This window comes from Xenopus laevis, chromosome 1S (assembly GCF_017654675.1).
Source record: "Xenopus laevis strain J_2021 chromosome 1S, Xenopus_laevis_v10.1, whole genome shotgun sequence".
Taxonomy (NCBI): domain Eukaryota; kingdom Metazoa; phylum Chordata; class Amphibia; order Anura; family Pipidae; genus Xenopus; species Xenopus laevis.
In genome coordinates this window covers 6,386,765-6,530,943 of record NC_054372.1, presented here as the reverse complement: position 1 = coordinate 6,530,943, position 144,179 = coordinate 6,386,765, and the positions used below count along the sequence as shown (strand labels likewise).

At 41.8% G+C, this 144,179-nt stretch overlaps 3 protein-coding genes and 1 pseudogene across 7 annotated transcripts; all 4 read right to left on the bottom strand.

Annotated features, from left to right (window-relative positions):
• Positions 1 to 6,915: 6,915 nt before the first annotated feature.
• avp.S (arginine vasopressin S homeolog) lies at positions 6,916 to 11,770 on the bottom strand. Its single transcript, XM_018242595.2, has 3 exons — positions 11,556 to 11,770; positions 9,700 to 9,901; positions 6,916 to 7,236 (listed from the first exon to the last, which is right to left on the bottom strand). Exons 1-3 carry the CDS (start codon positions 11,673 to 11,675, stop codon positions 7,079 to 7,081), a joined length of 480 nt encoding a protein of 159 aa, XP_018098084.1. The 5' UTR covers positions 11,676 to 11,770; the 3' UTR covers positions 6,916 to 7,078.
• Positions 11,771 to 62,100: 50,330 nt separating this feature from the next.
• On the bottom strand, positions 62,101 to 77,725 carry ubox5.S (U-box domain containing 5 S homeolog). Of its 2 annotated transcripts, none has more exons than XM_041576246.1 (5): positions 69,909 to 70,030; positions 65,766 to 65,857; positions 64,108 to 65,305; positions 63,726 to 63,887; positions 62,101 to 62,741 (listed from the first exon to the last, which is right to left on the bottom strand). In XM_041576246.1, the coding sequence occupies exons 2-5, from the start codon at positions 65,817 to 65,819 to the stop codon at positions 62,533 to 62,535; spliced, it is 1,623 nt and encodes a 540-aa protein (XP_041432180.1). In that variant the 5' UTR covers positions 65,820 to 65,857; positions 69,909 to 70,030; the 3' UTR covers positions 62,101 to 62,532.
• Positions 69,944 to 72,411, bottom strand: LOC108706495 (annotated as a pseudogene).
• A 6,831-nt stretch (positions 77,726 to 84,556) lies between the features above and the next one.
• lzts3.S (leucine zipper, putative tumor suppressor family member 3 S homeolog) lies at positions 84,557 to 126,549 on the bottom strand. Of its 4 annotated transcripts, none has more exons than XM_018242974.2 (4): positions 126,316 to 126,549; positions 92,820 to 93,290; positions 90,395 to 91,225; positions 84,557 to 89,475 (listed from the first exon to the last, which is right to left on the bottom strand). In XM_018242974.2, exons 2-4 carry the CDS (start codon positions 93,249 to 93,251, stop codon positions 88,771 to 88,773), a joined length of 1,968 nt encoding a protein of 655 aa, XP_018098463.1. In that variant the 5' UTR covers positions 93,252 to 93,290; positions 126,316 to 126,549; the 3' UTR covers positions 84,557 to 88,770. The 4 variants fall into 4 exon arrangements, with proteins under 4 accessions (XP_018098463.1, XP_041435292.1, XP_018098464.1 ...); XM_041579358.1 differs by lacking the exon at positions 126,316 to 126,549 and adding an exon at positions 116,662 to 116,880; XM_018242975.2 differs by lacking the exon at positions 126,316 to 126,549 and adding an exon at positions 101,698 to 101,793.
• Positions 126,550 to 144,179: the final 17,630 nt, after the last annotated feature.

Here is a 144,179-nt window from a genome sequence, read left to right as displayed (position 1 = left end):
GGTGTGTATAATAGAAGCCTAACAAAAAGCACAAGAACTGGGAATATATTATTTTCCATATTTCTTTCCCATTCCTCTTCTATGTGTCAGTTCCGACAAGTCATTCAGCCTCACAATCAGAGATACAAGGGGTGATCCTGATCCACTAAAAAAATCATATTCATTCTCTGTTCAGATAGAAAAGAAAGGAGTCCGGGAATATATTGTCTGTGTTTGTTCCTTTATACAACTGCCTTATGCATTTAATGCAAGGCCCCTGTACATGTAGCCGAATGGATGTCCCTAGCATTACCCTGAAAACAAAATGAGGATTCTTTAGTTTAAGGGTTGTCATTCTTCTGGCCTGTCCTGCACTCTTTTCCATCTGACTCATTATTATGGAGTTGGTCATTTAATTTGTGTATAGGGGAGCTTGTAGCTTCCATCATTCCTAACTTCTGCCATGAAACCCTTGTGATTTCCGAGTACCTGGAGTAAACAAATCACTGGTTAAAATTAGGGATGTACGGAATCCGCTATATTGGATTCGGCCCAACCTTCGAATCCTTCATGAGAGATTGGTCCGAATACCGAACCGAATATATGCATATGCAAATTAGGGTGGGAAGGGGAATTTTTTTTTTGCGACAAAAAGTCACTTGATTTCCCTCCCCAGGCCTAATTTGGATATGCAAATTAGGATTCGGATTCGGTTCGGCCGGGCAGCAGGATTCAGCCGAATCGGAATCCTGCTGAAAAAGGCCGAATCCTGGTTGAATCCCGAACCGAATCCTGGATTCAGTGCATCCCTAGTTAAAATCCCTCCCTAGAAAAATGCAGATGTGAGTGAGTATAGACCAGTCCAACACTCTGGACAGCAGTTACACCACTTTGAAACCCAAATGGATTCAAAGACCCAAGCAATAAATAGGTCAGTGCTATCGTGATTTGCAATAGAGTCTCAAAAGTCAAGATTAGGAAGATACCGCAACAAGAAAAGATAAAGATGATTTATAAAAGCCAGAACCTAAAATATGAATGTTTTCTGCCTTCTCTTGGTTGACAATACTACTTAGCTAGAGGAGAAGGAGGAATGTTTTGGGGAATGACTTTGGAAGACCTAGGAGATCAGTTGAGTTTACTCATGCCTTAATCTTCCACAGCATGGACTTAACTGTTTCCAGAACCACTCATGGCTAGTGTGGTGCCCCCCCACATATATTGTAGCCACTGTGAAAAGCTGGCTGCCTGTAAATGTAATTGTTGGGGGAAATTAGCAATGGTAGGCAGGTAGCAAAGGATCAGGAGCATAAAGATAGGAACACAGTGTCTTCAGGCAAACAAAAAAAAAAACAGGTTTATTCAGGAAAACTCTTCCAACATAAAGTCACTGCCATACAGGAACACAGTTCATTAGTGTTTTAACAGCATTCAAGGCTCTCCCCCACTCTGGGGTTCTCACTATACAGGGTGGCTTCCACACTCTGGAATATTCTGGGCTCCTCACTAAGCCCTTCTAACTTTTCCCTCCTGGGATATCAGCTCACCAGCTTCAGGCCTGGCAAACCTTCTGGCAGCACCTCAATCACTTTAGTGTCACATTCGGCACCCTATATCCAGAATCCAAACTAAGCTCCCTGGTCTCGGTTCTCATTTCTGCCTTTAACCACCGCCTTTCACCTCGGGAGGAGCCCTCGGCTAATCGGATGCCGCCAGGTCTTAATTGAGAGAGGAGCAAAGCTAACGGTTCTGGACGAGCAAAGGGACACGATCGTCTCACCAGGATACTGGAAGGAAGAACCACCAGGAACAGGCAGGCCTGTCCAGCACAAGCAGAGAATCGTCAGACAGGTCAGAATCAGGATAGGAGAGCGTAGAATAGTCAGTGGACAGGCAAGGAATCAGGATTGGAGAGGTTAGAATCGTCACAGACAAGGCAGGATCAGGATTGGAGAGGTCAGAAGAGTCTAACAGGCAGGCAAGGGTCAAAACACAGTAGATCAATAGAATACATGTTATAAAGCACCCAGGAACAAGGCAAATTGAACCTAACAACGGGCAATCACCTGTAGCCCAAATGAGCCTTTTCTACTCTTTGAATTTCACGCCAATGCGCCCTGGCGTCATCACGCCAGCGCGCCTTTAAGAAACGAACGTGCGTGGAGCGCGTGCCCTAAGGAAGCCAGAACCAGGAAGAGAGAGGCAGAAAGCAACGCAGCGGTCGTCCACATCGAGGACACGGCATGGACCCTGCTGCCCACTAGACCCCCAGGGAAGAGCTAATTTTATTACATTTAGATTCAATCTCAATCAACTGGTCACGTCTCCCTCTGCTCCTCACAATGTCAGACAGCACCCCAGCCCCTCTAGGAGATCCTAACACAGATAAACCTCCTAATCTCAGAGAGACCTTCCCACTATGTTCACTGCCATTAATTACCACAGGACAGCCTTCCTATAGAACAGGGATCCCCAACCTTTTGAACCCGTGAGCAACATTCAGAAGTAAAAGGAGTTGGGGAGCAACACTAGCATGAAAAATGTTCTTGGGCTGCCAAATAAGGGCTGTGATTGGCCATTTTTTAGCCCCTATGAGGATTGTCAGACTACATTGAGACTCTGTTTGGCAGTGCACCTGATTTTTATACATCCAAAACTTGCCTGGAATTCAAAAATAAGCACCTGCTTTGAGGCCACTGGGAGCAACATCCAAGGGGTTGGGGAGCAACATGTTACTCACGAGCTACTGGTTGGGGATCACTGCTATAGAAAGTGAACTCCAACATGTTAACTGGACCAGTGGAATGGATTACCTGCTCCTTCCCGAACACTATAGTTTCCAGGGCCATCTCCCTTGCAGCTTTCAACTTCTACACGGGAGAAATTAAAGGCAAAACACACATTTTTACACTTCTTTGTTACACACCACACACAGATAATTAGTATTCAACCAGATGTCAAGCTCATTACTCTATATGCTTATTATTAATAATTAATTACAGATTGGAGAAGTAAAAACAAAAATCAATCCTTATACTTGACTAAGCACCCCATGTTGTATCAGACACAATGGAACAAGAGGTGCCCCATACATTGGGGTTCTAATGATCTGGAGAGGAGCAGAATCAAACGATTTGGCTTTTCCATCGTCTTCTCTCTTAAGCCAAACCCTGTGTTTTGGTTGTTTCACGTTGTACAAGTACAAATATATACAGAAGAATTCTTCATCATACAGAAGAAACAATAAAGCACCTTTCACTCATATATATATATATATATATATTTATATATATATATATATATATCTAATTATAAATATATAGAGAAAGAATATTCTGCGCACACATTACATTTAAGTGTTCCTCCATACTGACCTCTTTATATTAGGGAACCAAATGAAAAATCACCTTTGTGCCCCCCTTAATGCAAAGCACATGTGTTGAGCTAAAGAGCTGGAGATCAGATTAATCAACGTTATTGCTGCATAATTGTTCCAGCTCGGCACATCCTTTTTAGTAGTTTTACTTTAATGGAACTTACAAGCTGTCATGTCACGGACCCTTGGTCCCACTTAACGTTCCTCCTCCTCCTTCTCCCCTTTATAAGATTCACTCCTGCAACTGTCATCTGTCATCCAGGCACCCTGGATGCAGCAAGTTCTGCCCTTGGCCATAGAGAAGGTGAGAGAGTCAGGTGAGTGCCAATGTTCTTTTCTCTCACCCACTGGGTGTCTCTCCTTGTGTACCTGCCTGTCTACTCTATTCTGTGCTGAAAGGAGAATTACCTTCCATTTATTGTGCTTTCAATAGACATTACAGTATCCAGTATTTTACAGATGATTGGGACCTTGAATTAGGGATTGTCCATATCTTTCATCAGAACAACACAACCTAGAGATCAACTGTTGAATTTGTCTAAGCAGCATTGCAGGGCAATCATTTTAAAGATATGACTCTATAAAAGCCAAATAAAAAAGCTTTTCAACTAAAAATGTGATCTGCCTATTCATGAATTACAAAATTCAAAATCAATGCCTTATTGTTTAGCTTTACCTCTAATACCACCCCTTCCCCCTCCCTGCAATAAGATAATGAATTCTGTATGAACAAAGTCCCCCTTTCCCAGCTACAGCTTGTATCTCAGGCTTACAGTTAAGGAGGATTTCATATAATGTGTTTTACAGGGAGGAGTAATTTGGATATCTGCCAAAATGGCTCTGAAAAACTCAAGTACCAATTAGAGGCTCAAGTCTAAAACGAAAGTTGTTTTAAAACTAAAAGCATAGGCAGAATACATGTCCGACACAGGTTCTTGGAAACAGGTCAATATTGTCCCTTTGCATAATTGCCAAACAGATTGGGGGAATTTTGGGTGAGTGATTATTTGTACCCTGGGTACCCCTGGAACTATAGCAGGGTGACTGTTACCCCAATGTTTCTATATATCTGTAACCTTGTTATGAGCTAAGGGGGCCCAGTCTGAAGGCCAGTTAGGGGGAGATTTGGGGTGAGTGCTTATTTGTACCCTGGGTACCCCTGGAACTATAGCAGGGTGACTGTTACCCCAATGTTTCTATATATCTGTAACCTTGTTATGAGCTAAGGGGGCCCAGTCTGAAGGTCAGTTAGGGGGAGATTTGGGGTGAGTGCTTATTTGTACCCTGGGTACCCCTGGAACTATAGCAGGGTGACTGTTACCCCAATGTTTCTATATATCTGTAACCTTGTTATGAGCTAAGGGGGCCCAGTCTGAAGGTCAGTTAGGGGGAGATTGGGGTGAGTGTTTATTTGTACCCTGGGTACCCCTGGAACTATAGCAGGGTGACACCCCAATGTTTCTATATATCTGTAACCTTGTTATGAGCTAAGGGGGCCCAGTCTGAAGGTCAGTTAGGGGGAGATTTGGGGTGAGTGCTTATTTGTACCCTGGGTACCCCTGGAACTATAGCAGGGTGACACCCCAATGTTTCTATATATCTGTAACCTTGTTATGAGCTAAGGGGGCCCAGTCTGAAGGTCAGTTAGGGGGAGATTTGGGGTGAGTGTTTATTTGTACCCTGGGTACCCCTGGAACTATAGCAGGGTGACACCCCAATGTTTCTATATATCTGTAACCTTGTTATGAGCTAAGGGGGCCCAGACTGAAGGCCAATTAGGGGGAGATTTGGGGTGAGTGCTTATTTGTGCCCTGGGTACCCCTGGAACTATAGCAGGGTGACTGTTACCCCAATGTTTCTATATATCTGTAACCTTGTTATGAGCTAAGGGGGCCCAGTCTGAAAGTCAGTTAGGGGGAGATTTTGAAAGAACCTGCTCCCTTGGGGGGGGTAGGTTGGGAACTGGTTTGGACACTGACATAGAGAATACTCACAGCTAGTGATTTTGCAAATATGGAATAGAATAAAATTTTGTTTTTGAATATATTTTTAGAATAATTCATTGATACGCTATTTTATGTCTACATTCTTTATTTTTGAATATTACATTTGTTATATTCTCCTATAATCATACGGCAATTGTGGCTTATTGCATTGCACTTTGGCGAATGGGACGTTTATAGAAGATGCTTTTCCAAAAGGCAATGTACAACATAGATGGGGATCAGTTCTGGACTGAAGCCTATTAAAGCAGCAGCACAGTGGCCCAGGGGTCGATATCATTACATTTCAGTACTGAGATTGTGGGTTTGATTCCAGCATGGACACTCTCTGCAGGGAGTCAGTATGTTCTCACTATGGCTGTGGGGGTTTCATCTCAAACAAATACAGGCAGGTTAATTGGCTATTGATAAAACTGAGCATAGTGTGAGTGGGTGTGATATGGATGTTAGATTGTAAGCACCCTGTCACGGGGACTGGTAGATAATGACTGGGAATATACCTGTGCTGTATAAATACAGGATAATGATTCCTGCAGTGGCAGAACCCAACCAGGCCTCGTCCAGACAGTGTCATTTTACCTTTGATCAAACAGTCACTTTCAGGGGTGTGACTACAGAGGAAGCAATCGTTGGCTATTTGAAGGTCCCTATGAGGACTGAGCCTACAGGAGGTTCTGTTTGGCAATACACATGGTTTTTATACAACTAAAACTTGCCTCCAAGCCTGAAATTCAAAAATCGGCACCTGCTTTGAGGCCACTTGAGGCAACATGTTAGAACTTACGGTGGCCACAGACGTGCAGATTACCTGCAATATCGGACGAACAATTGGCCCTTTCCCGACCTGCCACTAACCATTCTGATAAAATAGAGCAGCAAAGAGAACAAACCAGCCGATGTCCTGCCCGTCACAGCAATCGTGCCAAAGTATGGCCGACAAGTTCTACTGGGAAGCTCACAGCAATATCGTCAGATCAGCAATATATGCAGAGAAATTATCGTCAGCCGACAGAAATCGGCCCATACGACCGATCTCCATGGGAGAAAAAATGTCGGGACTCTCCACACAGGGTCCGAAAATCGTATAAATCGAGGATTCGTATGATCAGATCTTTGCGTCTATGGCTTTAGGGGCAGATTTATGTCCATTCGACCTGAGGAATTCTAAGAATTTTAAAGTTTCCCCAGCTGTAAAGGGGGGGGGGGACCTCGGTAATACTCTTTGTGGGTAGCAATACTGGCCTTAAATGGGAATACATGATATTATAGTGTGCAAATCAAATGCAGTAACACTGTACCCTTCTCCTTGGCTGCTACTAAATGTTTTATTAGAGTCAAATTAGAGGCGTTAGAGGGGATACTTTCCATGTCTTTTAACTATTGATGTGAATAAAGTATATTTTTTACCTATTAGCATGCCTTGGAGAAATTATTGAGTTTATGCTACTAAATGTTGCTCCAAGTAAAGCTACACCTTTTTACTTCTAAGTCTCTGGTGCAGAGGCCCGAGCTGAAGGCTAGACAAGGATTCATACCCACAGGAGTTCACCCAAGAAATACAGTGCAATAAAAGACTTTATTTGCTCTATATACAATAAATGTCAGACATTTGTGTTTTAGTTTTGTTCTTAAATATAGGAGTATCAGCTATCAGAAAAACGCCATATGATAAGCTACATGTTACACATGTGTGGCCATAGAACATGTGCGTTGGGGCTCATTAGTACTGGTGCTTGGCTTGCTGTTGCCTGTTGGCCATATGCATGAGCCGCAGGAGAAAATCACTGGCTGAGCCATCCATTACGGTCATGTTCTTTTCCGGCACCCGCCGCCTATCACTCTCATCATCCAGGCAGGCAGAGTCCAAACTGCAACTGTCTGCAAAAGCAATGGAAAAAAAATTGAGTTACCCTCACCTGTTGCATTAACTCTTGGTCGCTAGCTGGGAGCTGCAGATCACTTGGCTCATCTTGGAATCAGGTTGGAAGACTGGAAACCACTGACTGACCCAGAACTCCATTTTCTGGGGTACCACTTATGACATAATAATTCTACTTCTTAAAACAAAACACACCCACCCCAAATCTTTTACAATTGGGCACCTATGTTGCCTGCAGTAAATAGGTTCCTAGCCATATTCTTTAAGGTTTAGGGGCAAATATCTCTATAAGACTCTGAAAACTTCCTCTCTTCATTATCTGATTCCCCAGCAAGCTAATAGCATAATAATAATAATAATAATAATAATAACAAAGTCCGAGTAAATGACATAGTGTTCCAATGGCCCATCCCCCAGCAATTAGGCTACAAAGTGTAACTGCACCCTAAAGGCCACACTTATTACTGTCCAGCCACAAGGAAACCTCCTTGCACAGGAGAACACCCATCACCCAATGAACAATCCATTAGGGGAGTCACATAGGTTCATTATGTAGGCACCCAAATTATTCTTTTTCCTTGGCAATTATGGAACAATGACATCACGGAAAATGAAATAGATGCAAAATATATAAAGGGGACTTTCACCTTAATATTAAAGTGTATATTTAAGAAGCGCCACCAGCGTTTGTTATTAATGTCACCAATGAAATTCGAAGGCCAAGTTTCAACTGAGAATATCGATTTCTTTATTATCCTTGAAGATCATTTGTTGAGGTACCTTACTAGAAAAAGGGGCAATTTTAGGGCATAGAGGACATTAACCCTGGGTGCCCAATAATAAGTTTCAGGCCCATGGTCGTTGCTTCAGTGATTAAATGAAAGAGTTAAACTGGTCATACTCCTAAATGACTGATTATTTTAGTGGGCAAATGAGGGCAACTTTGTCTGGATTGGTCATCAAGGTGGTGGGTCAGTTCAGAGGCATTTGATAAATGATCGGATCACAATAGGAACCCGAGTAGACGTGTTGCTGTAAGACTTTATTAACAACCCAAAGTGGTTCTCTTGGATTTCAAGGAGTTTCAAACCTAATAGACATCTAACAGATTCCTGACATGATTTAAATTGCACAAGGCATTGGCTTTGTCCCTATACATGTCAATAAATGGATCAGCCTGGAGTCAACAGCTAATGTTGGCCAGAGTACAATGTAGATAAGTGGACAATAGCTGCTTCGTTCCTTTCCTCCCTCATTCATTAATTCATTCATTCATTCATTCAATGCATCTTCTGCTAAATTCCTCTAATGAACACATGGCTTATGCAGCAGGATCATAAATATGAAAGTTTCCTGGCATAAGGACTGAACAACACACATCTCTGCCATTAATATTTGTGTCATTTCAGGGGTCTCCAACCTTTTATACTTGTGATCCACATACAAACATAAAAAGAGTTGGGGAGCATCACAAGCATGAACAAAGCCCCTGGGGTGCCAAACAACGGCTGTGATTGGCTATTTCGTATCCCCTATATGGACTGGCAGCCTACAGGAGACTCTATTTGGTGGAATACCTGCTTTTTATTAACTAAAACTTGCCTCCAAGCCAGGCACTCAAGGCCCAGAGACTGATATCTCTATGACATGACGACAGCTGGGGGTTGCAGGTAACACAGCCAACATTCAACATTAATTGACTTGAAGGGGTTTTGCTTGTCCTCTCAGGCATATGGGAAAGTTCCGCTTTCTTTGAATATTAGTTTGACACATACACATTTTATATTAAAAAATAGAAAGATGGGAGACTCAAACCTTATGCATATTTTATATTACCAACTGGTCCTAGTGCTGATCTTTTTTCTATATACAAGTGGAAAATGTTGAGTTCAGTCACAGTTGCGTTGTATTTTAGGGTACACTTCCCCAGGTCTGGACTGGGATTCAAAATAGACCCTTGCATTTAAAGTACACTGCGACCCAAACAGCCCCCCCACCAGCCCACTAAATAGTCAATGGCAGGAGAGCCCATACTAATGCGAGATCTACTTTTAGTGATGTTGTCCCATTAAGATCTACATTCATAATATCACTGTTGGTGTTCTGTTCCATGAAAAATATTACTTTAATATTATATTGATTATTTATATTGTTATATTTAACAAACAACCATTTCTTATGTAACCTTAATATAATAAATATCTGAATGAAAAGAATAAAACAAGAGGGTGATTTAGACAAGCTGTTTGTTGACAGTGTCTTGAGTTCTACTGATCACCAATTAAAGGTCTACTGGTAGATCCCAATCTAACTTTTGGACACCCCTGGTCTATGGCAACTTAAAGCAGCCCCTAAGGCATTTGACAGAACCTACAGATTGCCAGCCTGGGTCTGCACTTGCCCTGTGAGAACATTAATACACATTATTGCTGGTACCCCTTTAGTTTGAGGTGATTCCTTACCATCATTGCAACAGATTCCAGGGGCTGCACATCTTCCGCCTGTACTGCAAGGTCTCCCTCCAGCTTCACAAGGAGAAGGCACAAAATTCTCTTCTACACAGCGGAGGGTCTCGGGGGTACCGATATAACATCCCATATCTTCTCCGCAGCAAATGTTCGGGCCAAAGCAGTTGCCTTTGTTCCCAGGCCCACACTGCATGCACTGCAAGGAAAGGAAATAGTCATTGCATAACACTGTACCCCAACTAAATATTCCACTGGCTCCCTTCCTACAAATATAATGAAATATTTACTATGGAGGAAGAACAACATGGCCATGGGAAGCTGCCATTAAAATATCTTTTACTATAAAGGAGACCAGGTTGGCTCTACAGATGCTCAGAGTTCTTTTAAGGGTAGAGCAGAGATGGGCAGAGATTGGCACAGAAACATTGGGCATATTAATAAATTTGCCTTGATCCCGGGTGCTGTAATTGGGATTGATATTGATGTTTATTAGTAGCACCCAGGCTATTCACCCATAGGTACTATGCTCCTCTTTGCAAATAAAATATGTATTTGTCTATATTTTATATACATTACATCCAGCCTAAAGTAAGCACTCACCAAGCCAACGACAATAATCCAATTGCTAACCAAAGAAGTCTCTCGTACAAAGGCAAAGACATATGAGAGAATTGTGTCAGTTTATTACAACAAACCATCTGAAGGACTGAAATGGGAAAATAGTCAGTTATGTTATATATGTGCACAAGTGCTACGTATATGTCAGCTACTAGGTCACTATACCTACTGCATCTATAAGGTACCTATATTTATAAAAAATATCACTGCATCTCTGGGTCTCCAACTTTTTTCACCCTTGAGCCACATCCAAATGTAAAAAGAGTTGGGGAGCAACACAAACAATCAAAAAGTGTTCCTGGGGTGCTGAGATTGGCAATTGATAGCCCCTATGTGGACTGGCAGCCTACAGGAGGCTTTGTTTGGCCATAAATCTGTTTTTTATGCAAATAAAACTTGCCTCCAAGCCTTGAATTCAAAAATAAGCACCTGTTGGGAGACCACTGAGAGCAACATCCAAGGAGTTAGAGAGTAACATGTTACACCTGAGCCACTGGTTTGAGACCACTGCCTTAAGGTATATCTCAGATTTCAGATGAAAAAGAAAAAATCTTAGTTGGGGAAGAAATAATATAGTCAGTGGGGGTTTGGTAACTTTTACTCAGGGAACCCAGCTTCAGCCTTGCCACTGAAACATTGCTTTAGAAGTAGTTATACCCAACATTTCAGCATTGTTGAGGTTTAGACCGGTATGTTAAGACTCACTAATATAAGTAATGTAGCTGATATTAAATGTTATAATTAGGAGAGGGAGTCCCTGCTCTATATGGAGACTCCGCATTGAATTAATGGTTGACGCTGTCCAAGGTGCTGAACTGACTTTGATGCATCGCCTGAACCACTAACAGCAGTCGCATCCTCCACCACAAGAGTGTAAATGACCTACTAATACTCCCTTACTCATTCAGCTTTGTTTACGGGGAAAACAAAAAACTTTTATCTCATATTCTATAAAGGAATAAAACATTTGTTCCTGTTCCCCGAGCCCAAGGAAAATACTTATAGTACAGTGTGTCCTGTAACCTTCAGCCTCTCTAAATAAAAGTAACATTAAATGTCTATTAAATGTCACACTTTCACCAAAGGTTAAAAACCCTTGGCTTTGATTTCCCTATACAATAAAGCAAAGAAAGGATCCTGGTGCTGAAGACCTTTTATACAAAGAACACTGCAACCTGAATCTAGACAGAAAGTGTGAAAGTGAAAAGAAGAAGGACGGGAGATATACGCACCTGTCGGAGTTCTGTGTCAGGGTAAGATCTTTTGCCCCCTCTGGGGCAGTTCTGAATGTAACAGGCTGAGGACAGGGCAAGAAGGCAGAGGAAGCAAGCAGGGACCGAGGCTTCAGGCATCCTGATGGACAGGGAGGAAGAAGAGGAGGAGGAGGAGGTGATGCTTTTTGTAAAGCTGATATTGTGCAACTGTCTCTTCACCCAGCCCAGCTGCCTATTTATACCCCCCTCTTCATTTATTCTTTATGTCGACGTAATTGTTTGCTGTGCATTGTTGCTACGTGTCCTGTTTAGCCTACAAACAAGGAGTGACAGACTGATAAAGTGAGTCAGACAAAGGGACGCACGTCTCATCATCCAGGGCCCCCCCCCGTTAGCAAGACCCCCTCAACTTCTCTCAACAAAGTGTCACATGGGAGGATCTGCCACTGTTCCTGCCAGAAGAACAACTTCTCCGCTGTTTCGTGTTAATATGAAACTTATTTCTCTCTGATAAGAATGGGCGCCCCTTGCACAGATACTGAGTTGTCTCACACTAATCCGGCACTTGCACCAATAACAAGGGGCACTTCTGTATGGTTCTCCTGCTCTGAGAATCAGATCTAACTGCATGCCATTGAATTCAAGGCTGTTTTGCAAAACTACAACTCTCAGCCTGCAATCAGCGGGTAAAAACTAATATACAGTATATAATTCCTGCGTGATCAGCCCTCTGTTACAAGGACAAATAAATATAAATTCAAGTTTTCAGTGATTGTTTATCTCTGGTTAATTATAAATAACTGAATGATTGATTGTCATGCAGTCAGTCGGAAATGAAGAAAACAGGTCTATAACAGTAATGAATCTAGATGTTTCCAGACTTCACATCAAAATAATTAGAGGGACCCAAAATGTACAAGAAGATCAATATTATAATTGTAATTAACCAGCACTATTGAGATCAAGAGCACTTACTCAACACCTGCTTGTTACCCAAGCCAGTCGTTTGTAGGAACATAGGTGGGGTTAGTATGGAAGGGGCTGGGTGCCTATAGTAACAGTGGATAATAGTCTCTGGGAAGGGAGTGTGACTGTGGGATAGCAGGTATAGTAGGGAGAGATGTGTCTATAGTAACAGTGGATAATAGTCTCTGGGAAGGGAGTGTGACTGTGGGATAGCAGGAATAGTAGGGAGAGATGGTGCCTATAGTAACAGTGGGATAATAGTCTCTGGGAAGGGAGTGTGACTGTGGGATAGCAGGTATAGTAGGGAGAGATGGTGCCTATAGTAACAGTGGATAATAGTCTCTGGGAAGGGAGTGTGACTGTGGGATAGCAGGTATAGTAGGGAGAGATGGTGCCTATAGTAACAGTGGATAATAGTCTCAGGGAAGGGAGTGTGACTGTAGGATAGCAGGTATAGTAGGGAGAGATGGTGTCTATAGTAACAGTGGATAATAGTCTCTGGAAGGGAGTGTGACTGTGGGATAACAGTATAGTAGGGAGAGATGGTGCCTATAGTAACAGTGGATAATAGTCTCAGGGAAGGGAGTGTGACTGTAGGATAGCAGGTATAGTAGGGAGAGATGGTGTCTATAGTAACAGTGGATAATAGTCTCTGGGAAGGGAGTGTGACTGTGGGATAGCAGGTATAGTAGGGAGAGATGGTGTCTATAGTAACAGTGGGATACTAGTCTCTGGGAAGGGAGTGTGACTGTGGGATAGCAGGAATAGTAGGGAGAGATGGTGCCTATAGTAACAGTGGGATAATAGTCTCTGGGAAGGGAGTGTGACTGTGGGATAGCAGGTATAGTAGGGAGAGATGATGTCTATAGTAACAGTGGATAATAGTCTCTGGGAAGGGAGTGTGACTGTGGGATAGCAGGTATAGTAGGGAGAGATGGTGCCTATAGTAACAGTGGATAATAGTCTCAGGGAAGGGAGTGTGACTGTAGGATAGCAGGTATAGTAGGGAGAGATCATCATCATCATCATCATCATTTATTTATATAGTGCTGTCAAGATACGCAGTGCTTTACTGCAGTTATAGCAAACAGGGAATAAATGGTGGCTAACAGACAAGGATTACAGAGTACAATAGGGTTTACAAACTAAAAGGTTAGGGTACAATTGAGACATTAGGATTATATAAACACATTGTCATTTTTGATACAGCAATGATTAATTAAGGTACAACGAATAGGCCTCTTTAAACAGATGGGTCTTTAAGGAGCGCTTGAAAGTTTGGAAGGAAGGAGAAAGTCTGACAGCTTGTGGCAGAGAGTTCCAGAGAAAAGCAGAAGCCCGAGAGAAGTCTTGTAGGTGAGAATGGGCAGAAGTGACCAGAGGAGAAGTGAGGCGAAGATCAGAAGCAGAGCGTAGGTTTCGTGAAGGAGAGTATTTGGAGATTAGAGATGAAATATAGGAGGGTTTCATTATTAAGGGCCTTGAATGTGAGTGTAAGTAATTTGAATTTGATTCTAGAAGAGATTGGGAGCCAGTGAAGGGACATACATATGGGAGCAGCTGATGTTGAGCGGCGAGCTAGATGAATGAGTCTAGCGGCCGCGTTTAGAACAGATTGGAGTTGTGAAAGGTGACTTGTTGGAATACCTGTGAGGAGTAAGTTGCAGTAATCAAGGCGGGAGATGATGAGAGACTGAATCAGTGTTTTAGTTGATTCTGAACTGAGATATGGTCGTATTCGAGCAATGTTGCGCAGTTGAATACGGCAAGATTTTGCAAGTGTTTGAATGTGTGGTGAAAAAGACAGATGAGAGTCTAAGATAACTCCTAGGCAGCCTGTGTGGTGGAATGAAAGGTGGTGTTGTTTACGGTGAGTGATATCTGAGGGACAGGGGAAGATCTTGGAGGAAATATGATGAGTTCTGTTTTGGAAAGGTTCAGTTTCAGGTGGCGCTGTGACATCCAGGAGGAGACAGCAGAGAGACAGTCTGTGACTTGGGAAAGGACAGAATTAGAAAGATCAGGAGTAGACAAGTAGAGTTGGGTGTCATCAGCATAAAGGTGATACTGAAGTCCAAATGACTGAATGATTTTTCCTAGTGAAGTTGTATAGAGCGAGAACAGCAGGGGCCAAGAACAGAGCCTTGAGGAACTCCAACAGAGAGTGGGAAAGTAGTAGAAGTAGAGTCAGAGAAGGAAACTTTAAAGGAACGGTCAGACAGATAAGATGTAAACCATGAAAGAGCAGTGTCCCGAATGCCAGATGAGTGTAGAATGTCAAGGAGGAGTGTGTGGTCAACTGTGTCAAAGCTGCAGAGAGATCTAGAAGGATTAGAATGGAATAATGACCTTTAGACTTTGCCCAATAGAAGATCATTGGTTACTTGTGAGGGCAGTTTCAGTCGAGTGTGATGTGGGATAATAGTCTCTGGGAAGGGAGTGTGACTGTGGGATAGCAGGTATAGTAGGGAGAGATGGTGTCTATAGTAACAGTGGATAATAGTCTCTGGAAGGAGTGTGACTGTGGATAGCAGGAATAGTAGGGAGAGATGGTGCCTATAGTAACAGTGGATAATAGTCTCTGGGAAGGAGTGTGACTGTGGATAGCAGGTATAGTAGGAGAGATGGTGTCTATAGTAACAGTGGGATACTAGTCTCTGGGAAGGGAGTGTGACTGTGGGATAGCAGGAATAGTAGGAGAGATGGTGCCTATAGTAACAGTGGGATAATAGTCTCTGGGAAGGGAGTGTGACTGTGGGATAGCAGGTATAGTAGGGAGAGATGGTGTCTATAGTAACAGTGGGATAATAGTCTCTGGGAAGGGAGTGTGACTGTGGGATAGCAGGTATAGTAGGGAGAGATGGTGCGTATAGTAACAGTGGATAATAAATCTCAGGGAAGGGAGTGTGACTGTAGGATAGCAGGTATAGTAGGGAGAGATGGTCTATAGAACAGTGGATAATAGTCTCTGGGAAGGGAGTGTGACTGTGGGATAACAGGTATAGTAGGGAGAGATGGTACCTATAGTAACAGTGGGATAATAGTCTCTGGGAAGGGAGTGTGACTGTGGGATAACAGGTATAGTAGGGAGAGATGGTGCCTATAGTAACAGTGGATAATAGTCTCTGGAAGGGAAGTGTGACTGTGGGATAACAGGTATAGTAGGGAGAGATGGTGCCTATAGTAACAGTGGTAATAGTCTCTGGGAAGGGAGTGTGACTGTGGGATAGCAGGTATAGTAGGGAGAATGTGTCTATAGTAACAGTGGATAATAGTCTCTGGGAAGGGAGTGTGACTGTGGGATAGCAGGTATAGTAGGGAGAGATGGTGCCTATAGTAACATGGATAATAGTCTCTGGGAAGGGAGTGTGACTGTGGGATAGCGGGTATAGTAGGGAGAGATGGTGTCTATAGTAACAGTGGGATAATAGTCTCTGGAAGGAGTGTGACTTGGGATAGCAGGTATAGTAGGGAGAGATGTGCCTATAGTAACAGGGATAATAGTCTCAGGGAAGGAGTGTGACTGTAGGATAGCAGGTATAGTAGGGAGAGATGGTGTCTATAGTAACAGTGGATAATAGTCTCTGGGAAGGGAGTGTGACTGTGGGAAACAGGTATAGTAGGAGAGATGGTACTATAGTAACAGTGGGATAATAGTCTCTGGGAAGGGAGTGTGACTGTGGATAACAGGTATAGTAGGAGAGATGGTGCCTATAGTAACAGTGAAATAGTCTCTGGGAAGGAGTGTGACTGTGGGATAGCAGGTATAGTAGGGAGAGATGTGTCTATAGTAACAGTGGATAATAGTCTCTGGGAAGGGAGTGTGACTGTGGATAGCAGGTATAGTAGGAGAGATGGTGCCTATAGTAACAGTGGATAATAGTCTCTGGGAAGGGAGTTGTGACTGTGGGATAGCAGGTATAGTAGGGAGATGGTGTCTATAGTAACAGTGGATAATAGTCTCTGGGAAGGGAGTGTGACTGTGGGATAGCAGGTATGTGGGGAGAGATGGTGCCTATAGTAACAGTGGATAATAGTCTCTGGGAAGGGAGTGTGACTGTGGGATAGCAGGTATAGTAGGGAGAGATGTGTCTATAGTAACAGTGGATAATAGTCTCTGGGAAGGGAGTGTGACTGTGGGATAGCAGGTATAGTGGGAGAGATGGTGCCTATAGTAACAGGATAATAGTCTCTGGGAAGGGAGTGTGACTGTGGGATAGCAGGTATAGTAGGGAGAGATGTGTCTATAGTAACAGTGAATAATAGTCTCTGGGAAGGGAGTGTGACTGTGGGATAGCAGGAATAGTAGGGAGAGATGGTGCCTATATAACAGTGGGATAATAGTCTCTGGGAAGGGAGTGTGACTGTGGATAGCAGGTATAGTAGGGAGAGATGGTGCCTATAGTAACAGTGGATAATAGTCTCAGGGATGGGAGTGTGACTGTAGGATAGCAGGTATAGTAGGGAGAGATGATGTCTATAGTAACAGTGGATAATAGTCTCTGGGAAGGGAGTGTGACTGTGGGATAACAGGTATAGTAGGGAGAGATGGTGCCTATAGTAACAGTGGATAATAGTCTCTGGGGAAGGGAGTGTGACTGTGGGTAGCAGGTATAGAAGGGAGAGATGGTGTCTATAGTAACAGTGATAATAGTCTCTGGGAAGGGAGTGTGACTGTGGGATAGCAGGTATAGTAGGGAGAGATGGTGCCTATAGTAACAGTGGATAATAGTCTCTGGGAAGGGAGTTTGACTGTGGATAGCAGGTATAGTAGGGAGAGATGGTGTCTATAGTAACAGTGGATAATAGTCTCTGGGAAGGAGTGTGACTGTGGGATAGCAGGTATAGTAGGGAGAGATGGTGTCTATAGTAACAGTGGATAATAGTCTCTGGGAAGGGAGTGTGACTGTGGGATAGCAGGTATAGTAGGGAGAGATGGTGCCTATAGTAACAGTGGATAATAGTCTCTGGGAAGGGAGTGTGACTGTGGGATAGCAGGTATAGTAGGGAGAGATGGTGCCTATAGTAACAGTGGGACAATAGTCTGTGAGAAGGGAGTGTGACTGTGGGATAGCAGGTATAGTAGGGAGAGATGGTGCCTATAGTAGCCCATGTAGTGTTCTTTGACCAGTAACAGGTGAAGTGGATAAAGGGAACAACACGTCCCAACCAGTCACAGACATGGAGCCTAATTGGTTGCTGATATTAAACAAGTGATGCTCAGTTCTAAGTTAATGGTTTCAGAGTCAGGCTCCTCTCCCAAGAGACTTATAGTCACACTCTTCTCTGAGGAAACAATGAGACACAAACAGAATAACATGTCAGTTCAGTCCCTTAGTGGGGAATGAGGTAATTGCACTAATGAATGCTAATCAGGGACTATATTATAACATATGCTACTTCACGGAGGTTCAGACCCAGGTCTACGGATACTGCAGAACCTTTGTGTGTCATACAATAAGTAATGCATGGAATTAGTTTGGAATCTCTAAACTCAAATGTATTTATTCTGCCCACTATTAAAGTCATGTTCTAGGCTGCTCTGCTGTGATTCATGTATTAGACTTGTCTGTGGGTGTTTCTCGGGAGCTCAGTAGCTTCTTGTGTATTTCAGTTTATATTGTACCTGCTATCCCTTCCCAGAGACTATTATCCACTGTTACTATAGGCACCATCTCTCCCTACTATACCTGCTATCCCACAGTCACACTCCCTTCCCAGAGACTATTATCCCACTGTTACTATAGACACCATATCTCCCTACTATACCTGCTATCCCACAGTCACACTCCCTTCCAGAAGACTATTATCCACTGTTACTATAGGCACCATCTCTCCCTACTAACCTGCTATCCCACAGTCACACTCCCTTCCCAGAGACTATTATCCACTTTTACTATAGGCACCATCTCTCCCTACTATACCTGCTATCCCACAGTCACACTCCCTTCCAGAGACTATTATCCACTGTTACTATAGCACCATCTCTCCCTACTATACCTGCTATCCACAGTCACACTCCCTTCCAGAGACTATTATCCACTGTTACTATAGGCACCATCTCTCCCTACTATACCTGCTATCCCACAGTCACACTCCTTCCCAGAGACTATTATCCCACTGTTACTATAGACACCATCTCTCCCTACTATACCTGCTATCCACAGTCACACTCCCTTCCCAGAGACTATTATCCCACTGTTACTATAGACACCATCTCTCCCTACTATACCTGCTATCCCACAGTCACACTCCCTTCCAGAGACTATTATCCACTGTTACTATAAGCACCATCTCTCCCTACTATACCTGCTATCCCACAGTCACACTCCCTTCCCAGAGACTATTATCCACTTTACTATAGGCACCATCTCTCCCTACTATACCTGCTATCCACAGTCACACTCCCTTCCCAGAGACTATTATCCACTGTTACTATAGCACATCTCTCCTACTATACCTGCTATCCACAGTCACACTCCTTCCCAGAGACTATTATCCACTGTTACTATAGGCACCATCTCTCCCTACTATACCTGCTATCCCACATCACACTCCCTTCCCAGAGACTATTATCCACTGACTATAGCAATCTCTCCCTACTATACCTGCTATCCACAGTCACACTCCCTCCCAGAGACTATTATCCACTGTTACTATAGGCACATCTCTCCCTACTTATACCTGCTATCCCACAGTCACACTCCCTTCCCAGAGACTATTATCCACTGTTACTATAGGCACCATCTCTCCCTACTATACCTGCTATCCCACAGTCACACTCCCTTCCCAGAGACTATTATCCACTGTTACTATAGCACCATCTCTCCCTACTATACCTGCTATCCCACAGTCACACTCCCTTCCCAGAGACTATTATCCACTGTTACTATAACACCATCTCTCCCTACATACCTGATATCCCATAGTCACACTCCCTTCCAGACTATTATCCACTGTTACTATAGACACCATCTCTCTCTACTATACCTGCTATCCCACAGTCACACTCCCTTCCCAGAGACTATTATCCACTGTTACTATAGGCACCATCTCTCCCTACTATACCTGCTATCCCACAGTCACACTCCCTTCCCAGAGACTATTATCACTGTTACTATAGGCACCATCTCTCCCTACTATACCTGCTATCCCACAGTCACACTCCCTTCCCAGAGACTATTATCCCACTGTTACTATAGACACCATCTCTCCCTACTATACCTGCTATCCCACAGTCACACTCCTTCCCAGACTATTATCCCATGTTACTATAGACACCATCTCTCCCTACATACCTGCTATCCCACAGTCACACTCCCTTCCCAGAGACTATATCCACTGTTACTATAGCACCATCTCTCCCTACTATACCTGCTATCCCACAGTCACACTCCCTTCCCAGAGACTATTATCCACTGTTACTATAGGCACCATCTCTCCCTACTATACCTGCTATCCCACAGTCACACTCCATTCCCAGAGACTATTATCCACTGTTACTATAGACACCATCTCTCTCTACTATACCTGCTATCCCACAGTCACACTCCCTTCCAGAGACTATTATCACTGTTACTATAGACACCATCTCTCCCTACTATACCTGCTATCCCACAGTCACACTCCCTTCCCAGAGCTATTATCCACTGTTACTATAGACACCATCTTCCCTACTATACCTGCTATCCAACAGTCACACTCCCTTCCCAGAGACTATTATCCACTGTTACTATAGGCACCATCTCTCCTACTATACCTGCTATCCCACAGTCACACTCTCTTCCCAGAGACTATTATCCACTGTTACTATAGACACCATCTCTCCCTACTATACCTGCTATCCCACAGTCACACTCCCTCCCAGAGACTATTATCCACTGTTTACTATAGGCACCATCTTCTCCTACTATACCTGCTATCCCAACAGTCACACTCCCTTCCCAGAGGACTATTATCCACTGTATACATAGACACCATCTCTCCCTACATATACCTGCTATCCCACAGTCACACTCCCTTCCCAGAGACTATTATCCACTGTTACTATAGGCACCATCTCTCCCTACTATACCTGCTATCCCACAGTCACACTCCCTTCCCAGAGACTATTATCCACTGTACTATAGACACCATCTCTCCCTACTATACCTGCTATCCCACAGTCACACTCCCTTCCCAGAGACTATTATCCACTGTTACTATAGACACATCTCTCCTACTATACCTGCTATCCCACAGTCACACTCCCTTCCCAGAGACTATTATCCACTGTTACTATAGGCACATCTCTCCCTACTATACCTGCTATCCCACAGTCACACTCCCTTCCAGAGAACTATTTCCACTGTTACTATAGGCACCATCTCTCCCTACTATACCTGCTATCCCACAGTCACACTCCCTTCCCAGAGACTATTATCCACTGTTACTATAGGCACCATCTCTCCCTACTATACCTGCTATCCCACAGTCACACTCCCTTCCCAGAGACTATTATCCACTGTTACTATAGACACCATCTCTCCCTACTATACCTGCTATCCCACAGTCACACTCCCTTCCCAGAGACTATTATCCACTGTTACTATAGGCACCATCTCTCCCTACTATACCTGCTATCCCACAGTCACACTCCCTTCCCAGAGACTATTATCCACTGTTACTATAGGCACCATCTCTCCCTACTATACCTGCTATCCCACAGTCACACTCCCTTCCCAGAGACTATTATCCACTGTTACTATAGACACCATCTCTCCCTACTATACCTGATATCCCATAGTCACACTCCCTTCCCAGAGACTATTATCCACTGTTACTATAGACACCATCTCTCTCTACTATACCTGCTATCCCACAGTCACACTCCCTTCCCAGAGACTATTATCCACTGTTACTATAGGCACCATCTCTCCCTACTATACCTGCTATCCCACAGTCACACTCCCTTCCCAGAGACTATTATCCCACTGTTACTATAGACACCATCTCTCCCTACTATACCTGCTATCCCACAGTCACACTCCCTTCCCAGAGACTATTATCCACTGTTACTATAGACACCATCTCTCCCTACTATACCTGCTATCCCACAGTCACACTCCCTTCCCAGAGACTATTATCCACTGTTACTATAGGCACCATCTCTCCCTACTATACCTGCTATCCCACAGTCACACTCCCCTTCCCAGAGACTATTATCCACTGTTACTATAGGCACCATCTCTCCCTACTATACCTGCTATCCCACAGTCACACTCCCTTCCCAGAGACTATTATCCACTGTTACTATAGACACCATCTCTCTCTACTATACCTGCTATCCCACAGTCACACTCCCTTCCCAGAGACTATTATCCACTGTTACTATAGACACCATCTCTCCCTACTATACCTGCTATCCCACAGTCACACTCCCTTCCCAGAGACTATTATCCACTGTTACTATAGGCACCATCTTTCCCTACTATACCTGCTATCCAACAGTCACACTCCCTTCCCAGAGACTATTATCCACTGTTACTATAGGCACCATCTCTCTCTACTATACCTGCTATCCCACAGTCACACTCTCTTCCCAGAGACTATTATCCACTGTTACTATAGACACCATCTCTCCCTACTATACCTGCTATCCCACAGTCACACTCCCTTCCCAGAGACTATTATCCACTGTTACTATAGGCACCATCTTTCCCTACTATACCTGCTATCCAACAGTCACACTCCCTTCCCAGAGACTATTATCCACTGTTACTATAGACACCATCTCTCCCTACTATACCTGCTATCCCACAGTCACACTCCCTTCCCAGAGACTATTATCCACTGTTACTATAGGCACCATCTCTCCCTACTATACCTGCTATCCCACAGTCACACTCCCTTCCCAGAGACTATTATCCACTGTTACTATAGACACCATCTCTCCCTACTATACCTGCTATCCCACAGTCAGAAGCGGTAATTTACTACATGGAAGGCAGGGTAGAAAGTGTAAAATAATTCACCAGTTTTCTTTACACCTTTAAACCTTTTTTCCAGACTTGCTCAGTTGCTAGAGGTTTATGAGCTTCATTTCTGTCGTGTCATTCATCACTTTATGTCTCTCTACGGCTCTTGTGCTGTCACAGTGTCTCCACATAATGGGTTTCAAATGATATACATGGAGGACCTTATTGGAGTGTAAATATTCTTCACTATAATTATAATATGCTCTATATCAATATAGAAACAGGCACCCAATAGAGTAACGCAGGGCCTGTGACGAGGACCCACAAAGTCGATCTGACACTCCATCTGTCCATCCTCATTGTCCGTCTGTCCATCCTCATTGTCCGTCTGTACAGCCGATCTGTTGGGCGCCAAACTCCATTTGTAATGAAAGACACTATATTTGCCCAGGTGCAGTAACCCATAGCAACCAATAAGATGTTTTCTATTAAATAGTTAACCATTAAATGCTACCTGCTGATTGGTTGCTAAGGGTTTATCCACGATTCACTCACTTCTTGCAAATTGTTTTTTCCAGATACAAGAGACACTTCACTTACTATCTCTGTCAATTCCCAAGTGGCTGATAGAAATGTGGGGCACAGTCAGGAGAAGAATAACGTGCCCCCTCCCTCACTCTTCCTGCCAATAAAATGAGTGCAACACCGACCAATTGAAAAATTGAAATTTCAAACAGAAAGGCCTTTTTTTTTAGTTTCTGAATTTTGTTTTATTTAAAGAGAAACGATGCCTTAATTACATGTATTATGTCTATTTGTCTAATGGAAATAGTAAAAGCTCAATGGGTTGTTCACTTAAAGGGGACCCATCATCTAAAAATATTATTCCAAATCCTATTTTATCACATCAGTCAATCAAAATGAACTTTAATTACACTGTATAAATTATTTGAATCTTGCTATCTTCAGTCTGGGAATTCATAATTATAACAAGCAGGCAGGAGCCATTATGTGGGACACTGTTATTAAGACAAGTCTTGTATCATCTCAGAATCTTGTTTGTGCACCAGAATGGGGGACCTGATGTCCATCCCCATGTCCTGGTTACACAATTAAATGGTGAAGAGAACGGGGGAATGTGGGGAGAGCAGTGACATGTAGGAAGTGCTGAATGGAGAGTGAAAGTAATTGCCTAAGGCATAGAGGAGGGGCAGGCAATATTTGATTGACAGCTGAGATGTTTAAATGAGCTTACAACAGCTATGAATGCTTTAATAAAAAATAGAACTTGGATTTCATGTTTAATTTGAAAAGGACTTTTATTATACAGATTTTTGTGTCTGGGTGACAGGTCCCCTTTAAATGTTTACATTTTTTAAATGAAACAAGCAATTTGCACTTTAAACTAACGTAATGAAATGTGAAACAACTGCACCACCTGCTGTTCATGTCAGCTAGATGGCTTCAGACAGCTGAAAATGTATTTTGTGAGAAAGGGAAAGTGTTCTGGTGTTGTTATATAACTGACAATAGAAACATCCGATGACTCTTCTCTGCTCTCTAACTTCATTGTCTAAGCAGAGCAATATCACATCCTATTTTTTTTCCCCTCAGGATATCTAATTTCAGACGGCTGTTAGCTGCAATGAGTAGCAGGCGGTGTTGCTGTTTTAAATTCAGCCACTTAATACTAGGGATGCATCGAATCCAGGATTCGGTTCGTGATTCGGCCAGGATTCGGCCTTTTTCAGCAGGATTCGGATTCGGCCGATTCCTGCTGCTCGGACAAACCGAATCCGAATCCTAATTTGCGTATGCAAATTAGGGCTGGGGAGGGAAATCACGTGACTTTTTGTCACAAAACAAGGAAATAAAAAAAAATTCCCCTTCCAACCCCTAATTTGCATATGCAAATTAGGATTTGGATTCGGTATTCGGCCGAATCTCTCGGGAAGGATTCGGGGGTTCGGCCAAATCCAATATAGTGGATTCGGTGCATCCCTACTTAATACTGCAGTGTCATTTTACACTTGTTTGTTTTGAGGGTTAAAATTTCCTTTAAATGTTTGTCGAATCATAATTTGGGATACGGAAGTCAGAAGCCCAAGAAGCCGACTTACTGATGGAGCAAAGTGTGACTATAGCAATGTACGAGTACTTACTCTACGGGGCACATTTACTATTGGTCGAATATCGAGGGTTAATTATCCCTCCATATTCGACCGTCGAAGTAAAATCCTTCGACTTCGAATATCAAAGTCGAAGGATTTACCGCATTTCCTGCGTTTGAACGATCAAAGGAAAAATCATTCGAACGATTAAATCCTTTAAATCGAACGATTCGAAGGATTTTAATCCATCGATAGAACGATTTTCTTTCAATCCAAAAAAGCTAGGAAAGCCTATGGGGACCTTTCCCATAGACTAACATTGATGCTCGTTAGGTTTTAGGTGGTGAAGAAGGGGGTTGAAGTTTTTTTTAAAGAGACAGTACTTCGACTATCGAATGGTCGAATAGTCGAACGATTTTTAGTTCGAATCGTTCGATTCGAAGTCGTAGTCGAAGGTCGAAGTAGCCAATTCGATGTTCGAAGTAGCCAAAAAAATACTTTGAAATTGGAAGTATTTTTTATTCTAATCCTTCACTCGAGCTAAGTAAATGAGTTGTACACAGAGGTGTAAGAGCTGAGAGTACACAAGGCGTTGGCATAGGTAAGTTATTTTCTTGAATATTCAGTGTAAGGGCACTGACAGCCTGACAAGGTTCTCCTTCCCTCTGACAATTTAGATTCTCGGCCTCCGACACAGAAACACTCAGATCTGTCACATCTTGTTACATAATTATATGTCATTACAATCGGCCTTGTGCCAATAACCTGAAGAGTCAAATCCCCACATGTCACGTCCCAGCGTCTCGCAGCAGCCGCATCCGATAGACTCTCTGGTGAAGAAGGAAAAAAGTTCAGGGAAAGTGAAACTATTTTGTCTTCTGCGGAACGACTTTGTGCTTTCCAGGAACTTCTTATCCCAAACTTTCCTTCGACTTGGCGCAGGGACTTTATGCATCTTGGGGTTGGCACCCCGCCCCCACTACTCCTAAAAAACTAATATTTTTATTTTTAGACATTTTTGTAAGTCATCCCTCTGAGTTGGGTGACTGGCAGACAGAGGGGTCTCTTGGTGGAGAAAGGAATAGAAAAAAATATACTAAGGATTTGTACAGTTGTGGCCAATACACTGTAGCGCTATAATAAATTGTGTGTTCTGTTACACTACTATTGAGCTCCACTCCCAATATTGTGCTCCTATAATATTAGGGAGTGAGCCCTCGCAGCGGTGTGGAGGCAGGGAGTAGTGAAACTGTAACTGGATACAGGGTATAATAAATGGGCGCCAGTGGTTCTTATAACTTAAAGGGATACTGTCATGGGAAAAAAGTTTTTTTCCAAAATGAATCAGTTAATAGTGCTGCTCCAGCAGAATTCTGCACTGAAATCCATTTCTCAAAAGAGCAAACAGATTTTTTTATATTCAACTTTGAAATCTGACATGGGGCTAGACATCTTGTCAATTTCCCAGCTGCCCCAAGTCATGTGACTTGTGCTCTGATAAACTTCAATCACTCTTTACTGCTGTACTGCAAGTTGGAGTGATATCACCCCCTCCCTTTCCCCCCCCCAGCAGCCAAACAAAAGAACAATGGGAAGGTAACCAGATAGCAGCTCCCTAACACAAGATAACAGCTGCCTGGTAGATCTAAGAACAACACTCAGTAGTAAAATCCAGGTCCCACTGAGACACATTCAGTTACATTGAGAAGGAAAAACAGCAGCCTGCCAGAAAGCATTTCTCTCCTAAAGTGCAGGCACAAGTCACATGACCAGGGGCAGCTGGGAAATTGACAAAATGTCTAGCCCCATGTCAGATTTCAAAATTGAATATAAAAAAATCAGTTTGCTCTTTTGAGAAATGGATTTCAGTGCAAAAAAATGATGCTTTTTGAAAAAAACATGTTTTCCGATGACAGTATCCCTTTAACTATGAACATATTTATTTACAGGAACAATCTTCAATGGAGTGCACAGCAGAGCAGACAGGATTTCACATCAACAATGGATAGGCACATGGAAACGGTATACTATATTACAGAAAATAACACATCAAATAATACACATGACAACTTACTTGAGTTGCAGAATTCATTGATAGACTTTATAACATACCATGTAATATCAATATACTTTAACTTAGCCAGCCCAATTCCTTCATTGGTTAGCCTATCCCAAACAGTTCCGCCTTTTGATTCTTCCGGCCAGGAAACTAATTACACAACAAAATTAAATTTTCCTCCACAACAATTCACTTTACTCAGGAAATGTGTAATTGGCACATTCCCATTTAAACATTGCTTTTTCAATGGCTTTTTGTAAACCAACATTAAGGGGCAGATTTACTAAGGGTCAAAGTGAATTCGAGGGAATTTTTGAAGTAAAAAAATTTGAAATTCGAATTTTTTGGATACTTCGACCATCGAATAGGATACTACAACTTTGAATTTACTTCGACTTCGATTCAAAGTAAAAATCACTCGAATATTTGACCATTTGATAATCGAAGTACTGTCTCCTTAAAAAAAACTTCGACTTGAATAATTCGCCAAATTAAACCTGCCGAAGTGTTATGTTAGCCTATGGGGACCTTCTACAGCCATTTTCTAAGTCTTTAGAGGTCGAATAAAGAGCCTTCGATCGAACGATTTTTATTCGACCGCAGGATTGTCAATTTTGTTGAAAAAATGTCGAATTTGATATTCCAATTCAACGTTTTTTAATTCGATGGTCGAATTTAGAGGTTTTTTGTACTTCTTAATTTGACCCTTGATAAATCGGACCTTAAAAACATTGTTGCCGATATCTGACAGATGAATACCTTCTCTTCTGCGTAGGCCATCACCACCTAATTCCAACTCTTCATGTCTGTATGTGAGCAAATTCCAAGATTTCATGAACTTGAATATTCCAAAGTTTAACTTCTTTTTTCAGCGTTCCAAAGCCTTCAAATTAGGCTGTTGAAGCCACGGCAACCGAGACACCATTTCTGACCAAACGATAATAACTTGAGGTAAATTGAAATGCAAAACTGCTAAATCTTTTTTCATTTGTCTGGTAAGATCCCATATTTTTGTCCTACATCGTTCCCTCCCAAATGAATGATCACAATGTCAGGTTTTCCCCACTTGTGTAACATCAGTGTCGGACTGGGCCGGCGGGACCCCTCTGCCCATATATTGAATCCCCCCCAAAAAAAGTATTTTGGCGCCAATCGCGCATGTGCACTGGGCGGCGCAATTTGCGCACGCGCTCCGGGGAGACACAGTTTGCTCATGCGCCGTTCGTGCCTTAATGCATGTGTGAGTGTGGGGCACCTCAGTAGGGGGCAGGCGGGGAGGCCAGAGGGGGCCCTGGATATCAGTCCTGGTGGGACCCGGGCCCCCCAGTCCGACCCTGTGTAACATTAAGGAAAACAATTGCCATAAATCCTTCCAAATTGCACCTCTAATGGCTAACCAATGGATCTTAAAGGGATCCTGTCATCGGAAAACATGTTTTTTTAATAGTGCTACTCCAGCAGAATTCTGCACTGAATCCATTTCTCAAAAGAGCAAACAGATTTTTTTATATTCAATTTTGAAATCTGACATGGGGCTAGACATTTTGTCAATTTCCCAGCTGCCCACAGTCATGTGACTTGTGCCTGCACTTTAGGAGAGAAATGCTTTCTGGCAGGCTGCTGTTTTTCCTTCTCAATGTAACTGAATGTGTCTCAGTGGGACATGGGTTTTTACTATTGAGTGTTGTTCTTAGATCTACCAGGCAGCTGTTATCTTGTGTTAGGGAGCTGTTATCTGGTTACCTTCCCATTGTTCTGTTGTTAGGCTGCTGGGGGGGGGGTGATATCACTCCAACTTGCAGTACAGCAGTAAAGAGTGACTGAAGTTTATCAGAGCACAAGTCACATGACTTGGGGCAGCTGGGAAATTGACAATATGTCTAGCCCCATGTCAGATTTCAAAACTGAATATAAAAAAAATCTGTTTGCTCTTTTGAGAAATGGATTTCAGTGCAGAATTCTGCTGGAGCAGCACTATTAACTGATTCATTTTGAAAAAAATGTTTTTCCATGACAGTATCCCTTTAACCTTGCTAATCTGAAAATTTAAATTAGGTCCATAACTCCTCTGTAATGCTCGTCTCTTGGCCCAGTATATGAATGAATGGCCAATGATCCATACCAGATACTGCTTTTCAACTGAAATAAATCAATTAACATGTGTCAGTTAGATTTGGCCTAATGTAAGAGCTGTATCATCGTCCTAGCCTCTTAATAAAACCCCATAACAATGAGTCGCTGCTCCAATACGAAAAAAGAGTGCGACTTCTATGCATTAGGCGTCATGTTCCATTCTTGTAAACCCTACTTGAGAACATGTTCTAATTGAAATTCTGTCATCAGGAGCCATCGGAATGAATGAAAAAAGAACCATCCACATTGGGTCTAATGGCGAGGAAACTCTCATAGGCTTATATAAATTCAATCATTCAAATGATCCTCAGCAGTGTTCCTTTGCCCAACTGGTCAGTTTTTGATTTTTTTAATTAAAACTCTCAATTTATTATTTACCAGTTCCACATCGTTTGATGTAAACCGCCCTGTTTTGAATTTGAAACACTTCCAGCTTCACTTACTCTTAATGCTGCAAAAAAACATCAAGAGGAAGAGTAACTTAAAGTAACTTCATAATCAGACAAGCAAACGGACTCTGATACAAGTAACACTTGGGGGCAGATTCATTAAGGGTCGAATTTCGAAGTTAAAAATACTTCGAAATTTGACCCTCGAATTGAAATCCTTCGACTTCGAATATCGAAGTCGAAGGATTTAGCGCTTAACGTTCGTTCGATCGAAGGATTTTTCGTTCGATCGAACGATTAAATCCTTCGAATCGAACGATTCGAAGGATTTTAATCCAACGATCGAAGGAAAATCCCTCGATCAAAAAAAGGTTAGCAAGCCTATGGGGACCTTCCCCATAGGCTAACATTGACTTCGGTAGGTTTTATCTGCCGAAGTAGGGGGTCGAAGTTTTTTTTAAAGGGAAAGTACTTCGACTATCGAATGGTGGAATAGTCGAACGATTTTTCGTTCGATTCGTTCGATTTCGTTCGTATTCGAACGAATTTAACCAATCGATGGTCAAAGTACCCAAAAAATACTTCGAAATTCGAATTTTTTTCATTCGAATCCTTCACTCGAGCTTAGTGAATCGGCCCCTTTGTGTAACAAATTCAATGTAATTTTCTTTCTTTTATCAGCTACAAATTTTTCCTTCTGCCATTCCTGCTTTAGTAACATCAGATTGACCAGTCAGTTGCTTTTTAACATAAGCTCCAGAATGTTGAGCTTCTAAATGCTCCAACATTAACAACATCCAAATCCCCTTTGATTCCTTCCCGTTTTGCTTTTTGATTGAACCAATTGTGCCAAGTGCTCACATAATCCAGCCAAGTTTTCTTTGAAAGCGATTGAGAAATAAACTCTTCTAATTTGTTGCTATTAAATTCCACAGATAACTCGGGCAATTGAAACTTTCTGGATCAATCTGTCCCACTAGCTGACGGAATAGAGTAAACTGAAAACGAGACAAAGCATCTGCCATTGAGTTCTGACACCCCGGAACATGTTTTGTTCACATGAATATTAATGCTTATAGCGGCAACTATTTTGCCATTTGCAAAAAATTTCATTAACAATGTTTCTATATATCTGTAACCTTGTTATGAGCTAAGGGGGCCCAGTCTGAAGGTCAGTTAGGGGGAGATTTGGGGTGAGTGCTTGTTTGTACCCTGGGTACCCCTGGAACTATAGCAGGGTGACTGTTACCCCAATGTTTCTATATATCTGTAACCTTGTTATGAGCTAAGGGGGCCCAGTCTGAAGGTCAGTTAGGGGGAGATTTGGGGTGAGTGCTTATTTGTACCCTGGGTACCCCTGGAACTATAGCAGGGTGACACCCAATGTTTCTATATATCTGTAACCTTGTTATGAGCTAAGGGGGCCCAGTCTGAAGGTCAGTTAGGGGGAGATTTGGGGTGAGTGCTTATTTGTACCCTGGGTACCCCTGGAACTATAGCAGGGTAACTGTTACCCCAATGTTTCTATATATCTGTAACCTTGTTATGAGCTAAGGGGGCCCAGTCTGAAGGTCAGTTAGGGGGAGATTTGGGGTGAGTGTTTATTTGTACCCTGGGTACCCCTGGAACTATAGCAGAGTGACACCCCAATGTTTCTATATATCTGTAACCTTGTTATGAGCTAAGGGGCCCAGTCTGAAGGTCAGTTAGGGGGAGATTTGGGGTGAGTGGTTATTTGTACCCTGGGTACCCCTGGAACTATAGCAGGGTGACTGTTACCCCAATGTTTCTATATATCTGTAACCTTGTTATGAGCTAAGGGGCCAAGTCTGAAGGTCAGTTAGGGGGAGATTTGGGGTGAGTGGTTATTTGTACCCTGGGTACCCCTGGAACTATAGCAGGGTGACACCCCAATGTTTCTATATATCTGTAACCTTGTTATGAGCTAAGGGGCCCAGTCTGAAGGTCAGTTAGGGGGAGATTTGGGGTGAGTGGTTATTTGTACCCTGGGTACCCCTGGAACTATAGCAGGGTGACACCCCAATGTTTCTATATATCTGTAACCTTGTTATGAGCTAAGGGGGCCCAGTCTGAAGGTCAGTTAGGGGAGATTTGGGGTGAGTGGTTATTTGTACCCTGGGTACCCCTGGAACTATAGCAGGGTGACTGTTACCCAATGTTTCTATATATCTGTAACCTTGTTATGAGCTAAGGGGGCCAAGTCTGAAGGTCAGTTAGGGGAGATTTGGGTGAGTGGTTATTTGTACCCTGGGTACCCCTGGAACTATAGCAGGGTGACACCCCAATGTTTCTATATATCTGTAACCTTGTTATGAGCTAAGGGGGCCCAGTCTGAAGGTCAGTTAGGGGAGATTTGGGGTGAGTGCTTATTTGTACCCTGGGTACCCCTGGAACTATAGCAGGGTGACTGTTACCCCAATGTTTCTATATATCTGTAACCTTGTTATGAGCTAAGGGGCCCAGTCTTAAGGTCAATTAGGGGGAGATTTGGGGTGAGTGATTATTTGTACCCTGGGTACCCCTGGAACTATAGCAGGGTAACTGTTACCCCAATGTTTCTATATATCTGTAACCTTGTTATGAGCTAAGGGGCCCAGTCTGAAGGTCAGTTAGGGGAGATTTGGGGTGAGTGATTATTTGTACCCTGGGTACCCCTGGAACTATAGCAGGGTAACTGTTACCCCAATGTTTCTATATATCTGTAACCTTGTTATGAGCTAAGGGGGCCCAGTCTGAAGGTCAGTTAGGGGAGATTTGGGGTGAGTGCTTATTTGTACCCTGGGTACCCCTGGAACTATAGCAGGGTAACTGTTACCCCAATGTTTCTATATATCTGTAACCTTGTTATGAGCTAAGGGGGCCCAGTCTGAAGGTCAGTTAGGGGGAGATTTGGGGTGAGTGTTTATTTGTACCCTGGTACCCCTGGAACTATAGCAGGGTGACACCCCAATGTTTCTATATATCTGTAACCTTGTTATGAGCTAAGGGGGCCCAGTCTGAAGGTCAGTTAGGGGGAGATTTGGGGTGAGTGTTATTTGTACCCGGGGTACCCTGGAACTATAGCAGGGTGACACCCCAATGTTTCTATATATCTGTAACCTTGTTATGAGCTAAGGGGCCCAGTCTGAAGGGTCAGTTAGGGGGAGATTTGGGGTGAGTGTTTATTGTACCCTGGTACCCCTGGAACTATAGCAGGGTCGACCCCAATGTTTCTTATATCTGTAACCTTGTTATGAGCTAAGGGGCCCAGTCTGAAGGTCAGTTAGGGGGAGATTTGGGGTGAGTGCTTATTTGTACCCTGGGTACCCCTGGAACTATAGCAGGGTACTGTTACCCCATGTTTCTATATATCTGTAACCTTGTTATGAGCTAAGGGGCCCAGTCTGAAGGTCAGTTAGGGGGAGATTGGGGTGAGTGTTATTTACCCTGGGTACCCCTGGAACTATAGCAGGGTACTGTTACCCCAATGTTCTCTAATATCTGTAACCTTGTTATGAGCTAAGGGGGCCCAGTCTGAAGGTCAGTTAGGGGGAGATTTGGGTGAGTGTTTATTTGTACCCTGGGTACCCTGGAACTATAGCAGGGTGACACCCCAATGTTTCTATATATCTGTAACCTTGTTATGAGCTAAGGGGCCCAGTCTGAAGGTCAGTTAGGGGGAGATTTGGGTGAGTGTTTATTTGTACCCTGGGTACCCCTGGAACTATAGCAGGGTGACTGTTACCCAATGTTTCTATATATCTGTAACCTTGTTATGAGCTAAGGGGGCCAAGTCTGAAGGTCAGTTAGGGGGAGATTTGGGGGTGAGTGTTTATTTGTACCCTGGGTACCCCTGGAACTATAGCAGGGTGACACCCCAATGTTTCTATATATCTGTAACCTTGTTATGAGCTAAGGGGGCCCAGTCTGAAGGTCAGTTAGGGGGAGATTTGGGGTGAGTGTTTATTTGTACCCTGGGTACCCCTGGAACTATAGCAGGGTGACTGTTACCCCAATGTTTCTATATATCTGTAACCTTGTTATGAGCTAAGGGGGCCAAGTCTGAAGGTCAGTTAGGGGGAGATTTGGGGTGAGTGGTTATTTGTACCCTGGGTACCCCTGGAACTATAGCAGGGTGACACCCCAATGTTTCTATATATCTGTAACCTTTTATGAGCTAAGGGGGCCCAGTCTGAAGGTCAGTTAGGGGGAGATTTGGGGTGAGTGCTTATTTGTACCCTGGGTACCCCTGGAACTATAGCAGGGTGACTGTTACCCCAATGTTTCTATATATCTGTAACCTTGTTATGAGCTAAGGGGGCCCAGTCTTAAGGTCAATTAGGGGGAGATTTGGGGTGAGTGATTATTTGTACCCTGGGTACCCCTGGAACTATAGCAGGGTAACTGTTACCCCAATGTTTCTATATATCTGTAACCTTGTTATGAGCTAAGGGGGCCCAGTCTGAAGGTCAGTTAGGGGGAGATTTGGGGTGAGTGTTTATTTGTACCCTGGGTACCCCTGGAACTATAGCAGGGTGACACCCCAATGTTTCTATATATCTGTAACCTTGTTATGAGCTAAGGGGCCCAGTCTGAAGGTCAGTTAGGGGGAGATTTGGGGTGAGTGTTTATTTGTACCCTGGGTACCCCTGGAACTATAGCAGGGTGACTGTTACCCCAATGTTTCTATATATCTGTAACCTTGTTATGAGCTAAGGGGGCCAAGTCTGAAGGTCAGTTAGGGGGAGATTTGGGGTGAGTGGTTATTTGTACCCTGGGTACCCCTGGAACTATAGCAGGGTGACACCCCAATGTTTCTATATATCTGTAACCTTGTTATGAGCTAAGGGGGCCCAGTCTGAAGGTCAGTTAGGGGGAGATTTGGGGTGAGTGCTTATTTGTGCCCTGGGTACTCCTGGAACTATAGCAGGGTGACTGTTACCCCAATGTTTCTATATATCTGTAACCTTGTTATGAGCTAAGGGGGCCCAGTCTTAAGGTCAATTAGGGGGAGATTTGGGGTGAGTGATTATTTGTACCCTGGGTACCCCTGGAACTATAGCAGGGTAACTGTTACCCCAATGTTTCTATATATCTGTAACCTTGTTATGAGCTAAGGGGGCCCAGTCTGAAGGTCAGTTAGGGGGAGATTTGGGGTGAGTGTTTATTTGTACCCTGGGTACCCCTGGAACTATAGCAGGGTGACACCCCAATGTTTCTATATATTTGTAACCTTGTTATGAGCTAAGGGGGCCCAGCCTGAAGGTCAGTTAGGGGGAGATTTGGGGTGAGTGGTTATTTGTACCCTGGGTACCCCTGGAACTATAGCAGGGTGACACCCCAATGTTTCTATATATCTGTAACCTTGTTATGAGCTAAGGGGGCCCAGTCTTAAGGTCAATTAGGGGGAGATTTGGGGTGAGTGATTATTTGTACCCTGGGTACCCCTGGAACTATAGCAGGGTAACTGTTACCCCAATGTTTCTATATATCTGTAACCTTGTTATGAGCTAAGGGGGCCCAGTCTGAAGGTCAGTTAGGGGAGATTTGGGGTGAGTGTTTATTTGTACCCTGGGTACCCCTGGAACTATAGCAGGGTGACACCCCAATGTTTCTATATATCTGTAACCTTGTTATGAGCTAAGGGGCCCAGTCTGAAGGTCAGTTAGGGGGAGATTTGGGGTGAGTGTTTATTTGTACCCTGGGTACCCCTGGAACTATAGCAGGGTGACTGTTACCCCAATGTTTCTATATATCTGTAACCTTGTTATGAGCTAAGGGGGCCAAGTCTGAAGGTCAGTTAGGGGAGATTTGGGGTGAGTGGTTATTTGTACCCTGGGTACCCCTGGAACTATAGCAGGGTGACACCCCAATGTTTCTATATATCTGTAACCTTGTTATGAGCTAAGGGGCCCAGTCTTAAGGTCAATTAGGGGGAGATTTGGGGTGAGTGATTATTTGTACCCTGGGTACCCCTGGAACTATAGCAGGGTAACTGTTACCCCAATGTTTCTATATATCTGTAACCTTGTTATGAGCTAAGGGGGCCCAGTCTGAAGGTCAGTTAGGGGGAGATTTGGGGTGAGTGTTTATTTGTACCCTGGGTACCCCTGGAACTATAGCAGGGTGACACCCCAATGTTTCTATATATCTGTAACCTTGTTATGAGCTAAGGGGGCCCAGTCTGAAGGTCAGTTAGGGGGAGATTTGGGGTGAGTGTTTATTTGTACCCTGGTACCCCTGGAACTATAGCAGGGTGACTGTTACCCCAATGTTTCTATATATCTGTAACCTTGTTATGAGCTAAGGGGGCCAAGTCTGAAGGTCAGTTAGGGGGAGATTTGGGGTGAGTGGTTATTTGTACCCTGGGTACCCCTGGAACTATAGCAGGGTGACACCCCAATGTTTCTATATATCTGTAACCTTGTTATGAGCTAAGGGGGCCCAGTCTTAAGGTCAATTAGGGGGAGATTTGGGGTGAGTGATTATTTGTACCCTGGGTACCCCTGGAACTATAGCAGGGTAACTGTTACCCCAATGTTTCTATATATCTGTAACCTTGTTATGAGCTAAGGGGGCCCAGTCTGAAGGTCAGTTAGGGGGAGATTTGGGGTGAGTGTTTATTTGTACCCTGGGTACCCCTGGAACTATAGCAGGGTGACACCCCAATGTTTCTATATATTTGTAACCTTGTTATGAGCTAAGGGGGCCCAGCCTGAAGGTCAGTTAGGGGGAGATTTGGGGTGAGTGGTTATTTGTACCCTGGGTACCCCTGGAACTATAGCAGGGTGACACCCCAATGTTTCTATATATTTGTAACCTTGTTATGAGCTAAGGGGGCCCAGCCTGAAGGCCAGTTAGGGGAGATTTGGGGTGAGTGTTTATTTGTACCCTGGGTACCCCTGGAACTATAGCAGGGTGACTGTTTAATAAAGTAGTTCTTCAGTGATGGTACTTAGTACAGGGAATACCTATGCTGCCATAGTTTTATGGGATCTCTCTGTACAGACAATGAGCAAACTTAGGGGACTGTTCCTGCTGAATTGTGCTTAGTACAGGGGCATGGATATGATAGCATTCTTTTAATGCAACTCTATACAGGTTATAATGAAATGCTGGTTGCTGTTACAATATGACTAATACTATTAGGGTTTCCTGTTAAGAGAAGTTTTTTTTTTACAAACCCTGTCCATGCACAAGCTGCAGGGAGTTCCTCATACACTGGCTGATAAGTTCCCTCCTTGACCTGGTGATTCCAATGGGCAACTTTTATTGGTTTGTGTATAGCCAGTTATTCTACATTACAAGACTTTTCTCTGCTCACTAACTTAATTCTCTGCCGGCTGTGGCTGTCTGGCCAAACTGAAGAGTTGGCTCAAATTGATTGTTTCAGATTGATTATTTTTATGCCCCGAACCACCAGATTGGATGATCTTGGGTGCAGCGTGACCCTATAAAACACCAAAGAAGAGTCCGTTTGCAAATCTCCATTCCCTACTGGTGACTCACAGTTATTTGTGCCTTTGCCATTCCCTATTCTGGAGCTGAAATTTCCCTCTCATTTCCAAAATAGCATTCATTCATATTTTTTACCATTAACCCTTTCCTACCCAGGCCAGCTCCTAAAGCCGTTGCAAACGCAGCTCCTTCTAAAAACAAATCCTAATTCCAAAACTTTTTTTTTCCGATGCTAAATGTCACGGGTAAATTAGCTCCCAGCGCGAGCGGCTCATGCCTCGTCTATTTATTATTTTCATGTCAGCATTAAAAAAATGGCACGGAACCATCTGCATTTAAATACGCTCTGTGCCTGGAATGCTAAGTGCCACATATAACATTGAAATGCAATTACACTTTTTAAAGTCAAAGAAGGTTAATAGTGTGATTTTTCGAGCCGCCGTGGATTCGCAGACATGGAGCCCAGAATCACTTAATGGAATCAGTTTGAGGAGTGGGAATAGGAAGAGCCGGCAGCTGTTACTGAACCCAGAGCTGGTGGGAGGTATAGTTCAGCAACCACCGGAGAGTTGTCTGTTGGTGGAAATGTAAGGTCCTGTGTGGCTGATGGTGGGGACTGTACAGACCCTGCAGGAATGTTCCTGCTCTAATCAGGCTACAGTTTTAGGGCAACATTATAATGTGCATTTTTCTGGTCTCAATCAGGGAAGCCCGTCGGGGGGCCCCATACACGGGCCAATAAGCTGCCGACTCGGTAAGGGGCAAATTTACTAACCTCCGAGGTTGCGCCAGCACTGACTTCACCGCACTTCACCAGGCGTAGATTTGCCAGGGCTGCTCAAATTCACGAAGATCCGAAGCACGAAATAGAAGTATATACTGCAGCAAATAAATAACATTACACAAGCCCAGGGAAACGTAATCCAATTATATAGAGGTGTTCTAATGCCCTACACATGTGCCCCCAGTATAGTTCAGCTGCCATATGTTATCAAATGTAGGGGGGAAGGAGGGTACCCTAAAAATAAATTTCGATCTTTTTCAGCCTATCACCCTATAAAAAGTAAAAAATGCCAGCGTTTTTTGGGACTTAGAAAAATTTTCGACTTTTTTTTTACAAACTCCTATCTACTCTATTGCACTTTACCTGGTCTCACCCGGCGAAGTCAACTCTGGCGAAAGAGGAAACGTTCAGAAAAAAAAAAAAAATTGTAAATTTGCGTCATTTCAACCCCTTCGCCTGACGTTAGGCTGTGAAGTTGCGCTAGTCTATCTACTTCGCTAGCGAATTTTCACCAGGGACGCTTTTAGTAAATTGGCGAAGTGGCAAAAATGACGTTACCCTGGCGAATTTTCTCCGGTTAGTGAATTTGCCCCTAAGTGTTACACTGGGCAAATGCCCCTTACATTTAACTTACCCCTCGGTGCAGATTCAAGCATCAGAGTTCATGGGCGCCATCTTCAGCCGCTTTGGAAACCTTCGGAATGAGGCGCTGCTGGCGGAACAGCACATGTGCAGTTGGAGCAATTTTCTGTCTCCCAACAACTGCGCATGCGATGAAACTCACGGAAATTGCCGAAGTGCCGGTCTCATTCGGAAGATTACCGAAGCGGCTGAAGATGGCGCCCGTGAACTCCGATGCCTGAATCTGCACCGAGGGGTAAGTGAAATGTTAATGGTTGAATTCTCCTATAATTGATCTGTGGAATTGGTTTTGAAATGTAAAGGTGGCCATACACGGATAGATCCGCTCGTTTGGCGATGTCGCCAAACGAGCGGCTCTCCCTCCGATATGCCCACCTTGAGGTGGGCAATATCGGGCTGATCCGATCGTGGGCCCTAGGGCCCAACGATCGGATCCTAGCATTCGGCAAACGGGCGGTCGGATCGCGGGACCGCATCAACGAACAGATGCGGCCGCGATCCGACGGGATTTTCTGTCCCATCCGATCGAGATCTGGCCGACTTTCGGCCAGATCTCGATCGGGGAAGCCCGTCGGGGGCCCCCATACACGGGCCAATAAGCTGCCGACTTGGTCTGTCGGCAGCTTTTATCGGCCCGTGTATGGCCACCTTAACACTTGAAAAATATTTTTTCACAAGCTGCAACATCATGCAACTCTGGGCCAGCGGGGCCCACCAAGTGTTTTTCCTGGGATCACTGGACGGGGATGTTATCAGAGTCGGACTGGGCTCTTGTGGGCCCTCCAGCCCAGACCCGCTCCCTGCACTTGTTTCTGCTGCAACCTCCCTTCTTCGGGCCGGTCCCTGCACAACCACAGTACGTGTGTGTCCAGTCCGACCCTGACTGTCATTATAAGTCCCAACCTTCTGATCTTGATGCCAATTTATATCCAGGCGCGGATGTCATGTTGGGGTTGTTTCCACCAAACTGAGCTATTGATTGAATGCTTTTGGGTTTCCAAAGTACAGACCTGCCAAGGAACGGATTTGGACTGGTTTTTGGACTCTTTGCAGGTTTGTAATTTGGAAACCCACCTGTCTGCTATGTGTTGTAACTACTACTTTGTACTGTTATGTGGGGCTGCCATTTGCTTCTTTCTGAAGTTGTTCCTGAAGCTAAAACTCTCAGGATATTTTGGGGCTGCTGAGAAGTTCAACACAACCATATGTACTTTATTTCATGTCTGGGGTTAATGCAATATGATCAGCTCACTTCTGCAGTGATGCACCTCCCAACTGTTAAAGCCCTTACGTAGGACAGCTCTGATTTTTGTTGGGTCATGTAGTGCCCAGTATGGGATTTTGTGGATGTGGCAACAAAGTGATGTGTCACATCTACTGTGTATCCTGTGCTTGAATGGCTGCCCCCATGGCTATACAGCAGCTTGTTTATATAAACTATAGTAGTACTTATCTGTTATCTACTGTGTATCCTGTGCTTGAATGGCTGCCCCCATGGCTACACAGCAGCTTGTTTATATAAACTATAGTAGTACTTATCTGTTATCTACTGTGTATCCTGTGCTTGAATGGCTGCCCCCATGGCTACACAGCAGCTTTTTTATATAAACTATAGTAGTACTTATCTGTTATCTACTGTGTATCCTGTGCTTGAATGGCTGCCCCCATGGCTACACAGCAGCTTGTTTATATAAACTATAGTAGTACTTATCTGTTATCTCCTGTGTATCCTGTGCTTGAATGGCTGCCCCCATGGCTACACAGCAGCTTGTTTATATAAACTATAGTAGTACTTATCTGTTATCTACTGTGTATCCTGTGCTTGAATGGCTGCCCCCATGGCTACACAGCAGCTTGTTTATATAAACTATAGTAGTACTTATCTGTTATCTACTGTGTATCCTGTGCTTGAATGGCTGCCCCCATGGCTACACAGCAGCTTGTTTATATAAACTATAGTAGTACTTATCTGTTATCTACTGTGTATCATGTGCTTGAATGGCTGCCCCCATGGCTACACAGCAGCTTGTTTATATAAACTATAGTAGTACTTATCTGTTATCTACTGTGTATCCTGTGCTTGAATGGCTGCCCCCATGGCTACACAGCAGCTTTTTTATATAAACTATAGTAGTACTTATCTGTTATCTACTGTGTATCCTGTGCTTGAATGGCTGCCCCCATGGCTACACAGCAGCTTGTTTATATAAACTATAGTAGTACTTATCTGTTATCTCCTGTGTATCCTGTGCTTGAATGGCTGCCCCCATGGCTACACAGCAGCTTGTTTATATAAACTATAGTAGTACTTATCTGTTATCTACTGTGTATCCTGTGCTTGAATGGCTGCCCCCATGGCTACACAGCAGCTTGTTTATATAAACTATAGTAGTACTTATCTGTTATCTACTGTGTATCCTGTGCTTGAATATCTGCCCCCATGGCTACACAGCAGCTTGTTTATATAAACTATAGTAGTACTTATCTGTTATCTACTGTGTATCCTGTGCTTGAATGGCTGCCCCCATGGCTACACAGCAGCTTGTTTATTTTAACTATAGTAGTACTTATCTGTTATCTACTGTGTATCCTGTGCTTGAATGGCTGCCCCCATGGCTACACAGCAGCTTGTTTATATAAACTATAGTAGTACTTATCTGTTATCTACTGTGTATCCTGTGCTTGAATGGCTGCCCCCATGGCTACACAGCAGCTTGTTTATATAAACTATAGTAGTACTTATCTGTTATCTACTGTGTATCCTGTGCTTGAATGGCTGCCCCCATGGCTACACAGCAGCTTGTTTATATAAACTATAGTAGTACTTATCTGTTATCTACTGTGTATCCTGTGCTTGAATGGCTGCCCCCATGGCTACACAGCAGCTTTTTTATATAAACTATAGTAGTACTTATCTGTTATCTACTGTGTATCCTGTGCTTGAATGGCTGCCCCCATGGCTACACAGCAGCTTGTTTATATAAACTATAGTAGTACTTATCTGTTATCTCCTGTGTATCCTGTGCTTGAATGGCTGCCCCCATGGCTACACAGCAGCTTGTTTATATAAACTATAGTAGTACTTATCTGTTATCTACTGTGTATCCTGTGCTTGAATGGCTGCCCCCATGGCTACACAGCAGCTTGTTTATATAAACTATAGTAGTACTTATCTGTTATCTACTGTGTATCCTGTGCTTGAATATCTGCCCCCCATGGCTACACAGCAGCTTGTTTATATAAACTATAGTAGTACTTATCTGTTATCTACTGTGTATCCTGTGCTTGAATGGCTGCCCCCATGGCTACACAGCAGCTTGTTTATTTTAACTATAGTAGTACTTATCTGTTATCTACTGTGTATCCTGTGCTTGAATGGCTGCCCCCATGGCTACACAGCAGCTTGTTTATATAAACTATAGTAGTACTTATCTGTTATCTACTGTGTATCCTGTGCTTGAATGGCTGCCCCCATGGCTACACAGCAGCTTGTTTATATAAACTATAGTAGTACTTATCTGTTATCTACTGTGTATCCTGTGCTTGAATGGCTGCCCCCATGGCTACACAGCAGCTTGTTTATATAAACTATAGTAGTACTTATCTGTTATCTACTGTGTATCCTGTGCTTGAATGGCTGCCCCCATGGCTACACAGCAGCTTGTTTATATAAACTATAGTAGTACTTATCTGTTATCTACTGTGTATCCTGTGCTTGAATGGCTGCCCCCATGGCTACACAGCAGCTTGTTTATTTTAACTATAGTAGTACTTATCTGTTATCTACTGTGTATCCTGTGCTTGAATGGCTGCCCCCATGGCTACACAGCAGCTTGTTTATATAAACTATAGTAGTACTTATCTGTTATCTACTGTGTATCCTGTGCTTGAATGGCTGCCCCCATGGCTACACAGCAGCTTGTTTATATAAACTATAGTAGTACTTATCTGTTATCTACTGTGTATCCTGTGCTTGAATGGCTGCCCCCATGGCTACACAGCAGCTTGTTTATATAAACTATAGTAGTACTTATCTGTTATCTACTGTGTATCCTGTGCTTGAATGGCTGCCCCCATGGCTACACAGCAGCTTGTTTATATAAACTATAGTAGTACTTATCTGTTATCTACTGTGTATCCTGTGCTTGAATGGCTGCCCCCATGGCTACACAGCAGCTTGTTTATATAAACTATAGTAGTACTTATCTGTTATCTACTGTGTATCCTGTGCTTGAATGGCTGCCCCCATGGCTACACAGCAGCTTGTTTATATAAATAGAACTACTCTGAATTAAAAAAAATCTCAATATCTGAGCAGTTAGGGCACAGCCAAAAGCCATAGTGCAACTGAAGAAAAGATTGTTGATAAACAAAATCACACCAGCACATACATATTATTATATTATTTTTATATTTTGAGAAGTCATGAGAAAAAACCTTATCCCCCCCTCCCACCAGCCAATTAAAAGGTTGTCATATATCAGAGCCTATAAAGTCCCCGTAGTTACCTCCGTGTAACTGCAGATACAAGTTCTGATTAAAAAAACAAAACAAAAGAAATAAAGGTATGGGGTCCTTTATCCAGAAACCCATTAAGCAGAAAACTCCTTTTATCGAATTACTTGATCCCAACTAAGATATAATTAATCCTTATTGGAGGCAAAACCAGCCTATTGGGTTTATTTAATGTTTATATGATTTTCTAGTAGACTTAAGGTATGAAGATCCAAATTTCTGGAAAGATCCATTATCCAGAAAATCCCATGTGCTGAGCATTCTGGATAACAGGTCCTATACATGTACTATGTTAAAACTAAGTTATTTTTCTACTATATGCCCAGGATTTTATTTTTAACCCATGTTTATCTGCTTATATAAAACTTACACCTTAAATACGCACTGATCCTTCCACTACTAGCGCCGGTATTCTCTGCATACATCTGTTACTCAGTTAAAGGGGTTGTTCACCTTTAAATGAACTTTTAATATGATGTAGAGATGGATATTCTGAGATGATTTGCAATTGGTTTTTAATTTTTTATTATTTATGGTTTTTGAGTTATTTAGCTTTTTATTCAGCAGCTCTCCGGTTTGCAATTTCAGCCATCTTGTTGCTAGGGTCCAAATTACCCTAGCAACCACATATTGATTTGAATAAGAGACTGGAATATGAATAGGAGAGGCCTGAAGTAATAAAAAGTGGCAATAAGACATTTGTAGTGAGTGATGAATACATGTTTTCACCAGGCATGGATTCGTGAAATTGCAGCAAAAAATGACCAAAAAGTCACCAAGACAAAAATGTTGCAGAGACAAAAAAGTCGCCACAAAAAAAAAAAGTCACCGAGACAAAAAAGTTGCAACGAGAAAAAAAACAGCCATCGACTGTAATCAATTTGGAGTAAAGAAAAAAAAAAGTCGGGAACGTAAAAAATATTTTGTTGCCTATTGTGTTTGAATGTGTTTCATGAACTTTTCAGCGTACGCCTTTAAATGAACTTTTATTATAATGTAGTGAGTGATATTCTGAGACAATTTGTAATTGTTTTTCATTTTTTATTATTTGTGTTTTTTTTAATTATTTAGATTTTTATTCAGCCGCTCTCCAGTTGGCACTTTCAGCCACCTGGTTGCTAGGGTCCAAATTCCCCTAGCAACCATGCATTGATTTGAATAAGAGACTGGAATATGAATAGGAGAGGCCTGAGCCTTACGGAGCATTTGTTTTTTAGATGGGGTCAGTGACCCTCATTTAAGAGCTGGAAAGAGTCAAGAAAAAAGCTAATAATTAAAAAACTATACAAAATAAATAGTGAAGATCAAATGAAAAGTTGACTAGAATTGGCCATGCTATTACACACTAAGGGGCCAATTCATTAACTTCAAGTGAAGGAATAGAAGAAAAAAACTTCGAATTTCAAAGTGTTTTTTTGGCTACTTTGACCATCGAATTGGCTACTTTGACCTTCGACTACGACTTTGACTTCGAATCGAAGGATTCGAACTAAAAATCGTTCGACTATTCGACCATTCGATAGTCGAAGGACTGTCTCTTTAAGAAAAAACTTCGACCCCCTAGTTCGCCACCTTAAAGCTACCGAACCCAATGTTAGCCTATGGGGAAGGTCCCCATAGGCTTGGCTAACTTTTTTTGATCGAAGGATAATCCTTCGATCGTTGGATTCAAATCCTTTGAATCGTTCGATTCGAAAGATTTAATCGTTCGATCGAACTATTTGTGCAAAATCCTTCGACTTCGATATTCGAAGTCAAAGGATTTTCATTCCCCAGTTGAATATCAAGGGTTAATTAACCCTCGATATTCGACCCTTGATGAATTTGCCCCTAACAGTTTACATAAAGGTGAACCTTTAAGCTCCAGATATTTGGAAGAAATCCATTATTTTTATTGAGTGATATGTTTTGTGCAAACGAAGAAGACTTTCATGTCTTTGTGTAACATCACACCTTTGGACGAATATGCTTAATATTCCAAGGTTATTGTTCCAGTAATTCGGCTGTTTAATTATTTTCCTTTCCTCATTTTCTATCACTTGTTATGAAGTCGTGTGCCGCAAGCAGCCATGTTTACTAAGGGAAACACCCAACTCCTACACAAATATTTGTAGGGGAGTAGACAACATTGCTCAGACTCAGGAGGTTTGGCTCTTAGGTTGAAACCTGAGTCTTTAGTCAGACTGAGACTAATTAAGAAGATATTTTTTAGTAAAACCCCAGAACTACTATTTCAGTAAATATTTCCAAACGTCATCAGCTCTGTCCCGTATATTTCTTTGTTTTCCACCTCCATTCCTTCTCCTTCTTCTAAGGTTCTTCTCTTAGCTGCTAATTTCTTATCTACACTCACATGCTAGTCTTCTGCTAGCCAAACACGCTTCATCTTAATCTCTTGTTAAAGTGCCCATTACTAATAGGGAGCTCCTGAAAAAGGTGGATGGCCAAAAGCTTCTTCTCTTTTAGGGCAGTGGCCAATGTGGAGATGTCTTGCCCATGATAAAAATGCATGATGGGTGACAAATCTCCCAAAAATCCTCTCCATTGGAAATAACTGAAATCGCTGGCATTAAAACATAATCACTTGCTTCTTCCAAAGTTGCCCGTAGTTGCCTCTGGAGGAAACTTCAGGCAACTATGTGATATATAGGTTTTACCGCTGTCGATTTCAGTTATTTCCAAAGGAGATGCATTTTTGGGAGATTTGTAGGGTGACTAATCTCCCCATTGGCCACTGCCCTTAAAGACATAGTATAGTATAGCATTTGTTGATAAGACTTTGAAATGCAAGCTTCGATGGATAAAACAAACAAGCATGAAACAGCTTGGATACATAGATGACATTGTCGTGATTCAATTTACATTTTAATTCTAGCTCTGGTTTTGTCTATTCTGAGTGATACTGATGAAAAGTAAGAGTAAAAAAGTAAGTAAGAAGAGATGGCTTAGCTGGGAAGTCAGTTGGTTGTGTCAGTAGGGTATAACTCAAGGAACCTTCAGTTTGGGCTAATCCGCTTGTAACCAAGGGTCTTCAGAGCCTACACAACATTCTGAGGCAATGCTTTAGTTGATGAGTGGAGGGCGGCTGAGGTCTTATGGGTCTCGTCAAGTGAAAGGTAGAAGTGGCTGATATGGGTCCTTCATGAAGAAATAGATTTTTGTCCTGTTGTGCAAAAGGCAGAGAATGTATTGTTGGGAGGTGAAGTGTCAAGGAAAAGAGGTCCTCAAGAAATAATTGAGGAAGATGAAGGAGGTAAACATGATACACAAATGTATCCATTATCCTTTCAGTAACAAAAACACAAGTATGTCAAGGTGCGATGCACAGATTGCGATACAACTGAAGGACAAACATCTGTATGACGGAGATGCTCCATACAAAGGAATGTTACATCCACACATGTAGAAGTACTGCTTTCATTGGGGATGTGAACTCGGGTTGTAATTGTGTTTCTATCTCTGCCCTTAATTGTGACTTACACAGGACTAGAACCCCAAGCTCAAGGGCCTCTAATCATTTTTCTACCAATTCACCAACTCAGGATGCCCCACCAGATAAGGTTTCAGTTTAGTTGAGTGGTAATGGTTCTTCTTCACCAAAGAGGCACCACGCACTCCGGATCAGCTATGAAACCCAATCCAAATACAGGCATAGGATCTATTATTCAGAATAGGGATTTCCTGATAATGGATCTTCTCATAATTGATTTATACAAACCAACAGATTTTTTTTTTTGCCACCAATATGGATTTATACAGCTTAGTTACTTCTCAAGTCCAAGGTACTATTTTATTATGACAGAAAAAAAAGGTAATCATTTTTTAAATGTTTTTTAAATTATTTGCTTAAAATGGACTCAATGAGAGATGACCTTCCTGTAATTTGGAGCTTTCTGGGTGTCAAGGCCGGCACCCAATACCAGAACAAGTGCCAAGCACCCTGGTCTCGGCTCGGCTTCACCAGTAGTGTGACCACGGTTGGGCTTCGGGAGGAGCCCTCAGCTTACTTGGGTGCCACCTGGACTTAACGAGGGGTACAAGGCGAGATGTTCTGTCTGGCAAAGGGGCACGGCTGTTAGCAAAGTCTTTTGGGCCGAAGGTCACGGTACAAAAGGATTAGGCAGAAGGATGGTCAGACAGGCTGGGTCGAGGCAGGCGGATATCAGAATCGTCAGGCAGGCAAGGGTCAATCAAGGGGTTAAGCAGGAGAGTTGTCGTAGGCAGGCAAGGATCAGGATACAGAATGCAGAATAGTCAGGAACAGGCAGGGTCAAACACGGATAATCAGATCAGAATTTCAAAGACAGACGCACAAGGCTCAGGAAAACCACTAGAACAAGTTCTATCACTGGCACTGGCTGGGGGTCAGAATGGGCCTTAAATACAGTCAAATTTCGCGCCAAAACGTGCGTCAATGCGCGCTGGCGTAATCGCGCCAGCGCACCTGTACCTTTAAGAGGCGTGGAGGCGCACTGCGCGTCCTAGGAAACAAAGATGGCGTCTAAGAACCACGCGGCGGGCGCCGCACAGGTAATTTCATTACACTGGTTTTCCTGTATAAGAGATCCCATAACTGTACAAATTATGCAGGTGATAGATCCCTCAGCTGAATATTGTTGTTGTTATGAAATGGTTTCTGGACCTATAACCCAAGTCTAAATATGGGATTCTAAAGGTCCAGTCCACCAATGCTCATGTGTAAAGTACAACTGCCTTTCTCTTACACGCCCATTATTTGTGTTTGGTGCAGTTTCTGCTGGTTCAGAGTGCAAAGTGCCCATTGTTGTACTATACACCATGGAGCAACCTGACGAGACATTATCCAATTCACTTTAAGACACTGGAGCTTGAGTTAAACTATGTCAAAGTGTCACTGCCATCTGTCATTGCTGACAACAAAATAAGAGGGTTTTTTTCCGATGAACTAAATGGCAGAATTTAAATCAAACCATCTGCAAAGATTTAATTACATTGATTAAACCACATCCTATAATTTGTGCATGACATTAATAAGGTTTTTGTTGTTTTTTTTTTATTCATATTGTTCTCCGGCTCCATTTCTCCGGTTCATTAAGTGCCGTGATGTCTCCATCCTCGTTGATGACTTTTAATGAAGTGGATAGTGACATCAAGCATTATTTGGTGTGTAAACAGCAGCCACCTCTCCCGGAGCAAAGGTGATAGGGATGCACTGACAATGAAGGAGGGAGATGCGTGTCGGAGACCAAAAAGCTCTTTGCATTCTTGCGCAATTGGCTTATTACGATGCAGGAGCGTCGCCCAATCACAGGCAATTAATGAAATGAATGAGTAACGAGATGGCAGACTCATAATATTATTAAAACATGTTAATTGCCCAATGACATATTTCCATTTCTTTTTATAAATGGAAAACAAAATCAGTAACTTTTTAAAGGGGTTTGTGGGGGTGGTGGAGATTTAAAAAGGGGATCTCAGCGAAGTAATGATCCAACTTTCTTTCGCCCCTCACTCTCTCACCTGAAATTGAAAATTCAACCCAAATAAAGCAGATTCATTATAAAACTCATCTACTGTTATTCTAAGCAGGATAACCACTGACACGGGAGCTGAGATGGTTTCACCATCAGCAAAGGACAGGTTGATTTTCTGTGCCGATATCTATATAGGTCTTGTGGAGATTATGAGCCAAGAGTTCTGCTTCTTTATTGCTTCAGATACTGTTATTCTCATGTTAAGCCAATAAAGACATTGTGGGACCATTTTAATGATCAGACTGTCAAACACATGAGTTTTCCATTGTTGTTGATAGACCACTCTTGCCACCAACCCAAAAGCCTTTCTCTTGGCTGGGGGTTGTACGTCTTCATCAGAAGAAGGGCCAGAATTTGGTCAACCCTGATATAACATATTACTATGACCATCTTGCCCTACTATTGCCATCTTGTCTTACTGTATAAACTATGCCACCAGTTTTCCTAACAAGTGTTTTAAGCTGGCCATACTAAACACTGCTGACTTTCATTATACGCAAAAATTCAGCCTCATATCTATCAGGCAGGTTTGGAAATATTATAGGATGAGTACTGCATTGATGGGTTGATGAGGTCTTCTTCTGACAGATTTCCCTGGCCAACAATCAAATCAGACTGATTTGGCCCTGCACATGGGTGGCCAAATTGTTTAGACCTTGTCAAGTCCAGACCTGCCCTCACCAAACAATGATCTGATCAGATATGGGGTTGAACTTGGTTGACCAAATCATGGTTGACCTTTACTATGGGATTAGAGAACTCAACGTTATCGGCTCCCCCTAAAGGGCATGCTAAGTCCAAGACTTTTTGTTTTACTCATCTTTTTTGTGTTTACTCATGAGCTGCCTAAATTCAGTGACCTTTGGCTTGGTAGGTCTTTCTCCCATCCATGGGAAATCAGAAACAACGATTACAAGTTACAAGATTACAAATTATAAGGAATGGCCTGTGAGGCAGATTAACTGCTCAAGGTGATTTTATTATTTGCACAATATGTTTCGAGCCTACCAACTCATGTTGAGCAAACAATAAAATCTCTTTCAGCAGTTAATCTACATCACAATCCATAGGGCAGAGACACATGTGGAGATTCGGGGAGATTAGTCGCCCAGCGACAAATCGCCTCTTCTTCAGGCGACTAATCTCCCTGCAATGATTTCCTGCCGGCTAGAATCTAAATCGTACTTGGAGCGCTTCGTTTTCCAAAGTCGCCCGAAGTTTCCTCGTGAGGCAGACAGATTTGTCGCCGGGTGACTTAACCCCCCCCCCCCGAATCTCCACGCATGTCTCTGCCCTAATCACTGTTTCTAATTGAATTTGTGCCTGAGTCGGAGGTACACATAAGGAATCAGCTGAACAAGATTCACAGCTTTGTGTTGAAAGGTACCAGTCACATCTGAGTAAAATCTGCCGATCAGTCATTAGGGCACATGGACCCAGTTACAAGCACAATTAAAATTCACAATTTTTAATTAATCATTTTACATTTCTAAATGCAAAAAAAGGTACAAAATAAGAAGCAAAATGGTATTAATCAAACAGAAACAAAATGCGGTTCTGAAGGGGAGTATATGGCCCTATCGGTTCCTGATTGAACAGAAATAATACAAGCCGTACTAATAAAAGCAGAGTGATTATGACTTTTAATGAAATTAAGACGAGCCTGTGTCGATACCTAATACAGTATTACCCACTTCAAACGCTGCTTCCTGAAAGCACCTCCTTATTAAGAGAAAGGCAAGCAAAGCAAAGTTGCACATGATTATCCTAATAACTGGGAGAGAGGAACAATAGGCTTCAAGGCCTCCTTTTTTAGTCGCCAATGACCGCGCAGGGCTCTCATTATTAAGGAACTGCACAACGAGGCTTTTATCTCTGAGACAATGCCACGACTGCATAATCGGTCTTCTTCAAAAGATGTCAGCGTTTTAGAGATTTGTGGCGGCAAAGCAGGGGTCGTCTGGAGTCATTTCATTAGACAGATATTCCTTCAGCAAAGAGTGGAGAGCGAGCAATTACAACTTCACAAATAACAAAAAGGCAAAACGAGCAAATGCTGTGCATGGTTTGTACCGGGAAGATCTGACAGCGACAATTAGTGATTATCATATAATCACTAATGATGATCATCGTGGCTGCGTCTTGCTGTTTAACAGTTCAGAGAAAAATAAAATTGACAATGCCACAACTCTTAAATGAAGTAAGCATCCCTTCTTCTAGATAGTGCAACTAGAAATGCAGCTTTGTTGGCAACTCTTCCAAGGGGTACATGTCCCACGGTCTGAAGATAAGCTTTCCTCCTGTTTTAATCAATCCACCCACCTTGGGTTGCTACTTGTCCAGTTTTAAAATGGAAACTCCAGTCTTTTTCCTGGGTGAGGTTTTTTTTTTTGGAAAAAAAATGCACGGGCTGGGGAGGAAAGTGGGGCAATGCTGTGCCACCACTTACCTTTTGCATGACTCCCTACACCAGATTTAGACTCACACATTCAAAAATAGAGTATATCACTACTGAAAACTTGTGAGTCTTCAGCCGGCCACACACTGGCTGATAAAATCTACCAACACTACAGGCCTCTCATTGGGACCCACAGTCTGGCCTACGCGACCAACATTTAGCTGGGAATCATCTATTGGATAGGTTTGAAAGTCTTGTTGTTGATTACTGCATCAGTGTGTTGATCTGACAAGTCTACATAGGCCCCAGCCAATCACTATCCACCCACCTTGGGTTGCCACTTGTCCAGTTTTAAAATGGAAACTCCAGTTTTTTTCCTGGATGAGAAGTTTTTTTGGGAAAAAATGTACGGATTGGGGTGGAAAGTAGGGCAATGCTGCGCCACCACTTTCCTTTTGCATGAATCCCTACATCAAATTTAGACTCATACATTCAAAATTACAATATTTCGTTATTGCAAACTTGTTGGCCACACACCTGCTGATAAATGCTACTGACACCAGGGGTCTGTCATCAGGGCCCACCGTCTCGCCTACCCAGCCAACATTTAGCTGGGAATCATCTATTGGATAGGTTTGAAAGTCTCATTGCTGATTACTGCATCAGTGTGTTGATCTGACAAGTCTACATAGGCCCCAGCCAATGACTGGATCAGCACGATCATCTTAATAAAGGTGAGATTCTTTTTAAGTCTTGAGTGCCTTGGAACCTCTGCAGAGATCTTCTCTTAAGTACCGTGTACAATGTCTGACACCCAAGAAGGAATACTGAGCCGTATGTGGCAAAACATAATATTTTGATCAATTATTAAACAAGCAATCATTGTTAAGTCAACAGAAAAGTATCTTTTACTGAATGATGGGGTAGATGGGATAAATGCTTCTAGATATGGTGCACAAGGGTGGCTGATGAGGATGCTGGGATTAGAAGCTTGGAAACAGAAGGCATGGCTACGAATTGTGTTTCATCAGACTGTATTACTATGGTTTAACATAGAAAAAATAGCTTTTTTAAATAAAAAAGTTTAAACTGTGGCCAACATTTGTTTCAGAGACGTAGGGATGAAATTGGCCCCAGGGTAGAATGACAGTTTCATTTTAATCATTTGATACAAATCATTTTAACTTTTTAGAAGGATATATACAATTATCAATCTGTAGTTGGTCTCCATTTATTGCAGCTAGTGCAAGAGAATGGAGCATGAATCAAAGAGGCATCAATTTACCAATTCCTCTAAAAAAAGATAAATTAACATTTGTTGGTCCAATTTATTTTTTACTTCATTAAATTCAATATGGCATAGAACCCCACCCATAATTTAGAATCCTAAAATGCTAACCAATTCAAGATAACCCCATTTGGCGACTCACCTCAGCCAGCACCTCGTGACCTGGTTGCATATTCTTCGTCTTAAATATACTAGTCCTACAGTCTTATTTTCCCCAGGGGTGAGAGGTCTCCAAGAGTAACATCTAGGCATACAATGACTATTAAATGAGTGCATTTTGGGAAGTTTAAAATACATGAAAATTTGGCCTTCCTTCCTGCAGAATAACTGCTTAAGAACCAAGATACAAAAATTGGTGGTGCTCACCCAAGCTAATGGAACGTTTTGATAACGATAGCAATCTGACATTTGTGGAAAATACACAATCATTGCCTGGTCCCATCATTTAATTTCTCTTCGCATGGATAAAATACATGAGGTGATATCAACCTATTAAATATGACCAGGTGTAGTTTGCTCCATCTTGCTATACTGTCTCCATCTTGCCCTGCTATCTGCATTTGATTTACTATCATCTAACCATGTTGGTTTGATCTTGATCTGCTGCTCTAAACCCTGTAAGCTTCATTTTGCTTTGCTGTTGCCGTACTCCTGTTGGCTTGTTGTTTCTCTACTGTTGCAACATCACCCTGCTGGATCCATCTTGCTCGACTGTTGCCATCTTGTCTTATAATACCTTTAGAGTCCACTCTTACCTACAACTGATTGATTCTACAATATGAAGGCCCACAACTGTAACCATTATTGGCACTGATTATTAGAACATTATTGCAGGTTGTGCTCCCCTAATGCTGTTGCATCATAATTAGTGATAAGCAACATTTTTCAGCAGGTTTAGCCACGAAAAAGACACCTATAGACTCCAATAGGTGAAAAAAATAGTCACAAGTCAAAAAATAAAAAGTTAAAGGAAAACTATACCCCCAAAATGAACAGATACTTGTAGTTCTTATCACATTAAGTGGCATATTAAAGAATCTTACCAAACTGGAATATATATTTAAGTAAATATAGTCCTTTTACATCTCTTGCCTTGAGCCACCATTTCGTGATGTCTGTGTGCTGCCTCAGAGATCACCTGACCAGAAATAATGCAGCTCTAACTGTAACAGGAAGAGATCATCTGACCAGAAATACTGCAGCTCTAACTGTAACAGGAAGAGATCACCTGACCAGAAATACTGCAGCTCTAACTGTAACAGGAAGAGATCACCTGACCAGAAATACTGCAGCTCTAACTGTAACAGGAAGAAGTGTTGAAGCAAAAGTCACAACTCTGTCTGTTAATTGGCTCATGTGACCTAACGTGTATGGTTTATTGGTATGTTTGCGAGTACAGTGAATCCTACGATCCCAGGGGGCGGCCCTTATTTTTTAAAATGGCAATTTTCTATTCAGGATTACCCAATGGCACATACTACTAGAAAAGTATATTATTATGAAAATTGTTTATTTACATGAAGCAGGAGTTTACATATGAGCTGTTTATGCAATATCTTTTTATAGAGACCTACATTGTTTGGGGGGTATAGTTTTCCTTTAAATGCATTTTGCGAATTTTTGGCGAAGCGGGTCAGATTGGCCCATCGCTAATTGTAATAAAAATTCATAAAAACCTCAACATTTTTGCAGGGTCAGACTATAGAAAAACAAATGTACAACTTCTACGAGATATAAAAAGTTAAATTTTAGACAAATAATTTACCCCGTACATGATTTTTAGTTTACTGTGTGAAGGACTTACAGTAGCAGTTCACAACCTCTCAGTTTGAGCTAGAGAAGCAAATAACACATTGGGAGGTAGAAACATCATTTAATTCATGAATCTCCTCTTCTAGGTCAAATGATTGTCCTTCAAGGTAAGAGCAGCAACAAGCTTCTCAAATGAATGGACGATGGCCATACAGTTATTCTTTACTCTTGCCATGGAAACCCATAAAGAAGACCCATCCTCCAACACAGGGGTAGTTTTTATTATTTATTAATATTCACAAGACAAGGCAATTAACTTTGGATCAGAGAACAGTCACAATTTCTTGTCAGGTTTCTTGCCAGTTTTACCATTGCAATTTTAACATGAAAGCGAGGAGAAATTTTTATCAAGTTGGCGAATTACCATTATAAGGAGAGAACAGACACATTTGCATTCCATTATCTATGTCATAACCTCCCTGCTAATATTTCACGTTCGTCATTTTTTGTGGTGGAAATTCTCTTGCTCATTTTCCCCACTAAAATTTTATAGTGAAAATACATTTGTGAATGTTCCCAAAGAATTTACACCAGCCCAAATCAAGTGACTGAAGTATAGCGGAAAACCTTAGTGGAGTTAAGATGGACATAGACGTGCAGATTTTAGCCTTGTATTCGACAAACAATCATACGTCATGGGGGCATATTTATCAAAGAGTGAAGTTAATAGTGAAATTCCGCCACTTTCCATTCATTTCTATGGGATTTTTAAAGGCGTATTTATCAAAGGGTGAACTTTCACTTTCACCCATTGATATATATGCCTTTTAAAATCCCATAGAAATATAGGGGCTGATTCACTTAGGGTCGAATATCGAGGGTTAATTAACCCTCGATATTCGACTGGGAATTGAAATCCTTCGACTTCGAATATCGAAGGATTTAGCGCAAATAGTGCGATCGTACGATTACTCCTTTGATCGAACGATTAAATCCTTCGAAACAAACAATTCGAAGGATTTAAATCCAACGATCGAAGGAATATCCTTCGATCAAAAAAAGTTAGCCAAGCCTATGGGGACCTTCCCCATAGGCTAACATTGACTTCGGTAGCTTTTAGATGGCGAACTAGGGGGTCGAAGTTTTTTTTTAAAGAGACAGTACTTCGACTATCGAATGGTCGAACGATTTTTAGTTTGAAACCTTCGATTCGAAGTCGTAGTCGAAGGTCGAAGTAGCCCATTCGATGGTCGAAGTAGCCCAAAAAATACTTCGAAATTCAAAGTTTTTTTACTTCGAATCCTTCACTCGATGTTAGTGAATCGGCCCCATATTGTGAGCTGCGGAATTTCACTCTAGTGGCGGAACTTCACTCTTTGATAAATTTACCCCATAATCTTCCGTCCTGCCACTAACCATTCAGATGAAATAAAGTAGTAAAAGAACAAATCAGATTATGTTTTGCCTGTGACTGTAATCACAGAAAAGTTATGTCCGACAAATAGTAGTGACAGTCATTGATATGGTCAGAAAGGCAAAACACGCATTGATATTATTATTAGCCGACAGAAATCTTCTAACCTGTCCGATTGACTAAACAACTGATCGCCGTGGCACAAAAAATGTCGGGACGATCCACACACGGTCAGAAAATCGTACAAAACTTTGATTCGTACAACTTTATCTTTGTGTCTATGGCCAGCTTAAGATAAGCATAAAATTCCCACTTTGGAAAATGTGCTGGTGTTTCTAAGATGAGTGAAAGTGACAATATTGAGCAACTTCATCACTAAAATGACCAATGCATTGTAAGGTTTTTACAGGAATGGGCCTTTATCCCTTTAAATAGCTCTTCATCACTACTCAGAGGTGTCATAACTTAAGGTGGCCATACACAGGCCGACAGACCGAGTCGGCAACTTATTGGCCCGTGTATGGGGGCCCCCGACGGGCTTCCCCGATCGAGATCTGGCCGAAAGTTGGCCAGATCTCGATCGGATGGGACTAAAAATCCCGTCGGATCGCGGCCGCATCTGTTTGTTGATGTGGTCCCGCGATCCAACCGCCCGTTCTCTAGGATCCGATCGTTGGGCCCACGATCGGATCAGCCCGATATTGCCCACCTCAAGGTGGGAATATCGGAGGGAGATCCGCTCGTTTGACGACATCGCCAAACGAGCGGATCTCTCCATGTATGGCCACCTTTACACCTTGCCTCTCCAGCACCACTTACAGTACTTACCTGTGTCACACTCCTGACATGTCTTCAACAGCAATGTTGGGATTAGGAAGTAGACTGGGGAACAGTTTACACCCCCCCCAAGCCCAATATCAGCGAGGCTGCAACGTTGGCTAAAGAGTTTGGAAAGCACAACACAGGGGCAGCTGGGAAGAGGAACATTATGCTCATGGAATAAATGTATTACTTAAGGATGTGGCCACCAACAGTTATTATTATACTTTATTTACATTTTGCAAACACATTTACAGATTTTACACAATTGATTGTTTTACGCCACAGAATTTATATTTTGTTCTTAGGCCAATGATTGAGTACAGTAGCCGGGTAGGGTCGCTTTTATTCAGATAAGGTTTCACAGTAAAACAGTAGCAGAGTTTGTAAAAGAAATGACAGACTTCCGCTCTAGTAATCCCCACTCAGTTACCAGCTGATGATACACTGAAAGGGGGAGAATCCTTAGCTCAAGTGGTTTCTAATCCTGGCCCATCGTGTATTGTATAGATAATCGTAGAGGCATCCAATCTAATGAGTGTGTGTAAAAGCCCTAAAAGCATTCATATTCCCTGTCCAAAAGTTCACAGCTTTAAATCAAAGATCAATAATAAGTCTATAATGATACTGTATAATCCATTCACTCTCAGCTCAGGCAAAGCCCTGGCCCATTTGCACAGAAGGAAAAGGGAAAAAGAAAGAAATTTAGTCGATATTTAATAAGACATGGAGATAAACAGCAACTCCATTCATTAGCTTTACACGAGGACAGAGCAAAGGCTTCACAACGGGAGCTTTATAAGCTTTTGCCCCTTTTTAACAGATAAGCTCCTCTCACAATTAGACTGTTTTTGAGATCAGAAGGACTGGAAGATTGGCTTAAGGGGGCCATACACTGAGAGATCCGCTCGTTTGGCGATGTCGGCAAACGAGCGGATCACTCCCCGATATGCCTTGAGGTGGGCAATATCAGGGTGATCCGATCGTGGGCCCTAGGGCCCAGCGATCGGATCCTAACGAATAGTAATGGGCGGTCCGATCGGGGTGTGTTGGCAGCTTTTATTGGTCCGTGTATGGCCACTTATAGATAAAAAAAAAAATCTGATATTTGTATTTGAAATGCCTTCGTACCAATCAACAATATTTTTAAATGTGGCTTAGTATCACAGATCGAGTTTTCCGCAGCGAAAAAAAGATTCAAATTTGCAAAGTTTGACTCTTCTACATTGATTCAGAGCAGTGATCCCCAACCAGTAGCTCGTGAGTAACATGTTGCTCCCCAACCTCTTGGATGTTGCTCCCAGTGGCCTCAAAGCAGGAGCTTATTTTTGAATTCCAGGCTTTGAGGAAAGTTTTGGTTGTATAATAACCAGATGTACTGCCAAAGAGAGTCTCTTGTAGGCTGCCAATCCACATAGGGGCTACCAATAGCCAATCACAACCCTTATTTGGCAGTGCACCCCCAGGAACTCTTTTTACATCTGAATGTTGCGGGTGAAAAAGGTTGGGGACCCCTGATTCAGAGCAAAAAAACACTTGAAAACTCAAATATAAAAACTCGGTATCTTAAAGCTGGCGACATCATTTCGAAGTCAGTGGGAGCTGAACTGGCGAAATTGAGGCTAATTTTCAAATCGAGCTTTTGAAATAAATTTCAATTTTGACAGAATGTGATTTCACTGCGCTTGAGAGATCCAAGTTTAATAAACATTTGCACAAATTTTTTCGAATTGCAAAAGAACCCTAATCAGATTTATTCTGTGTGAAATCATGATGGTGATCGAAATCGTGACCAGATTTCACTCTTTCTTGCACTGACATGATCGAATATGAACTTCAAGTAATAATAAAAAGCGCCCTAATGTTCTCTTTAAATACATTACTCCTGGGATAATGTGCAGATTTAATCGCAATATGCGTGGTCCTCTTTTTGAAATTAGCCCACACGTCATATCAGAATCCATCCAACTGCTGTTCATCTCCAACATGAGGGAAATGTCTGCTTGGGGAAGCTCAATAATAAACCTTTTCAGACTACATGCCATAATGACGTTATCATTTCTTGCAGTTCATACTGCTGTCCTCTTACAGTTGTAAAGCCACAAATATCTATTTTCATACAGCTATGATATTGTTCATGTATCATAAGGAACGTTGTATCCCCTAGAAATAAAAGTGAATAAAGCTCAAAATCCTTATATGGGTATGGGATCCTTTATCTGAAAACAGAATTACAGAAAGGCCATCTCCCGTAGACTCCATTAGTAACATAGTATGTTAGGTTGAAAAAAGACAGAAGTCCATCAAGTTCAACTTTTTTTAACCTGCCTGCCAGTTGATCCAGAGGAAGGCAAAAAACCCCATCTCAAGCCTTCCTGACTCAAAAATGGGACCAGTCCCTGGATCAACTTGTACTATGAGCTATCTCCCATATCCCTATATTCCCTCACTTGCTAAACACCATCCAACCCCTTCTTATACCTATCTAATGTATCAGCCTGTACCCCTGATTCACTTCCCAGCTCTCCCTGTAACACCCCTTTCCCTCCTCTAATCTCATTGGCTCCCTCCTGTCTGCTGGGAGGAGCTACTGGTGAATAAAGCATCCGACCTTTCCTTGTACCTATCTAATGTATCAGCCTGTACCACTGATTCACTTCCCAGCTCTCCCTGTAACACCCCTTTCCCTCCTCTAATCTCATTGGCTCCCTCCTGTCTGCTGGGAGGAGCTACTGGTGAATAAAGCATCCGACCCTTCCTTGTACCTATCTAATGTATCAGCCTGTACCACTGATTCACTTCCCTCCTCTAATGTCATTGGCTCCCTCCTGTCTGCTGGGAGGAGCTACTGAAAAATAAACCATCCGACCCTACCTATCTAATGTATCAGCCTGTAGCACTGATTCAGGGAGAGAATTCCACATTTTTACTGTAACAAACCCCTTCCGAATATTTAGAAGGAATCTCCTTTCTTCTAATCAGAATGGATGATCTTGTGTCAGCTGGAAAGACCTACTGGTAAATAAAGCATTAGAGAGATTATTATATGATCCCCTTATATATTTATACATAGTTATCATATCACCCCTTAAGCGTCTCTTCTCCAGAGTGAACATCCCCAATTTGGCCAGTCTTTCCTCATAGCTAAGATTTTCCCTTTACCAGCTTAGTTGCCCTTCTCTGTCCCCTCTCTAATACAATAATGTCCTGTTTGAGTGATGGAGACCAAAACTGTACGGCTTATAGATGGGGCCATTATCAAATTTTTAAAAATGATTTCCTGTTTATCTATAATGATAAAACAATAATTTGTACTCGATCCAAAATAAGATAATTAATCCTTATTGGAAGCTAAACCAGCTTTTTGGGTTTATTTAATGTTTACATGATTTTCTAGTAGACTTAAGGTATGAAGATCAAAATTACAAAAAGCTCAGTTATCGGGAAAACCCCAGGTCCCGAGCATTCTGAATAACAGGTCTCATGCCTGTAATAGCTTTTATTTCCATACACTCAAATGTATTGGGAACACTGCCCATTCTATTCTAAGTCAAAATATGAAGAAACCATTATCAAATTTGTGTTATTCCTTTACAGAAAGTGAAGAAAAGGGAATATTAGGCTGTTCCAAAAAATAGCAGTTCCCGCATTTTTCTTTACAAACTCAAACATTCACTGTATCAAGTGACACATGTTTCAAGCTGTTGTTTTCCTTTGAATGAGGGAACTAATATTGAGTTGTATAACAGTGTTTGTGCGGCACATCTGTGTTGTATGGACTCCACAAGTTTTCTATTGGATTTAGGTGCGGTGATTGGGCCACTCCATAACGTCAATCTTGTTGGTGTGGAACGAAGATGTTGCTGGTTTACTGGTGTGTGTTAGGCTCGTTGTCTTGTTGAAACCCCCATTTCAAGGGCATTTGCTCTTTGGTATAAGGCAACATGAGCTCTTCAAGTATTTGGATTGAGACTGATCCATGATCCCTGGTATAAAGGGATAAATAGGCCTCATACCATAGTATAAGAAACATCCCCATATCATGAAGCTTGCGCCAACGGCTTCACTCTGTACTGGGGCTTCAATTCAGTGTTTGGAGTCTGACAAACTGTCTGTGGCCACTAGACCCCAAAAAAAACAATCTTGCTTTCATCAGTTCAAAAATGGTGCACCATTTCCCCTCTCCAATCAACTTTTGAATCAAAGTTGATGGAAGGCGCCATTTGAGTGAGAGTTTCAGAAAGAAATGCGCTATAACCAGCGGCACAACATTTGCTTCTTCCTTCCTTAAATAATGTCCAGAATCGACTCCTGTTTTTTCACAAAATGAATAAGCCCACTAATTGAACTCCACACTGCTATTATTTGGAACAAGCTATTATTATGTGGAACACTGCTATTCTTTGGAACAAGCTATTATTATGTGGAACACTGCTATTCTTTGGAACAAGCTATTATTATGTGGAATACTGCTATTATTTGGAACAAGCCTCAATGAATGATTCAATGGCACAGAATCAGCAGCAGGTCCTGATTGTTGGGTTTCTATTACTCTACTACACCTACTAGTAAATTATTTCCCTTATTGAAATATACTTTCTACCAAAAACAGTGACTGATCAGGTTAGTAATGTTGGACTGCTATCATTCTGAACACAACTAGATCATCCCAATGCATGGAGCAGATCGTTTTAGTGTAATCCTTCACAGGGACTGTGCCACCTTCTAAGTATCTGAAGGCCAACACTGAATCATATTTACCAAACAGTTGGCCTGTGCCAAGATCCAAGCATACACTGCACCAGTTAATATTTGAAAGTTGCATTCAAAGCCCTTTTATGGCACACTGCCTTTTGTCTTTTATATATTCTAACTAAATGACCTGTCCTTAACCAACAATAATGCAGGAACATGGCGATTCACAAGGTGTTTGTGGGAAAAAAAACACCCAGCTCAATGTAGTTTTTTATAGGAAATGATGAAATCCTGCTTCTGTGAAGTGGTCATAACCCCATGAAGCCAGACAGCCTTATTACAGGAAAGAGTTTCATTTTTTTATACACAAAAAAAAAAATAACCTGGGTCATATTGGCAGTATAAACTATTCAGGCTTCTCATTGGTAGGTGGAGCACTTGGCTCAATTACAAACAGCAGCCTCGTCATTGGTCTCAAATCTTAGAGAAATAGCGGAGATGCGCATTCAGTGTATGTGACAACTGATCACACGGATAGATTGCTATGCGGCAGAATGTAATCTGGAACATACAGTACACTGTAAATATCCAGACTTCTGCCTGACCAACTTGTGATTCCCAACCCAAGATTATGGATACAAGGTTGCACTTCACTTTGATGCTTGAATAGCTTTTATTATTCTGGAAAGGCTTCTGCTAGATGTTGGAACATTAGCGGTGGGATATCCATCCATTCAGCCCCAATAGCATAGGTGAGGTTGGGGACTGATGTGGATGGTCTTGTCTGGCTCACAGTCAGCAATTCTATTCACCCCTCAGGTGTTCAGTTGGGTGGAGGTCAGGGCTATGAGCAGGCCAGTCAAACTCTTCCTCCCATCTTTGTTTGTGCATGGGGGCATTAACATACCGCAACAGAATAGTCTTTCCCGACTGTTGCCAGAAAGCATGGAATTTCCAAGAATGTCACTCTATGCTACAGATGACTTCGCCAACTAAAGAATGTTGTTCCTCTGAGTCAAATGGCAGTACGATTTGTAACACACTAGCCCACACTTGGCATTGGACATGGTGATATTACTTTAGCATTCGATCACCAAAAAATCCCCACACTTCCTACAAATAATTCTTGCGCCAACACTGCTTCAGGAGACTGTTTGGAAATGAGCAGTAAGTGTTCCAATTTCTCATTTTAGGATTGTTTGGATACTTTGGCCATATAGTGGATCTGCTCACAATACAAACTGACAGTGGCCAGAATGCAAAGTTAAAGGGCAGTAACATTTTAAAGAGGAAGGCTTAATAAATATATACGGGTGTGTTATGAACTGTTACAGTTCTAATGGGGTGATTACCTTAGCATCACACCCCGTCAATGTTCTACACCAAACACTTGAAACAGTCGGATTGAAAAGGCTTCCATAAGTCCACAAATAAAGACAAGGGCCAGTCTCTGTAATAACTTAACATTACATGAAATACAGGAATGACATAGGCCACAGCAAGTATGGCAGTTATATTATATGAACACTTATTTGATAAAGTATCCAAGAAAACTAATGCTTACACCAACTAGTTGCCAAGCTCTTTACTATCCCTAGGACTAACCATTGAACAGAACCACATAAAAGTGCAACATAGGCTTAACTGGCTAATGCGAGAGGAGAGACAGGGTTTAAGCGTCTGTAGAAGTGCACTTTATTCCAACACAAATGTAAAGGCTTTGTTATTACTTGCACATGAAATCAGGGCCAGAGTGGTAAAACGAGGCCCTCTACTGCCTATGTTGTGAAACCTGCGAGTATCGATCTGAGAGCCCTGGAAAATAGCCTCCACACTTTCCACCTTAAAACTGGGCCTGGGGGTCATTCACTGTAAACATAAATAGGGTTGACTGAATTCCTCCATCTAGCACAGCTATAGCATTAAGCAGAACAGCAGTATCAGTGGGGGTTACTACCTCCCCGGTCCTAAATAAATACACAGGAGTTTAGCAGCAAAGGATATAAAGTTAAGCATTGCATCCTTGAAGTAGGCATGAACACAGTCATCTGAATGCAGTGTTCCAGCCATATCTTGGGCAATGCCTTTATTCATTGTGCAAAATCAGAGGTGGACTCTCTGAACATCTCGCGTGGCAACGGTCCTGTTGCAATTGTTGCACAGAACAGACAAGGACTTTTGTTTCTCCGCTAAGCAAGGCCGGCACATGAGGTGGCCGCACGACAGCTGATACACAAGCTCCGTTTTGCAGTAAGCGGAAAATATCCTCCCACAAGAAGAGCAACCTTGACCCTCGCTACATCGATTCGATTCTAAAAAGAAAGAGCACAAGAAACACAAGTTACACAAGAACTTGTAATGAAAAGACACAATAACATAAAATTATCCAGGAAGCAGAAGTGTAAATGGATAGAACGCCACATTCAGAACATAAAAGGACTTGCCATAATGTGTCTCAGCCCTTGGGTGGGTGAAATTACAGAACCCTTTACAAGGACATAACAGAAGAATACAATCAGGGTACCAGGCAAGCAGAATGTATTTTTGAATTTTTTGCAAACTGGGTTACAGTCACTAATTTATGGTTATTGATTTGGTATCTGGGGCGGGGTGATATATATCTGACTAGTCATACAACTTTCAACCAAGAAGAGACGGGGGGGGATTCAAATATAGGACCTTTAGAAATGTACAAAGACTCAAACAAAAAGGTAGACTCACCACATCACACGGGGAGGGGGAGTGCGATGGGGGGTCCAGGTGCATACACCACAAAACGGACGTGTTTCACACACAAAATGTGCCAGGCTTGATTTACACTATGTTAAAGGGAGTTGGAACATTTAATAAAACAATGGACAGCATGTTTTGTGGTCCTGTTTGTGTTGACTCGTGTGCAACAACGTGTGTTTCTTCTCAATGGGGGATGTTGTGTACAGCCGAATGGTCTTTGTATGTGGCCAAAGCAATTGAATCCCCCATCAATAACTACTTATGAGCACATGAGCAACCAGTTGATTTTGGGGTGTGTACTACAGCTTACAAGTGAATTTAATATGTGTTCACTGGTGTAAAGGTCATTAACAAGACACTTCGCCAACAGACGGTCCTATCCCATTAAAATGAAGCAGAAAGTTTAATGTGTGACCTGTTGCAAATGTAAGGAGGCTTGGTGATGGGCAGCTATGTTACTGTATGTAATACATAAATGCCACAGAATAATGTAGTAATGACAGCAGAGCCCATTGAATAGCAGATCAGACAAGGAAACAAAGAAAGTCTTGACATATAAGTACCGGGTATGGTGCTCCAGGTTGAGCTTCCTCCACCATTCTCCCCTGAGGCTCCCAGTTGATGTACTTTCATAAACCTTGCAGTGTACGAGGGCATAGATCCAAGTGTAGTTGTGAGTGCGTAGTCCAGGCTTTGTGTTAACCTTTTCTCATGGGATGCCGTGTCTGCACAGATACATTAGGGATATTAGATACTACAGGATTTTTACCCTATAGGCTTTTAAGGATGGTGTCAAAACATTCTATTATAAACAGACTCAAGAAAAGTTGTCGTAATACGGCACATACCATTTTTAATGGGAACTAAGTAGCACTACACCACTAAGAGCCCAGGCCTGGCTGTCAAAAAAAAAAAAAAAAACTGCAGTAGAGTATGAGCAAATACCTGAGTTACTGGTTGAACAATCCATGTTTGATGGACTACAATCATTTTCTGTTTTCAACTTCTTGGCACTGAAATCAGAGGCAGAACTGTTGAAACCACTCACAGCAGAAAAATAAGTGTCTACGTTGTCGCCGTCATTGGCGCTGTCCTCCATCCATTCTATTTTCCGTTTCATGGAAGACAACGCTACAGCAGATGGAGTCACAAAAGGCCCAATCTGAGTCCTGCCCAGAATATTGGAGCCAGGCACCCTATGCTGTAAGAGGAAATAGTCTATCCTTACTTTCAGGGATGGGTGGGCGACAGGTTGAGAGTGTTGGCTAAAGGGGACACCAGTAAATGGGTCGCTAGGCAGTCGGCCCCATGTTGCTTCACTTTGGTTACATTTATCTAGTGTGCTTTGGTCAATTACTTTGCCTGACGGAAGAAGCATTGGAAAAGTCATAATGTCAAGTGTAATGGGATCCAGAAACTCTTCAGGGACATTATGGAGAATGCTGGCAAGTTCACTTGGACTGCGTTGTATATTTTCTGAGGTGCCAGATGACATGTGGCTACTTTCCATTGGCAACGATGGTGGCTGCTGCTGTCCTGAATCATGGGGAAGGCTCAGGCAAGCAATTTGGTACAGGCTTTCCACGATTTCCTTAGGACAAGTCTTTGCCGGCTGACCCCAAACCTCAACCCTCTTAATACAGCATGGGGCGCCACCAGCAATATGAGTTATACAAATCTTAAGACTGGTAACACTGGCAAGACTGGAGGGACCTTTATTCCATAGATCCTGGCAGGATGAACCATGGTAAGTTGGCACACGATCAAATTGGTTAAATGGGTGTCGTGGCTTAAAAGCCCTGTTATTAAAGGTTGCTTTGCTTTGATTTTTAAGCAGGACTTTGCCCACCAAATTAAACAGCTCTTTGTCAGGTCCGTGTCCCACTAAGACAGGCTGGTTTGGATCCGGAGTGTTCCAGGAGGATCTAGTAGAGGATAAAGAGGTATAGAGGTCTATCCCAGAGAAGTGATGCTGCCCTCCATGGGAAGTATCTATATTAATCCTACATATCTCAACGGTACAAGGAAAAGTGATGGTCACATGCACAGGAGGTCTAATAAAATATTCACAACGGAAGCCACGATTCCTTTTGCTCGGATCTTCGGAGATGAGATTTTCCACTTCATAGCCATCTGCACTAATCTAGAAGCAGAAGAAAGGCAAACATTACGAATGTGGAAAGAAATTAATTTAAATTCCTACCTTTACAAGATCCAGTTATCTGACTAAATGGCCCAAGTGGTAAATGGACAGATGCAGACCGACTTGGCCATCCACTTGGCATCACTAAAAAGAACTTAATTAAAATCTAATTGAATGTGGCTGCTGATGTGATATCCACAAGCCAACAGAATGTGTGACCAGAGAAGATTTTTGGTTTAAACAATGGGATTCCAAGATGGGTCAGTTGGAATTCTATGAGATTCCAATGGGTCAGTGGCAACTGTCTCTCACAGGGCCCACTGATGCAGTTATAGATAATTGGGCAGAAACAGGCCTAAGTGCCTGACTAAATCAGTTCATGGATGGCCATGGCAGGCACAGCAGTGCTCAGCAACTATGGGGACAGAGAATGTGATTGATCCTGTAGTAGAATATTTACCTTATTACACACCACTCTAGGGCGAAACTGAGGAAGACAAAGATTTATAACCATCCTTGTTGACGAGTCAAGATCTTCTTTAACATTAATATCTAGCGGAAACAAAAGAAAAACGTAAAGACTATAAAATTAGCAGTTAAGGCAAAGTGCTAGACACCACAGGCAGTGATCATTATTTATAAAGGGTTGAGCTCCTTCAAAAGCATCACTAATGTGTTGTAGCCACAATCTCCAATGCTATATACCCCTGGGAGGGGACTACATGGACAATCAGGTCTGGATGTCTACATTGTCCCTGAATGACATTTGGTTCCAAACAAATATCTAGCACTTTACATGCTTTATATGGCAAGTTCTTAGGACCCAATGGTCATACAGGAATGATAATCCCTGGTCCAATAAATCACAGCAACGAGACATTTGCTAAGTGGCACTTTGTTGCTAGGGATTAGTAGCGTGGGACAAGCTTTGCTCATTTTACTAAATACAGCCTAAAGCATTTCTCGGAATCTCACACAGGACTAGCCGGTATATGGACGAAGTGAACAAATTGCTGGTTTGAGTAAAAATACTTGCATAGCTAAGCTGCTAGGATTTGGTAGGGCAGAAAGAGAAACCATCATGGTTGGCTCCTGATCAAATGATCCCTAGTGTGTCTACAATACAACCCAACAAAATTGGAGAGGGTAAGAAAAGGTGAAAGAGACACCTCCATTTCCATGTTTACTGGGCTAACTAGCAGCCCCCTACTTAATCCTAAAATTGTCTGATATTTTACAACAGAACAGCTGAAATGTATTCAGCAGCTTCTGAGATGCAATGATCCTAAATTGCTGTATTATAACAGAGTACCTGTAACATGCCAGGAGTCCTTGTGATAAGCCAAACCTTATCCAACTCCTTGGTTAAGAACCCCAGGGTTAATGCCCACGTATATTCAACGTAGCCAACCCCCTGCCGATGTTTCATTACTTTTGTCTTTGCATTCTTCTCTTGGCTTCAACACCATACTCTCCTGTGCATTGACTTTCCCTGCACCCCTTTGTTTCCGAAATTGCCAATACCAGTTGCAACAAATGTCATTTTAGCATAGGTCATTCACCAAATCAGACTCGGCAAGAGTGAATACCTATATCAGTGTTGATAACATTCTCTTTATATTATCCTACTAGCTCTGGCTTCTGGAGCATTCCACTCTCTTTTCAAAGAGGCCTGTGTCAAACCTATTCTTGAAAAAAGGTCACGCTTGACCCATCTTTCCTCTATTCTACATCTTGCCAATAAAATCTGAGAATACACCGCTCTCTTCCGTATTACCGACTTTCTACACATCCATAATCAATTGGACCTTCTCCAATCTGGTTTCTTTCCCGCACGCTGTACTGAGACTGCACTGTGCAGAGAGTCATGAACGATCTTCAGGTTGGCAAAGCCATAGGTCAATTTTCTGTTCTAATCCTCCTTGACTGATCATCATTTGATACAGTTAACCATTCCCTTCTGATGCAAATTCCTATTCCCTCGTTATCGGTAATCAGACTGCATCCTGGCTCTCCTCTTCTTAACTCTCCAACCGATCATTCACAGAACCTCACCTCTACTTCCATGTTGGGGAGCTGTAAGGCTCTGTACTTAGTCCAAAGCAATAAAAAGCAGAATAGTCCAATCGGTGCTGTATTCATGGTAAAATTATTTGATTGTAGCTCCCACCTGCTGAAATTTGAGTTTCAGCAGAAATGTTAAAGATTATTTTTAAAGTGGTGCTGTGGAGAGTGTTCTGACACAGAATATCATCTCATGGTTTGTGAATTGAACGAGATCGTAGTCATTTACAGAGGGTGATACAATTAATAAAGGATATTTATGTAAGGAGATGTATGGGGCAGATTCATTAAGATTTGAATGGTAAATTTAAAAAAAAAAAAAAAAAAAAAAGGGTGTCAAAACTCACAAATTTGAATTTAACAGCACCAATTCGAATGTGAGTTTTATTACACCTTGACTATGGTAACAGTTCTAATTTGAATATTCGCCACCTACAACCTGACAAGTTCATTTTCAAGTCATTGGCAGAGGTCCGTTGAACCATTTGAATATGTTAATTGCCTTCCTGACATTCAAGTATTTTTCGGAGGAAAACTCGATTAAGATTTTCGGGTCTGGACTATTCGATCGAATATTAGATGTTCAAGTTACTGACGTATAGGTGCAGAGTAAGCACAGCGGGGCTCATGGGCACCATCTTCTGGCTCTTATGGTGACCATGAGCTCCGCTGTGCTTACTCTGCACCAATACAGGAGTAATGAATTAGGGGCACTTTCAGGGGTAATCACCTATGCAGGGGGGGGGGGACAGGGAGGAGGGGGGACTATGTAGGGTAGTGGGTAGGGGTTTTTGTTATTGGGGGGTTTCTTTCTCCTTTAACTCAAATTTGTATTTTTTTTTGGATTATTGTAATAACCCGTTTGTTCTACCCATTTCTTGTTCAACTGTAGAGTGCAGAGTACAAAATCTTTGCTAAACAGACAAAAATTTACATACATATAGAAACCAATAAAATTAATATAAAAATGCAGCTAACTATATAGTAAGGGGACGAGTGGCCATCAACGGTGAATGGAAGAAAGAAGATTCTACCACCTGCATATTAAGAGCTCCTTTACTGGAGTCAGACATCATAATTACCATCAAAAGAGCTGTTTGGCTAACACATTCTTTACATACAGACTGTAGTTATTAGATAGTACTACAGTGCCACCTGGTGTTCAAAAAGTTCACTTTGGATCTGCCATTCTAGGCCAGACCATACTTCAAGAATTACAGAAAAATATATGTGGGTAAATTAATATATTTTTTGGCAAGTCTGTTAAAAACCAAAATGAAGGACAAAAGATGGAGAGAAACTTCAACTGCACTGTTTTCAAAATAATTTGGGGAGAGAGATCAGAAGGACTATAAAACAAAGATCTATTGTGAAATATTCTGCTTTATACATTTTAAATAAAATATCAAACTGTTTGAAAGAACTAGTTCTGCTGCCTTGAAGCATTGTAGGGGTCCTAGGTTCAATTCCAGCCACAGCACTGTGTACAAGGCATTTGTCTGCATGGGTTTCCTTCATGTACTCTAGTTTCATCCCACAGTCCCACAAAAACCTACAGGCCTGGCTCCTTATAGTACTGAATGTGACAGGGACCATAGATTGTAAGCTCTACTGGGGCAGAGACTTATGGGAATGATGTATAACTTATGTTAAGTGCAGTGGAATAAGTTGTCGCAAGATAAAGGTTATTAGGTTAGCACCAAATTTGCTACACATATAGTAGACAAGTTACCGCTTGGTTAAATTTACAGAGTTGAGATAAATCAATATATCTTAATTTTTATTGCATTTTATTAGGTCTTTGTAGCTCCCCAGTTCAAGGCTGATACAAATAAATGATTGCTAGGTTAATTAGCTTAGCAACCAAATATCTGAACAATGCAGGTTGAAAAAAAAAGGGAGCCTAAACATAAATTAAATCAATAACCTAGGAGAACTAGAAGAAAAATGAAGACAAAATAAAAGGTGGCTTATGGGAAACTAATAGGAACATCCTTCTTAGGGTTAAGATGATACCCCTCTGGCCAAGAATTGAATTAGGGTGCCCATGCAAAGCTGTGGGACCCACATACATGGACTGCTCTGCTCCTCACCTCATGGAATTATCCACCCTTCCACATTAGCATGAAAGAACCCAAACCAGATATCAGTCAGAGGTGACAGTTTTTGGTCATGGGAAACTATCATTTAGGCTCTTGGGTCAGAGTTGGAGTTCTCTTATATAAAATCAGACACTTCGGAATCATATATGGTTTTAAGTAACTAAACAACAATGAAACAAGGGATTCTTGAAGATATGGAAACCACTTTCACGATATTGAAACCTGTGATATTTATTGCTCTAATAGTTTATTTTAAAGAACAAAGATTCATAGCGCAAGGGCCGATGTTGGCAATAATAGAGACTTTTGGAAACATAAAAAGTACTAGTGAGAGTGCTAGTAGTGTTGTGGGCGTCGACACATTCCAAAGCAACGAATCATGCAGCATCACACAATTAGGCCATCATCTTCTCTAATAACAACTTACATTACCTTACCTTATTAAAAAGCATGCCGGCCCACCAGAAGCATGTTACCCCCTGAGATAGTCCACAGAGCTAAATATCTTTTGGTGAGGAGAGTTTCTCAGAGCTTGTACGTTTCAGCAGTGGGAACCATTCCCAAAATGGAATCTCCCCCACTACATATCCCAACTGTTTGAGCTGCCTTCTTTTCAAGTTATGGAGTCCCAGTAGATGCCTAGAGGCATAGCAGTAGTGATTCCGGTTGGAAACTTGGATAGCCAGCCTCAAAACGTCTGAACGTGCCTTTGGTGTGCACACGGGTGATTTAGGTGAAGCCCTTGACACTGCCAACATGGATATCAGGTTATCGGTAATGGGGACACCACTGGGAAATGCAAGATTAAGTTGCTTTGGATAATCCTTAAGTAACGATAATGCCATCTTGTCAGTCACACACTTTGGTGTTCTGGACGTTTCAACATCTTTGTGCAAATTATTTTTCCAGTTGCTGTCCAACAGCTGATCCAGAAGGTCCTTAGTTATCTGGATAGCTATAGGTTTAAGTTTCTGAGCTAACAGGAGAAGATCTCACAGCATCCACACTGATAGGAATTGGCTTATTATTGATGTACAAATGGATCTCCAAGTTATTTGATCTAGCGTGAGGCAAAATCATGCGATTCTTTACTTACTGTGGTCCACCCAACATAGACCCTATCAGAGTAGCAGCTTCAAGAACCTCAGGTTTGATGCATATATCCTGTCTTGAGAAACTCTGGAGCATTTCCGTCACTTCTTGTCGAAGCTCCAGAGATAGGTGGCTGCCTGTGTACTCAGGACATGCAATTTCCACGCTTCCATCTAAAGTGAAAAGATCCTTTTTGAGTTCAAACAAACTTTCCTTGGTAGCTAATTTTACAAACTCCTCACTTAAGGCAAATCCAATCAGATCCAATGGATAGCATTTAGCAAATACTAGCCCCAACAAACAGGTGAGAATATGTTCCGGAAACTTCTTAAACTCCCCCAGTTTGTTCTGAATCTGTAAAACGAGAGCAGTGTAAAACTGGTTTGCATTTAGAGGCTGGTATTTTAAAGCACCAAAGAACCATAAAGTGTTGGCAAGGTCTTTGCTTCTGCAGTAAGCAACCCTGTCTGGGATTGTGGAAGCTACAGCATTCATGATGTTTTCATTTAGATAATGCAAAGCAGAACAAGACAAAGCAACATGCATGATGCCTGGAGAACCCATGCTGGGGATTCTTCCAGGTGCGATTTGTCACAGCCGTTTTAAGAAGACCAAATGATCTACGTGGGTGAAGCGGAACATTTTCAGCACATTAACCAAGGCATAATTGCTAATGTCTTCTACATGGTCAGAAACGTTGTCCCCGATCTTTCTCATGAGATGCTCAGACAATCCATTACGAGACTTGAAGAAGCCTAAGCAAACAGTGCTGATTTCTTCAAGGTTAATTGAATCCAGGCGTCTCAGTACCATCGATTCAAGTTTCTGCATCAACACTTGAGGTGCCCTTCTCCCTTCCCCAATAACATAGATCAACTGTATTAGCTGGGGCAAATTAAGATCCTTCCAGCGTAGTTCCATATAACTTTACAGGATCTCGAAAAAACAAGGCACACTACGACCCAACCACCTCCACATATCTGCTGTTAACAGCAAGTCGTCAGTGCTCGTACCCCAAACCCTATGACAAAACTCCACCTCGTAGACATTGAGCATTGTGTGAGTCACGGAAATCTCTATACGGACAAATGCCTTAAGAATACGTATGAGCTCAGCATAAGTGTACTGCTGTAGTTTTTCAACACTGTAACGGCAGAGCATTGCAAACTTAGTATTTGCCTGTAACGATTCCATTTGATAAGTCATTAAATGACTGAGTTTATCAAAATAGTCAGTGATGATTCCAGGAGCCAGATCGCTCTTCTGAAAGGTTACTTGTTGCAGAAGGTGCTGCCCTTCCTCTACAGAAGTGCACACGAGTTGGGTTGAGTTGCTGTAGCAAACGAATTTGTATTCTGGCCTGTACTGCTGAAACTTTCTTGGATCTTCCTTGGTGCTATAGATTTCAGCTTCATATTCATCAAGCTTAGGCTCAGTCTCATTTTTTGACTGTGGCTTTGTATTATTTGGCAGATGAGCCTACAAAGTCTAACATATTATTTTTTTCACTAGATAAGCTTCGGGAAGATGTAATGCTTTTAAGCATTTTGAATCTGCTTGGCATTTCTCCTAATGTAGTCACTGTGCAACGTATTATCCTCACAATCTTCTGTCACTTTGCCATTACATTTTTTGAGCCCTGTATAAGCCCCGGGGTTGTGCAGAGTTTCATATCCTTCATTTAAACCATTTCGGTTGGGTTTAAACCGTTCCATCTCCAAGACCTGAAAAGTGTAATCATTTCCATGATCACTGGGAAGCTTCTTAGTGTGTCAGCTTGACCGCTGATGAAATTGTGTTGGCTTGGTATAGACCTCCTCACAATCTTCGGCATATCAGGGTGGCCATAGTTCACAATATCCAGCAACACAAAAGGATCCAGTTACTAAAAAAGGGCAGATGAAGCATGAAGATGAGTATCTTCCCTCTACTCAAGTGGCGTTTCCATTTTAATCTTAAGGTTTATATCTATCAACAAAAACACAGCAGACAAAACAGAAAATCTGAAAAAACGAATATATTCGGATGAGGAGCTGTAGAATGCATTAACGAATGGTTCTTGCTTTCTATTTTCCCGAGCTCCGGAAACTAGGCATAACCACGAAAGCAAAAGTCTGGCTTCTACTTATTTTTCCTATGCGGCTCATTCAAACCCACAGGAAACACAACCATAAATTTGATGCAAACAGGATTACAAATAGCTGAACAGTTATATGGTTAGTAGCATCAGGGGTTTCCCACAGTGAAGCAGCCTCACTTTTGAACCATTGTCCTTCATTTGGACAGCCCTGTATAAACAGAATGGATATTTATACAGTGGTCACTCTCTGCAGAGTTTAGTGCACCTTCTCTTGCACCACATCATCACGGGTAGGCTCTGCTCCGATGAAACGAATCCTGAATGATTTTGACACAGACTCACCAGCCATAACCGATATATTATTACAAAAGACCATAACAGATAAAAACATATCCCTGTTCTTTTTATTAGTGTCGGGCAACAGGGAGAGATCCAGTCAGTGAATAGAACCGATTAAAAAGATACCACAATCAAAAAATTGATATATTCCATATATGCCATAAAATAACAATAAACACTGATTAGTGGTTGAAGTAAGTAACCCTGGCAATTCCGTAGTATAAACAGAAACTTCCAAAAAGCTGCAGGGAAAAATAAAGCTACGAGGAAAATGGAATTCAGTTGCATTACCACTGTCTGGAATGTTCTAGTGCAAACGTCAAAGAAAGCAAAGCTTGGAGAATGTGCCTGCCACCTCCAGGAATCTAGTAGAAAAGGCCCCGAGTTTGGCGTTGCCTTGTGCCTAGAAAATGTAAAGTTTGGCGATACCTTTACATTTTCTGCATTTTTTCAATGGCTAACGCATTACATCTTAAAACTGGTGCCTCTCCTTTAAACAGTGAAACATCTCCTTTAAAAAGACAGGTTTCATCTAACAGCATGTAACTGTACCTGATCCCTTAGACACATGCACTGGGATATGTACGGGGGGGAAAAAAAAGACAAGGAATCTCAAACATAATTTAAAGGGATACTGTCATGGGAAAAACATTTTTTTTTCAAAATGAATCAGTTAATAGTGCTGCTCCAGCAGAATTCTGCACTGAAATCCATTTCTCAAAAGAGCAAACAGATTTATTTATATTCAATTTTGAAATCTGACATGGGGCTAGACATATTGTCAATTTCCCAGCTGCCCCAAGTCATGTGACTTGTGCTCTGATAAACTTCAATCACTCTTTACTGCTGTACAGTACTGCAAGTTGGAGTGATATCGCCCCCTCCCTTTTCCCCCCAGCAGCCAAACAAAAGAACAATGGGAAGTTAACCAGATAACAGCTCCCTAACACAATTTAACAGCTGCCTGGTAGATCTAAGAACAACACTCAATAATAAAAACCCATGTCCCACTGAGACACATTCAGTTACATTGAGAAGTAAAAACAGCGGCCTGCCAGAAAGCATTTCTCTCCTAAAGTGCAGGCACAAGTCACATGACCAGGGGCAGCTGGGAAATTGACAAAATGTCTAGCCCCATGTCAGATCTCAAAATTGAATATAAAAAAAAAATCTGTTTGCTCTTTTGAGAAATGGATTTCAGTGCAGAATTCTGCTGGAGTAGCACTATTAACTGATGCGTTTTGAAAAAAACATGTTTTCCGATGACAGGATCCTTTTAAATTAGTCACAAATTGATCTATAATAAATAAGACTTTCTAAATAAAAAAAAATTCATTATAACGACAAGGAATTTGTAAAAAGGAAACAGAAACACACCAACATATCCCAATTTAATTTGCAATCCGTTAAACAAGCTTACATGTCCAAGCAAAGAAAGTGGTCAAAATAAAGAGCAAAAAGATCAGGGAAGCCCTAAAAAAAAAAAAACAAACAGAGATAATGACCAAGTAATGACTAAATGGTAATTAAAGGGGTGGTTCACAAGTCAACTTTTAGTATGTCACAGAATGGCAAATTCTAAGCAGCTTTTGAACTGGCCCTAATTCTTTTTCATAGTTTTTTAGTTATTTGCCCTCTTCTTCTGACTCTTTACAGCTTTCAAATATTAGTCAATGACCCCATCTAAAAATACAAATGTTCCGTAAGGCTACACATTTATTGTTATTGCTATTTTTTATTACTCATCTTTCTATTCAGGCCCTCTCTTATTCAAATCAACGCATCATTGGGTCATTTCAACCCTAGCAACCAGACTGCTAAAAGTAAAAACTGGAGAGCTGCTGAATAAAAAGCTAAATAACTCAAAATAATAATAAATTAAAACCAATTGCCAATTGTCTCAGAATATCACTTTCTACATCATACTAACAGTTAATTTAAAGGCAAAAAAACCTTAAATGCAATTTACTTTATTTGCTTAGCAGGTAGAATATCTAGGGGAACAGATATCTTTTATTTCAGCCATTGTTCCCAAATTCTGGGGCTGCACCCATGGCAAGCACTTCGAGCAGTGGTAGGACCAGCCTAAAGGCAGCTTGGCTATAACTTGGCAAAAATGCCCTGTCTGCTCTCCTCAAAACATATGAAAGGTCAGAGTGAGATTTAAAGGAAACACTTATCTGTTCCCCTAGATCATTGATTCCCAACCAGTAGCTTGTGAGCAACATGTTGCTCCCCAACCCCTTGTATGTAGCTCCCAGTGGCCTCAAAGCAGGTGCTTAGTTTTGAATTCTAGGCTTGGAGGCAAGATTTGGTTGGCCAATCACAACACTTATTTGGCACCCCAAGAACATCTTTCATGATAAGAGTTGCTCCCCAACTTCTTTAACTTCTCGATGTTGCTCACAGGTTCAAAAGGTTGGGGATCCCTGCCCTAGATATTCTACCTGTTAAGCAAATAAAGTAAATATACAGTTGCCCATTGGGTGCAGATCTTGTACCTTTCAATTCCAGGACGCCTTAGTTTTCCCTTTATAGGGACTCCTAGCTTTATACCCCAGAGGATTAAGCTTTTTGGGACCCCAGGTGCTCCACACTAGCAGATATTTTCTAGGGATCCCTAATTCAGAAATATAATGATCTAGGGACCAATAATTCTCTTCCCGGGGCATACATTCCATTTCTAATGACCCCTAGTTTTCACCAGGGGAGATTTTCAATGCCAGAGAACCCTCGTTTTCTCTCCTGTGGGTACATTTATAGGAACTCCTACCCCTGGGGATTTAAGTTTTTTTTTAGACTCCTAGTGCTCCACCCAGTGGATATTTTCTAAGGACCCTTCATTCAGAATTCTAATGCTCCAGGGACCCCTAGTTCAGAAATATAATGTTCTAGGAACCCCTAGTTCAGAAATATAATGTTCTAGGGACCTCTAGTTCAGAAATATAATGTTCTAGGGACCCCTAGTTCAGAAATATAATGCTCCAGGGACCCCTAGTTCAGAAATATAATGTTCTAGGAACCCCTAGTTCAGAAATATAATGTTCTAGGGACCTCTAGTTCAGAAATATAATGCTCCAGGGACCCCTAGTTCAGAAATATAATGTTCTAGGGACCCCTAGTTCAGAAATATAATGTTCTAGGGACCCCTAGTTCAGAAATATAATGTTCTAGGGACCCCTAGTTCAGAAATATAATGTTCTAGGGACCCCTAGTTCAGAAATATAATGTTCTAGGGACCCCTAGTTCAGAAATATAATGTTCTAGGGACCCCTAGTTCAGAAATATAATGTTTTAGGGACCCCTAGTTCAGAAATATAATGTTCTAGGGACCCCTAGTTCAGAAATATAATGTTCCAGGGACCCCTAGTTCAGAAATATAATGTTCTAGGGACCCCTAGTTCAGAAATATAATGTTCCAGGGACCCCTAGTTCCGAAATATAATGTTCCAGGGACCCCTAGTTCCGAAATATAATGTTCTAGGGGCCCCTAGTTCAGAAATATAATGTTCTAGGGACCCCTAGTTCAGAAATATAATGTTCTAGGGACCCCTAGTTCAGAAATATAATGTTCTAGGGACCCCTAGTTCAAAAATAAAAATGTTCTAGGGACCCCTAGTTCAGAAATATAATGTTCTAGGGACCCCTAGTTCAGAAATATAATGTTCTAGGGACCCCTAGTTCAGAAATATAATGTTCCAGGGACCCCTAGTTCAGAAATATAATGTTCCATGGACCCCTAGTTCAGAAATATAATGTTCCAGGGACCCCTAGTTCAGAAATATAATGTTCTAGGGACCCCTAGTTCAGAAATATAATGTTCCATGGACCCCTAGTTCAGAAATATAATGTTCCAGGGACCCCTAGTTCAGAAATATAATGTTCCATGGACCCCTAGTTCAGAAATATAATGTTCTAGGGACCCCTAGTTCAGAAATATAATGTTCTAGGGACCCCTAGTTCAGAAATATAATGTTCCATGGACCCCTAGTTCAGAAATATAATGTTCTAGGGACCCCTAGTTCAGAAATATAATGTTCTAGGGACCCCTAGTTCAGAAATATAATGTTCCAGGGACCCCTAGTTCAGAAATATAATGTTCCATGGACCCCTAGTTCAGAAATATAATGTTCTAGGGACCCCTAGTTCAGAAATATAATGTTCTAGGGACCCCTAGTTCAGAAATATAATGTTCCATGGACCCCTAGTTCAGAAATATAATGTTCTAGGGACCCCTAGTTCAGAAATATAATGTTCTAGGGACCCCTAGTTCAGAAATATAATGTTCCAGGGACCCCTAGTTCTCTCCTCTGGGGATACATGATGTTTATATATTTTTCTTTCCTCCTATCAATAACATTGAGATACTGGTGGCCAGGTGACAACCCTACCTAGGGAGAGTTTCAATTCCAGGGAGCCCTAGTTTTGGGATGATTTTCAACTGCCAGTTTTTTATCCCAGCACGGTCGATATTTAGGGAGGAGCCTGAGCTCTCAAACAAGCCCCTAGTTCCCAGACATCAGCTCCCAGAATCCTCAGCAGGCAGAGTTATGACGCCATGTTTGACAGGGAGCTTTGAGGGAAGGGGGCGCGGTCTCAGCAGATCTCCCAGCAGTAAATACAAACTCGTACCGCCCTGACTTACCCAGGTGAGCGGCCTATGCAAGTGGGAGCCCTCCTGACACACAAGCCGGCATTAAGGGAACCGCACAATCTCCTTCCCCGGCTCTCCGCCCGTAAGGTCGCACCAGAAAGACGTAATCTGTCAGCGCAGAGATATCACGTCGGCGACCGACGTCACACGCATGCGCTACAGCAGGAAGACGTAAAACCGACGTACATTGGCCGTCACGTGGGCAAAACGCTACAAACAAATCTAAGCGAGAGGCGCCGTAATCGGACACGTGATCAATATAAGGGGCGGGGGTATGTTAGGGGTAATACGCGGATAGGCTACTCACAGTTTATAATGGGAGGGGACAAATAAACAATTTCCATCTTTACATTATTTCAAGTTGACTGATTTGAACAGGTTGTAGCGATTTATTGCCAGAGTTTCTGTCTGGATTTGTTTTGCTTTAGGCAGGGGCAGTCTTAGGAACGGGGAGAGATCCTGCTTTGTGATTCTGGGAGAGGCCTTTAAATACCATAAACTTCCAGGGAATTATCTCTTATTATCTGCACCGACTGGGCTTCTCACCTCCCAACATAGAAAGAGGGACAACAAGATTTTACCCCCTTATTACCATGTTCAAAATGTTGTCAGGTTATAAAAGTCTCAACAGATTTCTGTGTTTTTTTATGTGTTGTTACAGTTTTGCCAATGAAGGTGAATTGCCCTTTAAATGGGTGGTTCACCTTTAAGTTAACTTTTAGTATTTTATAGAATGGCTCATTCTAAGCAACTTTTCAAATGGTCTTCATTATTTATCTTTTATAATTTTTCTAATTTGCTTCTTTTTCTTCTGACTCTTTCTAACTCTTAAATGGGGGTCAGTGACCCCATCTCAAAAACAAATGCTCTGTAAGGCTACACATGTATTGTTATTCCTACTTGTCATTACTCCTCTTTCTATTCAGGCCTCTCCTATTCATATTTCAGTCTCTTATTCAAGCAATACATGGTTGCTGGGGTAATTTGGACCCTAGCAACAGGACTGCTGAAACTGCAAACTGGAGAGCTACTGAATAAAAAGCTAAAGAACCACAAATAATAAAAAATGAAAACCAATTGCAAAGTGTCTCAGAATATCCCTCTCTACATCATACTAACAGTTAACTCAAAGGTGAACAATCCCTTAAAGCTGCAAGTCACAGTTTCCCCAAGCGACCTGCTTATCTTAAATTGTTACAATTGGTTCTTTGCTTATCTTAAATTGTTACAAAAGTATCTAAGTGCAGCTGCCAAGTATTCTGGGCTCTCTGCAAAGCCTATTGAGTTTTAGAAACTTTGTATCTTTTTCTGGCTGCTCAGTGCAGGAGATCAAAGAGAAAGTCGGGACATTTCTGTAACGATCCAGGACTGTTGGTTGAGCTGCCAAAATTGGGAATGTCCCGTGAAAAAAAAGGGACAGTTGGGAGGTGTGCCTCTCTATCCCGTTCTAATGGCAATACCTTCACCATGACGGTCTTATTAATAAAACGGCCAACTAACACAGGGTCCTGCCATCAGACCGTTGCTCTGCTCTAACTTTCTCCCCAAAAATTGCAGCCCCCCCTCACACTTAGCTAAAGACTGATTTTTTTTAATCAATTGTTTTCCCATTTTGTAAAGATAATTTTAGGGATGCACCAAATTCAATATGTTGGATTCGGCCGAACCCCGAATCCTTCGCAAAAGATTCGGCCGAATACCGAAACCAAATTTGCATATGCAAATTAGGGTCGGAAGGGGAAACCGTTTTTTACTTCCTTGTTTTGTGACAAAATGTCATGTGATTTCCCTCCCTGCCCATAATTTGCATATGCAAATTAGGATTCGGTTCGGCCAGGCAGAAGGATTCGGCCGAATCCCAAACCAAATCCTGGATTCGGTGCATCCCTAGATGATTTATCTGCTCCCATGGCAGTTAGTGGGGGGCTCCTAAACTTATTATCTACTAGTGGTATTAGTATTAGAACAAGTTGGTGCAGGGACCACCAATGAGATCATTGACCTTTGGTCCTGGATGTTGGCCAGAACAATGGGACGGTTTGACTGAAAATAAAACTGCTGACGGGGGATTATTCTAAACATGTGTCTCATTTACTAATACAGAGAGGACACACCTACCTTTAATCAGGGCTTTAATTGGCCTTTATACATGATGAAAGCATTTCCATTCTTCTAGCTGTCAGGTCACTGAGACCAACTGACACTTATTGGAGAAGGTGCCTCGGTCAGACACATTCGGTAAAGGGAACGTTCATCTTCTGGATACCGACGGCTGCCTTGAGTCTGCAGGAAAGAGGAGACTTCCATGTTGCTGCCAGTGAAGAGGCCATGGGGCAAATTCCCTAACCGGGGAAAATTCGCCAATGACGGCTTCGCATCCATCAGAAAACACCGCCAGGCGTAAATTTGCTAGGACAACGCTAATTCACTAAAATGCTAAGTTGCGTCCAGGGCGCCGAACGATGGCAAATTTTCACTAGCGTTATTCCGGCAATCAAAGCGAAGATGCGCTAGCGTTGCCTAATTTGCATATGGCGGGAAATGATAAAGTTGAATGGACGAATATGTTGCAGCAAATACATTACATTACACAAGTCCAGGGAACCTTAATAAATAAAATAAAGTTGTTATATTGCCCTACACATGAGCCCAGTGTATAGTTTATGTTCCATATGTTAGAAAATCGAGGGAGGAACCCGGTTACCCCAAAAAAAAACTTACAGACCTTTGCTGCCTATCACTCAGAAAAAAGGAAAACACCAGCGTTTTTTGGGACTTAAAAACGCTACAAATTGAGGAAGATCTATGCACTCCATTGCACTTCGCCTGGTCTGATCTGGCGAAAGCAAGTCTGGCGCAAGATGTTACGTTCATTGAAATCCGCATCTTAGTGAATTTGCATAGTTACGTCTATTCGCCAGAGCGAAAATTCACCTGGCGTTAGAGTGTGAAGCAACGCTTGCGTCTATCTCCTTCGCTAGCGAAGTGACGCCTGCGCCCGTTAGGAAATCGGCGAAGTTCCGAAATTACATGACGCTGGCGAATTTTCACGTCACGTTAGGGGAATCTGCCCCCATGTGTCTCTTTGACTGGTAGGTGGCGCTCTTTCTCTATCACAGTTTTATCCGGCATTGAAACCCCAGTGATCCCTCCTGCGTCCACTCCCTATGGCCTTCAACACGATACTTTGTTACAGGGAGTTCCACATTCTACACACATATTAGGGCAGAGACACACTGCTATTTCGGGAGATTAGTCGCCCAGCTCGCTTCTTCTTCGGGCCACAAATCTCCCCAAACTGCCTTCCTGCCAGCTAAAATGTAAATCGCCGTCGGGATGGCACTTGGTTCACTTCAGCTTTCCGAACTTGTCCGAACTTTCCTTGTGAGACAACTTCGGGAGACTTCGGAAAATGAAGTGTTCCAAGTGCCGTCCCGCCGGTGATTTCGATTCTAGCCGGTGGGAAGGTTTTTTCAGGGAGATTAGTCGCCAAAGAAGAGCCGGTTTTTCGCCAGGCGACTAAATATCCCCAAATTTTCACGTCTCTGCCGTTACTGGTAGGAATAGGTGTTCCTGTTCAGATTTTTGGTGAATCTTATCTTTTGATCTGTCTGTTCTTCAGGCACCGCACAATAGTGGAGTGCTCTACCTGTCTTGTTGAAAGTGCTGAGTGCTCTTCTGGAAGACCCCCTCCTTGCATGGGGTCATAGATACACGTAGAAAGAAATCCAGAAGCACACCTTTGTATTGCTCAGTAAAGTCTGTGTTTTATTAAGCCCACGTGTATCTGCAAAAAGGGCAACGTTTTAGATCCTTCTGGGCCCTTTATCAAGCATAAAGGTCACGGTAACCCAAATTAACTTTCGTACAGAATGCAATGGACATTTATAAGGATTTTTATTATGGACACCTTAGTAATAGATTTAGAAATTTCTTCTGAACTAATATGTATATACGGTAATACCACTGTCATTGGGTTAATTGTATCCTGGACGTGGGAGGAGTTTTGTAACCTTCACCCCTCCCCATCTCTCACCCCCACCATCTCCTTAAAGGAGAACTAAAGCTTAACTAAAGAAGTAGGTAGAAATGTTGTACATGATGTTTTGTGCTTCTGTACCAGCCCAAGGCAACCACAGCCCTTTAGCAGTAAAGATCTGTGTCTCCAAAGATGCCCCAGTAGCTCCCCATCTTCTTTTCTGCTGATTCACTGCACATGCTCTGTGCTGCTGTCACTTACTGAGCTTAGGGAGCCACTCACAATATACAGTACACATAGAATAGAAATGTCACAATATAAGGCTGATTAGTAATTAATACACATAATTACTACATGGCAGCACAGAAACCAGTGCAATTAGCATCAGAATTGAATAATCAGCAAACCTGTAGCATCAGCTTATATTACAGCCAGGGAAGCTCATTTTCTGCTGGATAATTAGTGACGAGCCCTAAGCTTAGCTTCTCAACAGCCAATCAGAGCCCACTGAGCATGTGAGTGTCACAGACACTTTCCAAGATGGTGACCCCCTGTGACAAGTGTGAAGTCCTGGATCATTGCTGCTATTGACAAGCTCAAACTTTAGCCTCGTGCAATAAGTTCACTATATAAAATAGGACATTTTTAGCCACATTCATTTTTAGGGTTTAGTTATTCTTTAAATTGAAATCTTGGAGTGTGAACACTTTAGGCTCCTTTTTTGAGGATCCTTATTGGGATGCAGTAGGTTTCAGTGCCCGCCGGTTACTTTCTATAACAAAAGACAAGAGACGGAGACTCAGAATGACTCGATGTTTATTTCTCTCTCTCGGTGGCCTTCCAGCTGTCCCTCTGCCACATACACTCCACAGTAGTATTGCTAACAGACAGCGCATGTGTACACACATATATATATATCTACATACACCGAGATGATTCTATTGATATCAAAGTACACTTGTTTAGATAACGTAGCAGCATATCAAACAGGAATAAAATGACACTGAAATCAGAAACCGTTCCGCAGACTCTCCCAGTTCGCCCATTCCTGATCGTCGCCAGTGAATAAAGCGTCGCCGGAAATGTTCAGCAAGAGTTAAGGTGACAGATGTTGACCAGAAACGGCACAATAATCCCCCCCCCCCACCGGCCACAATAAATGATTTTTTTTTCACCTTTTTCTAATAAATTTAATATAAAATTAGATATGTACAACTCTTTGCCTGTGTGTATATATATATTTATATATATCTTTTCTCTATAATATTCCATTCGCATAACAAGCGATCACGTGCACGGCCACACACCCTGTGAAGTTTGCCCGCCATAAAGCTCCCCTCCTTAAAAATGAAATATATGGGGTGCAGGTTGGACTGTAACTACCACCCCTTGATCATGGTTGTCACCCAAAAATGTAGTGTGCATATTCGGGCCAATATGAAAGCATCTCAATGGTGTCAATGGGGAAGAAGTTGAGGTTGTTTTGACTAGCGCTACAACTAGCAGTAATCACAGTGTCCCATTGCCCTAAGGCTGTAATTTTAGCCTTCACTTGCCATTTTGCTCCTTCAAGACTGGACCTTCTTCCCCAAGGGATTATAATAGAAACTGGAATTAATGGGACATTACAAACATGTGAAGAAACGTAAAGAGAGGAGGGATGGATACCTTTCATTACCTACTTATACTTTTATCCACTTAGTTACTGCAGGGGTCTGACCAAAGTATGGATTAATTTAAGAAGTTTTTTTTATAAAGGAAGAGAGTACCCCACTTGTAACAACTTATCAAATATCAATGGTCTCTTAGGGCAGAGACACACACTCAGATTCGGGGAGATTAGTCGCCCGGCAACAAATCTCCTCTTCTTCGGGGCGACTTATCTCCCCGAACTGCCTTCCCACTGGCTAGAATGGAAATCGCCGGCGGAATGGCACTCGGAGTGCCTCGTTTTCCAAAGTTGCCTGAAGTTGCCTCACGAGTAAACTTTGGGCGACTTCGGAAAATGAAGTGATCCGAGTGCCACCCCACCCGTGATTTACATTCAAGCCGGGAAGGAAGATTAGTCGTCCCGAAGAAGAGGTGATTTGTCGCTGGGCGACTTTTCTCCCCGAATCTGACCGTGTGCCTCTGCCCTTACAGGTTAATTTGTAACCACTTATAAGTGACTATTAACTGTGCAACACCTATAGTTATCCCAACTGAATGGTAAATAAGCTTAAAATTGGAGTGTATATCTAAAGTGCAGTGCACTAATTTAAGTCCATTAATTTAAATGAATAACTAGTCTGATTAAAGAATCAATCAGTATCATAAAGTTAAAACCAAGTATCTGGAGCAACAAGTCGCCAACGCACGTTTCGCTGTATTAGCTTTCTCAAGGCTCCAGATACTTGCTTTTAACTTGTGTGATATTTTCTAGTGCTTTTAACCTTCAGTCTGGATTTGGTCGTGTGTGGGTTGAGATTAAGCTTGTTTAGCATTCAGTTGGGATAATTATAGGTGTCGCACAGTTAATAGCCACCTGGCCTGGCCGGTAAAAATTATGGTTGATCCCAATGTTATTAATAGGGAATAAAGATAAATATATAGGAAGGCCAGTGATATGATCCCAATGTTATTAATAGGGAATAAAGATAAATATATAGGCAGGTCAGTGATCCCAATGTTATTAATAGGGAATAAAGATAAATATATAGGCAGGTCAGTGATATGATCCCAATGTTATTAATAGGGAATAAAGATAAATATATAGGCAGGTCAGTGATCCCAATGTTATTAATAGGGAATAAAGATAAATATATAGGAAGGTCAGTGATCCCAATGTTATTAATAGGGAATAAAGATAAATATATAGGAAGGTCAGTGATCCCAATGTTATTAATAGGGAATAAAGATAAATATATAGGAAGGTCAGTGATCCCAATGTTATTAATAGGGAATAAAGATAAATATGTAGGAAGGTCAGTGATCCCAATGTTATTAATAGAGAATAAAGATAAATATATAGGAAGGCCGGTATTTTTTTCCAGAAAAGGTGTGAACCCTATGGGTGACTGGGGCTTAAATCAGGGTGAATAGATAAGTCTGTTGCATGTAGATGATATCTGGGTCCAACACAAGATCCCAGTCTCACAGATTTTGATCATGAACTGACCAACTACCTTCAGCACCTGCACATCATCATGTCAGGGTTCAGTTTGGACAGAGCAGCTCCTAGCATGGGGCACTTGTTTACTAAGGCTGCACCTTGTGCCTCATGCCCTTAGATGTTCAACCTGCAAGTGGGCGGAGTCAATGTTTTTTGGGGGGAGGGGACTGGTCATAGCTGAACATGGTGACATAAATGACAAACAGACATTTAAAAGAAGCATAAAGGGGAAGTCAGAACAATACAATCTTATCTTTCATATTGTGGTGCAGATTCTCCGTACACTCAGAGTTGCCACCTGTTATCCTGTTACATATAATTATCTAAGAACAGAATTCATCATCTTTCCTCCCCCAGGGGCAGTTAAACTGAAGCTACAACCCACAGTGGGACTCAAAGCAACCTTTACCTTTTGTCTTTCTCCTTAAAGGACCAGTGACACCATCAGTTCTTTCTATCTGTCTAACCAGCAGCTTGACAATAAAAGTCCTATATTATATGAGGCTTCCATCTATAGCCGAGAGCTATAAAATCCCTTTTTATCCCCCTTAAATATTAAAATCATTATATACGGCCCCTATTTCAGTGTGAATATCTGCCGCCTTGGCTACCCAGCATCTTATCTCTAAGAACTATATTTGATCCTCTGAAGTTGGTGTTAGAGATAGGTAACAGTCCATTATATTGAAATGCATAGAAACCCCTTTTGTGTGCTGGTGTTACTGGTCCTTTAATTGGGGGTGCATAGGGCATTGTGCTCACAGATCTTTCAGTCCCTTTAATATGAATAGGAGCTACCATATTGTTTGGCCCTGGTCAGTGGTGTAAGTTCACTTTCCTAGACCCCCTTCCAAAAACATTTTTGGAGCCCCCTTGATGTCCCACGACCCCAATGCCTGTTCTTTCTGGGACCTCCCTGTTGAGAGGTAGTGATAGCCTTGGGCATTGCCCTCACATCATCAGATTCTGAGCCACAGAGAAAGCTAGAGTGCATGGGAAAATACCAAAACCAAGGTTATAATTAAAGCTTATTTATGGGAGCTCCCACTCATATCAATAAACAAATAAACAGAAAAGGGCACACGTCAAGCTCGTTTAAGGTGAACAATATGGCAGCTTCCATCCCTATGTATAAATTTAATAGGCGGACGTTTTGTGTGCACAATGAGCTTCTCCCTCACACTGCGTTGTCTAAGTGAAACACCAGGGCAGATCCTACTCGTATGTAAAAATACAAATATACAAACTTTGCACACAGTTAGATGAACTCACTTTTCAGTCCACATAGGGAAAATAGATATACGCCTACTGAAAAATAGAATTTATTCTTGCTTAAGTCTAGGGCTGGGCAACCTGCAACTAACCCAGCATGCTTATTTAGCCACTGAAGGCATGTGTTTTACAGGAACACTGTATTAGTTATAGATTTAATGTAAAACCATATCCATTTAAATACCCCCCCCACTTGCTGAAGAACATCTGATGCAATTCCAGGTATCAGTGTTCCTTTAACAGCAAAATCAAGGCTCCTTATCTTCTACCTTCCTCAGCCGGTGATCGGGTTTAGTAAACAAGCACACTCACAGTTCATTGCAGCATTAATCGTGGAATCTAGCAGATAAAGACACTCTACCCACTGTGAACGGTGACTTCCAAAGGAATATTCTTGGCTTTCAGGCACAGGTTATTCACTGGCAAAGGTCAAACCTTCCTACTCTGGTGGTTACTCTGCCTACTAACCAGCTCTACATTATATAAAATTATATATATTGGTCCTTTTCATGTTTCCTGAAGAAATACTGCCTTTGTCTTTGGTCTGAACCCCAAAGTTTTTGGACAGTTTGGTTTAGAACATCTTAACGACTATGTCCCCATCACTACTGATACTGTTCTGGATTCAAGCAGATGTTTAATGGGATATTATCATCATTTATTTCCATGAAGAAAAATTTGTTGGCGAGAACGGGAATGGAGGCTTAAAATGCTGGGTCAGGCGGTAGAACAGTTCAGGATGGGAAGGAATGGGTTAGTAATTAAAAATTTACCTTCAAGCATGTTGCTGGTAGATTTGTAATTCTGGCCCTGGTTGGCAACTTACTGGCTAGGCCAGTGAGACCCATCTTAAAGCAGGCCAATAACGTACAGTAAGTGCTCTCTAGTTACACCTTTTAAAGTGGCCAAATTCTGGGATACTCTTCAGTATCCAACTGATGGTTAAATAAATTGTGTTAGAATCCCTTTAAACCTTGAACTATCAAAAGTGCCCCAAATATGCATAGGACTCTTCTGGGATTTAAATGCCATTAGGGCCTAAAGACGGATTGTTTTGGTCTTGATTTATAAGAACCATTTGTACTGCTATGGCTTGAATGCTGGAACTCTCAAGCTTTTGGGGATTCCAGTTCCTAGCATGCTATGTGTATCGGGGTCTAGAATTTGCAAGGCTGGGTGGACCATACATTTGATAACTCAATGTGTCTTAATAAATACATATTTCTATATGAATTAACCATAAATACAAATATATACGTATTGTTAAAGCTTTGCTTATTATGTGCAGCGTTGCTGATGGGAAATAGAATGTAGACTATGGAGAGGCACAGGGTGGATAAAGTGATGAGCAGAAGATCAGAGGAAATTGGGAAGAGAACAGAACCAATATTTGATGTATCAGACCCCAGTATCGACATCCTAACGGCTGCTATATGGGCTAGGTCTTCAAGGTTGATGTCTTAAGGCTAGAAGGGAGTAGCCCCACCAGACTGCTCCTGGAGATAAGAGCTTACATCTTGCTTGAGGACTCATAAATATTACCCTTTGGAATCCCACTGCTAATATGACGTGGCCAGAGCACTAAGCACCCTTCGGCCTTACCTACTTCAAACATCAATCAGGTGTGACATCAACAGGATTGTCTAGCTGAAGCATTATTTAGGCTAAAAGGGGGATTAGTAGAACTGAACCCAAAACCATCATGTGGCTATTGTAGGAGGCTAACCTTAGTTTTAAAGGGCACTTAACTTATACAGTCGTATATATTTTTTAACAGTCATCTATGCTTTACTGATTGACCCTCATTGGATGTTCAGAGACACAGTGTAGCCCACCATGACTCTGATATTGGCAAGGCCAACATCCTCTTACCTCTACGGTCTGCATTTTATTGCTAACAAAGCCTACTACCAAAAACACCGGGAAACACCACTAAGATCTGATTATAAACATAGCAACAGGCCATTGCTAAACTCTATGGTAGAAAATAAAACCCAGCTTGCTCACTTTGCTAGAACCTGGGCAACAATTCCATAAAAATAAGTCTCCAAAGGGAATGTTGGGATCGGCTTCCCAATCATGACCTTCGTTTCGTTTATTCCAAGCAATAAGGGATTCCTGTCTGACTCCTCCATACAGACGAACCATTTAGTGATATTCCCTGCATAAAATAATTCTTAAAGAAAAACTATGTTTTTGGATAATTCACAGTAAACAGTGGCTAGAATCCTTTATGAATTCATAGTATAGGTAGAATGCTAGATTATACAGCACATCCAACCGTCCCTCCACTAGCCAATATGGCTAAAATATCCCCAAATCCAAGTCACTTTGACTTTTTTTTCTTTGCACAAGTCCCAAAAAGAGAAAGGGGCCAGATAACAGTCACAGAGTTTGCCTTACCTTTGCACGAGGGCATGAGCAACACACCACCAAAGGCAATGGACTCTACGCCATACAGGCAGAGAAAAGTGCGTGCAACAGGGAAAACAGACACATAGCATAACAAATGGTATACCACATGTTCTTCATTTTCAGTTGGGCCGACAGCAAGCATTCGTTCCCCTGCTCTGATGCCTTTGAGTTACTGAGAGGACCTGGCCAAGACTGCAGCTGTTGGTCTCCTCATTGCTGAAAGGTCTATTTGAATTATTTCCCCTGATGACCATGAGCTGGAAAAGGCTGCACATGCACAGTGAGAATCTAGCTGTGTATATGTGATCCACCATCTTTTAAATCTCCGTGGACTCTATTCTCTCAAGCCTGGAAGGTGTCCACACCTTTTTATCTTCTGCTGGAGGTGTGGTCACCTTGGTGGTGATTTCACTGATCCTTTGCTCAAGCTGTTGGTTTTTCTGGTACATCTCAATGTAGTTGAGCTGAAGCTGCTTCTGGTACTTAATGACTTTCTCTTTCTCCTCTTGCCAGGTACGTCTCTCCTCCTCAAAGTCCACCACCTGCTGATCCCTATGTTGCCTCTCTATTGTTAGTTCCACCTGGAGCCTCTCTATATCCTTCTTCAGACTAATGACACTGTCCTCGTTTTGGCGTTTCATTTTGGCCTCATCACTTTCACAGGAAAGAGTATCCCTCAACTTTTCATTGAGCTCGATGTTGTAAGGGTTTTGTCCAAGGTTCGCCAAGGCTTCTTTCAAGCCTGATATCTCTTGTTCACATTGGCTCAGCTTCTCTTTCATCTGCTGAGCTTCACTTTGCTTCCTCTGCATTTCATTCTCACAGATCTCCAGGCTGACACTCTTAGAGCTATACGAGTCTTTAATAGAAGAAATCTGTTCCTCTTTTTCCCTCAGAAAGGCCTTGGCTTCCTTAAGTTGTGTTCTAAGTCCAACAATCTCATTTAGTTTCTGGGAGATATCTGCCTGGCTGTCTTTCAGCTGTTGCTTCAGGAGAGATATCTCTCCTGCTTTCTGGCATACCTGGAAAGGTAGAAATCCATAGAATCAGATGGACCATGGTGAATGGTAACCACAGACCTGTATCCCAGGTAGTACCTTCCACCCCAATACTATAATTCAATACTACTTTTTATAGTTACCAGTCATGTCATGGTAACTCAGATACTGAATATAACTAAAGAGAAATAAGGAAAGGGAATTTGACACTGTGGACCTCATTAATGAACAATGGAAACCCTCTTTCCTAACTGGTTGGTGCACCCAGATTTTTCTGCAGCTTGGGAAGCTTCTAAGATTTGAATTTTAATTCAAAAGCCACCACCTTCCTCTACAGTATATCTGTACTAGGTGGAGGCTAGCTGTAGAGACATAGAGTGTAGAGGCTTTGCACACTTACTGATCAAGATGGTCAAGCCACTCTATTATTATTATTATTATCATATTCTACTTTTGTATTCTCATGCAAGAGTCACCACCATTTTTCAAGTCTTGTTTTGTACCCCTGATGATGTCACACCATACTTCCTGTTATAAAGTAAATATTGGGTTATGGCTTTTGGTAAAAGGCAGGGTAATTGGTTGCAGAAATATGTGGGTTATATGTTAAGGTGAAGGTCTACTGAATGAGACCAGTGTACTAGGTGAAAGGTAGTTCTAGAAACATAGTAGAGTTGTTTTACTAGCATAACAACTGCCCAATAACACCCAGAATCTTCACCACACTAGCTACATGTAGCAGATGGTGATTATATGGCTCTCCCTGCAGATTAGTTGTACCCAATCAAGTGCAGCAACTGGTAAACTATACACAAAGCTAAAGTATAGTTGTAGCCGTGCAGAGGCTTTTTGCACTTGCTTACCAATCTGGCCAAGACATTTGTTCATTCTTTTAAAAACACAGGTTAACAAGGGCTTGGCTAGTATCTTATTTTGATCTTACCTCCCACTTGGTTTCCTCTATTTTAGGAAGGAAATCTGCTTGCTCCTTTTTGAAAGCCATGCACTTTTTCTCCATCTCCTCTCTCTCCTGTAGAAGTTGGGCCACATCATCTTGCAGCTTTTTCTTCTCTTGCTGGAACTTAAATATCTGCAGTTGCAGAGCCTGCTGGGCTCTTTGCGCTTTCTTGGAGACTTGCTGAAGCTTGTTGGCATAATTTTGTCTTAAATCCTCCATTTCCCGTTCCCAAATCTTTTGCTTCTCTTCAAAAACTTGAAAGATGGCGGCCTCGCTTTTGTCCAAGCTTCTCTTCATCTGTATGACTTCCTGTTCCTTTTCCCACAGTCTATCTTCTAAATCTTGGATAATGTCATCACTCGAAGGTGAATGTAAAAGCAATGTCTCATTGAGATGATTCAGTCTACTAAAAGAGGAGGCACTCTTGCTGGAAGATCGTCCACTCTCTGAGGTAGTTGTTCCATTATAACCCACTATGTTCTTTTCAACATAGCTAGACCCAATGCGATTAATATGGCTCATTGATGCACTCATTGGGCCTACGTGCTGGCTGTAGCCGCTCCCATAAGTTGGTAAGCTTGTCAGAGAATTCCGTCCGGAATCTGAAAGACCTCCTACCTGGCTGGATGACCTGTTGTGGCTTGACTTCTCAAGACTATTTTTCATGGCAGCCGGGCTATTGCTGTTCCCATGGTTTGAGCTCTTTCTGTTCTCTGTTACTCCATTGTTCATTGGTGGACACAGGTTCTGCATGGAATGGAAGTTTTTCGGAACTACAGGTTTAAAGGCAGAAGGTCTTACCAAAGGTTCATTGCTCTAGAACACAAAATGAAGAAAATATTAATACTTTAACATGCTTTCTTATATCACTATTACGTTGCTCATCAGGTAAATCTGTAAACTACATATTCAAATGTATTCTGCATTGTCCTGGCATGATTTGCTTCCCTTTATATGGTGTTTGGCATTAAAGGATAATTAAACTTTTAAAATAAGTAAATGTAAAATGGATGGGGGCGCTATTCTAAGCACTTTTGCAATGTACATTCATTATTTATTTTCTTTTTCTCCTCAAGATATTAAGGGATACATGTACTGTTAATATGAATGAATTTTGTTACAACATCGCCACCTGCTGGTCAGTTTCCCACCAGTCTGACCATCAAGTAGTCAAGGAAGTTGTCAGGAGAAAGAAAGAGGCTGATGTTCTTCTGCTTAGGGAAAAAATTTAAATCCTTTCTCACATCTTTCCTAAGCAGAAGAACATCAGAGCAGCCTCTTTTGTTGTCCTGACAACTTCCTTGACTACTTGCTGGTCAGACTGGTGGAAAACTGACCAGCAAGTGGCGCTGTTGGAACAAAATTCATTCATATTAACATTAGATATTTTCTCTTAATATCTTGGGAAAAAAAGAAAATAAATAACAAATTTAAATTGCAAAAGTTCATAGAATAGCCCCCTCATCAGTTTTAAATTCACTTATTTTAAAGGTTTACTTATTATTTAAGGAGGTGTTTTACACAATATATCAGTATTGGGCACATTTACAAACACAGTACAATGTGCAAAATGCAAGATCTGGACTCAAATCCATACAATTTTTTATCCACAGTGCAGAGTCAGGGGTCTGTGACTTGCACTTGATGCAACAATATGGATGCAAAAAGGGTTTGTTTTAGTAAATCATACTCAAATTGCATGTTTATTGTAGTTGTGATGGCTTCACTCCCAACTCTCCAATGTGATTGAGGTCAATACTGGCATTAACATCCAACACACTCGGTATATTGGTCAGGTGTCTATAGAAAACAAAGAACTAAAGTCTGGCCACGACTGCCAGGTTTCCATGCAACCATGCACCCAATTGTGTACAGTTAATGAGAGCCGCCACACTTGCATGTGTTTATAAATGAGCCCTTACTATATATGTTTCTAGCCAAGCAAGATCTTTCCTGAAAGTACCATTTGCTTTCCTGCCAAGGACAACAAGACCTTGTTTGAGTTGCTATATTGACCCTACAGTTGGGGCAGTCATCACATGGGTGATTTTGGTAGAACATGTCAAGGCGCTCATTGAAATAATAATGATATATACGGTGTATTTATATATATATATATATATATATATATATATATATATATATATATATATATATATATATATATATACACACACACATATAAATGGAGCTTCATGGAACATGATGAGCCGTCTGAACCAAATGTCGATATCAAGTTTGGAATGGAAAAAAAACTCTATATAAAATTGACTCCATCAAATTCACGTTAGGTAGGCTGTAGGTTCTCTCCAGCTATAAGTTTCAATGTGGTCACTAGGGCTGCAACCAGAAAGGAATTCGATTTCTGGCTTTCCTGACTTCACCTAACTGCTGCAGTCCACCAATTTACCTGCTCCAACTTTCCAGAGACAGGTAATATCTTTGGGGGATTGGAATCTCTGAACTGAGCTGCCTGTGGCATATTCTTTTCATTGTTGGCATTAACGTTGCCGCATGTGTCCGTCTTCATCTTGTCGCTTTTGCTGTGTTCGCCATTGATGTACATGGCGCCGGTGTTTTTTTCCAACTTGTAGACTTTCTCCTCTCCTGAGTAGCGGTTGGAGTAGCAATTCCTGGAGTAGTCGTTTTGCTTGAGGCTGTTCTGAGTCCTGGTCCCTACGCTCTTCATTGGGAACTCTTGGTCGTTGGCCACTCCACTGCCTACGCTTCCCATAGTGCAGTGAGGGGGCGAATTAGAGGACCTGCTAACGAATGGGTGAAAGGATTCTTGGCTCTGGTAGGCTGTGTCACTGAGGACAGATCTTGATTCTAACTTTGCCATGGCAGCGTAGAGTGGAAGATGGAAATTAAATCAATGGAACTAAAATAAAGAGAGAGAAGACAGAGTCATGGGACGCAAGCAGGACATCCATGCTTACAAATCCATATTAATATCCGTATAAATAAAAGTGCTGGATTTTAGCATACGTGAAGATGGCAGCTCATTAAAACCAATTAGAATTTGTTCTCCTCTTATTTCATCTGAATGTACCGCATGATGTCTGTAAATCATTAATGATCTAATGTTAATGATCTGCAGGCTCCTTGCAGCCTTCATTCTCATGAGTGGTAATGATTAGCCGGCATCAAGCTGGGTGGCACCAGCAAACATCGCAGGCAGGAGGAGAGGATTTCTTTACTAAACAGACACAATCGGCAGGCGAATGCGGTAGAACAGTAATTCAACCCAATGGGAATAGTATGAATTAGTACATCCTAGTAATCCTGTATTGCTCTCCGGCTTTGAGTTTAGCTGCCTCCATAGCTATCTTATGTGATCTACCAATAAATATGGTCTTATTTAGAATACAGACACACATGTGTAGGTGAATGTATAATTTAGACTGATCATCTGTGTACTCCCATATATATTTTTTGCTTTATTCCCCTACTGGGTTCTTCTGTGGATACCAGTTCACCTAACGGGTCCATTTCAAGTTACCAGGGAACCATGTATTAATCCCAGGTCCTTCATGGGTTTATTGGAACCTTGGATTTCTCAGGTTTTTCAATCATTCTAGGTACTCAATTTCTCTGGTTACCAGTTCATTTCAATGTCTTAACTACCCAATAATCCATCTTTATTGCTCAAGGGAAACCTATGTTCAGCCCAGACTTCCTTCCTTGAATAAGTTCTGTGTTTCAAGCGGTTACCAAAACACTGTCTGCCTATTCCCTAACTGTGAGAGAGACCTGCTTCATTCTCAGGAGAACTACAGATTCCAGCCTTGGTTGCCCATTCATGAAAAGCCCATCTGACATCTCAGTACAGGCCTACAGACACCTCCATCTTTATTGCATAGAAGTTGACAGTCTGAGTACTGGCAAGAAAAACCATCTCCATGGTACAAGAGAGAATATATTTCCTCATGCTACTTTAATAAGAATCATACAAGGGCTGATTTCTAAAGGCTCAAGATGCAGAGCTGCTCCTGCCATGAGGCAAGGTGAGAAAGTGAGCTGCCAGTTATAAGGAGTAGCAAAAAGTTGCCTTTTGTAAGAGCCAAATTTCCATGTCTTAACCGGAAATTCGGCTCCGCTAGTGCAGAGAGCCCAATTGCGCTCAATGCACTAGTGATGCTGCCCCACATTACAAGCCCCGATGCTGATGTTTTAAGCAAGAAGCAGTAGAAGGGGCATCAGGGCTGCTGCCTCAGGATTTCCCCAGTCAAGATGAACATCCTTCTTCCATTCTTATGCAGATACCAGGCAACGGGAACTCTTAAAACAGTGATCCCCAACCAGTGGCTCTTGAAGAAGAAACAAACCCTTAATAAAAAAAACCCTACCCTACATTGACCCTCAGCCTAGCTGCTACCCCGGGCAAAGGCCCCTAACTCTTTACTTACCCCTCCATGCAAATTTTGTCCGGCGGAGTTCATGAGCCCCATCTTCTCTTTGGTAATCTTCGGAATGACGCCGGCATATCGGTGCATGCGCAGTTGGAGCAATTTTCTGTGTCGCGACAACTGCACATGCGCCGAAACTTCCAAAAATTGCGAAGCGCCAGTCTCTTTTTGAGGATTACCAAATCAGGTGAAGATGGCGCCTGTAAACTCCGCTGGACAGAATCTGCACCAAGGGGTAAGTAAAGAGTTAGGGGCATTTACCCGGAGTAGGGTTTAATTTATTAAGGGTTTGTTTCTCCTTTGAGCAACACCAAGTCCTTGGCTGTTGCTCCCAGGTGCTTATTTTTGAATTCCAGGCTTGGAGGCAAGTTTTGTTGTATATAAACCAGGTTTACTGCCAAACAGACCTTCCTGTAAGCCGTCAGTCCACATATCTACGAAAAAGCCAATCACAGTTGGCACCCCAGGGACATTTTTCATGTTTGTGTTGCTCCCCAACTCTTTTTTTACATTTAAATATGGCTCATGGGTAAAAAAAGGTGAGGGACCTCTTCCTTAGAAGATATTATTAACAAACCCTTAGAATAAAAATAACAAACTGGCTTTTATGTACTGAAAGATTGAAACTATTCCTTCCTCCCTGATGCCTCCCACTAATAGTGAGAAGGTTTCGTATCCACCTACATGACTCTTTTCTGGCAGCACATTAAAAAGAAAGCATAACAGACATTACTACATGCACATGTCAGGCAGCAGGTACAGAACGTTCATTATTCTTCTACGTGGGATGTAACATCTCCTGAACTTCAGAAAGAAACATTTAACCACCACCTGCTCTTTATGGCAAGCCTTCATGAGAAGCGTTTAACTACTGTGTTGTCATGCAATGCGTACTGCTTATGTGACAGTGGGACAGTATGTGACAGTTGTCTTTAGATAAGTCTCACCCACTTGCCACCCTCTGGCTAAAGTATTCTGAAACAGGCAATCTCATTCATAAGAACCTCCAAGGTATCAGTCTACGGTTGCCTGTCTATGGATTTAATATCTGCGCATGGGTGTTAGTGGAGCAGAACTTGGATTAATGGGGTGGTATTTGAACTTACTGGGCGGATGAGTAAAAATTAAGGGGCAGATTTATCAAGGGACGAATTGAAAATTCGAATTCTAATTTTGATTTTTTTTATGGTCAAAATTGTCAAATTCAACTAGGGAATTATCCAAACTCGATTCAAGTTTTTTTAAAAAAATTCAAATTTGATTTTCAAGATTATAATACTCTGGAATTCAAATTCAGCACTTAACCAGCCGAATTGCTGTAAAAGTCAAAGGTCCAGTCAGCAATTTGGAGATGTTTGTAGCCTTCCTGACATTTCAATTTTTTCGATTCAAGTTTTCAACTCTGTAAAATTTGTTGAGTTTAAGATAAATAATCGAATATTCGAATTTAGAGTAAAATCAAATTCATGCAAGCTAAAAAAAACTCACAGAAACTCAAAAATCAAATATTTATAAATGTGCATTTAAGGGGCAGATTTATTAAGGGTCGGATTGAAAATTCTAATTTTCAAATTTTTTCATGGTCAAAACTGTCAAATTCGACTAGGGAATTATCCAAACTCGATTCGAGTTTCTTTAAAAATTCTAATTCGATTTTCGAGATTTATCATACTCTGGCCCTTTAAGAATTCAAATTAAACTATTTGCCACCTAAAACCTGCCAAATTGCTGTATAAGTAAATGAGAAAGGTCAAGTGAGCAATTTGGAGATGTTTGCAGCCTTCCTGACATTATAGTTTTTTTCGGAGGAAAAAACTTGAATCGAGTTTGATCGAATTCGATTAGAGTTTTCAACTCTGTAAAATTTGTCGAGATAAGATATTCGATTTTTAGAATAAATAATCGAATATTCGAATTTCAAATAATATCAAATTCATGTGAGTTAAAAAAAAACTCACATGAATTAGAATATTGATAAATGTGCCTCTAATGGGCAGATTTATTAAGGGTCGCATTGAAAATTATAATTCAAACTTTGAAATTTTTTATGGTCAAAATTGTCAAATTCGACTAGGGAATTATCCAAACTTACAAAAAATTCTAATTTGATTTAGAAGGAAGTTGTCAGGAGAAAGAAAGGCTGATGTTCTTCTACTTAGGAAAACAATTAGAAACCTTTCTCACATCTTTCCTAAGCAGAAGAACATCAGAGCAGCCTCTTTCTTTCTCCTGACAACTTCCTTGACTACTTGCTGGTCAGACTGGTGGGAAACTGACCAGCAGGTGGCGCTGTTGTAACAAAATTCATTCATATTAACAGCACATATATCCCTTAATATCTTGGAATAAAAACAAAATAAATAGTGAATGTAAATTGCAAAAGTGCTTAGAATAGCCCCCTCATCAGTTTTACATTCACTTTTTTTAAAGGTTTACTTATCCTTTAACCAATATTCTACCTGTCAACCCTCCTCTATTTTTCTGGGATCATTACTATTTACACTCCCAGCTGTCGAGCAGTCATGCTAATCGTGTCACTATGGAGGCAGTTATGCACCAGTGCAGCCACTATAATGCGCCATTCCTTGTTGCACCTCCGCATTATCTATTCTTCTTTCATATCTTTCCAAATCGATGGCGTTACCCTCCTCCCCTCGCTCTTTCTCTGCCTCCCTTCTCCTGTTGTTTTAGAGAAAGTGCCGCTCTCCAGGCTGTCGGAATCAATTACGTAGGCGAGAGAATTGGCCAGTTCAGTGTCTGGAGTTGTTCGTGCACATGAAAGGGAGTTGAAATAAAGGTTATATGTGATATTAGAGAAAACTCCAAATCTGCAGTTTCTCTGGGTATCTGAGACGCAAATTATTTTATTCGTTTAATTCTGTCCAATTAGCAGCAATCCCATGCGGCGTTTGTGAAGGACAACCCTAGAGCTGCACTTTTGAGGCTTTCACTGTAGCAACTCACCCTCGGATGTTTAAGGGCAGACGTGGCTACTGGCGGAGATTCTTCCACCGGCAATAACTCGCCTCTTCTTCGGGCGACTAATCTCCTCTAAATGCCTTCCCATCCCTGTTGGGGTGGCACTCGGAACACTCCTTTTCCGAAGTCGCCTGAAGTTGCCTCATGAGGAAACTTCAGACGACTTCGAAAAATCAAAGCGAACCGAGTGCCATCCTGCCTCTAGCTGGCGGGAAGGCATTTAGGGAAGATTAGTCGCCCGAAGAAGAGGCGAGTAATCACTGGTCGAAGAATCTCCCCCAGTAGCCACCTCCCTAAATACTGCCATAAATGAATGGTGGTTAAATAGGCAATAGTGATGGGCGAATCTGTCCCGTTTCAATTCGCCTAAAAAATATGTGTGAAACAGCAACAAATTTGTGAAACACATCGAAGTCAATGAACTTAATTTTTTTTTTTTTTTATGCGTGACAATTTTTTCTCACTACAAATGTATTATATGGAGAAAATGGCAGCAGCACGGTGAAAATGTGAAAAAGTGTAAGGTTTATTTAAACCCAAAACATAAAGAAAAAAGGCAAAGTTTCAGCCACCCGGGCCCTTTATCAATCCTAGTGCTACACTCCCTCAACCCACATTTAAAGGGTGAGGAAGAGGTGTGAATAGAGACTCCGCCCCTTCCTTTCTGTGACATCACAAAACAAGTTGTAATGCTGTATATTACCCAACACTAGGATTGATAAATCAATCGAAACGTTGCCTTTTTTCTGTATTTTTTGGGTTTAAAAAACCTTACACTTTTTCAAATTTTCTCCATTGGATCTCTTGAGCCTTGCAGCAGGCGTGGGTCTTTCAGCATAGCCCCTGATAGCACAAAAGGTTTATATTCAGGGGTGTAAGCTCTCTGCTTCTGTTACTACAAATGCATTGGGCGTCAAAAATAGTTTCTCAGCAACAATTTTGTCTTGGCGACTTTTTTGTCTCGGCAACTTCTTTGTCCAAACGCATTAAAGTCAATGGGCATCAAAAAACATTTTTTTACGCGCCACAATTTTTTGCAAAATTTTCAGGTGGTGAAGTAGAGAAGTTCGCTGCAAATCGATGCCTGATGAATAAATTCGCTCGTCACTAATAGGCACAATTCTGCACCCAATGTTGCACGTAGTGATCACAAACAGGCCCTTGGGTGGGTTATATGAGCCATTACAGACTCAAGCACATTATTCAGACATAACCACAAGGTCATTACAGCCCAGAATATAACTTGTTCATGATTGTTGTGGTCCCTAACAGATTTTATGCCCATATATCACATCTGTCACAAGGGGTCACCAAAAACAGATCTGCTGGGACGGCCCACTATCTGGGCAGCCATTTTTGGGGAACAGTCAGATTTCTAGTTTCCAGGTCCCTCCTATGACAACGTGACTGGCCAATGGACATACGAGTTGCTGACAGGCAGAGACTGGGAATTGACTTGGTTTTCCGCACTCACAGCGAGAGAACGGAAGGGCACATCTATAAGTGTGTTATTTAATACCTCCTTAAATAACACACCCATCTTAAAAAAAAACATACCCCAGAAATGCCAGTGTAACTACTACAAGAAATGGATAACGGACATATCAACCCCAGACAAGTCAGTGTAACTACATAAAATAGATAACGTGCATAGTGACCCTAGACACCCCAGTATAATTACTACAGAGAATGATAAAGTCCATACTAACACCAGACTAGTCAGTTTAATCAGTAGATAAAATCGATAATGTGCATATTAAGTAGGGATGCACCAAATCCAGGATTCGGTTCAGGATTCACCTTTTTTCCGCAGGATTCGGGCAGATCCTTCTTGGCCAAACCGAATCCTAATTTGCATATTCAGCATATTAACCTCAAATGTGCCAGTTTAATGACTGTATAAATGGCCATTGAGCGCACCATTAGCTGCATACAAGGCAGTAATGGAAATATTGAAACATAAACTTGCCTACACAAGCTGAATAACACTACACCAAACTTTTCTTCTTTCCTAATGCTGCCATTCTGCTTGTCTCTCGCTCTCTGCCTCCCTCTGCCTGGCTCTAGGAAAAAAATTCAAGATGGCTGTGCATTCCACACTGGAACACATGGCCATCTTGGATTTCTTTTTCAAGTAGCTGAAAAGAACCAAAGAAAAGTGGGCAAAGAAGGACATTGAAACAGCAATCTGGGAGCAGGCTGTGAGCTAAAAACAGGTCCATTGGGAGGTGTGTTAGTGTGGCAATCACATCTGATGCATGGGCACATTTCTTAATAAATAAGGGTACAACTTCCCATCTCTGCGCCATTGCTGGAGTGAAAAGGGTTGAGTCTTCACATTTTTTACTCATTCTGAATTCTCAGAATTTCAAAACTGGCCAAGTTCATTTAGGAAAGAATTAATCAGAACTTCGGAATGTAGGCTGGGAGTACAGGTATGGGATCCATTATCCAGAAACCCTTTATGCAGAAAGCTCCGAATTATGGAAAGGCAGTCTCTCATATTACTCCATATTAACCAAACAATCCAAATCTTTAAAAATGATTTCCTTTTTCTGTGTAATAGTAAAACAGTCGCTTGTACTTGATCCCAAGATATAATTAATCCTTATTGGAGGCAAAACCAGCCTATTGGGTTTATTTCATGTTTATATGATTTTCTATTAGACTTTAAGGAGAAAGAAAGCTACAGAGGCATTTTATTGCCAATAGATTAGCTGCAATAGTGCAAACTAAAATGCTAAAAATGTTTTACCATACCTGAGTAAGCCACTCTAGAAGCTCTCTCTGTTTGTTTAGGCCAGCAGCTGCCATATTAGTTTGGTGTGACATCACTTCCTGCCTGAGTCTCTCCCTGCTCACTCATAGCTCTGGGCTCAGATTACAGCAGGGAGAGAGGAGCAAACTGAGCATGCTCAAGCCCTAGCCCTGGAGGTTTAAGCTGAAAACAGAAGTCTGATACAGAAGCCCATGAGTACACAATAGAAGGAAAGAAATGTGCTGTTTTTTTGACAGAGGATTCAGAGCAGCATTACTTTGAGGGTTTACTGAACCTTTCTGATAAGGCTTACTTAGTTTTAACCTTTCCTTTTCCATTAAGGTCCATTATCCGGAAAACCCCAGGTCCAGAGCATTCTGGATAACAGGTCCCATACCTGTACAAGCTACTGTTTTATTATTACACAGAAAAAGGAAATCATTTTTAAAAATCTGAATTATTTAGATAAAATGGGAGATTCAAATTATGGAAAGATCCATTATCCGGAAAACCCCAGGTCCAGAGCATTCTGGATAACAGGTCCCATACCTGTACAAGCTACTGTTTTATTATTACACAGAAAAAGGAAATCATTTTTAAAAATCTGAATTATTTAGATAAAATGGGAGTATTTGGGAGAGGGCCTTTCTGTAATTTGGCACATTCTGGATAACGGGTTTCCATATAACGGATCCCATACCTGTATAAAAGAAAGTACTGTAAGCAGTGGCATAACAAGATATTACTGGGCTGAACAGCAAATTATTTTTCAGGCCCCCAAAATGACCTGTTTTACAAATATTCTGTGTAAAGGGTCTGAGCTTAACGCTGCCCGTGTATAGGGAAGAAGTCTCGGGCCAATCAGCTGGTGTCTGGTTGCTAGGGGAACTAGACTATAGCAACCAGGAAGCCTTATTAATCCCAGATGAGCAAGAAGCACAAATAAACAGCAAGTAAAATGAATAAAAACCAAATAAAAGGCAGTTACACCGTGAATTATTGTTACATAAGATTCTAACTCCAGAGCCAACTGGATCTGCTTTAGGCCTGTGCATTTATCGAAAAAACACTCCCAGGTGTTTCTGATTACGGACCTTATTCTTTCCCTTTATTATTCCATTCAGGATCCCATTTGTACCTACCGCACCGCATGGGAACATCCGAATCGCATTCTCATTTGTGCAGAATAAACCCCTCTGAGGCCTCAGGGAAGTGATTAGCTCTGTGTTCAGAGTAGCAAATAGTAACCTGAGTTGTCTCTTTATTCCTAGGTGTTTATTTGCATTCCACACATTCCTGCTGCTTGGGAAGGCCCAGATATCCCTGGCTAATAATTACCAGCAAGTTGGGTTTCATCGCAGTTTGCTGTACGAAGTCAATTGGCCAGAAAACGTGTAAAAGGGGTGGTTCACCTTTAAGTTAAAGGGATACTGTCATGGGAAAAAAAAATTTTTTTCAAAATGAATCAGTTAATAGTGCTGCTCCAGCAGAATTTTGCGCTGAAATCCATTTCTCAAAAGAGCAAACAGATTTTTTTATATTCAATTTTGAAATCTGACATGGGGCTAGACATATTGTCAGTTTCCCAGCTGCCCCAAGTCATGTGACTTGTGCTCTGATAAACTTCAATCACTCTTTACTGCTGTACTGCAAGTTGGAGTGATATCACCCCCCTCCCTTCCCCCCCCCAGCAGCCAAACAACAGAACAATGGGAAGGTAACCAGATAACAAAATGAAAACCCATTGCAAATTGTCTCAGAATATCCATCTCTACATCATACTAACTTAATTTAAAGGTGAACAAACCCTTTAAAGTCACCTTAAACTCTGATCTTAGGGGTGCTGTTTCATTTTTTGGGTGGGGTATAGCAGAAAGGCTCCCAGGCCCTCTTTGGAAAAATCAGCAAATCAAAAAAAAAAAAAAACGTATGTATAACAGCCTTGCAGTTGGTGTTGCAGTGACACAAGGGAATGCTGGGAGTTATATTTAACAGCTGGAGATGCTGCAGGTTAGAGACCCCCAGATGAAGGTTCCAGTCTTATTTCTGACAGTGACATCATACCTCCCAACTCACGATTTTGACAGTGTATTGTAGCGTCACTACAACTGCTTGTATGGTTTGCGCATTGTATCGTCACTGCAACTGCTTGTATGGTTTGCTCATTGTATCGTCACTACAACTGCTTGTATGGTCTGCTCATTGTATCGTCACTGCAACTGCTTGTATGGTTAGCGCATTGTAGCGTCACTAAAACTGCTTGTATGATTTGCGCATTGTAACATCACTACAACTGATTGTAGCGTCACTACAACTGCTTGTATGGTTTGCGCATTGTAGCATCAATGCAACTACTGATATCATGAAGCTCAGTCTACCTGGCCAGTAGGGGTGTATACAAGTTAAATAGGTTGTTCACCTTTGAGTTAACTTTTTGTACAACAAAGAGAGGGATATTCTGAGATAATTTGCAATTGGTTTTCATTTTTTATTATTTGTGCTTTCTGAATTTTATTCATCAGCTCTCCAGTTTGTAATTTCAGCCACCTGGTTGTTAGGGTCCAAATTCCCCTAGCAACCATGCACTGATTTGAATAAGAGACTGGAATATGGGTAGGAGAGGTGTGAATAGAAAGATGAGTAATAAAAAGTCGGTGACCCCCCTCCATTTGAAAGCTGGATAGATTCAGAAGAACAAGGCAAATAAATAATAAAAACACTATTAAAATAAATAATCAAGATCAATTGCAAAGTTGCTTAGAACTGACCATTCTGTAACATGTCAAAAGTTAACAACACTAACAGCAGTAAAGAGAGACTGAAGTTTATCAGAGCACAAGTCACATGACTTGGGGCAGCTGGGAAACTGACAATATGTCTAGCCCCATGTCAGATTTCAAAATTGAATATAAAAAAATCTGTTTGCTCTTTTGAGAAATGGATTTCAGTGCAGAATTCTGCATTCTGAACCTTAAAGGGAAAAAATGTTTTTTTTTTTCAAAACGCATCAGTTAATAGTGCTGCTCCAGCAGAATTCTGCACTGAAATCCAATTCTCAAAAGAGCAAACAGATTTTTTTATATTCAATTTTGAAATGACATGGGGCTAGACATATTGTCAGTTTCCCAGCTGCCCCAGTAATGTGACTTGTGCTCTGATAAACTTCAGTCTCTCTTTACTTCTGTACTGCAAGTTGAAGTGATATCACCCCCCTCCCTTCCCCCCCCCAGCAGCCAAACAAAAGAACAATGGGAAGGTAACCAGATAGCAGCTCCCTAACACAAGATAACAGCTGCCTGGTAGATCTAAGAACAACACTCAATAGTACAAATCCAAGTCCCACTGCGACACATTCAGTTACATTGAGTAGGAGCAACAACAGCCTGCCAGAAAGCAGTTCCATCCTAAAGTGCTGGCTCTTTCTGAAATCACATGACCAGGCAAAATGACCTGAGATGCACCTACACACCAATATTACAACTAAATACACTTGCTGGTTCAGGAATGACATTTTATATTGTACAGTGAATTATTTGCAGTGTAAACAGGGTAATTTAGAAATAAAAACTACACCATAAAAATCATGACATTATTTAAAGGTACAGGAGCTTGCATGTAACATGCATTGGGGGCACTGTACTGCTCCTGAATTAAGGAGCCATGTAATTGATGGGATTTATATTTACTCATAATTCTTCCTTCACTTTTGCCTCTTTTGTCGAAGCTCACGCGCACCCGTCACAGCCAGCTGTTGTTTGCTTGTTAAGCAGCAGCGCAACTGCCTTGCATCGTCGTTGCCTAGCAACCTGAGGGAGCAGCCGCAGCCCTCTGGGGAGTGACAGTTCCGGAGGGAGACACAGCGTGCAGTTGTGATATTGCGTTCAATACTACAATAAATGCTGAGCGTAAAGCAACAATACATTCTATGATATAGAGCAGATCTTTTTTTTTATTTAAAGCCTTTATTTATATAGCACTGACATATTCTGCAGAGATTTACAGAGATTATACATCATTGCCATCAGTCCCTCGCTAGTGGAGCTTACAATCACATTCCCTATCACCGGCGTTGGACTGAGGGGTCCGGGCCACTAGTACTGCTGCCTTAGTGGCTCCACATACCCAGAGTCGGACTGGGCTAGTGGGACAATGGTAAAGAACCCAGTGGGCAGTGGCCTTCACGGGCCCCAGTCGGCCCAGACCTGCACCCCAACAATCAGCTGTTTTGGTTTGTTTTTCACGCATGCGAACGACACAAGTTAGGGGGTCCCCTGGGACTGCCAGGAGGTCACCTCCTTTTGCAGCCCTGTGGACCCCCAATGCTCCTGCACAACCCCCCCCCCTTGTACCAGGTCGCTTTGGGGCTGGGGGGGGGGGGGTCAGGGGACAGCACAGTGGAAGTGGGTCTGGGTTAGCTGGGCCCAATGAGTTTTTCCCCCGGTGTCCCTGTTTACTTCAGAAACTCTACTGTAGTTTATATAAACAAGCTGCTGTGTAGCCATGGGGGCAGCCATTCAAGCACAGGATACACAGTAGATAACAGATAAGTACTACTATAGTTTATATAAACAAGCTGCTGTGTAGCCATGGGGACAGCCATTCAAGCACAGGATACACAGTAGATAACAGATAAGTACTACTATAGTTTATAAAAACAAGCTGCTGTGTAGCCATGGGGGCAGCCATTCAAGCACAGGATACACAGTAGATAACAGATAAGTACTACTATAGTTTATATAAACAAGCTGCTGTGTAGCCATGGGGGCAGCCATTCAAGCACAGGATACACAGTAGATAACAGATAAGTACTACTATAGTTTATATAAACAAGCTGCTGTGTAGCCATGGGGGCAGCCATTCAAGCACAGGATACACAGTAGATAACAGATAAGTACTACTATAGTTTATACAAACAAGCTGCTGTGTAGCCATGGGGGCAGCCATTCAAGCACAGGATACACAGTAGATAACAGATAAGTACTACTATAGTTTATACACAGTAGATAACAGATAAGCTCTTTGAATCTCTTTGTATACTACAGAGAACCTTAGCACCCAGTCTCTTCATCCTTCTTTCATCTGGTTCCTTAGTCACAGCTCTGTGTATCCAGTTGGCAGGCATGGCACAGGCAGCAGGATGCCGTGGGATTGGAAAAACGGTATATTTACTTGGAAAGCTATTCCAGATTCTGTACAGGGACCTGTTTAGGTACAATGACATTTTGCGGGGCTGCTTCCCATCTGATCAGTTGCTGTGAGGGCGTTTGGCTGGCACGGGGTGGCAGTTAGCCAGGCATCAAAGCAAACTCAGTTAGAAAGCTGTTTTGCATGTTATCTACTACTATATAGATCATATCTACAAAGCAACATATTTATTGGACTGAATCGTGAGCAGCCTACACAAGAGTCTGATGGACACAGATAACTAGATCTACAGAAGCTTCAATCCCACATTTCTACCCCACTCCATCCATACGTACCAGCAACTGTCACATCAGATTGCTGAAAGAGAAGACTATAGGCACTTTCTCAATTTCTACGTAGACATTATGGATATGTCTGTAAACTGGATATACAGTATGGGATCCGCTATCGGAAACCCTTAATCCAGAAATTACGGGATGGCAGTGTCCCATAGACTCCATTTTATCCAAATAATCCAAATTTTTAAAATGTATTTTCTTTTTCTGTGTAATAATAAAACAGTCGCTTGTACTTGATCCCAACTAAGATATAATTAATCCCTATGGGAAGCAAAACCAGTCTATTGGGTTTATTTAATGTTTACCTGATTTTTAAGTAGCTGTAAGGTATAAAGATCCAAATTACAGAAAGAACCATTTTCCCGAAAACCTAAGGTCCTGAGCATTCTGCATAACAGGTCTCATACCTGTATTATATTACAGTCTAGGAACTCACAGAAGCCCACCAGCACACCCTTGTCTCTCCACTAAATGGTGCTTAAAGGGGTTGTTAAATGGGTGGATTAATAAAATTAGTATGATGAAGAAAAGTTTTTAAATTTTTTAACAGGTTTTCCAGTATTTATGGATCAGCTCTGGTTATTTCAGCAGTTATCTTGTTGCTAGGGTCTAATCTTCCCAAGCAACTGGGCAGTGCTTTGAATAACACGCTATGTATAGGAGGGAGGCTGAATAGGAAGATAACAGAAAGATAAGAAAGTGAGATAAAAGAAACAAGAACCATAAAATTATACCCACAGAGAGCAATAGTTTCATACCTGCCAGGGTCAGTGACCCCCATTTGAAAGCTGGGAAGTGGTAGAAGAAGAAAGCAAATGTAACTATAAAGAATAAATAATAAAGATCAATTGCACAATTGCTCAGAACATGACATTTGATAACATACTTAAAGTTAAACTTTATCAAAGGGGAGTGACCTAAAATGTTGCATATGACACAATAAATACAATTATGGATAATCCCTTGGTGGCAATTGCTTTGCTGTGTGGGTCATTTTTGGTGTTGGGAGCAAATCTCTGCACACTTGAATTCCATACTAGATGCCCTTTGGACACCATACTGGATGCCTTTTGGATACTATACTGCAGGGATCCCCAACGTTTAGAACCTGTGAGCAACATTCAGAAGTAAAAGGAGTTGGGGAGCAACACAAGCATGAAAAATGTTCCTGGGTTGCCAAATAAGGGCTGTGATTGGCCATTTAGTAGCCCCTATGTGGATTATCAAGCTACATTGAGGCTCTATTTGGCAGTACACCTGGTTTTTATGCAACTAAAACTTGCCCAAGCCTGGAATTCAAAAATAATCACCTGCTTTGAGGCCACTGGGAGCAACATGTTACTCGCAAACTACTGGTTGGGGATCACTGCTATACTGGATACCCTTTGGATGACATAATGGATGCCCTTTGGATACCATACTGAATACCCTATGGATAACATACTGGATACCATACTGGATACCCTTTGGATACCATAGTGGATGCCCTTTGGATAGTATATTGGATGTTCCTGGATGCCCTTTGGATGCCATACTGGATACCCTATGGATGCCATACTGGATACCCTTTGGATACCATACTGGATACCATAGTGGATACCCTTTGGATATCATATTGGATGCCCTTTGGATAGTATACTGGATGTTCCTGGATGCCCTTTGGATGCCATACTGGATACTATTAGGATATCATACTGGATACCATACTGGATACCCTTTGGACACCATACTGGATGCCTTTTGGATACCATACCGGATGCCCTTTGAACCAGCAGCATTGGGGTTCCTGGCACAAAAAGAAAGATAATGTCAGCCATGTATCTATATGCATGTTCACATCAGCTAGAACATAAGTGTGCCTAATGTACAGTATGCCACTCTTCTTTATACCCAAACTGTGCCACTGCAGTAAAAGACGGCCAACCACATAAAGAGCTGCCTGTTTGGCGAGTGCCCCCAGTCTGGAGTGGTGCCAGTGTTGCCAGTGCATGGCTTTAGCTTTAGTTACTACAGCTGATATCTACATTGGCAGACATGGCCCATTTTGTGATTGACAGCTCTTCTTTAGTGCACACAGACACCCCAATCCGCTCATACCGCCTAATAATAAACTCTCTCTGTTTGACATGTTTACTCGTCTGTCACTGTGTTTTTTCCATTATTTACCCAAGTTCGAAATCGCTTTCCAGACGGCACAGAGAGAAACTCAGGCAGAAAAGGCAAGAAGGTGAAATATAAAATGAAGCTATTTGTAGGCTCAAGTGTCATAAAGATTTTATATCATAGAGCTTTGAGGGAATTCTGCTCTGATATCATCCTAAGCTGGTGTGTGGCTGGAGCTGAATGTTGGACCCAGGGATGCTGACAGCAGCAGGTTTCCTTTTCCTTTAAAAACCATTAGGACTGCATCCCAATCTCTCCCCAAATTCCATCCATACCTGATATTTGCTTGTTAAAGACTCATGCATGGCCTCTACTCTTACTGATATAATGGGTATTGCCATGGCAACAGCTGGTGTAAGGAAAATATCACGTAAGTAAAAGCTCAGCTAAAAATCTGGATTTCGGCGGAACTCAGCTTGTTTTATAATACAATGTTATTATTTTAACTTCATTATCATATTATATAGAAATTGCTCACCTTTAAACCCCTCTATGGGTTTTTTTTCACACCCAAGCGCTGAGCCTGACATTTTCGTTGTCGCATTTACAAGCAACTATAAATTTTCAAGGGGAAGTTAACCAATTTTAAATTGACCTAGTACAGTATGTGTCCAACATCAAAGGCATCATTTCCTCTTGCTCCAGATACAAGTGCACTAGGGGCTGCTAAGTTGTGCCCCTTAGAGTCCATGCACAGAGCATTCTACAAGTGGTGACTTAAGATGTAATACAGGACAATGGGAAGATTGGTCACCCATGCTTTGCTTTCCTTTAACACTGCCCAGGCTCTGGCTTTGCCAGCTCAGGGACTTGTCTCCTTAAGTCTCTCCAGGCATCCTATAGACCAGTGATCCCCAACCAGTAGCTCGCGAGCAACATGTTGCTCCCCAAACCCTTGGATGTTGCTCTCAGTGGCCTCAAAGCAGGAGCTTATTTTTCAATTCCAGGCTTGGAGGCAAGATTTGGTTGTATAAAAACCAGGTGTAATGGTAAACAGAGACTCCTGTAGGCTGCTAGTCCACATATGGGCTACCAATAGCCAATCACAGTGCTTATTTGGCTCCATCCAGGAACATTTTTTATGCTTGTGTTGCTCCCCAACTCTTTTTACATCCGAATGTTGCTCACGGGTGAAAAAGGTTGGGGATCCCTGCTATAGACCATAACAATGACAACCCTATACTGCTCCAGAAACCCTCTTGTCCTGCTTTAGTGCAGCCCTTTGTTGCTGCTCAAGAAATTCCATGCTCAAAGCCACCTTCAATCTCCTGTATGTCAGCTCTGCTTTTTAGCTCCAAAGCATAATACAAACAAAAAGTCTAAAAACAAATTTGATCTATCCGACTTTCCCCACTACTGCTTCCCCCTGTTCCAAAGTGCTCCCCCAATGATACCCCTATCCCACTCTGCCCCTACTGCTTCCCCTCCTCCAAAAGACTTTTTTATGCTTCTGTGCTCCCCTACGGGTGCCTAACCCACTGTCCTCCTTAACGATTCCTACTGACTGTGTATGTTATGTATGTTACACTGGCCCACGCCCCTGTATTTCTATAGCCAGTTTAGCTGCAGTGGAAAGCATCCTTGAGCATCTACAGGTTAATACATTTTTTAATGAATGCGGCCCCATCTTTAATACAACAAGGTTCATGGTTGGAGAAACGTATTCAGCAATTCCAGTGGGCCCAATGAGCCAAGAAGAACTTGCAATGGAAAATAGCACCTTTGGTGCCTTATAATTTCCAATAATTGTTTAGAGTTGGGAGGTACATTATTATGCTCCCAATGGTACAATCATGCTCAACATTTACGACACCCAAAAACACCATATACAAAGAGCCTGCTTAAGATAATCACCAATGAGAGGCTCAAGGAAGCCCTGCCAATGAACAAGAATAAGGTACAAGGTACCCTGTGGTACAAGGCACCCTGAGATGCCTGATTGGATCCCTCAAATATCAGTAATGATCTTATTCTCTGGCAAACAGCCCACATAATCTTTTGGATCGATAACATACACTTTCATGCCCAAGAGCAGAATGCACTTTTCAGTTTCCTAAGCACCCTGTCTAATGATAACAGAAAAGAAGTTGTGTGAAAGGCAAAGTGTGGATGAAAGAGGTGATCGCTCTGACCTGAGGTTCATTAATCTGCACAAATAGCATTTGACTCAGCTCCTCAACCCCAACACAGAGCAAATGTACAGTAATAAATCTCTATTGTGCAAAAAAGTCAAACATGAAGGCGTGCCTAGCGAGAGGCTGAGCACCTAATAGAAGCACCTAATAGAAGGGTGCCCTGATAGAAAAACATCCATTAACAACTCTAGGCTTCTCAAGGGCCCTCATATGATGTCAATAAGAAAAATGAGATGTTTGTAAAGGTTTGATTTTCAACATAAAATGTAAGGGTGGTTTGTTAAGAAAGATCAACAAATGCAGCCTACTTGTTTTCCACCACAATGACCAATCAATAGTGTGTTCTTCATTGAATGGGATCATTACAGTAGAAAAGAACAAACCGATTCATCTGGCTGTCCATTCCCTAAATACCTGAGATCAGATCATTTATATCTTACTTCATGCTCAGGGAAGCCATTTTTATATCCCAAGCATATTTCCCAAACTAGGTTCTATGTTTCTATGGTTACAGGCCCATCTGGGCTTCCAATTCTAGTAATTCTCCATCCCAATTCTTGTTCAGCTGTATCTACCCCTGGTTTCTTGTTTTACTGCATTATATGATGCTAAGCTTCTCAGCACGTTGATGGTCCATCAAGAGTTGGACTGGCCTGTCTGAGTACTGGGAAATCCCCTGGTGGGCTCTAGTCAGTGTGGGCCTTTCTTCCTTTTTGGAACACAGAGGATTGATTCTTTACTATATTTTGTAAGTTTTTTTTGTCAAAATCAGGTTCTTTGGTGGGCCCTTGGTGCTCCAATCGGCCAGTGGATCAATTCATGTTCACGGAAGCCCTTTGTCTATCTCAGACTGGAGGACCAGAAGTTAGGCACCAGGTATTGAAGAAGAAGTCTAAGCCTGAGACAAGTGTTTTGTACTAAAAGTACAATGCCAATAAGTAATGTTATGCTGCTGTGTTAACTCATTTTCCTTGGCAGCCCCATGATACAGAGCAACACAGCTCCAGTTCCCTCTACAGTCTATTCTCTCCACAGTAGATATTCAACAGATTAGAATACCTCTGTATTGAATTAACACAACTTTATTGCCCTATGCAGCCCCTGAAATGAATCAGACCAGCTTCTCTCTCTTGCAAACCAATAAAATAGATCAGCACAGCTTCTTTCCTTATCAACCCATTGTAATGGAACAGCCCAGTGTTGCTCCCTAGCAGCTTCAGCATTCTCTAGAACCAGATCAGCAGATCCACCCCCAAACACTCTTATAATCTTTTTTTTACACTATGGATAATTGGAGGAGAGTTTACTCAGCTCCTTGAGTTTACTTGCCTTCCAGCAAACTGGCCGTTAGCCCCTTGGCCTGATGTGTCTGGATAGGGTGCCTGAATGGGGTGCATCACTCATCTACTTTAGAACTCTCAAGCATTTTTCCCCATTACTCTATATTTTAAATCTATTAATACAAAGACAAATTGGTGTTAATGAATTCTTGAAAGCTGATTTTCCGAACAACCTTTTGCAGACTGCACTTAGCCTGCCCTCTCCGGAATCACAGAAAGTACCATGGAGTGTTCTTAGGCCCTAATCCTTGGAAGGTCAGGGGAGCTTTTTAATCAAGGACAGCAAAACCAATGCTCAATTGACTTTTATTCCGATCACAGGATTATGTATTCACTGTTATCTAATGGTTGCTAATGCTTTGTATTTAAGGCATCTGCTGGACAATATGATGAAAAATTCAACTGGTAAGGAAGTGGACCATGTCTATTGAGTAGATATGAAAAACAGAAGACTGAGACTACTGGGAACTGCTGCACTGGCCAACTTGTAAAGGTAGGGTTAATGTATTTTAGGCTTGTTGGTTAATCCATATAAAATGTTGGCCCTACAATAAACTGTGTTTTTAAAAGCAAAGCCATAGACTAAGCAATACACTTCTCTGGCCTACCCATGTCACCTTTCATAGGAAGCCCTTTCTGTAGCAGAAACAAGTACTGTTCATGAAACACAACACATTTAGCCTATGTGCTTCAGGAGAGTCAAGTGGGTGTAGACGGAAAGACTTCTGTGTCCAACCCCTTTTTTATTATTAGTGCTATCATGCATAATAAATCAAACTGTGCCTGCTAGGTCCTTCCAGATAACATAACATCCATTGTCCACTCTTACAAAGTTTGAAGATAAATGTTATAGGTATTATGGTAAAACAAGGTGATAATTGTCCTGGATGGGGTCTGCTAGGTTCTTCACCCAGTAGAAGATCGCCTGGTACTCTAGAAGAACTAGGTCTAGTTCAAACCTAAGGAGAGAGTCAAGATGGGTGTGATTGAATTAACCCCCACCCCATCATTACACCACATTACAACCTAACAAATCATTCCACAGCAAAGAAATCCCATCTTGAAGAATTGAAGGTTGGTATTTACTTCCATGAAACTCAGCAACTCCACATTCACATCTTCAAAAATGATATTCCCAACTGAAAGGTGGGTACCTATTGTGCAAATGGAGATTGATGTTGCCCTCCCAATGGCTTTTTATGGGTCTAAAACCACTAAAGAGCTACAGAGTCTTCTTTGCATGGCATCATTAAATCAACGTAATTCTGATTTGGTTTCTACATCAGTCTACTGGTAACCAAATCTGGGTTTTTCCATGGCTGCACACATTTATGCCCAGACCATGCCCTGGTGTACCCAAACAAGGCCTCTCAACTCCCATCCCCCACCACAGATTCTCAAAGGTTCTTGGAGAATCTGGAAGGGGAATGTAGAAAGTTGCCATTTCAGATAGGGTTTTGATCACAATGGCACTTCTCTCTGGGCTTTGCCAATATAAGACCACTATCCATGTTCAGGACATCCCCTAAGAACAACTGTGTCATTCCTTTCCAATTCAGTATATAAATTCTTACAGATTTAACGGTCTCCATCATATGGATTCCTCGTTGATGCCAGTATCCTGTGAGGCCTGGCTTTCTGGAAGGCTAGAAAGATACGCCATTTAAATAAAAAACTATTTTTGGTCCCAGTCACTGAGCATGATTTATGCAGCCTGAGATGATATGGGCTTTCAGGTCAACTGAAGAGAAATTTGAAAGTGCTCCATGTTTGAGCAATGCTTTAGTTGACTCACTGGTGGCTTCAACTAAATGTTTCTAAACAAGTTCTAAATATCACTGTGTCTGTTCCCTAAGCTCCCATGACTGACATACTGAGGTCCTGTGTAAATAATGAGTTTGCTTTATCCTCATCTTAAACTTCACATATAATATATTTGGCTTCAGCAGCAAGGCACTAGTTACATGGTTAAGCACCAATGGTGTAGAGGCCAGACAAACACCCTTATGGGAGATGTAAACCAGAAATAGAATTACATTTTCTTTCATTAGGCAGTATTTTATATATTTTTTTGGTTTACATCGTTTTTAAACATCGCAGTTGCAATCCTTCAGGAAACAACACACACAATGTACCTTAAATAATTAATAGATTACTTTGTATGTCAGTGTTTGGGGAGGGGTGTATGCATGCAAAAATTGCCTTCTCCTCTACCATAAAGAAAAGGTTCATCCATATTTAATACTTCACAATTGTGAGTGTCGAGGAAGAACTGCAGCCATTACCCATCACAAGAGCAGGGACATTGCTTTACTAGTAGCAGACACTGGTGATGAAAGACAGGTACTCCTTGATTGTGAAGACACCTTCAGTTTTGGTATAATTACATCATAAAATGAAATACTTCATAATTCTACGCTTTCTACCGTCTTCTCTTGGGTAATCTTTGGTTCTTCTTCTGGCGCTTCGGCAATTTCTGTGATTTTCGGAGCATGCGCCAATATGGCGCTTACTTCAAGAAGATTACCGAAGAGAAGAATATAGTGTCCATGAACTCTAAGGCACTGAATCTGCAAAAGTAAAGAGTTTGGGGCATTTACAGAGGGTAACATCTTGGCTGTGGGGGGAGCAGGGAGAGTGTCTATGTAGGGTAGGGGATTTTAATATAAAGAGTTTGGTTCTCCTTTAAGGCAACAGTTTCAGCACAGTTTCAGCACCTTTATGCCCCCGTACCCTAAGCCAGGTCCATACAGAATGAGTTTGTTGAGATGGAAGTGGAGGAACTTGACTGCCCTGCACAGAGCCCTGATCTCCACCTAACTGAACCCATGTAAGATGAGCTGGAAGCACAAATGTGAGCCAGGTCTGAAGCCAACATTAGTGTCAAACATCACCAACACTCTTGTGGCTGGATGGAAGCAAATCCCACCACAATGTTCCAACATCTAATGGGAACCTTTCCAGAAGAGCAGTAAACCAACAAATACTTTTTTCCATTTAGTGTACAGTATATAAGGGCGTCATGGTGTCTATATTGACCTCTAGGAAGGACCATATCTGTGGAAAGGTCAGGTATGTGTTAGCCATAAACGTTTCCTGAGGTGGATAAAGATATTAAATTCCCCTTCACCCGGTACCTCCCCTCCCTGCCAATCTCTGTTTAACTGCAAATGAAACTGGACGGAAGCCAGTAAAGGATTTTCGTAAGGCAGAAAATGTCTCATCCCATGCAGAGGAGTCACATTTGTAATCTACAATGTACAGACCATCTATAGTCTGACCATGACACTCCTCATTATATTCACCTGGCAGCACCCTGGTAAACTCCTATTTAGGATCATAGTCATCTCTGTTTGGACATTTTTCAGATGTTGCCTGGTCATCCCGCAGACATAGAGGAACAGTTCCACCACCATGGTTATAGGCTAGAGTTACACACTGACTCACACATGCACCGTGGATGGGATGAACCACAGAACTTGGGCTTTCAAATAAAGGCAACTTGTCTTTAAAGGGATACTGTCATGGGAAAAAAAACATTTTTTCAAAATGAATCAGTTAATAGTGCTGCTCCAGCAGAATTCTGCACGGAAATCCATTTCTCAAAAGAGCAAACAGATTTTTTTATATTCAATTTTGAAATCTAGACATATTGTCAATTTCCCAGCTGCCCCAAGTCATGTGACTTGTGCTCTGATAAACTTCAATCACTCTTTACTGCTGTACTGCAAGTTGGAGTGATATCACCCCCTCCCCAGCAGCCCAACAAAAGAACAATGGGAAGGTAACCAGATAACAGCCCCCTAACACAAGATAACAGCTGCCTGGTAGATCTAAGAACAACACTCAATAGTAAAATCCATGTCCCACTGAGACACATTCAGTTACATTGAGAAGGAAATACAGCAGCCAGCCAGAAAGCATTTCTCTCCTAAAGTGCAGGCACAAGTCACATGACTGGGGGCAGCTGAGAAATTGACAAAATGTCTAGCCCCATGTCAGATTTCAAAATTGAATATAAAAAAATCTGTTTTCTCTTTTGATAAATGGATTTCAGTGCAGAATTCTGCTGGAGTAGCTCTATTAACTGATACGTTTTGAAAAAAACATGTTTTCCGATGACAGGATCCCTTTAAGCTTCATTGTCCTTTAAACACTTTCACTTAATAAGAGAAATCCCCCCCCCATTAACTCCCCTTTAATGCTGGGGATTTAGGGCCATGGGATTAGAAACAAGAGCAGCAGACACTGCAGTTGGGTGACCCGGCATGAGGCCCTATGAGGTGTTGTTTATAGTAATATCAAAATTTCTATGTTGTTTAAGGCTAGACTTGATTTTGCTATGGGGCCCTGGGACATAAATGGATCATTGGGTGTCTGCAACATTTCATCTTCACTGGAACTGGATATTCCAAACTGGCAGCTCAATACCGTAACAACATGGAAACACGAGTATCATTTTGAGCAGAGGGTATTGGCTTATTTGGTATTTGGGATGCAAAAGGTTGACAAATTGGAAGGTTCACCAGCATCATATTTGACTTTTCTTGGCAACGAAACATGCAGCACCCAAGCTATGGATGAATGGATACACAGACTGACATAGACTGACATAGAAGAACTAACAGATGATAGACAGAAAGACAGACAGATAGATACTGTAGATAGATAGATAGATAGATAGATAGATAGATAGATAGATAGATAGATAGATAGATAGAGAGAAATAGATAGATCATACATATATATTGTAGTTAGATAGATAGATAGATAGAGAGAGAGAGAGAGAGAGAGAGAGAGAGAGAGAGAGAGAGAGAGAGAGAGAGAGAGAGAGAGAGATATGATAGATAGATAGATAGATAGATATCCATGATACATGGACAAACCAAGATGATATTCAGATTCATCTGACGATATGTTATTTACCATATAACTGCCCAATGCCCAGGCTAAATCCACCCAGTGATAAACCCCTCTGTCCTTACCTCTGCAGCCCCTCTCCTTATTCCTGTTACAGGGGCCTCTCTTCTCCATAAAGCAGAGTCATGATTTCCTACTGCACCCGCAAGCTCTAATCAGCATCACTATCAGATGGAGATGGGAGGGAGATGAGGATTGGGGATGTTTTCTGAGCAGTGAAGGCAGCTGTGACATCCACTTGCTTTCCCATGCCAACCTCTGTGTGTGTGTGTGTGTGTATGGGTGTGTGTGTGTGTATATGTGTGTATATGTGTGTGTGTGTGCGTCTGTGTGTATATGGGGGTGTGTGTGTTCCAACACACTGAGTCACGTTGCTGTGTAGCACTGAGTGTTCAGCTGAGCTCACTCTCCACGTGGGTTGCTAAGTGGATGTGATGCTTGTGCACCCGGGAGCAGATAACGTGCCAGTTGGAATGGTGGGAGTTGAGATACAGTCTAAGTAACATTAGCTCAGAGCTCAGCATGATGGAAAGTGAATCATTCTGATAAAATTATCATTCCATAGAGAGCTGTCTATGAGGGGCCCAAGTGGGGTCAGCTGTCCTGTGTATTGGACTTACTGGGGCAACACAGAGCAGCCATGATTTTTAGGAAATCTGGGAAATTGCAGACACTGCTGCAACACTTACCCTATCAGAGGGGTAATAGTCTCTGGGAAGGGAGTGTGACTGTGGGATAGCAGGTATAGTAGGGAGAGATGGTATCTATAGTAACAGTGGATAATAGTCTCTGGGAAGGGAGTGTGACTGTGGGATAGCAGGTATAGTAGGGAGAGATGGTGTCTATAGTAACAGTGGATAATAGTCTCTGGGAAGGGAGTGTGACTGTGGGATAGCAGGTATAGTAGGGAGAGATGTGTCTATAGTAACAGTGGATAATAGTCTCTGGGAAGGGAGTGTGACTGTGGGATAGCAGGTATAGTAGGGAGAGATGGTGCCTATAGTAACAGTGGATAATAGTCTCTGGGAAGGGAGTGTGACTGTGGGATAGCAGGTATAGTAGGGAGAGATGGTGCCTATAGTAACAGTGGGATAATAGTCTCTGGGAAGGGAGTGTGACTGTGGGATAGCAGGTATAGTAGGGAGAGATGGTGCCTATAGTAACAGTGGATAATAGTCTCTGGGAAGGGAGTGTGACTGTGGGATAGCAGGTATAGTAGGGAGAGATGGTGTCTATAGTAACAGTGGATAATAGTCTCTGGGAAGGGAGTGTGACTGTGGGATAGCAGGTATAGTAGGGAGAGATGGTGCCTATAGTAACAGTGGATAATAGTCTCTGGGAAGGGAGTGTGACTGTGGGATAGCAGGTATAGTAGGGAGAGATGGTGTCTATAGTAACAGTGGATAATAGTCTCTGGGAAGGGAGTGTGACTGTGGGATAGCAGGTATAGTAGGGAGAGATGGTGCCTATAGTAACAGTGGATAATAGTCTCTGGGAAGGGAGTGTGACTGTGAGATAGCAGGTATAGTAGGGAGAGATGGTGTCTATAGTAACAGTGGATAATAGTCTCTGGGAAGGGAGTGTGACTGTGGGATAGCAGGTATAGTAGGGAGAGATGGTGTCTATAGTAACAGTTGATAATAGTCTCTGGGAAGGGAGTGTGACTGTGGGATAGTAGGTATAGTAGGGAGAGATGGTGCCTATAGTAACAGTGGATAATAGTCTCTGGGAAGGGAGTGTGACTGTGGGATAGCAGGTATAGTAGGGAGAGATGGTGCCTATAGTAACAGTGGGATAATAGTCTCTAGGAAGGGAGTGTGACTGTGGGATAGCAGGTATAGTAAGGAGAAGGGACAGTGGTTGTGTGAGAGTAGGATGGCTGTTAATGGGTTACAATTAGTGATGGGAGAGCCCATCACTAGTTACAATGACTTTACTAATATGCATGTGACCAGTTTTTGTGCCCATTGTTTCCCTCTGTTTTGCACAGAACATTACATAAATGTGTTAACATTGCTCAGTCTTTATACTAAATAAACTATACATTCATATAATACACAAAAGCCATGAATATCTAAATTATATCCTTAGAAATGGTGAGTACTGATGTCATCAGTTATAAACGGTGAGTAGTGATGTCATTTCTGTCACATGACTCACTGAAACGTGTATTATAATAAATAAAGTACCCCCTGTTGCAAAATATGAGGATATTAGAAGTTACCTTGGAGTTCCATGACCTGTATAAAATACCAGTACAATTTACAAGAGGGGGTACTTTATTCACCATATATGATCCAACTGATCTACCTGATTATTACAGTGGAATTCCTAGAATCAGTCACTAAGGTAATAGAGCACAACTGACTCCCTCTATAGGCTGCGGAGGGAACTGCAAGGATTCTGTCCATGGTGCTGAACAGATTTCTTGCTTCTGTGTGTATAGAGAACACCAGCTTCTTGTTGATATGGAGAAAGGGAAGCAAAGGATGCTGGGAATTTCCATACTGCCCACATGCCGAGGAAAATTACTATGGAATGACACCTTAATCACACGCTAATTGACCTATTTTCGTATAATCACGTTATTGTGTTTTCAGAGGAATTACCTTTATAGGACCACCTGCCATTTGTACGGTGACTTGGAGGAGAATAACAGCACCGATTGGACATCATGGTGCTAGTGAAACTGTACCCACCACAAGGCATAAAGATTCACTACACTGCTCTGTAGGAGACCATCCCCCTCTGCACGCTGCTTCTCCCTTTTCTCTCTCTCCTTCTCTAAGCTTCACCTTATTTCTGCTGATGGATTACATGTTCTTTTGCAAGTTACACTTAAAGGTCCAACCTTTGGCTAGAAGCACCCCTTGAAGGTTCAAGCTTTGGTTAGAGACCCCAAGCTGGGCTTTCAGGTTTATCAAGTAGAGCGTTGGACAGTCTCCCTAATTCTATGCCCACCCTACCACCGCTCCAAGCTGCTGACTCTAAGCCAGCCAACAGTTTGATGGATATTTATTGATGGGTAAGTGGATGTGGTTAGTTATACATAATCTCCTTTAACAACCCCTTTTAACAACCCAACAATATTATATTCAGCCTCTTCAATTTAACACAACCTTCAAGCCACCATGGTGCCAGACCTTTCATTCTGCTATGGGTGCCCAGTGATGAAATGCAAAGACCATAGGAGAACAGAACAAAAAAAGGAGCTTTGGGTAGAGCAAATATGATAAAGATTATAAATGCATCATTTATGGGACACACATGATGGAACCTCAACAAAATCAGTAGGACGTCCTCATCTAATGGTACAAGAAAATAACATTTACTTGGCAAAGGACACAAAAGGTTCCCCAACTGAACTCTGATTTACCTGCCGCTACAGTGAATTTTCGGGCCCAGTACATGTTGTGTTAACATAATCGGTTTGAGAGCTTTCTGCCAACACACCAAGGAATAATTCCATGAGACGAATTCAGGTCATGCTGTCATTCCGGTAGAAGATCCAGACGGAGAATTGCTGAGCTATGAGTCAGGCAACTTGTAGTGGTACCAGCAGAAATCACTCTTCCATTATGCTACAAACGCACGATAATCATCATCATCATCATTTCTGCTCTTGTGATGCCGTTCGATACTATCGGCCTTCAACTAAAAGTCCACTTTCTCCTGTTAATGAGGTGAGAACTTTCAGGAAGACTCTGACAACGTCTATTCTTGCAACACTGCAGCCATTTTCCATTTGGGGTCTTTACAACTTTTCAATTGGTCTTCATTATTTATTGCTTTATAGTTTTTGAATTGTTTGCCTTCTTCTGCCTTCTTCTCCAGCCTTCAAACTGGGGTCACTGACCCCCCCATCTAAAAATGTATTGTTATTGCTACTCATGTTTCTATTCAGGCCTCTCCTATTCATATTCCAGTCTCTTATTCAAATACATGCCTGGTTGCTAGGGGAATTTGGACCCTAGCAACCAGATTGCTGAAATAGAAAACCACAGAACTGCTGAATAAAAAGCTAAATAACTCAATATCACTCCCTACATCATACTAAAAGTCTTTCATACTGAAAGGCAAACAACCCCTTTAAGGGGGAGAAAATGGTAAGGCTTCTGAACCCCAAATTTAAAACTTCTGCTGGGCATACACCTGTCATATAGATATTTGGCTCAATCAGATATAAGTAATGGTGGAAAACTCCTCTCTTGATGGGTGTGCATGGGTGCCCCCAAGGGATTCCTCCAATTCTAAGTTTTGGAGACTTCACCAGTTATATACATGTTACATACAGATAGAATTAGCCATAGAATATTCTCAGGACCTAGCTCACAGTTTACATACCACAAAGCAGAGCTTACAATTATTATAAATAAAGTGAAAATATCAGAAGTGCATTAAATAACATTACTCGGCAGAGTCAGGGAACTCACGTACCAAGTCAACAAGAAGTGGTCACATAAATAAACATGCACAAACGCAAAAAAGCAAATAAGGCAAAAAAGGGGGGAATGAAAGGGAAGAGCATTGGGGTTGGACACTGATTACCTTTAGGTTTGACGTTATTTGTGTGTTTTTATCAATCATAAAGCATAAGAAATATATGGGAGTTGGTTTGGGGAGGTTTAGTTTCTCTGAGCCTCTCTGAAATTTTGCTCATAAGGTCAGATTAACATTGACTGAAATCCATTTCTCAAAAGAGCAAACAGATTTTTTTATATTGAATTTTGAATTCTGACATGGAGCTAGGCATATTGTCAGTTTCCCAGCTGCCCCCAGTCGTGTGACTTGTGCTCTGATAAACGTTAGTCACTCTTTACTGCAAGTTGGAGTGATATCACCCCCCTCCATTTATACCCCAATCAACAGAACAATGGGAAGGTAACCAGATAGCAGCTCCCTAACACAAGATAACAGCTGCCTGGTAGATCTAAGAACAACACTCAATAGTAAAATCCAGGTCCCACTGAGACACATTCAGTTTCATTGAGTAGGAGAAACAACAGCCTGCCAGAAAGCAGTTCCATCCTAAAGTGCAGGCTCTTTCTGAAATCACATGACCAGGCAAAATGAGCTGAGATGCACCTACACACCAATATTACAACTAAATACACTTGCTGGTTCAGGAATGACATTTTATTTTGTTGAGTGAATTATTTATAAATAGTGTAATTTAGAAATAAAAACTACATCATAAAAATCAATCCCTTTAAGAGTGACCTTCTAAAGGTGACTACACTAAAGGAGCAAAGTGAGCATTGGCACTGGAAGCCAAACTGTTCCTGGTATCTAATATACAGGTAAATGTTTGGGGATCATGCAGCCTTTGCAGATCAGGTATTGGGGAGCAATCTCAAATTCAGGAGTCTGGATGGTGTGGTTAACCTGGGGGCCACTGCTTTTAAATCTTCCTAAATGCATTTTTTTAAAAAATGTTACCCCATCTCTGTATGTAAAATAGTAACATAGTAACATAGTAAGTTAGGTTGAAAAAAGACACACGTCCATCAAGTTCAACCTTTTAACTTTCTTTTAACCTGCCTAACTGCCAGTTGGTCCAGAGGAAGGTTGAATACCCATTTGAAGACTCTTCAATTTCCTTCTTGACTCCAAAATCTGACTAGTCCCAACTGGTACTATGAGCTATCTCCCATATCCCTGTATTCCCTCACTTGCTAAACACCATCCAACCCCTTCTTATACCTATCTAATGTATCAGCCTGTACCCCTGATTCACTTCCCAGCTCTCCCTGTAACACCCCTTTCCCTCCTCTAATCTCATTGGCTCCCTCCTGTCTGCTGGGAGGAGCTACTGGTGAATAAAGCATCCGACCCTTCCTTGTACCTATCTAATGTATCAGCCTGTACCACTGATTCACTTCCCAGCTCTCCCTGTAACACCCCTTTCCCTCCTCTAATCTCATTGGCTCCCTCCTGTCTGCTGGGAGGAGCTACTGGTGAATAAAGCATCCAACCCTTCCTTGTACCTATCTAATGTATCAGCCTGTACCACTGATTCAGGGAGACAATTCCACATCTTCACAGCTCTCACCAGGGCCGCCATCAGGGGGGGACAGGGGGGACAAGCGTACCGGGCCCGGGCATGAAGGGGGGCCCGGCAGCGCTGCATTTTTTTGAAGATCCGGGCCCCCCTTACGAGCGCCCGAGCCGTACGTCTTGCCTCTTCAGTGCCGAATGCGGAAGTGCCGAAAAGCCGAAGCCGATGCGACGAAAAGACCCGAAGTCACGGAAAAAGCCGAAGTCCCGAAGTCACGAAGCGCCGAAAAGACCCGAAGTCACGAAAACAGCCGAAGCCGAAGTCCTGAAGCAGCGCAAAGACCCGAAGTCACGAAAACAGCCGAAATTGAAGTCCTGAAGCGGTGAAAAGACCCGAAGTCACGAAAGGAGGCGAAGTTGAAGTACTGAAGCCATGAGTTCAATTCTACTGAACACCAGTTTGTGTTTTTTTTTTTTTTAATCCCCTGGCCACCAATGTATTATTTTAATATTCTATAGGCCCCTGCCACCAATCTTTTTTTTAAAACTTTTGTTTTTGGGGCCCCAATTTTTTTTTTAACTCGTAAGGGGCCCCTTGCCACCATTGTTTTTTTTTGGGTTTTTTTTTAAAAAAAAAAATTAATTTTCTTTTTGGTGGCCCCAAATTTTTTTAACTTGTAAGGGGGCCCCTGCCACCAGTTTTTTTTTTTTTTCAAAAACAAATTATTTTTTTTTTAAATTTTTTTTGGGGCCCCAATTTGTTTTTAACTTGTAAGGGGGCCCCTGCCACCATTTTTTTTTTTTTCAAAAAAATTTTTTTTTCTCCAAATTTTTTTTTGGGGCCCCAATTTGTTTTTAACTTATAAGGGGGCCCCTGCCGCCAATGTTTTTTTTTTTTTCAAAAAAAAATTAATTTTTTTTCAAATTTTTTTTTGGGGCCCCAATTTGTTTTTAACTTAGAAGGGGGCCCCTGCCACCAATGTTTGTTTATTTTTTAGTTTTTTTTACATTTTTTTTGTTGGGGCCCCAAGTTTTTTTTAACAGGGGGCCCCTGCCACCAATGTTTTTAAAAAAAAAAAATTTTAATTTTTTTTTTTTTGGGGCCCCAATTTTTTTTATAAGGGGGCCCTGACCATCAATAGCTTTTTACAACTTGTGTGGGGGGGGGTTACTTTTTTAGCGCTGATGTCTGTGTGGTCTTTTAACTGCGATGTGGGCGGGATATGGGGCGGAGCTTGGTCGTCAGTGTGGGCGGGGCCCAGGGGGCCCCAAAAATTTTGTTGTACGGGGCCCCGTGATTTCTAATGGCGGCCCTGGCTCTCACTGTAACAAACCCCTTCCCAATATTTAGGCGGAACCCCCCAGGAAATATACTTGCAAAGCACAGAAAAGTGACTATAACTTTTGCAATAAGAAAATACTTCAGTCTCCCAGAATGGTGCAGAATGGTGGTACTTTACTCTAGCCGAGTGCCATGCAGGAGTAGCCATAAGGCTATAACATACAAATTAACCTCCTGGGAAAGCCACAATGAATTCCAAAGTCCAGGCAGTGCTGGGGATCAGGCCAATCCCTCTGTGATCACCTGAGCAACTGACTCTGGAAAATCCTGGGAAATCATAGATGCAAAGTGGCTCAATGGAAAGTTCAGCAGAAACAGCAGCAGATATAGTTACAATGGCCCAACTCCATGGCACAAGGATTTGGATATTGTCTTGATTTGCAAATGTTCAATAAATAAAACAACTGCTATTCAAAGTGGGTCAGAACTAACCAATCAGCTGGGTCCTTCACAGGTGAAAAAGTGAAGAAACACAATATGTGGCAGGTGGGAGTAGGGACATCAATACACTCGGGGCAAGAGGCATCCCTGTCTATCATGGAGAGGGGCAACCAATGGGAATGAGCAGGTTTTTATTATAAAATAAGTTTGCTCTGTTCCCATTGGCTGCTGGCAGGAGTCTAATAGGAGAATCAGAGCAGCCCCCTTGTTTTAACCAGTGGCACAGAATGAGAGCTTGTATTTAAATCAGCTCCAGGAAGATGCAGCAGTGAAATAAGCAGGAGATGTATAGGGAGATGTAGTTGGGTTACACTTCTTTGCTATGTATAAAGGAGGATAAAAGGCCTGGGAAGATGTAAGTACAAGGCTGGGAGATGATGAATAATGGTGAGATACAGGATCAGCCAGGGGATATAAATATATATATATATATATATGTGTGTTCATATGGGAAATTTAGGAGTAACAATGTATTTATATGTTCCCCTGCGCTTAATTTTTCTGTGTTCCAATGCAGGGCAAAACACCCGTGTAGGGTATATCGAAGGGATAAATAACTAGAGGAAAGAGATAGATGGATAGATGATAGACAGACAGACAGACAGACAGACAGACAGATCGATAGATAGACAGATAGATAGATAGATAGATGGATAGATAGATAGATAGATAGATAGATAGACAGATAGATAGATAGATGATAGATAGATAGATAGACAGACAGACAGATAAATAGATAGATGATAGATAGAGAGATAGACCAACTAGATAGATGATTAGGGATGGGCGAATTTTTTTGCCTTATTTCGCCGCAAAAATGACGCCCATAGACTTGTATGGTGTCGTGTGTCAAAAAAAAATAAAGACTTGCGTCAAAAAAAATCCGCTGCGTGACAAAATTTAGTCGGCGACATTTCGCCGGCGGCGAATTTTTAACGAAACGGGTCAAATTCGCCCATCCCTATAGATGATAGATAGATGATAGATATAGATAGATTAGATAGATAGATAGATAGATAGATAGATAGATAGATGATAGATAGATAGACAGATAAATAGATGGATAAATAGATAGATAGATAGATAGATAGATAGATAGATGACAGATAAATAGACAGATAGATAAACAGATAAATAGATGAATAGATAGATAGGCAAATAAATAGGTAGATAGATAAATAGACGATAGATAGATAGATAGATAGATAGATAGATAGATAGATAAATAGACGATAGATAGATAGATAGATAGATAGATAGATAGATAGATAGATGATAGATAGATAGATAGATGATAGATAGATAGATAGATAGATAGATAGATAGATAGATAGATGATAGATAGATAGATAGATAGATAGATAGATAGATAGATAGATAGATAGATAGATAGATAGATAGATGATAGATAGATGATAGATAGATGATAGATAGATAGATGATAGATAAATAGATAGATAGAGAGATAAAGATATAGATAAGACATGGCATAAGAAAATGATTGATTGGGTTGGAGATATATATATATATATGACAGAAGGTTGTGAGAGATGGATATTTAGTTGAGTTGGGGAGGGACATGTGTATAGGAGGGATAGAGGTTTGGGGGTATATACAGATATATAGGGGGGATAGAGGTTTGGGGGTGAGATGTTATATATATATATATATATGGGATGCAGGGCTGGGGTGTATATAGGAGGGATATATACAGATATATAGGTTTGGGGATAGAGGTTTGGGGGAGGTGTATAGAGGAGGGATACAGGTGTGAGAGTGAAGTGAATAGATATTTCTATATATCAGTGTTACAGGTGAGAGTCAGTGAGTGGTGGGATGACGTCACACCGGCAGTGGGGGGGGAGGGGCTGTGCTGCAGTGCGACTGTACCGTGAGCTTGTGATTGTGTCGCTGGAGGAGCAGAGCGGGGGCCACTTACCTGCCAGTGGGGCGTGCGGTTGGCATCTTCCCTGCAGTGACCCGGGGCGGAGGCAGACATTGCCGGTTGATGGGGCGGAGGAAGGTCCCGGTTCAGTTGCTCATTCCCCGGTACATGATCGTGCGCTCCCGGCTGTGCGATGCCCACACTCCTCTCCCCGCTCCTCTGTCACTGTGATTGGCTGATGCTCAGGAGGAGGAGGAGGAACTATAGCAACGCTCTCCCTGCCCTGCACTGGGGCATCAGTCTGTCAGTGTGATTGGCACCTACTCCTCTCTCTGCCCCGCCCACCTGCTACTACTGACACTCCCCCAGCACCTGGTCACTTCCCCAATCTGCTGCCCATCCCCCACCCTCCTTCTCTCTCTGGACAGCAGGTCCCTTGGTATAATCACATCTCCCAACACTTTGGAAATAAAAAGAGGGACGAAAAAGTTGGTGCCACGTATCTCAGCAAATTTATTGACCCCGCCCATTTTGTGGCCACACCCATATTTCTGTGTTTTTTTCAGTTATTACAGTTTTGCTAATGAAGGTGAATTGCCCTTTAAGCTGTGAGTCTTTTCCCAAGGGACCTGTTATCTTATATTGTTACAATTACTTATATTGTTACAATTACTTTTTTGCTTATCTCAAAATTGTTACAAAAGTATCTTATCTGAAGTTGTGGCTGTTCTGGGCTCCCTTTGTATAGCTCCCTGCACCCTGTTAGCTGTCTCTGGAGGGTCCAACTGAACTTGACCTGTGTATGTGAGCCACTGGCCATCACACAAAATACAGTCTGTTGCCATTGGCCTAAGAGTAAAGTCACATGTGACTGTATATCATCTGTACATTATAGTCTTAGAAATCGTGATGTCAGAACCTGCTATTTATAACTTAAAGGGATACTGTCATGGGAAAACATGTTAATAGTTAATAGTGCTGCTCCAGCAGAATTCTGCACTGAAATCCATTTTTCAAAAGGGCAAACAGATTTTTTTATAATCAATTTTGAAAAACAGCAGCCTGCCAGAAAGCATTTCTCTCCTAAAGTGCAGGCACAAGTCACATGACCAGGGGCAGCTGGGAAATTGTCAATATGCCCCATGCCAGATTTCAAAATTAAATATAAAAAAATCTGTTTGCTCTTTTGAGAAATGGATTTCAGTGCAGAATTCTGCTGGAGCAGCTCTATTAACTGATGTGTTTTGGAAAAAACATGTTTTTCCATGACAGTATCCCTTTAAAGGGACAGCACAGCACCGCTATTATAATCTACACTGTCACCTCTCTGTGTGTGTCAGTCAAGGAGCTTACAATTAAAAATGGCAGAGAGGGGCCCCTGCTGCTGTTTAGTAGGAGCCAACAAGCCTCCTAATCCTTTAATCTTCCCATTGGATAACTAGCATGGCCTTCACTCAAAGCAATTCCTGAACTTTTCACTCCTGCCGCTTCTGTACAATATACTGTGTATATATATATATATTACATTGCTTCACTGCTCGGCCTCCTCTAAATAAAAGCGAAACCGTATTCTCCTCACTATTATGAGTCGAATGTGGCCTTTAATGTACCACGGATGTGTCACTCACAGGCCTGATACGCTGCAATGTGAACTCCTAATGAACTCGCCCTTAATATATTCCTTTTCTTCCCTCCGCTTCCCATTCCATAATGTTGGGCAGGACGGAGAGAAGCATCAAAGAGAAGCCGTGGAGTCTTCAGAAAATAAGACTGTCGGATGGGAGCGATGAAATGAGACATTGAGTAAATCCCAAAACTGCGACCCCCCCGGAATTAGGGGCAGTTATAGCAGCAATAATAATGCGAGTAAGTGAATTGTCCTGTGTGTAAATCTATATACATTTATAATACTCAAAAACTGTGAATATCTTGTAAATGATATCCTTATAAACGTTGACTAGTGATATCATCAGTTATAAGCGGTGAGTTCTGATGTCATCAGTTATCAACGGTGAGTAGTGATGTCATCAGTTATCAACGGTGAGTAGTGATGTCATTTCTGTCACATGACTCACTAAAACTTGTGTATTATAATAAATAAAGTACCCCTGTTGCAAAATATGAGGATATTAGAAGTTACCTCGGAGTTCCATGACCTGTATAAAAACATTTTAATTTTTATATGGACACGGAACTCCTCGGTGACTTATAATATCCTTATATTTTACAATAGAGGCTACTTTATTCACTATATAATACTCAAAAACCGTGAATATCTTGTAAAATATATCCTTATAAATGGTGACCAGTGATATCATCAGTTATAAGCGTTGAGTTCTGATGTCATCAGTTATAAACGGTGAACAGTGATGTCATTTCTGTCACATGACTCACTAAAACTTGTGGATTATAATAAATAAAGTTCCCCTGTTTCAAAATATGAGGATATTAGAAGTAACCTCGGAGTTCCATGACCTGTATAAAAACACTCAGCCTTCGACCTCGTACTTTTATATGGTCATGAAACTCCTCGGTAACTTATAATATCCTTATATTTTACAATTGGGGTACTTTATTCACTATATAATACTCAAAAACCGTGAATATCTTGTAAAATATATCCTTATAAATGGTGACTAGTGATGTCATCAGTTATAAACAGTGAGTAGTGATGTAATTTCTGTCACATGACTCACTAAAACTTGTGTATTATAATAAAGTACCCCTTGCTGGAAAATATGAGGATATTAGAAGTAACCTCGGAGTAGGGTTGCCACCTGGCTGGTATTTTAGCGGCCTGGCCAGTAAAAATGATGGTTGATCCCAATGTTATTAAAAGGGAAAAAAGTTAAATCTATAGGAAGGTCTGCATTTTTTTCCAGGAAAGGTGGCAACCCTACCTGCACAGAATCAATTTGTTAAGCCGGACCCGCAACCCGCATACTTACCCGCTTGGACCCTCTACCCGACCCACAAGTACTTTATCCACAACCCAATCTGCAACCCGCTGACCATCAAGAAGCAGGAAGTGCTGTCATTGTAAACTGGAAGTGACATCATTAGAAGTAGGCGTGATCAGGAAAAAATGCAAATTTGCCCAGTGGTTATAAATGAGCCCCAGTGTCAGACTGGAACCCCAGTATACAGAGTAAAATCCCACTGTGTGGTCCAACCTGAAACCCACAGCCCTTCCTTTCAGCATCTGCTACTTAAGGGGTGGGGCTTACCTAAAGGGGTTGTTCACTTTTAAATGAACTTTTAGGGTTATGTACAGGGTGATATTCTGAGACAATCTGTAATTTGTTATCATTTTTTATTATTTGTGGTTTTGGCGTTATTTAGCTTTTTATTCAGCAGCTCTCCAGTTTGCGATCTGATTGTTAGGGTCCTAATTACCCTAGCAACCATGCATTGATTTGAATGTGAGACTGGAATACAAGTAGGAGAGAGCCTGAATAGAAAGATGAGTAGCAATAACAATAGCCTTACAGAGCATTTGTATTTTAGATGGGGTCAGTGACCCCCATCTGAAATCTGGAAAGAGTAAGAAGAAGGCAAATAATTAAAAAAAAAAACTGTTAAAAATAAATAATGAAGATTTTTAAAGATAATGAAAAAGTTGCTTAGAATTAGCTATTCTATAAAAATGAGACACCCCTTTATGGGGTATGGCTTGCATTTGCCAGCGCCGCCCCTTCAGTGACCTCAGAGAAGGACATGTTGGGTTTATAAATAAGGAGGGCAGGGGAAGGTTTCTGATTGGAAGGGTCCATAATACATCAGACCACAGAGACCTGTAGCCTCCCTATGAGTGGCTGTAAGTGCTCTCTATATAACACAAAGGGGCGTGCTCTTGCCCTTAGTGCACTTTCACTTTTGCCACGGGCCATTGTTCATGTCCCCTTAAAGGGGTGGTTCACCTTTAAGTTAAATATTAGTATGTTCTAGAATGTCCGATTCTAAGTAACTTTTCTATTGGTCTTCATTTTTTTTATTTTTTTTTATAGTTTTTGAATTATTTGCCTTCTTATTCTGAGTCTTTCTAGGTTTCATATGGGGGTCGCTGACCCCATCTAAAAACAAATGCTCTGTAAGGCTACAATCGTTTTGTTATTGCTACTTTTTATTACTTATCTTTCCATTCAGGCCTCTCCTATTCATATTGCAGTCTCTTATTCATATCAATGCATGGTTGCTTGGGGAAGTTGGACACTAGCAACCAGATGGCTGAAACTGCAAACTGGAGAGCTGCTGAATAAAAAGCTAAATAGCTCAAAAACCACAAATAATAAAAGATGAAAACCAATAGCAAATTATCTCAGAATTTCACTCTCTACATCATACTAAAAGTTTATTTAAAGGCAAACAACCCCTTTAAGAGAAGAAGGTTGAAGTAGATCCCTGACCAGCAGAACTTGCAATCAAAAATAGCGTGATAGGTTTATGGTTCAAGAATTTTTTTCACATTTCCAGTCATCAAACAAGTGGATCTTTGCCCAATTTGACCAAATCTGACCATGTGGCTCTTGGGTCACATGATTATAATGTACACCAAGAGAGGACCCAAATGGCCCAATGCAAACATCCGCTGCTGAGATTTTCATACCTGCACAATAGATATATGGGTCCAAGTCTTTGTCTTGAACCCATACTTGGACTTTTGAACTGCCCATTTGGTTTGGAGTATCCTAGTTAACATCTAGTGTTTAACCAGCTGGTGCCAGACTCTGGGTGTAGGTTTAAATCATAGGGCCACCAGGCATTTCAGATTCCCCAATCTAAGCTGGAGCAACATCTTTTCTCAACATGTTTTCATGCAAAGTGTATCTATAATGCTAGGAGAAGTATGCCTGAGCAAAATCTCTATCTGCACCTATATTAACACTAACCATGGCTGACCTTTTACCACAAAATTATCTGAAATACCTCAAAGTCTAATTTATAGTATTTAAAGGTCATAGTCAAGAAAGAAACCTACAGAGACTTGCCCTGAGCCTTCATATCCCTCACAATGCTACTTAGAAGGTTGCCTGGTCTTTTCCTGGTCTTTGTTTATGGGATTGTCCCTACCTCCAAGAACATTCGACCATCTCAAACCAGAGCTACTAATACCTTTAGAACATTAGCGGAAGTGGTTGTGAAACTTTTCAAGCCCGTCTTGAAGATTCAACCTCTGGCAAGGGCCCACCTTGAACGTCCAACATTTGGCAAGGGCCTGTCTTGAAGTTACAATCTTTGGTAAGGGCCCATATTGAATGTCCAAGCTTTGCAAAGGGCCCGTCTTGAAGGTCCAATCTTTGGCAAGAATCCATCTTGAAGGTTTAATCTTTGGCAAGGGACCATCTTGAAGTTCCAGCTTTTGGCAAAGGTCCATCTTGAAGGAGCTCCTCTTTAGCTCATGAAATGGGTACAGATATAGCTGACAGTTGGTGTCTTAGTCATTCAGCCATAATTTCAAGAATATCTAGGGCAGAAAATATCCACCCCTGTTCTCATCCTGACTGATCATCAAGCGAGACCTTCAGGGGTATCTAGTAGAATAAGTTCCCATTCTGCCCAATTATTCCCAACCGACCTTAAGGATGAGCCTCCTGGGGGATGGGGGTGGAACAGTGGCTGGTTTGGTGCCAAAAACAACCAAACAAAAAAACTATTTCTGAAGCCATGTTTCCTATAATAGCAATACATACTTTAGATACCATCTCTGTGTGATGGGCCCCTCAGGAAGCCATAACATTTATGGGGAGTATGTGTGTTTCTGTGCTAAATGAGCTCTTCTCTGTTTGACCTGTAGCACGAGGCCGGTCCTCTTCCAATGGGTAAAATGAGGACAGGACAGAAGCAGTCAGAGCTCAGAGGCGCCACCATAAACTATGGAATAGACAGTATCTGAAGCAGGCAGGTCTGCCAAATTGCCTGATGTTGCACGTCAGTGACAGCCAGCGAGATACAAGTAAAATCCATAAATCTAAATGGCCGAGGGAGGTCTCTTCTGTTTGCATCAGTCTAAATTGCCGTGATCTCTTACAGTCCTCAGTATATTCCTAACATTGTGTTTAAATCTTCATGAGAAAAAGTACAAACAGATGCTCCATAAATTGATGAAAGAGAAGAAATTGATTAGCCCCCATGCTGATAAAGTTGGCAACCTGTCAGAGCTTTATGTTTACTGTGTTACTGTCCCGGTTTCACCCTAATGTTTCCATGTTGCCCTGCTGTTGCTTTCTTGCCTTTCTGTCTCCATCTCTGCTGTCTACATCTTGCCCCTCTGTTATTATCTCACCCTACTCTTGCCATGTTGAACTTCTGTCTCCTGTTTGTCAGTGGTTGACGTCCTGCCCTATGTCCTCTATCTTGTCCTACTGTCACAAGACAGTCACTTCTTCCTATTGTATCTATCCTGGTTATTGTCTCCATCATGGCCTACTGTTGCTATCTTGCCTTACTGTCTCCTTCTTGCTGTGCTGTTGCCATTGTGCCCTACTGTCTCCATCTTCCTCCGCTGTTGCAGTCTTGCTCTGTCAACATCTTTTTCTTATGTCTACATTTTGCCCTCCTGTTGTCATTTTGTCCCATACCAGCCATCTTGTCCTACTGTCACCAACTTCCTTGGTTGTTGCAATCTTGCTCGGATGTCACCATCTTGCTCTACTGTCTCCTTGTCCTGCTTTTGTTGTTTTGTCTCAGGCTTGCCATCTTTTCCTACTGTCTCCATCTTGCCCTGCTATTGCCATCTTGTTTCCTGCTTGTTATCTTGTTTCACTCGTGCTATCTTGTCTCATTTTGCCATGTAGCCCTATTGTGTCCATCTTGGTTATTGTCTCCACCATGGCCTACTGTTGCCATCTTGCCCTACCAACTCCATCTTGCACTGACATAGTCATCCATCCTCACTCCTCTCATCTTTGGCCTACTCTTGTCATGCATCCCTTTTTACTGTATCTATTCCTATTGTCTCCACCATGACCTACTGTTGCCATCTTGCCCTACCAACTCCATCCTGCACTGCCATCGCCATCCAGTCTCACTCCTCTTTTCTTTGGCCTACTTTTGTCATGTATCCCTTTTGACTGTATCTTTTCCTATTGTCTCCACCATGACCTTCTTCTGTTGCCATCTTGCCATACTGTCTCCATCTTGCACTGCCATTGCCATTCTGTCTCACTCTTCTCACTCTTTACCCACTCTTGCCATATTTCCCTCCATCTTGTCCTGCTGTTGCCACCTTGTCACTTCACACCAGCCAACCTTCACTGTTCCTATTCACATCCCTTGAGCTGAAGATGGCCCTGGTGTCCCCTGAAGCTCCCTTTGTACTGTGGATCCAGTAACAAGGAGAATCCCATAGCTTAGTAAAATTCTGCACATTGGAAGGAAAGGGGAGTGAAACAAAGATAATCTGTTTTACCTTTTTGCTATTCATTTAAACTCAATTATAGGCTCTACTGTCTACACTGGGGCTCCTACATTGCCACCTTGTAGAAGCACATTCATCTTAATTCTGATGTCAACTCCCTGGCACTCTCTCCAGCTGCACAACTACAACTCAACTCACCCCCCCCCCCCCAGCTGAGAAACAACAAAGCCCTCCCTTCCCCCTGCTGCAGACTGTGTCTCAATATTACAAATAACCAGATAAGTAGGAGTTCATTATACAGTTTATCATTGCTCTGCTAATTTGATTAACAACCTGCTCCCTCCTCCTCCTATTGCTCGAAAGAAATGTGGTGTAACTCACAACACTAATGTAGGGGGCAGCTGTTTGGCACACATAGTGTAACATAACATAATAACTTGGGTTGAAAGTTCATCAAGTTCAACCTTTAAATAAATGGCTTTCTTATTGGGTATAGGAAGATATGGAGGCTGAATGCTGGGAATTGTAGTACAGCCCAGAGGCACCAGTGATTCTAGAGTGAAGGCTCTCATAAACAGAAACTTTTCTCTCCAAAGAAAACCTAATTTGGGTTTACAGGACAGAAAATGCTATTTTCAATATGAGTTTCTCTAGCTGCACCTAAGGAAGAAAGAATCATCTTTAGATCATTGCAGAAAGGAGGAAAAAGGCAAAGTTTTTCTGCCTTCATGAACTTTCCAGAAGTGCCTCCGTCTCTAACGCATTGTGGCGCCTGCTGACAGGACCGATTCATCATCTCACGCCCGTGTCCTAATGAGCCCAGACAATTCTAAATATTTAAAAAATTCCTTCTGGAAATAAACATTACAGGGTACATTTAGACCTTACTTTCCTCCCGCAGCGCGTGGCAAAAGGCACTTTGTGTGGCGACGCACAAGATATTCGCAGCGGGATTCCATTTCAAGGTTTGGATGCAAAAGAAATGGTCACATAACGAATTCTGTGTTCCATCCAAATCCAGTGGTGCAAGTTCCAGTTACTGGGCCCTGCAGAAAAGTTACAGCTCCCCAGGGTCAGACCAGCGGGACAAAAGGAATTAAAGCTCTTGACTGGGGGCCCCAGATACCCCAGTCTGATATTGAGCCCCCCCAATTCCCTGCTCTGGGATCCGGTTTACATACAGTACTTCCCAAAATTTTGGAAATAAAAAGAGGGACAAAAAGATTTGCCGCGTGGAGCGTGATGAATTTTTTTTGGTTATGCCCATTTTGTGGCCACACCCCCTAATTACCATGCTCATTTGTCAAAATTTGGCAGGTTATGAAAGTATTTCTGTGGGTTTTTATGTGTTATTACAGTTTTTCAGATGAAGTTGAATTTGCCCTTTATGCTGCAAGTCACAGTTTCCCCAAGAGACCTGCTTATCTTAAATTGTTATAATTCAATTGTTTCTTTGCTTATCTTAAAATTGTTACAACAGTATCTAAGAATTGATTCTGGGCTCTCTGCCGAAAACCAAAAGTTAGAAACTTTGTATCTTTTTCTGGTCATTCAGTAAAAATCCAGGACTGTGGGTTGAGCTGTCAAAATCGGACTGTTCCACAAAAAACGGGAGATTTGGGAGGTACAGGATGTGTTTATTCAAAAAACACATGAACCCAAAAACATTACTGTGTCCTCATGTTGGATGTTTGGGTTCAGTTCAAAATAAGAGTCTGTTGGCTCGGAGGGGGGGGGGGGTTCCCTAGGGGTGGGTGGGGATCATAATTTTGATTCTATAACACGTCAGCATAACATTAGCTATACCCACTCAGCTGCCAATGGGAATGCAGTGTTAGTGCAGAGTATCAGCGAGCAATTTTTTTTTCACCAGGCATGTTATTGCGAGAAAAGTCGACATAACAAAAAAATGTCCAATGACTTTAATGCATTTGGTGTGAGAAAAAACTTAAGAAAAACGCCCAATGACGTCAATGCATTTGGACAAAAAGTCAAAGAGGCAAAAAAGTCGTCACTAAAAAAACCACCGCCCATTGATGGGCGAATAAATTTGGCAGGCACGAATTTGCGGAAAATTTCCTTGTTTAGCCATCGGTGAATACATTCACGAAACTCCCGTGGGAAAAATTTGGACGCGCACCGGAAATTCGCTCACATCAAAACCCTTGCGCTTCAACACTATTCGGACGCCCATTGACTTCAACACCTGCGTTAAAATTGACGCAAGCTTCAAAATTGACGAGAATTGACCTGTGTGAAAATTGACATGGGCGTCAAAATTCTAGTTTTGCTAATTTTTCTCAAATTTTTCGTCATAGCGAAACGGGAGAAATTCGCCCATCACTTCGCATTGACTTTAAAGGAACAGTTCAGTGTAGAAACAAAAACTAGGTAAATAGATAGGCTGTGCAAAATAAAAAATGTATCTAATATAGTTAGTTAGGCAAAAATGTAATGTATAAAGGCTGGAGTGAGTGGATGTGTAACATAATAGCCAGAACACTACTTCCTGCTTTTCAGCACCCTTGGTTTCCACTGATTGGTTACCAGGCAATAACCAATCAGTGACTTGAAGGAGGACACATGGTACATAACTGTTGCTTTTGAATCTGAGCTGAATGCTGAGGATCAATTACAAACTCACTGAACAGTTATGTCCCATGTGGCCCGCCTTATAGTCACTGACTAACTCAGAGTTAGAGAGCTGAAAAGCAGGAAGTAGTGTTCTGGCTATTATGTTACACATCCACTCACTCCAGCCTTTGTACATTTCATTTTTGCCTAACTAACTATAATAGAAAATTCTTTATTTTGAACAGTCTATCTATTTACCTAGTTTTTATTTTTATACTGAACTGTTCCTTTAATGCATTTGAAGTGAGAAAAAAAAATTCGCTCATGTAAAAAATTGTCAAGTAAAAAAAAAAAGTGTTGTCGCCTATTTACTTCAATGCCTTTCGCCAATTTTCGCTGTTTCTCCAATTTTTTTGCCGTTTCGCAAATTTTTGCAGATATATACTACATAATGTTGCCAATCCAAAAATAAGGCAGCTGAGTGTCAGGGACCTGCCCCAGTTCTCAAGGCACCATTAAATCTCCATTAAACAAACTGTCTCAATACTCATAAAATGTAAAATTCAAATCAGCATCATAATAAAAATACATACTTACCCTGTATGAACCACCTTACACGTTTCGCACTCTCCGGTACTTACTGGCAGAAATACCTATGATTAAGTAACCATGGGTACGAAATGCGTAAGGTAGATCATACAGAGTCAGTATGTATATATATATATATAGCAGTGTCGGGTTAATTGGATACTGATGGACCTTAGATTGTAAGCTCCGCTGGAGCAGGGAGTGAAGGCAATGATGACTAGTCTTTGTTGGTGCTATAGAAATAAAGGATCAGTTGGGTCCCTTGACCTGGGGCTTAAGACACGCTGAAATGATTGGCTGGGAAAGAGAATGGATAGATATTAAGCAGAATACCTGATATGAGGGCCTAATGGGGGTTGCCATGACAACATACCAGAGTATTTCTGGTCAGGTGATCTCTTCCTGTTACAGTTAGAGCTGTAGTATTTCTGGTCAGGTGATCTCTTCCTGTTACAGTTAGAGCTGGAGTATTTCTGGTCAGGTGATCTCTTCCTGTTACAGTTAGAGCTGCAGTATTTCTGGTCAGATGATCTCTTCCTGTTACAGTTAGAGCTGCAGTTTTTCTGGTCAGGTGATCTCTTCCTGTTACAGTTTGAGCTGCAGTATTTCTGGTCAGGTGATCTCTTCCTGTTACAGTTAGAGCTGCAGTTTTTCTGGTCAGGTGATCTCTTCCTGTTACAGTTAGAGCTGCAGTATTTCTGGTCAGGTGATCTCTCCATGTTACTACAAGTTAATTGATAGAGGAACAACCCCTTTAAATACCCCAAATCAGGTCTCTCCTATATGAAATCAACTCAGAAGAGTATTTTTATGCAATGAAATCCTCTAAATGACTTTATTGTGGGACGTTTAGAGAGAAGATCTGGATAGAGTTTTAACTGAATACCCAAAATGAAGCTTCTCATATATATTTTTGCCACCCTACATTACAAAATGAATCAATTACTGGCCAGCAGGGGAGTGCAACGAAAGGAGGAGGTTTGTGATGTAAAAGGGATGGAACATTGATGCTAGCAGGCGGGGAGATCATGTAAGGCAGTGATCCCCAACCAGTAGCTCGTGAGCAACATGTTGCTCTCCAACCCTTTGGATGTTGCTCCCAGTGGCCTCAAAGCAGGAGCTTATTTTTGAATTCATGGCTTGGAGGCAAGTTTTGGTTGTATAAAACCCAGGTTTGCTGCCAAATAGAACCTCAATGTAGGTTGACAATCCACATAGGGCATACCAAATTGCCAATCACAGCCCTTATTTGGCACCCCAAGAACATTTTTCATGCATGTGTTGCTCCCCAACTCCTTTTACTTTTGAATGTTGCTCGCGGGTTAAAAAGGTTGGGGATCCCTGATGTAAGGGAACTATAAAGTGAAAAGAGAGGGAAGAGCAAAGGTAAAAAGGTATGTTTTGGATGGATCAAGTGTGGATAAGGGACTACATGGGCCAGGGGCTGAACTTAAAGTGGTAGCTCACCTTCAAATGAACTTGGTCATATTCCAATGTCTGACTCACTCCACTTCTAGGTTGCTAGAGTAATTAGGACCCTAGCAACCAGATTGCTGCTAGAAATTCCAAACTAGGAAGCCGCGGAATACAGACCAATTGCAAATTGTCTCAGAATATCACACTCTCGTTAAATAAGTGTCATTAATTACACAGTGGCCCCAGCATTTAATAACAAAGAGAAAAAGGAAAAAACACATTGCATTCTGTCTGCAATGCTCTCTACTCTTATGGTAGCTCATGAATTTAGAATTGGGGAAAAGTAGGATTCGCTACACCGCTATCTAATAATATATTAATATAAGAGACTGCGGAGCTGCTCATTAAAAAAAAGAGAATCTGGATTCAGGAACAAGATATTTATAGAGGCCGAGAGTTTCATTCATTATGGTGAAGATGTGGAAACACAGGGGAGCAGGCGCTATTTTTATTCATTGACTGAACTGTCAATTTTTCATCTTGAATTTTTTATGAGCGTTCCCTGTAGGTGCCTTCAGCTCTGCGCCTTTATGTAGGTACCGGTCTCTCTCTCTCTCTCTCTCTCTCTCTCTCTCTCTCTCTATATACACACGCACATTTACGCTCACACACAAGACTTCCATGGGATATTGCTGCTATTTTTAGTCCTGAGGAAACAGGATCTGTTGATTTATCCTAAGGACTTCTGATTGCGCGCTCATGTGGCGGAAAGCGTTACCATGGCAACAGCTCTTGCCCTAATTTGTCTTTACGGGGGGGATATTATTGAAGATGATAGGCATCAGGAAAGAATAAAATGCACATTTCCCCCTATTATTTGCCATTATGATTGTCTGAAGGAGAATAAGGTAAAGTTAGGGTAGGACTACATGGAAGTTTTCGGCACGATCCGACGCACTGAGAGAAAACGACTGAGACAAGTCGCATGCGACAAAAATAAGGTAAGTGAATGCATTGTCGCATGGTGTCGCAGCATTGATCCGACGCGGCACAACTGTTGGATGCAGACGCAGCGTGCAATGTCTGAAGCCAACACTCGTGTCACGTCGGATCAACACCGAAAACGTCCATGTAGTCCTACCCTTATAGTATCATGTGGGGTAGTTATTAATTGAGTTCCTGGTAAAAAAAACCAAAAAGGGGTAGAAGCTGCTCTTTGACACAGACAGTTTGCTCATCCATTAATGCTGTGTGTAGATTAGGGATGGATTTAGGATTCACCCTTTTTCAGCAGGTTTCGGATTCGGCCGAATCCTTGTGCCTGGCCGAACCTAATCATAATTTGCATATGCAAATGTAATTAGGACCCTAGCAACCAGATACCTGCTAAAAATGCCAAACTAGAAAGCTGCTGAATAAAGACCAATTGCAAATTGTCTCAGAATAACACATTTTAAATGAGTGACATTTATTACACAGTGGCCCCAGCATTTCATAAGAAAGAGAAAAATGTTGTGTTCTGCCTCTCTACTGGATCACTCTTATGGAAGCTCGGGAACTCATTTCTAAACAGTTTAGAATTGAGGAAAAGTAGGGTTCACCACTCCGCTGTTCTGCACCAGTAAGGGTTAATTGAGCAAATATCTAGTAAGTGACTGCGGAGCAAATTAGGGTTGGTAAGGGAATGACTTTTCATCACAAAACAAGGAAGTAAAAATTACCCCCCACACACACATTTTTCCTTTCCCACCCCTAATTTGCATATGCAAATTAGGATTCGGATAAAAGAAATTAAGTTAGTCTGGCAAGATCTATTACACATAAAACCATGCTGGCACAAACTCATAGTATTATGATTTGCTATGAAGTCCAGTATCTTATCTTATTAACCCTTCGAAAAGCTTTCCTACCACTGACGTCAGACTAACTGGCCTATAGTTTTGAGGCTGAGAACAGGATCCTTTTTTGATCCCATGGAACCCCCCTGTATCTCCTGGACCACTCTGCAGCCCCAGGGTCTGCTTCCTCTATAGTTACACCCCTGGTCAACAGCATGAATGGGTGTCCACAGAAGTTTAGGGTCAACACCTTGCATGAGCATCCCTAGTGGGTTAGATCTCCCAAAATGAAAAGTGGGCAGTGAGCAGTGGGTGATGTTCTCTTTATAGAGCTCATCTACAAGTGCAAAGTGCAATCTTCCATATTGAAAATGGTTAACTGGCTCCTGATAAAAAAAAATTATGCATTTGAGCTTTGATTTTGTGTAATTGTAAACTTAGATTGTAAGCTCCACTGGAGCAGTAAATGACATATAACACTGCCGAAAAGGTTGGCTATAATAATAATAATGTTCTGCCAGTAATACTCGTCCACGTCAGCCTTGCTGTTCCTTTAATATACAGATATCTAGGTGCCTCTATATCTCTGTGCTTGGGGTGCAGCAGTTCTGTGCTTTATGGAGGTCACTTCATGTTTCATAGATGCGTTGGGAAGAGAGACGCTTGGTCTGTATCCCAAATAAAATAGGTGGGGAGCGCTGAACTCAGAAGCAAGCAGTGTTCTCCTGTAGGCTGATCTACTTGCTAAGAGCTAAACCATGTCCCAGATATGTCACCTCAGCTTCTGTTTGCTGAGACCTCTCCGTCCTTCACAACTTTATTTTATAGATGTTTCTCGTGGTGGCGGCCTTGTATAATACATTGGAAGTGCTGGGAAGAGAGCTGCTGCCATCAGGGATTTCTCATTTCTTACCGTGTATATTATAATCAATTCTACATGTAATGTTAATGTTTTATTGATGAGGGTTCCTCCTAACACTTGGTGATACCTGAAGGATTCCAACACCGGCAGGCAGGACACTGGAAGCAGGGCCGGTCTTACCAACCGTGGGGCCCAATTGGGGCAACTTTGCTGGGGCCCCCCAGATTTAAAGAGCCAGTAACATTTTCTAGTAGACTTTATGTATTATGATCCAAATTAAAGAAAGAGCTGTTATCTGGAAAACCGCAGGTCTTGAGCCTTCTGGATATTTTAAATGCTCTATATTTTACCTAAAGGAAAGTAAAATTTTCCCCAAAACTACTTTATGCAAACACAATATTTTATACAAACAATCATTTTGTGATGTTACTGTTCCTTTACAGTGGTAGCTCAACTTTGAGTTAACCTTTAGTATGATGTATTGTAGAGTGATATTCGGAGATCATTTGCAATGGTTTTCATTTTTTATTATTTGTGGTTTTTGAGTTATTAAGCTTTTATTTCAGCAGCTCACCAGTTTGCAATTTCAGCAATCTGGTTGTTAGGGTTCAAATTACCCTAGCAACCATGCACTGATTTGAATAAGACTGGAATATGAATATGACAAGGCCTTTTTTAATGGGGTCAGTGACCCCTGTTTTGAAAGTTGGAAAGAGTCAGAAGAAAAAAATGCAAATAATTCAAAAATTTAAAAAAAAAAAAATGATGAAGCCCAATTGAAAAGTTGCTTAGAATTGGCCATTCTATAACAAAGTTAATTTAGCGATAAACTACCCCTTTAATCTGGTTTTCATGACAGACACAGTGACAGCCCCTGCTACATAAAAAGGCATATAATAGTTATACAATGAAATTCGGTCTGTACTAGACAACCAAATATATTATACACAGAGCAGTAACTACTGGGAAACGCAATGCTGTCAGATTATAGAAAACATAGCTATACCAATTACCACTGCTGCACTGCCAAAAAAGCATTTCTATGCTGCATAAGCAACACAGGGCACAAGTCCTCAATCATATATAGTACAGATAGACATAAAATATCAGGTGCAAAATGTTTCTCACTTTCTCTTTTGTTGTTCTTACTCCATAAGATCTGCTTTTCTGATTCTCCCTCTATTTTCTGAGTTTTTTCTCTCCTGCTTTCTTCCACTATGCCATTTTTTAAAAAATCTTTTTCCAGAATTTCAGCTCTTTTGTGCTTCTCTTACTTTTCCTTTGTATATGTGATATTTTTTCTTTCTTAAACTTTCTTTTTTAAACTTTCCTTTGGTCACATTTCACCCACTCTCACCTTTAAATCATCCACCTTTCCTCATTTGACAGATTTGCCTTGATTTTCTATTCAATGCCATCACCGTACCATTACAGTTACACACACACACACACAATAGGAAAGTAGTTATGGCAGATTGGTAGTCAGCATACCTCCCAAAATTTAACAGTATGGCAGTTGCTAACTACCACACATAGAGCAGCACCAAATTTACCCCCCCCCCCGCCAAATACTATGACCATAAATATCATTAAAAAACCAAGACCTACAGCAAAAATGTCAATTAGCAATAACTGAGACATGCCAGTTAAATCACTGCAGAGCTGGCCAATGAGCATTCCATTAAACTCAGACTTGCCAGTAGAATAATTGCCAAAATAGCCAATAACCCCTTAATGCATAATGAATTTATGAAAACTAGAAAGAAAAGGCACTAGAAAAAAAAGAATAGTTAAAAGGCCTAAGATAAAAACATAAGGCATAAAACAAAGCACAAAAAATATAATGAAATTAAAACTGTGATTAATTATTGCACATTTAGGTGGGAGGGAAGTACCAGACCAGAAATCATCTACATTATCAAACAATTAACCTGTCTGTTGCTGTAGCAGGCCAGGAGTGTGACAGGGAGGTGAGGTAGGGTAAGAAATCACTGACTGGGAGTCTGTGACCCTCCCTGACTTACTACTTGAAGTTATATGGAGGGAGGCTCTGGTGCAGCACAAACCTACAGGAGGGAGAGAGGAGCTGATCAAGCGCCAAATATCCAAAACGGCTGGTGGTGGGTGGTGCAGCCAGGCTATTACGAGGCTGAGGCAGTTTGACCAACGCAGCTGGTGCCTAAAGTATGTTGCCGACTTTCTGTGACTGCCGGTCAGTCCTTCCTGACTCAGCGGCGCCTGGTATAGGTAACGCGCCACGGTCCCACTTTGCGTCATCATGCGTCCAATGCGGTGTGCGTGTACGCAGCACAGGTACATATATATTCACTTGGACAGTTCCATGTGGAAAAATTAATGGGGGTGGTGCGGGGCCCCCATTGGTGCGGGGCCCAATTGCGCCCAATCGGTCCAATCGGCCTAAGACCGGCACTGACTGGAAGCAGCCTCCCTTGAATAAAAGTGAATAAAGCTCAAAATCCTTATAATAGCTTTTATTTCCATACACACAAATGCATTGGAAACGCTGCACATTCTATTTCAAATGAAAACATGAAGAAAAATGTATCAAATTTGTGTTATTCCTTTACAGAAAGTGAAGAAAAGGGAATATTAGGCTGTTCCAAAAAATAGCAGTTCCTGCATTCTTCTTAAACTGAAACATTCACTGTATCAAGTGAAACATGTTTTAAGCTGTTGTTTTCCTTTGAATGAGGGAACTAATATTGAGTTGTATAACAGTGTTTGTGTGCGGCACATCTGTGTTGTATGGACTCCACCAACTTCCAACAACCTGTTCCACAATTCCAAATGCATTTCTTGCTTTTGCCTCAAAAACACCATTTTTCTGCGGGGATTGGGCCCCTCCATAATGTCAATCTTGTTGGTGTAGAACCAAGATGTTTCTCAGTTACTGGTGAGTTTGGGCTCGTTGTCTTGTTGAAACCTCCATTTCATGGGCATTTGCTCTTGGGCATAAGGCAACATGAGCTCTTTAATTATTTGGATTGAAACTGATCCATGATCCCTGGTATAAAGGGATAAATAGGCCCAACACCACAGTATGAGAAACATCCCCATATCATGATGCTTCACTCTGTACTGGGGCTTCAATTCAGTGTTTGGGGGGCGTCTGACAAACTGTTTGCGGCGCCAAGACCCAAAAAGAACAATCTTGCTTTCATCAGTCCCGAAAATTTCTTTTTAGGCCATTCAATGTGTTCTTTGGCAAATTGTAAGCTCTTTAGCACCAATGGGACTTGGCGGGGACTTCTTGCTGATAGTT

Bases quoted from the DNA above. Each gene is read 5' to 3' on its own strand.
- avp.S (XM_018242595.2), bottom strand. From the start codon at position 11,675: ATGCCTGAAGCCTCGGTCCCTGCTTGCTTCCTCTGCCTTCTTGCCCTG. The intron at 9,902-11,555 runs GTGCGTATATCT...CTTTCCTTGCAG, and splicing joins CTGACACAGAACTCCGACAG to TGCATGCAGTGTGGGCCTGG. The intron at 7,237-9,699 runs GTAAGGAATCAC...TTGCTTTTGCAG, and splicing joins TGGAATCTGTTGCAATGATG to ACAGTTGCAGTTTGGACTCT.
- ubox5.S (XM_041576246.1), bottom strand. From the start codon at position 65,819: ATGGTTATAAATCTTTGTCTTCCTCAGTTTCGCCCTAGAGTGGTGTGT. The intron at 65,306-65,765 runs GTAAATATTCTA...TTCTGCTTCTAG, and splicing joins CTAGAGTGGTGTGTAATAAG to ATTAGTGCAGATGGCTATGA. The intron at 62,742-63,725 runs GTACTTATATGT...CTTTCTTTTTAG, and splicing joins AACCTGGAGCACCATACCCG to AATCGAATCGATGTAGCGAG.
- lzts3.S (XM_018242974.2), bottom strand. From the start codon at position 93,251: ATGGCAAAGTTAGAATCAAGATCTGTCCTCAGTGACACAGCCTACCAG. The intron at 91,226-92,819 runs GTAAATTGGTGG...TTTGTGTTCTAG, and splicing joins TCTCTGGAAAGTTGGAGCAG to AGCAATGAACCTTTGGTAAG. The intron at 89,476-90,394 runs GTAAGATCAAAA...CTACCTTTCCAG, and splicing joins TAGAGGAAACCAAGTGGGAG to GTATGCCAGAAAGCAGGAGA.